This window comes from Labrus mixtus, chromosome 6 (genome assembly GCF_963584025.1).
Source record: "Labrus mixtus chromosome 6, fLabMix1.1, whole genome shotgun sequence".
Classification (NCBI taxonomy): Eukaryota; Metazoa; Chordata; class Actinopteri; order Labriformes; family Labridae; genus Labrus; species Labrus mixtus.
The window spans coordinates 10,723,846-10,859,157 of record NC_083617.1 but is presented as its reverse complement, the minus strand read 5'-3'; the positions used below and the strand labels follow the sequence as shown (position 1 = coordinate 10,859,157).

General features: G+C 42.2%; 4 protein-coding genes across 12 annotated transcripts; 2 read left to right on the top strand and 2 right to left on the bottom strand.

The window, feature by feature from the left end:
- Nucleotides 1–13,592: 13,592 nt before the first annotated feature.
- mgmt (O-6-methylguanine-DNA methyltransferase) lies at nucleotides 13,593–33,977 on the top strand. Of its 4 annotated transcripts, none has more exons than XM_061039947.1 (5): nucleotides 13,593–13,733; nucleotides 16,299–16,447; nucleotides 25,214–25,374; nucleotides 29,756–29,895; nucleotides 33,121–33,977. In XM_061039947.1, the coding sequence occupies exons 2-5, from the start codon at nucleotides 16,311–16,313 to the stop codon at nucleotides 33,247–33,249; spliced, it is 567 nt and encodes a 188-aa protein (XP_060895930.1). In that variant the 5' UTR covers nucleotides 13,593–13,733; nucleotides 16,299–16,310; the 3' UTR covers nucleotides 33,250–33,977. The 4 variants fall into 4 exon arrangements, with proteins under 4 accessions (XP_060895930.1, XP_060895931.1, XP_060895929.1 ...); XM_061039948.1 differs by having other exon boundaries at nucleotides 13,611–13,733; nucleotides 16,302–16,447; XM_061039946.1 differs by having other exon boundaries at nucleotides 13,711–13,785; nucleotides 16,302–16,447.
- A 7,819-nt stretch (nucleotides 33,978–41,796) lies between these two features.
- On the bottom strand, nucleotides 41,797–110,675 carry LOC132975417 (transcription factor COE3). Of its 6 annotated transcripts, none has more exons than XM_061039939.1 (16): nucleotides 109,953–110,675; nucleotides 109,505–109,661; nucleotides 109,169–109,232; nucleotides 108,839–108,894; nucleotides 106,903–106,976; nucleotides 105,098–105,166; nucleotides 70,796–70,877; nucleotides 68,490–68,631; nucleotides 63,563–63,696; nucleotides 63,069–63,195; nucleotides 51,854–51,942; nucleotides 46,812–46,877; nucleotides 46,394–46,565; nucleotides 45,790–45,975; nucleotides 45,176–45,343; nucleotides 41,797–43,875 (listed from the first exon to the last, which is right to left on the bottom strand). In XM_061039939.1, exons 1-16 carry the CDS (start codon nucleotides 110,081–110,083, stop codon nucleotides 43,844–43,846), a joined length of 1,749 nt encoding a protein of 582 aa, XP_060895922.1. In that variant the 5' UTR covers nucleotides 110,084–110,675; the 3' UTR covers nucleotides 41,797–43,843. The 6 variants fall into 6 exon arrangements, with proteins under 6 accessions (XP_060895922.1, XP_060895925.1, XP_060895923.1 ...); XM_061039942.1 differs by having other exon boundaries at nucleotides 45,254–45,343; XM_061039940.1 differs by having other exon boundaries at nucleotides 68,514–68,631.
- Nucleotides 110,676–124,291: 13,616 nt separating this feature from the next.
- Nucleotides 124,292–129,281, top strand: ppp2r2d (protein phosphatase 2, regulatory subunit B, delta). Its single transcript, XM_061039936.1, has 10 exons — nucleotides 124,292–124,450; nucleotides 124,632–124,706; nucleotides 125,141–125,238; nucleotides 125,370–125,535; nucleotides 125,660–125,772; nucleotides 125,862–126,039; nucleotides 126,158–126,322; nucleotides 126,556–126,725; nucleotides 127,333–127,424; nucleotides 127,607–129,281. Exons 1-10 carry the CDS (start codon nucleotides 124,444–124,446, stop codon nucleotides 127,884–127,886), a joined length of 1,344 nt encoding a protein of 447 aa, XP_060895919.1. The 5' UTR covers nucleotides 124,292–124,443; the 3' UTR covers nucleotides 127,887–129,281.
- Nucleotides 129,282–129,340: 59 nt separating this feature from the next.
- bnip4 (BCL2 interacting protein 4) lies at nucleotides 129,341–132,279 on the bottom strand. The gene is made up of 6 exons (XM_061039938.1): nucleotides 132,113–132,279; nucleotides 131,569–131,740; nucleotides 131,398–131,458; nucleotides 131,118–131,224; nucleotides 130,755–130,904; nucleotides 129,341–129,956 (listed from the first exon to the last, which is right to left on the bottom strand). The coding sequence occupies exons 1-6, from the start codon at nucleotides 132,153–132,155 to the stop codon at nucleotides 129,914–129,916; spliced, it is 576 nt and encodes a 191-aa protein (XP_060895921.1). The 5' UTR covers nucleotides 132,156–132,279; the 3' UTR covers nucleotides 129,341–129,913.
- Nucleotides 132,280–135,312: the final 3,033 nt, after the last annotated feature.

The following is a 135,312-nucleotide window of genomic DNA, read 5'->3' as shown; positions in this document are numbered from 1 at the left end:
AGTGATGCTCTGTGATTGGAAATCAAGCCGTGCAAAAATGTCAGTTACATCACTTCTGACTACAACTCTTTCACTAGAAATGTAAATTCTTAATAACTTCTCATTGACATTCAGCACTTTTTTCCTCGATCAAAAAAGGAAGTACAATCCTCTGTTTCATCCAGACGACCTAGCGTACCAAAAGAACCTTTTTTCTTTCTTTTGTTGCTGCCCTGAGTGAGTGAAGGCCACAAGCTCTGTCATGTAGTGTATATGCTAACTCAAAAGGAAGGACAGGTCCTAGCGATTCGGTCGCTTGGGTTGATGTGACCAGGACATGGCCATGGCAGCAGTGAAAGCCCGGTTGAGCCATAGTGACACGTCGTCTCCATCCATCTTCAGTCTGAAACATTTTACGCTAACTGACAGAGCGTGGCGCTTGCTTACCCACCTCCCAGAGGAAATAGTCCAGACTGGTGTCTTCTTGACATGCACTAAAGAGTGAGCAGTCCAGAGGTCCAGAGGGGCATTGTGTATTCAGTCCAAGACGAAAGGTTAGATCCTCTGAAAGGAAAGACTACTTCAGTATATATTGTTGGAAGTGACAATGACTTCTTTTTTTTTTTTTGGTGTGTTATTCAAGCAAATAAACAATTCAGTCAGTCTTTTCACATTTTTTTCCCCCTCTTGTTGTTGTTATTGTGCAGAGGCGTGGCGTGCAGGTATAATGTAGGTGTGTGTGTGTGTTTATGTGAGAGGGTATCTCTTGTTTGGATCATGGCTCTATATGAAAGGCAGATTAAGTTTACTGAGGGAATATCCTGCTTGAATTATCACCCCCCAAAAAAATGAAATAACCAGAAATAAAAAGTCTGAAAAATGGAAATCAACAGAAGTTTAAAATGGATAAACAAGGTTTGGATCATTTATGTTTTTCTTATTCAAACTAATTACTTAAATAGGAAAAACTTGAATATGTTAACACAGATGTAACCCGCTCACTGACATGCTGAATTTTGTCTACACTTGTGTTCATATCCTGTATCTCGGTCAGGTACCTAAAGAAGGGGGGAGGTAGAAAAGGAGAATTGAGCAGTGGCTGTAGTAATAAATCACAGGATCGCTGGTGACATTCATACAATACGGATACAGTGTTAACTCAATGAGTCGGACAGCCCTAGCCTGTTCCTCCATCCTGACCTTGCCTCCCTGTCGTAATCAATCATGTTGGCACGGCACACACGCTCCTTATTTATTATTACTCTGGACCCGCATGTACAGTAAACAATGAGTAGAATACATTGGAAAGACTGAGAGAGTGGGCTGCTATTATAAGAGAGGAGGTAAAAGGTCCGGTGGAATAACCGGGGGGCATATGTGTCCGGCTGGCTGGTTAAAAGACGACTGTGAGCAACCACTGTGGCCAATAGTCCGCTACAGCGTGCAAAAATGACCAATACTAAGTGCTTATTGCACCAGAAAGGTCACCACATTGTCACTACATAAAATTTACAAGATGTTGAGAAACAAAATAGTGTCATACAATTACTGCCCTTTGTATAGACACAGCTACATACATGGATATGTGGAGTCTATTTAAAGGGAGGTGTTGTTAAAGCTGTTTTCATGCCTCTACTTTCTTCAAGAACACATTAAGAAACTGTCAGACAGATGTCATTTCATTTTAATACCTTTTGCCTGCTTTTCCATTTAGACGTATTCTAATTTGACTTCTGTTATTCTCAGGTAGCAGGTGTATATCCTGAGTGACAAACCGTTTTCTTTGTAAAGCTAATAGCTTACAAAGTCAGTGTAAATTAACAATGACCCAACGTGAAGCCTCCGTAACACCACCATAACAATCCATGAAAAGCCGGCCGAGCCAGACGTCATATAGTCCCATATGCAGCCCATGCAGGGGGCCTGTCTTGGCAACAAAACAGGGGCCCCCGTGTACGGCAGAGGGCCCCTGAACTCCTCATGAAGGATGGCTGGCTGCGAGGAGGGCCGAGGGGGAGTCAGTTTAAAACACATACCATATGCAGTTAGGAAGAGCCTCATTTATCAGAGCCTGAAATTCCTGGGTTTTTACACCTCAGACCCCCCAGCACTTTCTCTCCTCCCCCTGGGGTTAGCCACCTCCTAACTGTACACTGCAGATGACAGGGCGCTGAGACCTGGCTTTAACTTCACACCACAGCTCTGATTTGTCTCTGCATTGAAATAGCAAAGAATTGATTATGTAAGAAATGTAGTGACAACAGGAAGAATGCGATATATATTCCTTAAAATGAATTGCACTGATGTTACTTTTATTTTCTGATTTTTTTGGGAGGAATTTATTCTCTAATTTTTATAGTTTTCTTGTAAAGTCAATCAACCTCCCCTGTCTCTTTTGCCCTTCTCCTACCCTTCCTGTCCAAGCTCTTCTTCGCAGTCGGACATCATCTGGCCCGTGAATGGCACATTGTTATGCTCGTTCCTCAGTGGCCGCCTGAGCAGATGCCATGAGCAGCCGCAACACCCGCTCCCTGCACAAGCCTGGTAGCTCGCATTCAACACGAGGCCGTAAATTACATCCCGTGAACACACAAACACTCTGCGCTCAACTGAGTTCCAGCAGTTTGGAGCATCATTGAAAGGAGCAAAGCATATCCTGATTTTGTTTGAGTGAAGACCGGTTTTCATGCAGCGGGGGGGGGGGGGGAAGTGGCCCCGTGGCGCACGACCATGGCCTAGACGGAGAGATCACGCACGGACAGCTGGGCTTTGAACTTCTTACCCCAGCGTTCCTGGGGTCAACAGCTTGGTGGCCGCGAGGGTCAACCAGCAGTAAGAGGCCATCTTCTAGTGAACTGCTGGACTTGTTTTGACGGGGTCCCTGTGGCACCATTACCCCATGGCGACTGGAGGTGATGCTCTTCAGAGGGATCAGGTGAAGCAAAGTTTAGAAATAACATTTGGGTTGTAATGCATGCATATTGTCGAACACATGGGAATGGGAATTGCTACAAAAAAGAAAACGCCTTGATCTGAAAAATGTCTGTTCAATTTAAGACTTGAACAATTAAAAAAGACTTGCCAACAGTGTGAGCCGTTATCCGAACAAAACTTCAAACAAAATCACGGAGTTAAGCTCGCTGGAAGTACAGTAAATAACTCTATAGATCTAAGATGAGACACAATAAAGTTTGATTTGTTATGGTCTTGGGAAATACATGGCTCAAAATCCAATCAAACATATCACCAAAGTGTGTTTGAGGAAGAATCATCCTTGTTGCGACTCGCTACAGACAATATTTACACACTCAAATCCCACGTCTAGTCAACGGATGCATAGTGGATCGCTAAGATATATGGGTTACTTTATTCATAGCACTTCAATTACAAAATCATGTATTGGGGGAAGAATAAATTAATAATAAAAACCCCCTATCTGAACTTCTAATATTTTGCTTGGCGAAGGGAAACGAATTACCCTTTTCAGAACTGATGATGTATTACTAGCGTTTGATCCTTGGAGGTTTCACCATGCTCACATTCATTACTTTCAAGTGCTGAGGTGTATCTGCAATTAGAAGCACCTTGCAGTGGATTTCTGACACTCCCGCAGACTTGAAACACCAGATCATAGAATCATCACAGCATTATTCTGCAGGAGAGGGGACGGTGTCTCCTTCGTATAGAGGAGAAGATGGGGGGTGGGGTGATGGTGGTGGTGGTGGTGGTGGTGGGGGTGCTTAATTTAACCATGTGCCCGTAAGTGAGGAGAGCCGGTAAGCAAATGAGGACCTTTCATTAAATCAAAGGTGATTTTTGTTCTGCTAATGGGTGCCCCAAAAATCTAGTACAGCAGCAGAACATGTGATCATTCTCTGTGGAGCCTGCTATACTGCTACAGACCGGTCAGGGCTATTCTTATTACAGTATGCATAATGTAATGAGCATGCTTGTTTAATTTAATCACACTGAGTGGACTGTGTTAGTATTTCTTTGAAACGACAAAGCCATACAAGCATGTGGTTTGGTAAAAAAAAAAGGACATAAATAATACAATCGCTCACTTGCTTTGTATAGTTAATGCACTTGCTATTTCTCAAATGGCAGTCATTTACATGGTATAGTGAGTTCATAGCATAGAACATTCCTGCAGCCCTCTGCAGTGTTTTTGTCCCACCGTAGAGCTCAATTTTACATGTGAATGCCCAACTCGCAAATGTCTTTAGAATTATCGTCCTCAAGATTCGCTATCATCCTCAAGTCCTTCACTGATTGGTCATGACAGGGCCAAAATGGCCACCGTGGTGAAAGACCTCAGAGAAGCAAAGGAAGTTTAGCCAAAAAACACGCTGAGCCATTATGTTAAAGTAAACGACAGCACTTCCTAATGTCATTTGGCAGTGCTAGCGCTCAGCAATTAGGGCCTCTCTTAATGCGACGCTGGGAGCATTTCTCCTCAAGGTTAGCGCCTCATTTCCCCACGATGGGTCTGCGGGGCCGCACCAGATGCATTGTGGGAGCTGGGGGGCGCGAGTTAGGACAGGTGTCCGCCACCTTGGATATCTCCCTTCGCAGCTGGCACCAGCTGGCACCCCCAGTGCCCCATCCGGACGATCTGCTCTCCCTTCTCCATGGAGGAGAAGGCGGAGGAGGAGTAGGGGGGGCATGTCAAGGGCAGACCTGGTACAAGCTCACTCACAGGGCACCCATGCCATGACATGACCTGGCCCCTAGGGGGCCAGCCAGCAGTGAGGGGTAGGAGTAATGTGGTGCAGCAGTGCCCGTTTGGAGACCTGCTCCAGCATCCCTAATGGACCGGCAATGATGAGGCCCAGCAGTGCCAGAGGGTCAGAGGCAGCTTCTGTGGAGGACGCTGCTCTTCCCACTGGAGAGCAGAGGATGTCATGTCTGAAGGTGGTCTCTCTGGATACAGAGCAGACATTTTTGCCAGAGGCTTAATGGGAGACGTGTCTTAGAATTACTGAATTACTCAGGTATGACTGCCATATTTACAAATGCCCACACAATGACTATCTATATAATAAAAACTAAATCTGCAAGAAACGGTTTGTTCTATTTATGTACATGGCATGTTCACATATTTTGATTTTAGAATCTTTTTTTCTTTTTAGCCAGAACCATTTTATACTTTCTATGGCATCCAGCACATGTAAGCACCCCCCCATACAAACGTAATTACTATGTACACCCATTATAGTGCATCTCAAATGAAATGAAAAAAAATAATCTGACAAGATTAGAAAATGTTCAAAATAATCTTAAATTATTCCAATACAGTATTTTCCATATGGGTAAATTGTCTACCTTTTACTTTACACAATATGAACACATAGATATATATATATATATATAGAATACATAATTCTTGTAAATTTAGAAACCAAGAGGAGAATGTTTCCTGTCAGCAGTGAAGGGTTGACTGTTGCAGGGTTAAAGCAAATTATTATGAATGTGTAAACCGGCTGACTTGTCTCCAGTCAGGAGAAATCACTTCACATTATAAGCACATTATGTTCTGGGCAATACCACACAGTTGTTCCCCACTCATGATGCGAGTTAATTCACTTAATATGTCTTTAATGGGGAGAGGCTTTTCTTTGTATAAAATGGTTTCTGCACTGACCATTATCTGAAATCAAGCCTAATGATGGCTCCGGTTTATGATAATGACCATTATCACACAGACCACCATCATGTCTGCCAAATGATCAAATGATCTTGCATTTCTTACTTGCCGTCTGAATTAGTTACTCATGTAAATTTAAGCCCTTGATGAAGCTCACCCCCCGTTTCGTCTGTATAATATTAGACGTCTGATGCTTGTGCTGCTGTTGTTTAGACCTTAAATTGAACTATGGCTGCTTTTGAAGTACAGCATATAGAATACAATCGTTGCCCTCATCAGTCCTTTATGGGCCAAATAATAAAGACAATAATTACAACATGCAGGGATATCACAGTCTCCTTAGTGAACAGCATCAGTACATAAAGGTAACTGAGGCAATAATAACAATTTGTAATAACACACACTGGCTCTTGGTGTCTGATGCCACATGAATCCTTTGAAGTGCAGACTGTTGATTACTGTAAATGAGAGCTGTTTCAGGGTGGATTGTGGGTAATTATATGCAGTGCACCCCAGGGAGCAGTGCTAGGACCCAGGGGACAGCAGTTCCACAGGAGAGTGAAGCACAGACAGAGCAACACATGCTGGGCCACCGATTCCCAGCATGAAACAAGTCAACAGGCCTGTCTTTTATTTCTAATGTCTGTGATTTACATGAAAGAACCACTGTCACCCAACCGCAACAGTGTGTTGTATACCGCAGTTTGATTGACAGGATTTCATATTTCACATGTCCCCGCACCCCCCTCCCCCCCCCCACTCCCTCCCTCAACAACTTGATGATGATTGCAGCATTATAACACAGAACATATTGTCTGTTTAGCTACTGTGAAATGTGACTGCTCTGGATTTAGGATGTGATATGGATGGCAGTTTTTTTTTTTTTAGCTTACAGTATGTCACATCTTAGAATATAATTAACTGTGAATTAAGTGTGAATTTGAATAAATTAAAAACAATCTTTAAGAAAGAAAAACATCCAAACAAGGAGGAAGAGATTAAGATTCATGGTAACGCTTCATCGCCTTCTATTTAGCATTATAACCATAAACATGTAATAAATGGCTCATAACACTCTGTAATGTAATTGGCTCATTATAAGCTAAGATTCATTTAGACTATATGTTAAAATGATCTTTGACTCATTGAGAACATTTTTTTTTTGCAATATTGTCGTTCAATGTTGGGTTCACTATCTGTTAATGCAGCAGCCTCCACTTATAGCTACCTTCAGGGGGAGTCATAGTAATATATATTCTACGTATATACTGCAGTTAAAGGCTGTTTAAAATCATTTATAATTATATGTAAAATAATTTATTAACAAAGCACTATAATAAAGTTGTTTTCTAGAAGGTATTTCATTATTACTGGGGACACATAAGTGTTGTAGCATAGATGATGAATGAAAACAATGTAACACCGTTGTGTATAAATCATGTATCATATATTAATCTCAGCACATATGGTGACTTTGAACTACGTTGTAAGTAACTATATGTTAATGCACCAGCCTTCACTTATAGATGCCCACGAGAGAATGTCTAGTCTTACAAAGAATTGAAGTGCTGTATTAAAAAGAGTCATAACATGATTTGTAGTTCACTATACTGTAGTTGTTACCAGATATATTTAAAGTTCAGTGTATCAATTCTACACTGATTGTATAAAAAAATACTTCTTAAAAGATACTATAATAACAACGTTGTCTGTCACTATTTGTTCATTCATCAACCTCCGCTGTGGCTGACCACACGAGGACTCATAGACTTTGTTACAGAAAGCATTTAAAGGCTGAATAATTAGACTAGAACAAATACATAGTTTATGGCACAACACGATGTAGCTGTAAGCAGATACAAGTATTTATTCACCTTCTGTTGTCTTGACCCTAAAGGTAATGTTATTGTATGAATAGATAATGAAACACTATTGTGTTTCACACACTATTATATTTATATGTACTGTAAGAGAGCCATAAGGGCATCGTATGTGTTTAGTAGCATACACTTATTCTCATAGATGCACTATTCCACACATGTGTTACCCTATAAGGACTTGTAATTATCCTCATATGTTGTTAATAACATTTAGTAGTGTTTTTGTTCACTATAACGTAGTTATTCACAGATAGAAGGATTAATTCAAAAAGATTTTAGACCCAGGTGTTTGTTGTCGTCTCACAAAAGGTAAAAATGGAATCAAATGTGGTATACGCTTCGTAAAATAAAATACTAGATGTGTTTAAGCAAAATTAAGGACATTAAAAGAGTTTATCAATCTACAATAATAGTTAACAATTAGAACTATCTCTTTTGAAATGTTACAATGTTTGAAGTTAGTATATGTTAATGCACCAGCCTCTGCTTATGGAGATTTATAGAAGATTTCTAGTCATTTAGACACACACATATATATATATATATATCTATAGCCTATAATGCACATAAAGGGTGTATCAGAAGATTGGTTAAATTGTTTATTGCAGTTAAATGCAGATACAAGTATTGATTCTATTATTATTATTTGGGGGACACTGTAATACAATAGTGTATAAAAAAATGAAATACTTGGCAATGTCGTATTAAGGCAGGAGTTTATTAGTTTTAATAGACTAAATGAACCTTTTCTTTAAGACATTTTTAGTATTAATGTCAGTCACTTTATTCTTAACTGTTAATAAATGCTTTATAGAGCACTCTAATGTGGCTGCTTGCAGATATGTATTGTATGTACTGAAGTATAGCGGGAGCGTATAAGGGATTCCAGTTATATAATAAGATAATGAATGACAACAGCGTAACAACCTTGTGTTTATTATATTAAGAAATAATTGGCAATAAACACAGTAATTATTAAATGTCATTATTGCTGCTCTCTACTAAATCACGGTGTGTTATAAGTCATTTATTACACCATTATATACTTCTTGTAAATAAATGGAGGGATGTTAAAGTCACCAATTTTGCTAAGTACATGCTTTCTAATTGTCCTTATCTATCACATATACATTGAAAATTGAATTCAAATTAGGATGCAATGTGAGGCAAAGTTTCCAATCATGCTGGGAGCCCCGCAATCTCTTTCTCTTCACTTGAGCTCATTTCTCCACTAATGACTTTGCCCTCTGATGCAAGCCAAGGGATCATCAAAGGTCCTTGAAACAAAAAGGGAAATATAGCAATTACTGGGACTTTCATCGGCAAGAAAGAGATTAAAAAGCCGGTGGTTGTATAAGCACCCCGAGAAGCAAACCACGATCTGTTTCACTGTTAAATGTATATTCAAGCACTTTACAGCAGACGTTATTCATCATCAACGTGTTCTACCACCTTCATTCATTTTTTCCCCTCTCCATGCATGATAATAGAATCAAATGTATTATGTATTACTAATCACATGATAAAACCCTGTGGTGCTAGTAACGCATGTAGATTCCAAAATGCTGTGCATGTACAAGAAAAGTCATTGCCTTTTTAACAGTGGCCTGAGGGAATGGAATTGTCCCTTAGCCTCCATAACCATTGACACAAAAGGTCCCCAAACAATTTCAAATTACTGCTTTATTTCTCTCTCTTATATAATCCACCCACATTATTAAATCTACCACCTTCTGGGACTTTACTGATACAATAATATTACAGTGCTAAGATGTTTACATTCGAGACCGCCAGCTTTCCTTGTTATAAACATGTATGCCCCCAGGACTTGTACAATAGGCATGCATACTACTTGGCCTAAATGAGGCACAGGTCATTTTTTTTTTTTTTTAAGAGGGGTCAATATTACCTCAAGCAAAAGAGGGCCAAGGCCAATGCCAGAACCTGACTGAGCAGAAAATGGCTGCTGATACTCACAGATGAGATCTATTATACATTAAACATGCTTGTAAATATTCACCAGTCAGGGCATTCAAATGGAAAATATGGTTTAGGTCAAAGGTCTATGAAAATGTTGTCTCCTGAGGAAGTCCCACTAGAATAGAGGCAACGACGATAACAGGGAGAAACACCCATAGGGGACTGGGGAGAACATTAAGAGTTGTTTTACATGTTTGACTGTGGGACAGCGATGATACCAGGGAGATAAATGATGGGCACTTATCAGACGGGACTGACCTAGAGTTATGTACCATGGTTAATGGAATGTAGCACGCCCATCAATTATACACAGCCAGGCTAATTTACAATGAATTAATGTCCAATAAAGTTTTGTTTTTTTTAAATAATCCTGTTCGAGCATTTTATTTGCATATAAGAGAAAACATTCCAGACACAAATATTAAGGGTTGTGCCGGAAACAGGTACGCTTTTTTCAACTCAACAATACTTATTGAAATCTATGAATAGCGGAGCACCAGCGGTACAGAATAATTCCTGGACGTCACTTTTATTAGCGGTTTGTCTCGCTGACAGGATCACATGGCTCGAAAATTATTTCATCATGTTCAAGTCCAACAGTGGGACTACGGTGTTATCTTCTATTTTTGTCTCTCTCGGCCGTATATTTCAGAGGCCAGGAACAATGTAGTCTGACAGACATATTCTTTATGAGGGGCTCGTGGCCTCTCTAATTTGACACAGTTGTCAGAGATAAAGCTCCTTAGAGAGTGTGGCCATGCTCTGGGTAAGAATGGGGATTAAATTAACACCCCCACCTTCACATCCTCTGACCCCAATACTGGAGAATAAAACATACATGGTGACTCACTTCAACACCCCACATCTGCCTTCCAACTTTATCTCTGAATGGATTTGACTTCAGTGCTAAATACAACAATATTAACTGCTCACATTCTCTTTGCCGGAATCTACATTTTCTGTAAATTAAACCAAAGTAAGGACTGCATTTTATTAAATAAAAATACAAAAATAAAATTGTCGATTTCAATTAAATCAGATAATTATATGAAGAAACAAACCGCTTAACAACATATTTTTTTCTTATTACTGTAAATGTGGCGAATGAGAGTGAAATGTCACCCCACACAGCTCACACGGTGTAACAATGCACTCCCTCTCCCTCTCCCTGGTAGTTTCCTCTCAAATGACCCGAGCACGTAAAATCAAATCAACACTGGAATGGATCATATCAAATTCTAATGAAAACATAATGTGCTCTTAAAATGTGTGTTGGCCCAGCAGCCAGTCATCCAGAGAGTCTCCCCCAGATGACGTGATGAATAGGGAACACTGATGGAATATGCATCAAAGTCGAGCTCATGATTTATGTAATAGCAGTCACTTGGACACTGATTAGCTGCTCTGTCAAGCGTGTAATACGAGAGGCACAACCCCTGGTTTATCAGTCATTTATCTGAAGTGCGTCCTGATATTATCACTGGATCCTAATGTCATCATTATGCCGCACAGCATGTGCGGGCCAGTGTGTCATGGTGCCGGCGACACTGCCTGTCAGGAGTTCAAGCCTCTTCATTTGCAAAGTGCTCAGACATTCATAGCACTGTGTCAACAGTAAAATAGAGGAGCCACATCATATCAGAGATGGAGGGACACAGGCACACAGGCACTAAATAAGTAGGCACAAGAGGGTACAGAGGCATTTTGTCACGTCTTTGTGGTTGCTATGTTTTCCTATATGAGGATCAGGCTAATTCTTCTGAGAGGAATGTAAAAACAAAGTGTCAAAGTAAAAAGAACAAAATATCAGGTTGGCTTTTGTATGCCTGTTTCATAGTTTGATTTAGAGGAAGAGACACAACATCTACTGTACACTGGGTATTCACAATGAGAACACTCAGACCTCCTCGATGTGCAACATGAGGCCCACAGAGCCATTTCTCCTGATTAAAATGCACACTCACACACACCGCTGTGTGAGAGGATGCTGGTTGTTCAGTCTGTCAGGACTTTCCTGCTCTCCTAGAGAATATCTGATATCATAAATGACTTCAACTCCTCCCATGCCAACATAAGAGAGAGAGAGAGATTGAGAACACAGGAAAAGAGAGCAAGACGCAGGCAGGCAGTGTAAATGACTGAGCTCTGACAATCAAACATCACCGGATGGACAAAACTGCTAATAAACAATTTCTGTCATTATGAAAAAAAAAGGTTAGGGTTGTTATTCTCACAAACATCTGGTGCTGTACACTAAAAGGAAGTCGTGCAACGTGTAAGTCCATCAACACCTCGCACAAACAAAAATAGTGAGGGAAACTGAACAGGAAAAAGAGCTCTTTGAGTCCCAAACAAAAGATATCAGCCCGGCTGCCAACACAGACAGGGCACCACACCTTGGCACTGATGCCGCTCACAATCAAAGGAACAGTCGTCATCTGTGCAGCCGTGTTTTTAAAGGATATCTTAAAAAGATTGAAAATACGTGTCATTATGGAAAACAATTGAGTCCGTAGCCTTTAAAATGCCAGGTTGTTGTGTCACTCACACGCACATCAGGCTGTTTATCTCAACATACCATAGTTAGAGTATTTCCTGTTTTTAAAATGTATTTATTTGAAGCCATCAAACTAAATATATATGACTCTACAAACTAAATATAAAATGTGCAAAACAGCTTTGATCTGCCAGCAGTGATTAAAATTAATGTGCAATAAATTTAGGATGACAAAAAAGGCAAAAGTTGCCTTTAAAAAAAATAAATTGCACATCTGATATTTTTTTTAAATCTCTTAATGTCATAAAGCAAATGCAAAACCTCCACTGTGCTTGCCACATATGATAATTGTTTGGCCACTGAATGCAGCATTAAAATGATTTCAAACAGTATGGCTCAGAAGATCCAGCAGAGGGGGCTGCTTACTGCAATCATATGCTGATTAATTGAGCTTGATTCTCCCCATGCTGCGAACATAAGTTGTCCCACACTGTAGGCTACATGTTGGTATGTGGGTAAAGGTTACGAGGCTTTATGGAAGTCACCTTTTACCACAGGTAGCCCTTCACATCATTTTTGATGAATATTTAGGAAACATTGATTTTCTGATTATCCTCATCAGCCTATATCAAACTAGGTTATGTTCATTTTTATTAATTGTGCATGTTGCTCTCTAATTAGCTAATGAGAGACAAAAAGCAGGTTTAGAGCAGAAAATGCAAATGACTCTTAGAAAATAGCACAAAAAAAGTAAATGGCAAGGCTGAGAATCATCCTTCATTGAAATGTCAGAGATAAATGGCTCAAATGTCACATCAATTAAAACGGGGGACAGTTAGTAGTTCATTAAAGAGAGAGCCATATTGCACCGTCGGGTACCGTTGCCAACCCTTACTATCTGGGGCAGACTGGCAGCGGGTCCAGATGGCACGGAAATCCTCACAGATTTCAAAATGGTCTCTGCAGGGGTGGCGTTTTCTCCCCCGCTCCCACCCTCACCGCTGAGACGGGGTGTGGGCCACAGGCCCACGCCGGCCTACACTCTCCAAACGGAGGCATGCAGAGAGCTGAAGGCACCAAAGAAATAAAAATAAAGCTACAGAGGAGAACAGACGCTTTTAAAGAATACATGACTGATGACACAGTCTTTGTCATAACGACCGAAATATATGCTTCAGTTAAATATTTGACTGCTCCAGACAACATAAGGCAACTCCCTACCTATAGGCTAAACAGTGTCAAACTCTAATAAAAGGATTGTGCGCTACTTTGTGTGTTGTTTATAGTAACATGCTGACTTTAGTGGTCGGTAATACATCAGGTAGGTGTTTCTACCCTCAAACATTATGCCTGGGACCCTGAAGACCTAATTGAAAAGCTTTCACTGGAGACACAGGAATGGATAAATGTCTCAGTTTTAAGGAGAAAGGTAACAGTATTTGAAATTAGTGCTTAAATACGCATTATCATGTTTTTTTTCCTGATGTAAAAAATATCAGGCAATTCAATATCTGATCTGTATAATATTTCGTCTTCAGTGTGCTTGGGACCCCCCCAAAGGACCACAAATCTCATCTTGAGACCCTCAAGTCAAGCCTACTGTGTCTGTCCCCGACAAGGGGAGGAGCGGAGACTCATATTGGCCAATTACAGAGCGAGAGCGGACTTTTGACTGTTTTGATTGGCCGAGTCGACCACGCTTGTCTGAAGAAACAGGAAGAGTATTTTCTATCATGATTATTCTGCAGAGGTGGGTAAACGGGACTTTGATAAGACACCGTACGTTTATTTCAGGCTTCACTGTAAGCTAAAGTGTTAACGACTGGAGAAAGCCTTACAATAGCTTACATGTTGTTAAAATAATAGACGTAGGCTGCACAAATTCTACGAAGGACTATTCTTTGATAATGTAGGCTAACTCGTGTAGCCCTCAGTTACCAAACCACACTTGTACTTTAAACATTTAAGGTGCTAAGTTACATTTTAAGGTTATTTAAACACGTTTTAAGATACTTACATGCTCAAAGACTGGCGGCAAGCATCGTCTAAGTTTCGGCATGACTTTCCTCAGTGTAAAAAATGTCACAACACGGACACATGTTGCGTTTTCACACCTGCGCAGTCGCGGTGCGCTTTCTACTCAATTAATCACGAAGGTTTGACCAGGAACTACTCTAATGAGAAACGAGTCAAATGATTGACGAGCGTGAGGATGCTGCCAGTTATTTTCTAACAACACAAGCTGCTTATTGTTTGTTGTTTCTCACCGTGGAGAGCTGGGTAAACAAGCAGACCTCGAAGTAGTCACTAAGACTAGTCTGCTGCACCGAATGCGGCACAAAACAAACATGGGAGCATTATTTTTAATCAGTGGTAGACTATTAGCCAGGGCCATTATTGCCAAAGTCCATTATTCTATCTATGAGTCTATTACCAAGCTTGCTAAATGGCAGGCAGTGTGTTCAGCGCTTATCCAAAGTGCACTGTACCATTGTTTGGCTCAGAAATTTCTCGCCTTTATTGTCAGTTCAGGCAAACCCCCGATGAATACAGTGAGAGCTGCAAGAGTAGAAACAAGAAAGTTGAAGCAGACGCATTTGTGATCGCATAGCATGACAGATGTGCTGGTGTTGATGGTGTGTGTGTGTGTGTGTGTGTGTGTGTGTGTGTGTGTGTGTGTGTGTGTGTGTGTGTGTGTGTGTGTGTGTGTGTGTGTGTGTGTGTGTGTGTGTGTGTGTGTGTGTGTGTGTGTGTGTGTGTGTGTGTGTGTGTGAAGAAGAAGAGGGAGGGGGGGGGCGACTGAAAGTTTAAATGAAATACTGTAAATGCATGACTGCTCTTCATCGCATTACCTTTGTTTAATCTAAAAATGTATCGACCCTCCTTTTAGCACTATATAGCAAAATGTACTATTTAAAAAAAATACAGATTGATTATGTCTGTACAACCAATTAATTACATTATCATTATTATTATTATTATTATTATATTGCATGCTATACAAAATGTCACAAAGTGGTTTAAATTGTCCATCACAGCATCCGTAAAAACAAGGTGATGTTTTCAAAACCTGTTTTTTTTTTTCAGTCCAGTTACTGATACATGTAGTTTACTGTCATCATGAGGCATCAAATCCTCACATTTAAGAAGCATATACAAGGACATGTTTATTTTCTGCCCTAGGTAAAATAAATAAAAGTATTAAAGGTTCATCAGAAACATTATTTTAGACTTAACATGCTGAGATTGTGGAAGAAATGCTCTGTAATGTATATAGAGCTGTAATGATTAGTTAGTTAACACACAAAAAAGGAATATAATCATTATAGATTATTCAATAGACTCAGTTTGTTAAGTATAAACATTGGTGATTCCTTAGTTACAGCCTTCTAAAGATTTGCTACTTTACACTGTTCAACAATTTTTTTCACAGTCTGAACAAATATAACACTTGAAATTGTCACCATGGACTGTGAAACTAAGATGTCCATTTTTTGCAGTTTTGTTTTTTTCAGGAATTTAAAAAAATCCTCAGTCATAGCTTAATATAAATAATGATTTAACAAACATAAATCAAAATCATCAATAATGTAAAAAAGTTGCCCCATTAAAAAAGAATAAAGAGATAGATATTGTATTTGTACCCTTTAGACACAGATCAAGGTTCCTGGAAGGAAAGGTTCCCTTCGTTGAAACTCTTACAATCAATGTGACCTTTATTTATTATAACCCCCATCTCTCAAAAACTCACATATAACGTAGTCAATCATCTCTCCTTCCCTCAAAGTAAAAATAAAAAAGGAACTGCTGTCTGGTTATTGCCAGTATCCATCTCAGTCGTCAGAAAAGCTGCACGTTTTTGCTGTTGTTAAGGGCTGGAAACCAGAATCCCATCGGAGTTGCACCCTAAGGAACAAATTTAATGCTAGAAAAACATCCCGACCATCAACCAAAAATGACGGATTGAAAATAATGTCGAGCTATCTTGGGAATCCCCCACCAGACAAGGGAACAGACTGCATTGTTTTTCTCATTTATGTGATATATAGAACAGAAAGAGGGGAAAAAATGGGCGATTTATTGGTTAGATAGGCGTATTCTTTTCCATGCACAAAAGAAATATTGGATAGTAATGTGGGGGATCAAGTCGCATCATGACATTGTTTGGAGGCTAGGTGTTCAAATATGTAAGTCATCATCCGTTGGTGGCCCTGCTAGGTTTTCAATAGATCATTCAATGCAAATATGCGTGAGAAATTGTGAAAGTTGCCACATGAATATGTCAATGAACGGAGTGTAATTTGTGCTTCCTTAGCAGGGCAGCACGATGAAAGAACAGAGGAAGAGCCAGTGCACTCAGAAGACCATCTCATTGCTGAGCCCCCTGGGGACCATCCAAGTCAGTGGATGTGAGAATGGTGTGCACACCATCCAGATCCTAATGGATGTCGCACCTGCTGAAAGGTACTGTACAACAGCCGGGATGGTGACGTGATAAACAAAGGTGTGAAATTTACAGGCGGACAGAATCCACTCCTGTGATGGAGTGCCACCATTCCTCATTGGAAGCAGGGCATTTTTGTAGATCCCACAAGAAATATCCTGGAGAAAGTTGGGCAAATATGAGCCGGCACTAGAAATATGAGGGGCACTAGAATACAGTTGGGCTTGAAATTAGATTTCTGATGGCATGTGGTTGTGATTCTTCCCGCAGTATATTTGAAATTTCAGAAAAATAACTTGTTTATTACCCACTGGGGAGTTGATTAGAGCTGATGTCTGTAGGGTCAGCAGAGGCCATGGGGAGCATGGTCTGTTCGCTCCTGTTTATTTATGTTTCCTCCAAGTTGTATGCAGTAGCTCTGAGTGTCAAGCGAACACTCTGAAATGTAATATGTGATTGCATTTCATGCCCTACCCATCCCTCAAAATTGTTAGAATGTTGACAGTCTTACTGAAGCGGTTGAAACTGATTAAACCCAGCGTTAATAAGCACTTATTCCTTATTTTTACAGGTCCACATCCTACATCTCAGATTAGTTTTGATTAGATTGAAATTAAATATCCATGTTTCGCAGATTCGCATTTGATAAACTTGAATGGTTTGGGAAATTAAACCATTTTCAAATGCAGCCGGATAGTAAGCTATCCTTTTGAAAATGTATGTTTAAATTCTAATTTATGGAAACCCATTAATGACCGTGTATATTATACCTCAACATGTGTTTCCTTCTCGACTGTCTGCTATTTCCAAAAATTCATCAAGCAGTAAAAACATTCCACTTGTTGTTAATGAGTTGAAGTCAGAAAATTAATAATATGGAATTTTGATTATGGAAGATGTCCTGTAACCATGCGCAAGCACCTTTCTCCGTCTCCTTGTGAACAGGGTTTAATTTGTGTGTTCAGGTTCAGTAGAAATATGCAAATGAATTTAATGATTCGCATCACTAGATCATTTCTCAGTTTAATATCATTTGCTATGTCGGTCATAAGTGAGGCTCCGATCACATGGCTGTCTGTATGTTCTCAAAGGTGTGAGCAGGAAATCATTAAACAAAATGTTTAGATTTTATCACATCCAGTTGAATGTGATGGTATTGTCATAGGACAGGAAGACTAGAGCCTCCTCAGATATATGGAGTTACACAATGTAAACAGGCATTAAGGGAGGCGAGATAAAGTGACAAAATATAGGCTTATCTTTGCAAGCGGCTTTACATGTAGATCTCACAAAAGCCTGCCTGTAGCAGTAATAGTTCAAATCAGCCATTTCCATTGATTTATTTATGACATACTAAACATGGCTCTTTCCAGCTTTGGCTGTGGTGTGGCACAGGCTTAGGTAGTCAGTGTGATAAATGATCTCTAAGAGCATGTTTTGGATAAGGGAAATAGATAAGGTCTATGCATAACATGAAGGGAGACCTACAGAAGATATTTGTGGGCAAGTCACAGCTTTGAAGGCTCATTTTACGGAGTTTTCTCCCTCTGTTTTTTTCATCATTTGTGGTTAGCAGCCGGAGCAACAAAAGCATTCATGACATTGATAGATAGTTATTGATAAATGCCATTATAGCTACATAAACGCCCATGAAGTATTGCTTACACACCATGACCGTCAGCTCTTTCTAATAGAAACGTCTCAAGCCCCTTTTGCTTCCTAACTGATCTTAGCAACATTTCCTAAAATCAACCTCCTCTGCCAGTCTAACGACAGCCCTGAAGGCACCATCAGATGAACAAATTCATTACATCTCAACAACCCCTGTTGGGGCCCTGCGCACCAGCCTCCCTGTTAACCAGCTTTTCCAGCCCTTTTAGTTTTTTAGCATGGCCCCGGCGTTCACAGAAAAATGATCCGCATTTTGTTTACAGGAGATTACTATTATCTGAAATATGATGCTTCTCGCCTCCTTCACACAGAGCACAGACACATAATACCGAGGAAATCATAGAGTACTTTTTTATTAGGGTGAAAAATGAAAAAAGGGCTGGACTCCTGCCCCGAGACATTTTGTGAGCATATTATTTTACAATGCTTTGATCAATTTGTCTGTCAAGCTGGCTGAGATGTGGGGGAGCAGGAAAAAAGCAATTTAGCTTGTGAGGTCCTCAATAGAAATGTACTACAGGAGCCTGTGTATGACATGTTGCATTAGAACCTGAGTAGCCTTTATTGCCTGATAATGTCGCAAGGCAATGCTGATATCAATCACCCTTTAACAGCCAGTATGATGTGTTTTTATGAAAAGAAAAAGAAAATAATGCATGAAGCATTTCTTGGAAAATAATTGATTTAATTCTGAGCTGAGGGATTTCTACTTTTAACAAAATAAAAAAAAACATGCACAAAATGTGCTAGAAGCTAAAAATTGTTAAGAACAAGCTTTTTGCATATGCTCCTATAGAAAAAAATTGTAATTAATTTTACACGGATAAACATTCTGTCTCATTTACATATAGATATAAACAATATATTTGTGCATCTGAATTCCCAGCACACTTGGGTCACGTGCTCTGCCTAAAATCCTAAGTGGCTAAAACCCAAAATTATCATTATATTTCCCAGACCATAAATCCGCCTTTTTTTCTCCGACACAAAGCCGTATAAATCTGTGTCTGATTCTTCACATTGCACATTGTTTTTAGTTAATGATTTTCATCTGTTTGTTGTTGGTGTGATAGTGGGGAAATGTACCATATGCTCCTGCAAAAGACAAATGATTAGCAAATGAAATTCTGGACAGCTGTCTGACTGAAAGCGTTTGGTTGATAGCATTCTGCTACCATAATTAGCTTAAGCTTTGGGTTAATTAACTTTCTACCTGGATATGCATAATAATAGCATTCTGCAGAAAGCCAAGGAGCTTCCAGTATATCAGCAGCAAGGGCTGGCTTTTTATTTTGTATTTCGGCTGCATATTTCAATTTCAAGAGGCGATTTAGCTCAGGAGCATCGTCAAATATTGTAGATTTTACTCCCCAAGCCAGATAATTCTGAAACAATAGGGGTGTATTATGTGGCAGAAATGCCATTTCTGAATGTAATTAAAGCGGATGAAAGCAATCACCAATTTTTAAACGCTTTTGTCTAGCACGAGGCCTACTTATAAAAAAATACCCATCAAGAGGAGAAAAGAGGCAAGAGAACCCCCAAGTCCTTATATAAGAGGCCTTTGAGACTGAAGTGAAGTACAACAGTAATTAGTCTTTTGTATGAATTTGCCGGCCATGGTCATGATTAGTTAAGCATATGAGAGGACTGCAGGACTGCATTGGTCTTAAGGAGGAGGGTGTTAAAGTCTATTTATCACCAGTTATCCTCACAGCTTTCCATTATCACTGACAACACTGGATGGGGTCTGAGAACAGCCTAATTGTTCTGAGGTGGAGTGTTTTTGTGTCAAAGCCGTCACCCGGGTCACATTGGCATTCATAAGCAGCCAGACATTTTCCATCTATCTAGCTCTAATACCCAAGCTGTCACAACAGCTTTTACACACTACCAACACTAGTGTGAAATATCTGAGGTGATGCATTTATCGTTTTTCTCACACTCGTGTAGTGTTGTGAATCAATGTCCTGGTTCACACTGAATAGCGGTATGGTAAATGTGTTCCCTGTTTGGGGCCTGTTTACATGATGTGCTCACACACCGGGAACCATATCAACGACTTATTTGTTTCCCCTCTGTTGTTTCTCTCCCTGATTTCCTGTCTGTCTCTTTTTCTTTCTCGGGGTCTCCTGCTGTATTTTTAGGCCAACACATAATTTGAATCCACTTTAATTTCTTATTTTGCCTGAGATATAGACACACACAACTGTGGGCTTAATAAACTGCTTACATTTGTAACTAAAATGCTTTGTCATACAAACAGTGATCTGCTGATCTGTTATTGAATGAAATCATCAATAAAGCAGAGGGGAGACTTTTTGACGTAGTCCCTTTAGAAATGGTATGAATAATTCATCGTGTAATGATATTCAGATGATTTTTGTTCTATTTTTTACTGCAGCCTTAGAATATTGTTTTGCATGTTGTGAAGTGTAGTACTCAGCTGCGTATTCATTAAGGTGCTGCTCCCACTGGCCCTTGGACCCATCTGTGCTCTATGTTTATGCCTCCATCTCCTGGGACCGTCCCAATCAGGCTGCATGTGCCATTTCCTGTGTAAACCAACACCTGTGTAACACACTACCTGTAAACCGCCCCACACAGACGAGACACTGACATTCACTCGGATGAAAATCTGCAAATGTTGTGGTTTTCTAAAGCAGAACCTCCAGGGTGAGGACGGGAGCCGAGCGAGAGTTACCCTTCAGTGTGGAGATGCGGCTAAAAGCAGCTACTGCTGTTTTCTTTTTTCCCTGCTGTCGAGCGGGAAGTTTTTTTTTTCCCCGGCACGGGGGTTGAGCTAGTTTGTTTTAGAACTTGATTGGATTCTATATCTGCAACATGCAGAAGTGTACAGTGTGTGACATGCTAAGGCAATATGCAGAGAGATGATTCCGCTCTGACATCTTGGAGAGGAGTACGAGTCAATTATGCCCAAGTGTTGTTCTTGCTTATCTTCCTGCGGCACCAAACAAGGATTTAGTCAAGGATTTAGGGGTGAGGGGGCGGTGGTGGGGATCATGGTAAGCGGTTCACAACAAAACACTCAAAACTCCTGGGAGCGGGCACTGATTTAAAAATAAATTACAGAAGACGAAGCGCTAACACTCAAGGGCCCTCAGCAGTGCTGGCGTACACAGGTGAAGATTAGCCTCCTCGCTAATCAGAGGAACAAGGCAGTAATTTGCTCTGAACACAGACAGTAATTAGGACTTGGTGACACTGGATTCCCATAATGCCTTTGAGCTTGACGTGGTCAAATTTTGACAGAGGCTATCCATGCAGGGTCACTGTCCCCCCAGTCTCCCGGCCCTCTTCAGTTGAGGCTCTAAAAGGTCCCTGCAGTTACAGGGGATCCCTAATGTACTTTATGCTCCCTCACTGGCTCCTTACCATTCGGGTAATTGGAATCTCTTACTGTGGCACTTGAGAATAGAGGCTAAAAACACTATTTGAAACTGCTCAGTAGTCTGTTGTAGATAAACATTGCTGCGCCTCGGTGTGGATACACTACATAATGGAGTAAGAGTTAAGGCTCTGGTAATACATGCCTTCACTGACTCCTGTGGCTAGCCAGTTGGGAGAAGACCTAATTGTTGTGTGCTTTGTTGCCTACTCTGCAGTATTTTACCACCACCACCTTTATGTATTGGATGGAGTGTTGCGGCCTCTTCGGCGGACATTCGCTAATAAGAGTTGTTGGATATCTGGAGAGCCGTTTATCCGGCCGAGTTGTTTTTATTTTGAAACCGCGGAGCACAAAACGCGCGGCCCTTAACAGAACAGGAAGCATTTCTTACAGCTTACCACTCCAAGAGCTCTCCACTTTAGCGCTGCAGTAGCTAGATAGGCATCTGAATGATCTTCAAACGGTTGAACGAGCTGCATTGAGCAAGTGGCTTACAATTGTATCACAGCCTTTGGCTCAGAGACCATCAGGATCTTGACATTCATAGAGACATGCTGTATTTTTTTCTCCCTTTTTAGACAGTCATTTTAGGCTTTTTTCATGCTCTCTTGAGTCTTTGACGTCTCTGAGTTAAGTATCTGCAGCTATAAGGCTGAGGAAAATATTGGACTGCTCTTGGCCTTTTCTATTTCATCCTCTGACCCGCCATGTTACCCATGATCGGTGAAGGAGAACTCTGGCAGGCTGTGTCAAAAGTGACAGCCGATCGAGTCAGGATGAGCGCCATCACGCTTCACAGGATGGAGGCATGAGTTCTGAGTTTTTCCCCCTTTTTGTGCAATATACCATTACACCCTTCGCCAGATTCCTTTCAATTAGATCCCGTGGTTAACCTGTTTCCTTTTTTTACGTCTGCGCCCGATAGAAAAAGTCTCGCTGAAGTCTTGTGCAGGTAGAGATAAAGAATATGCTGAAGGAAATTGACAAATTTAATGTCAGCTATTTTTTTCCCTCTTTTGTCTTCTTTGATTGTTTCTTTCAGGATGAATGAAATAACCTCCAACATTATATAAATGCTCAATTCATTCCTTATATTAGAGCTGGAGAATAGGTAGAACTCCAAATGACTCCCACTTTACGCAGCAATGATTTATGGTAATTGGAAATTGATTGTGACAGGAGCACAATATTAGAAATTTTCTCAAATCACAATCTTGTGTCAGGGGAAATATTCTTTTTAGTGCAGCAGATCCTGGCCAGTTTGGAATTAGTTTCTTATTTCCTTACCTGTGATGAAAAAAATCATAGCCTGAAGGACGCTAAAGAAAAAGGATTTTAAGTAGACAAAAGATAATTTATAACAATTTAGATTTAGGCATATTAGAATAGTTAATGCCGACATAACACACTTGTTAAGCATTCTTATTGAAATGCTCTCATAATTACTACTAATTGTATTTGTTGGTTGTTTTAATAAAATGCGGTGGCAGTTTCTTTACGACAATATCAAGATGTCTTTTCCTCTGAGAATTTCTCTGTAATCAGCCCGACATTTATTACAACATCTCTAATCTCCCGTTTGAAGGGCAGAGTTTGTAAAGTGCCAGTCTGGACTCTGTAAAGATCATATGATGCTGCTTGATTTGTGATTCACTGAAGCGACTGGAAATGTTGCCAGCACAGGAGCTACATCTCCACTGCCCACATGCTCTTTAAAAACAATCCCCCACTGCACCTAGAGGTGACAGACTTCAGCCCGACTGATGTTGTTCCACTTTTATTTATTTATTTCGGTGTTGTTTACCGGCCATAACATGTACTGCATTGCATTAACTTTTACTACTGTCAATGTTGTATCACTCAGAGCACCTTTAAAGCCAGCGCATCCATACAGAGGGCTGAGGGGAGAGGAAAAAATTAGCCACGGTGACAAGTCTGAAGTGTGAGCTGGAGGTCAAAGGTGCCAAGCCTTAAGCAAAGGTGCTCTAGCCTTTGTCCGGTAGATTGTAAGGGCCTGCGGGTCCAACAGGAACATTTCCACACACAATATCCCCGAGCTGTCAGTGTGCAGCGGCTGGAACATCCTCTCAGAGAGAAAGAGAGGCTGTGGAGGGGTAGAGGTGGTGGTGTTGGAGGGAGGAGGCAGGTTGGAGGGGAAGGGGTAGAGAGGGAACAGTGGCCCGAAGATCCTTGCCGAGAGAAAGAGAGGTGGGGAGGGGGGGGGGGTGGTGGGTGGGTGTTGGGGGGTGTTGGTGGTGGGGAGCCAAAAGAGCTGGAGTGGGAGGACAGAGAAATAGAGAGGGGGGAAATGAGGAGGGAGAGCTGTGCGGGGAGGAAGGGGGAGGGATAGAAAGGAGAGACAATGACAAGTAGGGGCTGGCTGGGCACTCACCCATGCCGACAGAGATTGCCATGAGCCATGGCCATTGTTTGAGCGGGTCTCAGCACAGGACCCGCTGGTGGATTTCCGACTTTTCACCACTCAACTATAAACTGCTGCGCGGTTTATTTAGAAATGAGAGTATTTACACATTTTACTGTATTTACACCCACTGTTAAACGGCACCCAGGAGATTTTCATCACACAACCACAAACTAGCAGGCAGAGCGGTTTTCCCTGAAAAAAGTGACCCGCTCAGTCATAACACTCCAGTAAACCTCAGCTTCACATGTCCAATATAAAACGCTGCTCAAACTGTGACCTGCAGAAGTGTAAAAACACTTTAGGGCCGTGTTGTTGCGGCGGCCAGGAGAGAGACGGTCTGTGTGTTTAACAAAGTAAATGTCTATTATTAATACCATACAGGATAAGCCAATTTTGAAAAGGGGGCACTTAAATGGTGATATTATTTATTTATAAGTCCTGTACACCAGTTAATGGAATTGGCGGGCCAGCTTTAGATCCACAACGCAGCTTGAGGTCCACTTTGCAGTAATGCACATGCTAAGAGAGGACCTTCCCAGTAGGGTCTTTAAGTGTCAAATATGGGTCAGTCTGCTTGCATTGACCTGGGGGGTGGTCAGCAGCGGAGAGAAATTCAGCTGCTAAGTGATGCCAACTCAACCATCGGCAAATTCCTCCAAGCATCTACTCATGCTAAGATGCACGTCCAAGAGCAGCGCTTTGCCGGCCAGCTCTGCTCTGGCCAAAAAATCCATTTATTCTTGTCATGAACTATAAACTAGACCCAAGCAGGGTTGAAGCTGTTGTTCAATCTGAACTTCTTCTTTTTTTTTTCCTTAACAGCTGCTTCACTTTTGAAAACTCTTTTTTTTTTATTCCTTTCCAAAGCTGGTTCTGCTTCCTTAAAGTTGTTTGAAATAAACTGTTAGCGCCATTTTTTTTGAACCGGCAATGTTTTCTGTCATACTCCTTCATGCTACACTTCATATCTATATAAATCTACTGTTACAATATAGTCTTTATATTTTCTTTTGCTTTTTCTGCCTTTCATGGCACTGAGATTTGTCACTGGAAAGAAACAGGAGTTAAGCCAAAATGTTAAACTCTACATTTTAAGCACGTCTTGATGAGCAACTTTAGCTTCAGTCTTCAAATTATGTCATCTTGCATCTGTGTCACTTGTGGCATGTTATAATACTCTTGTGGCATATTTTAGCACAGTTCAACCTAGAATAGGTTATTATGATTGCTCCTCTGATCCCCACCTCAACTCCCCATCCTGCCTTATATCCCTCACAGGAGCAGTGTTTCCCCCCTGAGCTGTGTGGTCAACGATAGCCCGGCAGAAACGAGCCCCGAGTTGCAGCGCTGCGTCGAATGGCTCCAGGCGTACTTCAGCGAGCCGCAGACCACTGGGAGTCTCCCGCTCCCTGCCTTTCACCACCCCGCCCTGCAAGGAGGTCTGTCACGGATAAATATTTGCAGAGCCATGACTGGGATCAGGCTTTCACTCTTAATTGTCAGTTACATCACTTACACTCACTGGCTCACTGTGTTATAATGAAGTATTTTATGGCTGAGAGAGAGAGGGGGAGAGAGAGTGTGAGGAGCAAAGGAGTGGGTGAGCGGGAGGAGAGAGAACAGAACACAGAGCTGTAACTTGGTTCAGTAATCTGTGGCAGCTCTTACCACGCGTGTTAGTCTTGGCAAGCTTTTCCATGATTCTTGGCACATTCTTTGAAACTGATCGAATTCCACTCTTGACATTTTCAGACAGGAAGCTTTTTTTTTTTTTTTTTTCTTCAATGACAACATGTGAATGGTGCTGAAGTTTGAATGAGCTTATTGTTGGCTTGACCAGTCACCTAGGGCGAGTAAAAATGAAAGCACCCCAAAAATGGACAATTAGTGTCCTTTCAACTTGTAGCAGGGAGTCCAGAGTGAAGGATGGAGCGCACTGAGGAGGAAACATGAGGAATTAATTAAGGTGGTGTTTATGTTTCTCGGAAACAGGCAACACTTTTTGCAGCCTCATTTTTTTTGGAAACATTAACTTATCTCCACAGCAATTACATGCTATTTCTTTGCCACACTGAGACGCTCATAGCATTTGAACTTAAAGCACTCATTTACACCCATAAGCACACCTCCACAGGAAAAAAACAACCTCTTAATATATGCATTTAACAATTGTGCCTCTCTTCCCCTGCAATCAGGCCTTAGTTGCTCTCTAATTTCATGCAGATCTGCAGTGCTTGAGTGATGGCATTTTCAATGAGCAGGTACTCCATCGAGACCCTGTATACAGCTATGAGTCCCACGCTCCCGCAAAGGCAATGCAGAAATACATCAGGACCAATTACGATATCAACTTTCAGTGTGATTCCCTTCGCCACCAAGTGCTTGTGTACCAGCCCCAGGCTCTTTCAAATCGCATCTCATCTGAAGTCTTTGGGGTTTTAATTAAATTTCAGGATAGATGGAATTCTTCATTAGTACCTGATCTGAATAGGTGATTGTGCTGTGTTCCACCTCTCTCCCTCGCCTGTTGTTTTGGGGCTCAGTAAATACAGGGTTTAGGCTTGGATTGCTCTCAGTAGTCAAAACCATAGGCCATGCCAGTATAAAAATGTTAAATGTGAGCATCAAGAGTATTTGTCTTTTGAGGGAGGAAAATAGACGGTTTCCTTTTTTTTTCTTTTTCTGCTTGTTGATTCAGAAATATTAAGGATTAGTTTCTGCTTTTACAAATTCCTCCTCCATCTCTTCCTGGAGCTGCTGCCTGCCTGGGAAAAAAAAAATACAAGTTTAATCAGGTCATTACAATCCGTGACAACCAACTTTTGTTTGCTCAGTTATCTTGTGGGAGAACCTGAATGCGACAGCGCTCTCGCTGCACTTGTCATGTAATATTGAGTTGTGACCTTCACTTGAAGTGTTGCCATGTTTATTTACACATTTCTGACAAAACAAGCCACTTTTCATATTAGCTGTCACGACATACCTGAGCAACAGAGGTGACATGAAAGGAGACGCGAGGTGCGGTTTTCCTATACTGTCTGACTGATTGTCACGGCAACATCACACGCAAGTTTGGTCGGCGAGCTAGAGGGATGGTGAGTGCGTGCGCGTGTGTCCTGCTAAGGGAGCGTGTGTGTGTGTGTGCGTGCGTGCACACACTTCCTCAGAAAAAACACAGACACCATCATGAGTTCTTAAAACGATGCATATTCTTATCTCATTAATTATACATCCATATGTAACAGACGAGAGGATCTTAGTCTCGGTAAGCGGCACGGGGAATATGCAGGGAGGGGGCCAGGCAAAGGGGGGGAAGGGCGCTCTTCAAAGCCCAAATGACTGTGTTCCTGCAGGAGCCTGAACCTCCCCCTGTGCACAGCGCAGGGCGAGATGAGACACTCACCAGGACTCGCCCCTGTGATGTGGAGAGGAATTAGGGAAATGAACGTTTTCAGAATATCGAATAATCAGAGAATCATCAGCACCCCGTCAGCCTTCAAAAGTATGGATCCCTCAAGACTCAAGAGACACTTTGACTGGGAGTCAAAGTCTTCCCTCCCATTAGACACAAAGGATAATGAGGGAGCTGCATTTCCACTATTGTCTTTTTATTGTCACAGCCATGTATGAGGTGAGTGTCAGCTGGAAGTCATCGCTCCAAATCTATCATTAGCACGGCTGATGGAGTTCAGTTTATTGTTTTTTATTCCTTTTTTAAAATTGCTCTGAAGCACAAAATTATGAGCAAACCAATCATAAATGTCAATACGTTTATAATCTCTGGATCGGTTCGATTTTCCTCTGGCGCAATCTATCCCCACCGCTGCCTCCACAGTGGCCCTATCACCTGGCCTCATGCTAGGTAATGACCTGTGACATAATTATGGGATGTCTGTAAACATGTAAGTGGTTCCTCTCAACTTTTATTTAAACAATTGACATCACTGCACCCCATCTAAAGAGGGTCCTGACCCCAGACACAGCGTATTAGGCTCTTTATGAAGTATGGGGCTGGGGGACCGCTGTCCAAATCATTGCTGGTCACCTCGAGTGACCTGCATGAAGTCTCTGTCACTAACACTGATGAGGGCAAAGTTCTTTAACCTCTGTACCGGGAGATAGAAGCGCACACACTTGTTTTTCTGTCCTGAACTGTTGGAGATGAGAAACCTTTCCAGAAGAGAAACAGTAACTCAGGATTAGAAAAAAAGAAAAAAAAAGAAAAAAGGTTTAACAGTAGCTTGTTGCTCCGTCTGCTTGTGGGCAAAAGCGCTCAGCAGTGTCTACTGACGTGACTTTGGTTGTTTGTCAATAACGTTTGCATCAACAGGGATTTGTCACAGCCAACGCCTGGGCAAGTTGTCATCTACCCACCAGTGACAAAGGGATACCACGCACATCATTTGGGCCAAATCCGAGCTTTATGAGGGAGAATAATGCATAAAAGATATTTCAGGGGTGTATCTTATCTCCTCATAACATTAAGTCTGTCTGCGTAAGAGCCCGTCATCTCGTTGACAGCGTGATTATTACCTGAAAAATTATTAAACAGTACCTACGGGCCTTGTTCAAGACAGAGAACTCACATGGGTGCGCATCAATCAAATATATCCCCTTTAGGTTTTACACTTATTCCCCCCAGTTTAGGCAAATTGCCTTGTTCACGTGGCTTTGTGTAGCGGAGAGTGACTATAAGGTAGCGAGGGAGCCTGGGGAGCAAAGGATGTTCACTCTGTAGAAGAGAGACAGGGGTGTGACATGTTTTCACACAATGCCAATTTAGAGGGATTTCTCATAGATCACTTGTCATGTGCTCTCTTAGACCATATAAATGAGAGAGAATGGGAGATCACTAATTGAATTTTCATGACTGAGTACATGTATATACTAGAAGAATGTCACCCCCTCTTGATAACGAGACTATTGTTCCCCATCTTGTTCTCTGCGCTTAAAAAAAAAAAGAAAGAAAGAAGAAGTGTTGTTCGCTCCCTACACAAGCTCAGTGCATCGATGTCTCGAGGTTTTTTTTTTTTGTTGAGAAGCTTCAAATACTTCCCCCCCCCCCCCCCTCTTCTTCTTCAGAGCTAGACAAACACACCACTCAGTCACTGCCTGGTAATCCAGAAAAAAAAAAAAAGATAATGCTACCGCTAAAGTGCTAATGAAATCAAAGCCGTTAATGTGGTCGGTTAAGCTGCGGATGATTTGAAGAATTCCGCCATTTAAGTGAAGATGATATAATGAATCTACTCTGAATAGAAAGCAATTAAAAGGACAAATTGGTCTGATTAACCTCAAAGTCATCCCACTGCCACAAATGGTATGCAACATTGAAATTATTATTATTAAAAATCTGGAGCAGATTTGCAGTCTTTTTGGCCTCTCTTAATCCTTTTAAATGAAGGAGCGAACTTTTTTAATTTTAGCTGTGACCTTTCAAAGCATAACCTAGATTTTTCTTGCCAGAGAAATAATTTTCTCCCACCCGCTTCTGTAGCATGTTGATACTAGTTCTTAGGTCAAATTGAGGGACTTCTCTGTATTTAGTTGTTTAATGAGTATTGTAAGAAAAAAAGTGGGAGTCTTATGGGGTCATTTAGCGGAAGAATCGGACTCTATGACTTTATCAAAACTGTTAAGTAGATCCAAAATGTCTGAAATTGAAAACGTAAGCAAATATGAAGGTTGTTCTAAACTGTTTTTATCATCAGCCTCCGTCTGTTCGATTGATTCAATCAAGGCACTCTCTTCTTCCTCTTGTTCTCTCCTTCTGTCTCTCCCCTGCGTCCTCTCCGTCCTCCCCGCTTTGTGGGAAAAAAGACGCGTTCACCAGCCACGTGCTGCACGTACTTCTGAGGGACGTGAAGTTCGGAGAGACGGTGTCGTACAAACGCCTCGCTGAGATGGCGGGAAACCCCAGAGCAGTGCGGGCGGTGGGAGGGGCCATGAGGAGGAACCCGGTGAGTGTGACTGACATTGATTGACAGGCTTCTGTCTTACTTACTTCATTGAGTCAGTTATTGAAAGTCATGGCGTTTTGTTTTTTAATATTAGTTTTCCACGCCTGCAGTGTCTGATCCGACTCATTGTCTGCAAACAAACAGTGAAGTTTGCTTCAGTCATGAAGACGTTGTCAGTTGTTGTCTTTTTTAAATTATAGATTAGTAACATGACATCATTAACATGATTTAATGCAAAGCTATTTATCAATTTACAGAACTGTATAATGCATGTAATTATATGCATGTAACTTTTCAGTAGAAATGTCGTTCATTTTCTGTTGAAGCTTCTGAAATCTGATGACTTTCTGTTTTTCTCTGTTTAATTTACAGAAGATCTTTTTCTTTTGGATGGTTGGTCACACAAACTAGATATTTTTGAGAGGAAAATGAGAGATGAAAAGCTGCTTTAGGGCTATTCTTGTATTTTCTGGGTGGATATTAGGATTGTAAATACACTGGGATTGTTATTTATTGATTTTAGGTGGCAAACAATGTTGTATATTATTGTAAATAAATGTGAGCAATTGTTGGAATAATATACGGTATAAACTAATAGAAGAAAAGTGACAAAGGAGAAGGGATATTTAAGTTTGACTTTGTTCTACTCCTTTTTCGGACAGTTATTTTTGTTCCTTTCGTTTTTATTGTTTTTATTATCTAATTTAAATTTTTGGTTCAAAATAAAGTCTTTCATTCATTCATTTATTCAAACTAAACATTTCAGTTTTCATATTTTTCACAGGTTAATGATGTTTTATAGGCTGATGTATTAATGAAGGAAAGGCAGATAAGTTGTTCATCAGCTGTTGTTGTAATTAATACTAATTTAATGTAATGTAATCTACAATTTGACATCAACATTTAGGCTTTTCAAATGATTAAACAGGATACAATAGGATTAAATACATGTATACACTGTTAAAGGAATTTAAAAGAACATAGAAATAAAATTGTTAGGTATCAACATGTAATCTAAAGTGTGCACATTCTTACATTGAACACCTAAAGAGTACAATAACAGTAATGTTCACGTCTTGAGGAGGCTTAATATACAAAAATCTCCTTCACTCAAGTCTTCCTGTACAATAATGTTCAAAGCGTCTTCCTGACGGAGCCTGTGTAATCCAAACCGTAGGTGTGTTGGTGGAATATGTGCTACATGCGAAACAAACGCCCCCCCCCCCCCGCCTCTGAGAGTGGAGGAGACGTGAAAGTCTACCTACAGCACAGGTTTAAGCCCACACCTTTTGTTCCCGTCCTCTCAAGTCTTTACTGTAGTTGTTCGCTGCAAATCTCCGCTTCTTGTCGGAAACCTGGCCCGCATCGTTTTTTATTTTTTTCGCCTGTGAATCCACTGTGTACAAAATGGAGGGCTAGAGGGCAAGTGGTGTGTCTTCTTTTGATCAAACCCTTTGATCAAAGCCCGTTTAGCTCTGCCCATGTAGTGCTGTGGGCACCACCGGTGTGCTCTGTGAGGCAGAGAGCACTTCTTGTACAGCCAGTGAGATGTTCTCTCTCTTATGTGCTGTGAAACGTCTTGTATACATCCTCATCTTACTTTCTTTTTCCTCTGAAACTGATTTTTGTTGTTAAAGTAGGAGGAAGAGGAATTTATGTTAAGAAAAAGTCATTTCAAACACAGAATTGACCATAAAAATATAATGTTGTTTTGAAAATGATCTCCTTTTTTTACTTATATGTAACATTAGCCAATGGCATTGCTCCTGGATGGCTGTATAATTCCTCTCAGTCTCATGTTTTACAGACATTTCTCCCCTTTCGTCAGGCAGACTGGGAGCCTGAGCCCTCAGCTCCTCATACAGATCCAGAGTCAGATTGTCAGTGTCAATTACTTGTCAGTAGCGCCGCTCCACTCAGGCTTCAGCTGCGAAAAGCTCAGTGTGCTCAATCGATCCTCGCCTTCTCTGTGGCACTTCTTCTTCACCAGGATTTGAGTATTGATAAGCCTGGTGTAGTGCTCTTTTCCCCCCAAGTGAAGAGACAGATCCGAAGGCCTTGGGGGTACCCTGCTCTCCCTCCAAACCCGGGGAACAGTATTGATCCGAATACTCGAGCAGTATTTCTCTCTCTGCAAGGTTAATCTGGGGCTCGGAAAGTTTTATTGCTGTTGATATGGGAGCGGGTTTAATGATGGATTTGAACCGAGCACACACTGCATGTCCAAGTTTTATATGAAAGGCTGGAGATGTCGGGATAAGTTGGTTAAAATGGTGAAAAATAGTCACAGTGCTATAGCTGTGGTATTTTTCTATTCAGTGCAGAAAGAATAGGATAAGAAGAATATTGAGAATATTGTAAAAGAAATAATTGCTGTGATTCACTACAACCATTGCCACTCGCCTTGTTCTGAATTCACAATGATCGAAGTGTTTTAGGCTTGCTTGTTTAATCTTTCTCCAGCCATTTAGTTTACAAAGAACTCGGGACCCCCCTGGCAGTCGTCTGCAACAAGAGTAAACGCTCCACCGACTTCCTCTTTTTAATGATCACAGGGTTATCAGATCTTAATGTTGACACCCTCTCGATTGAATATTCATCCTGCTGGTGTTTTTGCCCATTAATTTTTGATTGCTTCTTTGCTTTACACTATTAAAGAGTAAAAAACATTTATACCCAAAGACTAAGCCATCACCCTGAATGTGGATTTGTGCAGGATCAAAACAGACACTTCTTGTGTGGCACTTTGTTTTTTCCCATGCAGTGCATGAAAATAAAGAGCTAGAAAAAAAAAAGTGCAGATTCAGATTTCCTGCACGTTGGTTACTTTAAAGTCACACTGTTACTGTGGTAAATCAGAGACTCTGTGATGCAGAATACATACCTACTATCAACACCTCCGACTGTTGTGTAGCTGGGACAATCAATGCCAACTTTAGAATAAAAAACGCAGGTACTGCTGTGGTTGTTCCCCTTAAATATTAGTGTTTTTAATAGCACATTATACTTTTGTGGTGACAGCACTAATCCTGCATTGAATTTATAGTTTAAAGTTAAAACCTGTTTTATGAAAAACAGCTGGCACTGTTTTTAAAGGGACTTTGTTTCCATGTAAAAAATGTTCCTGAGTGATATTTTATTTTCTATCATGTTTCTTTCCTCACAGTTGAATATTTTTCGTCTCTCTCTCTCTCTCTCTCTCTGTGTGTGTCTGTGTTTCGCCAGGTTCCTCTCCTCATCCCCTGCCACCGAGTCATTTCGAGCAGTGGGCAGAGTGGGCCTTACATGAGCGGCAAGGGCGACCATCTCAAACAATGGCTGCTCACCCATGAGAGGCAGAGAGAGGAAGGCTAAATCATGACAGAGGCCAACTGTCCTTCATTCAGTACACACACACACACACACACACACAGAGAAAACCCAAGCACACACATGCACAGACACGCACACAGAAAACACAAGCACACACACAGACACACAGAGAAGGACAGAATTTTTAAAAAACAAAAAACAGGGCCATAAAGTTTAGTGAGCTTGGCACACTCTGTGGAACAACTGGAGGTTTTGTAGATATTCAGTTTAAACTCCTTTTTTTTTTTTTTTTAAATCTAAGAATAGAGATGCTGCATAGTTAATGTGATACAGAGTTGTTGCAGAATTAGAATGTACAAAAATAACTTAAACAGAGAACAGTAGGAATTACAAACATATGCTCCCGTGGGTCTCCGTTGCGTTTGCCAGATAGTGCTGGAATGGTTTTTCTAAAGAATTATTATTCCCTTAAAAATATGTCTCTCGCATTGTTGTTGTTGTTGTTTTTTTTTTTTCCTAAGCAGAATTAGTCTTTGTACCTCTCGTTGGTTTTTTAATTTCCTGCCAAGTGAATGCTTTGTTCAACATCCAGTGATAAAGGCTCTGAATTTTACTGCTACAAAGCTTTGTAGTGAGCATTTGTTTTGTCTTCATTTAGATCTCATTGTTTGCTCTCGCCTTACAATCCACCTAGAGCCGACATGTCTTATGCATTATATACTGCACTTTTGTAACGTTAGACATGTTTAAATAAATACATCTCAAACTGACACATCCGGCCTTTTCATCATTTTAATTGTATTTAATTTTAAAATTGATTTCATGTAGCGTTCACTCAGTTCAGCTCATAATTAATTATGCTGTATGTCTGCTCTCCTCGCTGCAGCTCTCTCTGCATGTCAGAGCTGCCTTTCTTTTTTTATATTTCTGAGGAGTGTTTTCCATTAGAGGGCAGTACAGAACGGGAAACTGGAATCAACATTTCAACCTTGAATTCATCCTGCACATTTGATCTGTAACTTAAATGTTTATGTGTTATTTTATTTTCATCACATCCCTCTTTAATCCCTCTGGGATAAATTATTCCGTCTTTAAAAAGACCATATGGAGAGGGCAGCAGTGGTGGCATGTGTTTATAAAAATAAGTTGCTTTAATTGAATATGTCCTGTACTTTTATTTCACACATTTCCTCCCAAAGGTCTGCTGTTACGTTGACAGTTGAGTCTTTTTTTTTCTGCTAAATTCTTCATAGTCCTAACTGTCTAGTGCAGCTCCAGAGTGACCCTTACTCGCCCGTAGTTATTCCTCTTCTGTGCAGCACAGGTAGCCTAATAATCCACCCTCCAAAAATAACCTCGGCTCTAACCTCTTCAGAACCAATTCAAGTGGCCCGCTCGCTGAATACATTTGAACTTTGCTGCATTTTTGAATTTCTTATCCGATCCAGCTCCATGTGGCTGTCTCACCGTGCTGCTGCTGGACTCACTTCCACTGCCGTTTGGAGGAGCACCGTGCCAGTGGAGATGTTGAGGCAGCAGACAGGCAGATGAAGAATGAGACTCAGTCTGTGGTTTCACAGAGGGCTAATGATGCCTGTGGTGACTACAGGCTACAGTCAGCCCCCTAACGAAGGGAGCTGTGACACAGCCACAAGGGGTCCCATTTAAGCCAGGCGCACTCTGAAGTGCACTGTAAGCACCCTCCTTTTTTTTTTGCTTGTGGCTAAGTAAATTCTAAGGAATGCTATGAATTTAGCAACCAGAGATACTGATGTCTGCAGAGTTCTGTGGTTGATGTTAAAAAACAAGTTCAGCATCAAAGCGGCCGACATGCTGCCAGTAATTGGCCATGTAATTGCTTAGGTAGCAGAGAAACCCCTTTAAAATAATTCACACCTTTAAATTTATCCACCTTTTCTTACATTTTTCACAACATTGAAGTAGTTATCTGCATTAGCAGCAGTGTTATTATCATGTCTGCATTATTTGGAGGTTCATGTGTACCACTTCCGTATCATGCTGGCTCAGAGATAAAAAGGAATTCGATTAAAAAGAGGCTGAGACGATCTCATCATCCGCACTGTTAATCTCTGTGAAACCTTTAATTTTGGCCTAATATCTGCCTCCATTTCCGAGAGAGAGAGAGAGAGAGAGAGAGAGACTGCAGGAGTGCATGTGCTGCATGCGCGTGCACGTGTTTGTGTGTGTGCGCATGTGAGAGCATGTGGCCATGCGTGTTGGTGTGTGCACATGTGTATGTCCATATGTGTGTGGGTGAAGTGGATGATATTGAGTCTGACTTCATAAATCACCCAGACACTGATAAACTCCCCATGCACCCACACACCGCTAATGGGCAACCCTTAAGGAGTGTGAGTGTCTCGTGCGGCGTTTGATTCAACATTTATTAACCCCCTCACACACACACACACACACACACACACTCCCCTCACATACGACACACACTCATTTGAGCCCCCAGAAAGAGCGAGGATATACTTGGTGGCATTAGAGCAAGGGTTTTTGACCTGGCCGGGCTGTATTAATCTTAGAGGATAGTCATAAGATACATTTTAGCTTATACAACAACAACAACAACAACTTCTGCATTTCCCAACATTAGTTTCCCTCTCATAACTTATATCCTGTCTCCAACTCCCAACTCCCCACTTCCCAACTCATATCCTGGCAACCCTCCTCATTATAGAACAATTTTCTTTCCCCGCATCAAAAACAAACACACCCTGCGCTTCCATCTCTTGCTCTTCATACATGTCGACTCATAATTCAAATGTTATCACAACCTGCAACCCCTTGGTACAAGTCCTGGGCTTAGAGGGGACCCTGCCGAAGTTAATCCTGCAGCCACATCAGTGATTCATAAATAGCTGCTTTTATTCTCCCTACAAAAGTTTCTCTGCTTCAAAAAAAGAAATCAGAAAGTTTTTGGAAGATATTAAGTGCAAGCTGAGCAATGCTGCTGGGAAGCCAGAGGAGTATCCGACATGCAGATAGGCAGCATCCAACAGTCAGTCAGTCAGACTGATAGGCACAGGGAAAGATAGCTGGATAGACAGACATTAGACTGGGGCTTGGCTGCACTATCAGGTTTCCTCCCCCTCTGTCTGTCTGCCGGGACAGCCGGGGCCTCGGAGGCCCTGACACCGAGGCACCGCGCAGCCAGCCACGACAGCTGCCACAGCAGCATCTAATACCAACACACTCCACGCTACGCCGCAACTACAAAGACAAGTATCATCTCAAACATGGCACACTTTGATGCTCTTGTAATGATCTTTGTGTTTTGAGAGAGAACGAGGGAGGATGGAAGGATTCATATGGTGCCTTTTTCTTTTTGTTTTGTTTTTTAAGAACAAAGAGACCCCCCCCCCCCCCCCCCACATGAGCAAGGTTTAGGACAGTGATGATGAGACAGAGCAGGATTAAATGAGAAAGTAAAAGAAACCCTGAGAGGTATCAGCATGCGAGCGTGTGCACGTTAGTAACCTTGTATCAGTGTGTCATTGTAACCTTCTGAACTCGAGTGCTGTTCTGGGGGTCTCTAATTAGGACCGGCTGATGAACGGCCATGCATAACGTGAGAGCGGGCTCCTGCGAGCGTGTATCCCTGCATGTATCAATCTGTGACTGTGCAGCGCGGGCTTGTCAGCATGGTAAGGAGAGTGTCTCAGCCTAGAGAAAGTGCAGGTCTAGCCTTGGTCATGTTGACGGAGGGGCGGCACTTCAGAGGCTCCAGGACCCCATGGCACCAGTCTCCCCAGTCCCCCCAGACAGACTGGGAGCATCTGGGCTCTGTCAGCGCCTCTGGCCCCCGCAGACTCCGATCTATATGACGGGGGAGAGGAGTGGATTGGATCAGGGCGAGGGAAAATATGAGCCAGATTCCTCTGCCTTGTGCAAAATGCAGCTTTGCCAGTTAGCATGTTACATGTGTGTGTGTGTGTGTGTGTGTGTGTCTGTGTGTGTGTGTGTGTATGTGTGGTTGCATTAAAGCCTGATAACAGGTCCCACTGATTAATTTTGTATGATGTGAGATGGGGGTTATTGATTAGCAGCTAATGTTGGAAAAGTCCTCTCTAAAGATTGTCCAATTAAGAATTAATTAAAAGTCTGCAGCTAAAAACATGCAAAGCCCGTTTATGAGGGAAAAAAACTCCAGATTAGACTGACAGATTTCTTTCCAGAGCTTTCTTTATGAACGCCAGCGATGATTTGATCAAGTGGATATAGTTCTGGAAACTGATACACACACACACAAGACTAATTAATCCATACACTAAATTAGGAATATAAATTGTGGTCCCAATTTAACAAGGTCAGCTTTAACTTCTCCCTTTACACTTTATTTAACAGAAGCAGGAGAGGAAGAAGAAAAAAAAAAAAGAGAGAGGGAGCCCTATCAATGTGCTTCGCTTATTATGATTGACGATTGATGATTAAGTCCTCCAGCTGACACACACCAGCAAAGCCGGTGAGTTGGAATTGGATGTGACACATACACAGTTCTGCGTGTTAGGTAATTCGTTGACGAGGGGCCAAATTCATTTATGGAACAGCGGTATTGGCAGGCATGGACACTCTCTGCAAAAACAACGATAATCACAGAGGTTTGGCGCGGCGTGACAAGGACTCTTTAGGGAAAGGCCCTTACACGCTGCTTTGTTGGCCGTTCCTCCCTAAGATGGAGGGAAACATCCGCCACTGTTCTTAAGATGAGAGTGGCTCGGAGCGGGAGAAGGTGCGGATGGTGTTTAAAGGACTTGATTAGCACTTGTTGGCTCTGTTTTGATTCAGTAGCTTGCAGTCTATTATTAAGTCGGGAAATATCTGAATTTAATAGAGATGAATCTTTACTTTTAGGGCAAAGCAGTAGGTGTTGTTGTCTTTTTGTGTGTGTGTGGAATTGATGAAATAAAGGCGCTGATAAATCCCCTGTAATGAAACATGAGGGGGACCCAGTCTCAAGCCATTTAATCTCTTTTCGCATTCTCCATTTTTTCTGCTAATGAGCCTTATTGACAATCAAACAGAAGCTGTCATCCCCCAGGATGCAACACTCCCAGCCCCTGCGTGTTTGTCATAGTGTCCTGGCAATCAGAGCCGCCTGCAAGACCAGGCTGGCAGTTAGTGGTTCTCACAGCAGCACTGCCTGAAAATGGCACACTTCCTGTAGAGTTGCAGCTGCCACCTCTGCTACTTCCATTACTTTCTATAGCATGCAGATGTTGTATCAACATTCCCTGCCAAGGGGACTGCAATAACTGTGAGATTCATGCCATGTTTCAGAGGCACGTCAATTTCTCAAGTGGCACAATTAAAGAGGAAAATACAGTACCAGGTTTTTCACAGGCGCTGAAATCGGAAAAGGGCTTTTTCACTTCTTTTTTTTTTTTTTTTCTTCCAGAGGGGGGCTGTTTCATAAGGGGCGCAGAAATCCACCCGATTTTTTACTGCCCTTTTCCTGAGTCGAGCTGTTCTGTGAGCCTTTGTGAGGCAGACCTGTCGTGACCCACAGCGGATATGGAAATGGGGCTAAGGTTTTATGGGCCAAACGGATTGGACACAGTCAAGCTCGGGGGGCATGAATATTGGATGTTATTTCTGGTCCCTTTTTATGTAATCCATTGCCAATACATTATTAATAGATGATATCATATCCAGAACTACTGGACAAAGCACTACAGAGGGGCGCTATGAAAGGAGCTCTATGTGCTGGAGACTGTAGCAGAAAAATACAGTTCAAGTGATATTATTTTATCACCGCCGCCTCACACTCCCTGACCAGGCAGTCTTTACAGGCTAATTTTTTGGACAAAGTGGAGTTCATAGAAGAAAAATATAGTGAACACTGTATTTCTTCCTGCATTTGTGGGTTTGAAATGCACTGAAACATTGATGAAGTATCAAATGACACCCAAATACAAGTTTAATGGATTTTGAAGCACAGGGATACTTTGCTCATCCTCCTTGACTGCAGTGAGTGAAGTGGAAATCTTGTGCAAGGATCTAGAGTTTTCCTTGCAAAGCTGCCTCCCTGTGTATAGTAGCAGGGGAGCTGTGTCTTATCTGATGTGCCAATTCACTGACAGGAGGCTGTGCTAATGTGGGACTGAAAAAAAAAAAAAAAAAAGGGTCAGATTCCCCTGTTTTGATTCAAACGTGGAATTGTTCAAAAAAAAGGTCAGACGCTCTATTTTGATTCATTGTCATCTTGAAGTTATGATGTGGAGCTGTGCAGTTTTTATGAGTCACAGCAGCAGAAGCCGTCTTTCCGACTCGTGTGTAAACTTCATGAGTTGCAGCCGCTTTTTTCTTTTCTTTTTTCGCCATCACAAAACACAACTCAGCGTTACACAAATCCGGTCCGTCCAAGAGCAAATCCTCAAAATGGACCTCTCAGCACTGCCCATCGAGCAGATAAACTATGTCCAGCTTTTAGTTTTACGGTCTCTCTTTATACTGTACACATATTTGCACGCAGGCATTATCACATCAAGCTCCATTAAAAGTGCATGCATAAGCCCCTCAATAAGAGTTTTATAGGCAGTGTATGCGTAAGGTAATATTCTCTTTTTAAGGTCAGTTTCAATTGTTTTTTCTCATGGGAAACGGCCGATTGATAAAGAGCAAACAAAAAAAAAAAAAACCTCTTTTCTGAATGCTTGTCCTCCATGGCCTCAATGAAGGTTTCATTCCTTTATATCATCCAGCCCCAATTCCCAGCATGCACGGCCATTGTGGCTCTTTCAACTGGGAGCTCTCCATTGACTGGCTCATTGTCCGGCCGCTCTTTTGTGTGGCGCTATCACCGGAGCACAATCTTTCACCTGAACAGCACAGGAGCGCAGCCTGGAGATCGTCATGTATAAGCTACTGAGTCACCCACGCAGATGCCAGACTGCACAATTAACCTGCCGCTAATTAAGAAATACTCATATATCAGCTTTTTAAAAAAAAAAAAAAAAAATCTCCAGCGATGCTTGTTAATAAGTCAGTTATTTGTCAGCATGCGTCACACAGAATCTTATATTATCGCTCAAGCTTACATTATTGAGAGGAGTTTTTTTCTTCTTCTTCTTTTTTTTTTAAATCTAACAATGCACGAGCAGATGTTTGAAGTGTGGCCCTCGGCAACACAAGGCTAGTTAAGATCGATATTGCTTTCAATATTTCTTTCCTTTGACAGATAACCAGTACTGAGGAAAGTCTTGATAAGAGTGGCAACATATGGATGTGGCGAGGCTCGCTCTCTTTTGATTGCGTGACCCGGTGACCTCTCCCTGTGTTTGAGAGGGGAGGCAGCCACATGGTACGGTGGGGGTCTGTCAGGCTCTGGTTATGGGGCATTATTGACCCAGGATTTATAAATATTTAATGCACACATTAAGATCATGGTGGAGGGTGGCCATTAGAGTTCTCCAATAAAAGAGGCTCTCACGATGATTGAGTGGTGTGGCAGAGCTGGGAGCTGCTCGTTGGGTACAGGGAAACCTGCTGAGACAATCTAGTGTTCCTCCAGCCTGCCTGCTAGGCTTCGGAGCTCTTAAAACTGGCAACAACAGAGCAAACTTCATCAGTCATTTTTGATTGTACTTTTACCCTCAGAATTGTTCTTTCTGTGTATTTTTTTTTTCCACTCACACACACACACAGGCTGGTTATTCTTTTTGTTATGAGAGACTCTCTCCTTGGTTTTATTTTGAAAAGCTAAGACTAAAGATAGTCTGCTTCTGCCCAAATTCTGTTTTTAATTAGTCAAATCGTTAAAAGGACCAGAGCAAGCAAGGTGATAGATCCAAACCTGTGTATCAGAAGCAGATAGTGCAATGTCAGGAAAAGAAAGAAGCCCATGTGTGGCCATTGTTATCAGACACATTGGATTATCGAGGGAACGATTTGAAGCACAAGGCGATCGCTGCTGAAAATGAAATCGCTCTTTTTGAGTGTATCTGTCCTTTGCGCTATCAGCAGCTCCTGGACTATCTCTCCTGCACCGTCAGATCCTCCACCGCGTGCATGCCGGCTGACATAATAAGCAGTGATATGCTGATTGCCACTCAGGTTCGCCGACGTTTAATTGTGCATTAGAGGGAGAGGTGGCCTCGGACAATGTTGCCTTGATGAGAAATTGACATTTTGTGACCTGCTCTGGGCGACCACTCTGGATGCCTGATAAGATGCTCAGTTGTTTTTAAGGAGAGCCACTATTCTTCCCTCAAACACTTCTCTCCTCCTGTTTGACCCACTTGATGAGTATAGATTTCACAGCGGCCCCCCTTTTCAGCGCTCAAACTATGAGAGGTTCAAAACGATACCAGCCCTTATAGACAAAGGATAACCTTGCTCTTTCAATGTATTGATTCTTTATTAACTAGGTGGCTTAATGCAATGAAATGAGGGATTTGAATGAGCCCCATTTGGGCTGCTTTGAATAAAAAGCTTGCACTGTTTATGAATGACTACAATGAACCTTTGAAGCACCACAGATGCAGGGTATGCTGATACAGAGACCAGTAGGAATATGTCACAATGTCAGAGTGCTGTGCTGAAAGAATATGACTATAAAGAGCAGTTTTCATCTTTTATGGATGTTACACTTTTCCACAGGTTTCAAACAGTTATCTCTATGGCAAAGTCTAAACACTACAACTTACAGACGTATCACAGGTTTGTCCTCAGCAGTGTTTACTGTCTTTTTCTTTGTCCTGATTGTCAGTTTGTCTGCCAGCCAAACTGCACTTTGAACTGAAGGAAGTCCACAGTTGAGGAGCTATTGTGTTTTTACTGAAAATTTTAATAAAACATCACTTATTCATTTCTGTTTCCATTCCAAATGTTGACATTTTTAAATTTTTCTTCCCTGTAAACACATGTAAGCTATGTGGCAGAGTCATAAGTGGTGAGTAAAAATGACTTCTATACATTCTACAAAACAGAAAAAAATACAACCACAAATGGAGTGTTTTTTTTAGCTCCAAGGTTGTCCCTCATGCACATTAGTCTCTATTGGATCTTAACAACTATCATATGGGTCACAAACAATTTATTTGACAATACAACCAACAAAGTTTTCTCCAAAAATGGTCTGTATAGATAATTTAAAATCAATATAAAAATAAACAATGAAGTTTGACTTCCCCTTTAAAAAAATGGACAGAGAGTCTTGACGGAGTAACACAAATTTTTTGAGGATACACATGAAATATATGCACATTGCATTTCATCAAATACAAAAAGAAAAAGAAATGAAGGCAACAGTTCTTGGCTGAATTATCTGTGCTGCATCACTATATTAAGGGCATGACGATTAATACATACATAATGAAAAGCAATATACAAAATTTCAGAGATAAATACATTATTTATAGTTGATATGTTACAAAATTTCCCTCAGTGAGCGCAAGTGTGTGTTTGAACAGAAGATGACAATGAACAACTATACTCCTACATTCTCAATGGGTTTTCATTTTTTTTTTTAAATGTTTTTTTTTGTTGATCTAAAAGAACATGAAAAAGACAGATGTATAAATATTTAGCACAAGTTTGGCAATATCACAATAGTCTACAATTTTTTTAACCACATAGAAAACACATAAGGGAGTTGGAGCTAGAAGGGAGAGACTGCTCCTCATCAACAAGAAACAGACTTCACAGTAGCCTAGGAATGCATTAATATACAGTGCTAGCAAAAAAGTTGAAAAACATGGCAAAACACACTTGCTTTAAAAGGAAGCTCTAGACATGGAAGTTCATCATATTCTTCAACAGAGCAGTGTTTTGTACACGTCAGTGTCCTTGTTGAATCAAAGAGGATTTTTTTTTTTTTACTTTTGAAGATGATTTCTAGCTACAATAAATTACAAAATTTAAGTTAAAATGCAGGAATGAAACATGGTACAACCTTCCCCGCCCAGCCCCGCCCTGTTTTTACTCCTATTTGTTGTACTTTAATGATCAATTTTTCTACATTTATATATCTCATATATTTTCCAGTTGAAATTGTCTTGGCCCCTGTGTATTTTTCTCACACATAAAAATACAAAAAAGTCACATTATAAAGACACACAACTGTTGTGAATCTATTAAAAGAGAGTTGAAACAGAAAAAACAATTTCTGAAGTTCGTTGGCAAATGTACTGTACATCAGTGTTTTAACTTTACAACCAGATGGTGAGTCCACAGAGTCCCTTCCAGTATCAGAGTATGTGGTTGATTGGACGAGTCCAAGGCCGAAGCACTACCCGACAGGTATACAAAATAAACCCTTCATCATCCCGTGTCCTCTTCAAGGGTGGTAAATGTGTGTGTGAGTGTGTGTGTGTGTGGGGGGGGGGGGGGAGGGGGAGAGGGTGCATAAACAAACAAAAAAAAAAAAAATCTCCCACAGAAAAAAAAATGTTCCACATGAAATCCTTTTTTTCTGCAGGGTTTTAAAAGTCATTTAAAAGAAAAATCTTTCTTTTCTTTTTTTCTTCATGTTTACAAAACAGAACAAGTGGTAGGTACTATACATTACACCAGCTTTTTGGCTGTGTGCTGAGGGAGGGAGGTGGGGGGGGGGGGGGGGTCGTCCTGTGAAGTGTGTAGACTGGTGCTTGAGATGATGAAAGTGCATTTACATTGGAGGGACAACCAGGCCGGACATCGCTGCAGAAAAACAGAAAGAGGAGAGAAGAGATTAGTTTTTGGGCTAACACAGGTATAGATATTAAAATGAAAATTTACAATTATAATTGAATGTGTGCATGCATATGTCTGGGTGCTGTGTGTGTGTGTGTGTGTGTGTGTGTGTATGTGAGCCTAGCCATCTGACACTGCACAAGTGCGTGAATGTAAGCCTTAATGTGCCTGTTTGCGTATGTGCCTGTGAGTGTTTGCCGTGTCCGCCGGCCTGCTGCTGCACGCCCTCCTAACGGGGGGGGGGGGGGGGGGAGTTTGAAAACCTCCCTCCTGCTCTGACATTTCAGCCCCCAGCATGCCAGTCTCGCTATGTGTGATATTTCTCCTGGCGTTGGGGTAATGGCAAACAGCGGCCCAGACTCCCCAGAGATGCGGCCGTGGTGAAGGCAGAGCAACAACACGGTCACTTCCCACAATGCTACAGTATAAGACACTCCTCAGACCCCCCCCCCCCCCCCCCCCCACACACACACACCCTCACCCCACCCCACTCTGATCCTTTCTAACGCCTCCTCTCCTCCCCTTGTCTCTTTCTCCTCCACTGTACAGCTGCATTAGTCCTACATTTCCCCGAGTCGTGCCTCGTGTCATTATCTAAGAGAGATTAGGCAAGATCAAAGGTAGCTTCCCTTATTTTACCAAGACCATCTGCTTAGGATATCATTAGCAACTGTACCTCACCCAGAGAGTTTATATATTCAGTATTTTCACACGTTTTAACAATTAGGCGACTAGTGAAGTGCTGGGATGATATATTATTATATTGCTCTGAGTATATTTGTAGAGTCATGCTTGAAATGCTTTTAAGTTTGCCAGCGCAGATGATGGCAAGGCATTGCTCATTAATTTCTGCACAACATGTATTAATAAGTATGAACGTGTAGCAAGATGAACTTTAATTTCCCACTTCATTAAGCCCAATGTTATTAATCTTGGGGCACACACTACGGCTAAGCTTGTTTTCAAAGCAATCATGTTGGTCATGACACATGCACAAAACCTAATAAACATAATTACTAAAACAATTCTGGGAAGGGTCTTTTCCTGCGACATCGGAGGGGATCATTTGTATGAGAGGGCAACAAGGATGCGCATAAGAGCGCGCGTGTGTGTTTGCATGTTCCTATACTGTACTTGCATATGAGTGTGAGGTGTTCTGTTTGTGTGTGTGTGTGTGCTTGTGTGAGTGTGTGTGTGTGTGTGTGTGAACTGAAAGGTGTAAATTGGCCTGTCAAAATGCATATATTTGTAATGATTAATCCCTCACCAAACCGGACAGAGGCCTGAGCAGCGGTATCTGACCAGTAGTCCGTAGGGAAGGGATGAGGGGGTGAGGGGGGCTCACCTTGCAGTCCGTTGCCGTTGGCGCTGGTGCAGGAGGGGGGTGGGGAGGCCTGGGGTCGGACCACAGGGGCGAAGGCGCTCTTTTGTTTAACTGTGGAGACGATAGGGAGGCAGAAGGGAAGGGAAGGAAAGGAGGGAGGGAGAGAGTGAAAACGTGCTGTGAGTAGTGCTCAAGAGGGAGAGGGCAGTTAAGGTAAGGCGAGGATAGTATTACTGCCAGGGGGGATACACGATCAGCACTCACAGGCCCCTACCATCAACATCTTGTCCAGTTGAACAAATACAGGTGGCATATGGTGAAGAATACACGTAAAAAAAAAGAATATTTCTCCTACTCTGAGCTTCACGTGTGTGCTCTCCAAAGTACTAAAACCCAAACAAGCTCCCTGTGAATGAATAGTAATATATTATCACCATCAATAAAGTTATAACCCTGTCAGAGGTGATTCATAGAAGTGAAAACGAATGTGGGAGCTGGAATTAAATCAGCGGCAGCTTAGTGCTACTACGGTGTAGCGATAGTGGCAAGCTACTCACTTCCATATGGGGAGTTGGCAGAGGATCCGTTGAGGAACCCAGGGGAGCTTGGCACTCCCAGGTTCATACCGGCGTTGCCGTAGCCATTCATGCTGTTGCTGACGGTGTTGTAGCTCGACTGCTGCGGGGTGCTGCTGGAGATGTAGCCCCGGGGGGACACGCTGCTGGTGTTCCGGCTGTAACCCACTAAAAAACACGGGAGGGAGAAGGAAAGGGAAACTCATTCATTTCTTTCTCTGTAGTACAGTGCTTACTGATGTTTTCTGATGATAGTAAATGAGAATGACATTTTTTTTTTTTGTTACAGCAATCAAATCGTTTCATACGAGCACAAACTGCACATGCCAGTTTAATAAGAAATAAATTGCTTAGACTTCTTTCTGCCTGTAATGTCCGTGCAATTTAAGCAGTTTAACAGTCTTCAACAACAACATTTCTATCTGTGCCTTGATTCTAATGATTAAAAAAAAATGGAATTTAACTACTTTTATGTTTCTGAAACCCTCCCCCAAGGACCCCCCCCCCCACACACACACACACACACACAAGTCCCTGGATCCCACTTTTTTTTTTTTTTGTGTGCACCATACCCTAAATCACATACCTTGGTCATTCCCTTGTGACTCAGACACATTGACTGCTAGCTGGCTGCTGAAGGAGTTGACTCCCATCATGCCGTGGGAGGCTGTGTTAGCGAGCGAGGGGATCTGGTTGTGGTTGCGGGGAACGCTGTACAGGGCCTCGGCGATGTCAGCTGCCCTCTTCAGAATGATCTCCTGAGAAGCGCAGAGAAGGCAGAGGTTTTGTTATCTATGTGTTTTTTTATAGCTGTATGTTTTCCCTTTTTTTTTTTTTTGTTGCTTTGATGCATAGTTCATGGCTATATGGTGAGCGCATGTTGCCTACATAGCTCCAGATATAGTGGCTGAAAATACCCTTTGGTGATCCTAACAGTAAATTTTCAATGGTTTTCTTATTTAGCCGAGGTTTTAGCGTGCTGAAGCAGCTGTGTCCATACAGACCTGATTGTTGTGGGGCATTCCATACAGGGCTTCAACGAGATCAGCCGCCCTCTTCAGCAACACCTCCTGATGAAGAAAACAGAAAGTGTAAATGTTAAGAGCCAAACAGATTATGTTTGAGACCCCAGTGGTCCACACTGTAACAAACAATATCCAAAGCAACATCACCCAGCAGGCTCGTGCAGAGCCTCGGAAATGTTTACATATTCAAGCGCTAAATAAAAGCCGGCCTGATTTAAGAGGCACAGGCGCTGCTTTTATACAGCACCACCACTTTGCTCCTTCCAACCATGCAGAGCAGTGAATAATGTTCCCTATCTTAATTAAACTGGCATAGTCCTTTAAAAACAACACCTCACCCCTGATTCTGGGCTCCACGTTTGCTCTGGAGTTCAGCACTGCGTCCCCTCTCTTCAGAACAATAAAGTGAATTAGCTCTGGGTTAATCTAGTTCTGTTGTAATGACATTAAGGAATTTTTCAATTAACCTCTTTGACTGGCTGTTGCAAAGGACTTCACAAATGACTTCCCATCCAGCAAGAGCTGGGTGCTTGTGCCTTGGGGACACGGATGCTCAGGATGTGGTCTTATCCATGTCTGCATGCTTGCCCCCGCTTGACAATGCGGATTAGCTGTGTTGCTTTGGCTCTTAACACTGAAAATGAGTTGGCCCCAGATCCTGTTTCCCCCCACTCTGTTTTGGGCTTTGAGCAAGGTGGGGTTTGGCCCGTTTGTGTGTCTTTATCTGCTCTTTGAATTCAGCACTTACAATTAAATCCCTCTCAAGCAACCAGGCTGCTCTCTTTGTTTTCCATAATACAGAAGGCAATATGCTCAATGAAAACCCTCTTCTCCTTTTAGAGTGCATCTAATCTGACAAAGGCAAGTTGCAGACGTGGCTGCTGCGTGTGTTTTTAAAATGCTCGCTTGTTGTCACCTGCTGTAGAGCAGAGATTTGTCGACTGTGCTGTTAGAACTCTGGTTAAAAGCAATGCAAATCTGTCACCAGAAACATCTCAGATGGTGCTTGTTTTCTTCCCACATTCGCTGTGTTTTCTTTTGCGGGCCTTGGTAATTTGTCTGAAGTGTTCCATCACTTGGCAATAGCAGTGTGGGATTAAGACGGCAGCTGCCGTAAATGAATGTAAACACAGCCTTCGCGCCTTCAAACAGCGGCCTCCAAGACTTGGCCTGCATTTCCAAGGCACAGCGTATGTAGTGTGTACGGAGTGTGTGTATGGGCCCTTTCATCCAGAGGAGCATATCTAGCACACTCCTTGATTTATCAAGATGAATCACTGTAGAAGCCACTTCCAGCGTGTGCCATGCTCTCTTATAGAAACATATCGCTTAATCCACCCCAAGTTACCGGATGGGTGGCTCTTAGAATGGGCATTTACCTCTGAAATTGGTGTGTATGCTCAACGTTGCATGCATCTAGTTTGCATACAAATAAAGAATTATGGTTGTCGTGAGGCAGGTAGACTAAATGAGAGGACCAGCTGTCTTGATGTGTTCTCATCAGGCAGAACAGATTTCTCTCTCTCTCGCTGAGTGAGATAAAGTGGCTTTCTTTCTTTTTGTCTGCAGTTAATAATTACCAATAATCTATTCTATCATATTTCAAGATCTCCTACATGGCTCTCAATTTTAAACAACAATTAAAGCAATTAAGACTGTCGCGTTCACAAGCCATGTTTCATTCTCTGTAAAACGTCCTCTCCCTCCTTGTCCATATGGTACTTTGCAGCAGTGACATAAGGACAGCTTGGAAAAAGGAGGAGAGGAAACGATATTGCCTCTCATCCTTAATCTGTCGTTTACCGCGTGGTGTCTTAACTAACCGAGCTGACTCGCAAGGCTATGCTTAAGTGGCAACCTAGTCATATCGGCGAATGATGAGAAGTGCTGCACCCAATCAAGGAAGAAGTTTGTTTTCTTCTGACGAGACGCTTTCATGCGTATCAGCTCACGCTGTGAATACGATTAACACGGAATAGTGTTCTGAGGGCATTTCCATGTAAATCTCAATACTACTCCAGCATAAGTGTAATTGGCTTTCTTGTCATGGAGACATATCAGAACACACCATGTTAAATTGAAACAATTAAAGGCCTCAAATGATTTCTGTTGTTCTGTGACAAACGCGTGACAGATTTCTGCTTTTGTTCGCCTTGCTTTGCATAAAGGTCTCGTGTTCAACAACTGCTTAAACGGGGCCGCTGCGATGACAGATCACCCAAGATTTAGAGGCTGTTTTGCGTTATCGCCGAGAAAAATGAGAGGAAGCCATAACAAATGATGTGTTATAAGAAATATCTAACAATGAGCAGACGTGCTCTGAAACAGCCCCGATGTGATTCTTCAAGCACTAGATTAACATGGATGTTGTATTTATATTATCACAGTTAATAAAAGAGGGCCTAGGTTATGTAGCTTGGAGTGCTAATGCCATTATAAAACTGTAAGGCAATTACTCTGTTAGCTCTAGCCTGAGGTAATGAATGCATTTAGAAGCATAGGGCCATTAGATGAAGGTACTTCAAAGAGCACAGGAAGAGAGATTCATTTAAATACATGGGTAATTGCTTGACATGAACACATTTGTAATATTTTCTCCTTGTGGATTACACAAAGAATTGGAAAAGAATGGGCTTATGCTCATTTTGGGAGGAAAGAAAAGAATCAAAAGCAATCAGCTTAATAATAAAACAATATTGAGTTTCCACTTTTAATTTCATAATGAATCTAATTTGTTACAGAAGAGAGAAATTGAGTGTGATATAATGTGATATCCAGTCTATTTGTCCATTACTGCCAGAGGGCACAAAATGGTATTATAAATTGTCTTTTTTATATTATGAATAGAAAATTGTTTTATAACAAGATCTTAAAAAGGAGGGTGAATTCCAAAGTCTCTGTTCACTTAACGCGATGCCCGCAAACCAATCTCCTTTCTCATCACTTGACTGCTCACACTTATTACTTTCATATTCACCCTGGACTTTGCATTGAATTTTTATATCTCTACTCCTCCCACAGGGTCAGACTGTCATCTACGATGTTGTCTTAGAATTACGAGGTAAACTTCAATCAGAGGCAGCTTCCCCCCTTTTTTCTCTGTGTAGCAACAATATTAGCGTGCATCCCTTGCTATCCATGAGCACTCCCATATTGGCTTTCTGTCTCCTTACAATTACCACGTGTCTTACTGGTCCCAGGGAGAAGGCTGGTGGAAATCAATATAGCGCAGTAATATTATCAACTGGAGGGTGAAGTCATGGGGGGGGGGGGGGGGGGGTATAGAGGCGGTGAGTGGGCCTGGTGTCGATTTGCCTTTCTGCTAATGCACACCGTGCGTCCTCCAGCTTTATCTTCTTTTTATAGAGTCTCCCTACCCTCACCTGCACCCTGTAATGGCTGTTCTCTATATGCCGTTTTCTGTTCTCATTCCAAATGTACATGCCAGCCGCAGCCCGCCGCCGGCTGTTTTATTGGGAATGTGCTTTTGACCCCGAGAGCTGACCCTCAGATGGCAGGCTTAACAATGACGAATCACTCGGTGGGATCATTTACATGCCCCCTGAACCCCATATTTGGGTCCATTAGAGAGCAAATCAAATATTTATGTTGTTTATTGGAAGTGCAGGGTTTCATCTCACTCTGTGATTGTTTCATGCAAAGGGCTGGGAGACCGTGCTATATTAAGTATACGCACAGCCAGGAAACTAATCTTGGGTTCAGTGTCAAAATCTGTCTCCCAACCAAACAGCGACTTTGTATTCAAGGAAAGGAGTGAGGTTTCTGTGTAATAAAGCCGTGTTGAACATTGCTGCGCTCTTCTTTGAAAAGACACTGTGGCTTTATAAAATTGAAACGGTGTAGCTAGTTTGGTCAGTGAAGCCTGCGGAGATAGAGAAAGCCATGTGGATATTAAAGGTAAGTGTACTTTACCTTTTGGTCCGCGTTTACAGTTGAAATTAGAGCAACATTTCATGTCTAGGTGTTGTTTCCTGTCTCCACAGGGACCAGGTCTAATTGAAACACTTCATATACTGAAGCAGGGACTAGCTGTGATGTTCCATTTCTCCACATTGCCTTGGTCAAACGTCTGTAGCTACCACACAGTCTGGTCTTTATTAAATTGTCCGTTGGACGTTAATGATATTGCTGTGTTGCATGCTGGGATTTAATAGATAAGGTCTTTAAAGGTTTTACGGTATTATTAAAACTCCAAGGTGGCCACCGCTTTACTGCATGCCGAGGGCTTTTGAATGGACTAATCAGTCATATTATTACACTTGACACATCTGGAACGTCAGTCACCAAAATTGTTACTGGCAGGGTAGCAATTAGTGAAAACACACAGATAGATTTTATCAATAGGAAATGGGAAGAATAAAAGAATCAAAGGGAATGAAAAGAGTTAAAGAATCAAAGAGTTTCTGCAGAGGGAGGGAAAAAAAAAAAAAAAAAGCTTAGTTTTCAATATGGCAGCCTATTCATGTGTCACACCAGTGTGACTAAAACTGATGTGGCTTTCAACTCCTTCACCCAGGTTCAAAAGAAAACAATAAGAAAGCCAAAGCATAATAACATGCAGTCTTTGTCTATTAGCTGCAGTAAGACTAGGGGGTTTACGGCACAGGGTTCTGTAAACAAAAGATTAAACCAAATCGAGCTGCAGAAAATGAAAGGAAAACATGAGTGGGGTAATGAGGGTGCAGACGTCGTTTCTGACCAGATTACCATCTCCACAGACTACTGGAGAGGAAAACGCCTGATTGAGCTATTTTACCACACAGAGAGTTTACGCCTCTCTCCACACACAAAAACCAATACCATTACCACGCTGGTTAGAGGGTAAGCCACATATGTGAGGCAAAGCTGTCACGGTTTGGGGTCACAGTGCGCTGCCTTGATGCTAATGTTTTGTTTATTCGTCACATTCAGAGCATTAAGGCATTAAAAGACAGACAGCTCTGTCTCACTGCTGTTTGGTGGGGTTTTTTTTTACTTTACTGCAGAGGCTCTTTACTGACCTTTGGTAACCTCTCAGGGTCGCCGGGATGTCTGGGGATGACCTTCTGCAGCCTCTGGAAACCATAGTCGATGGTTGGCTCATTCAGGGCTGAAACAAAAACAGAGGGAAGATGGAAATTAGAGCTATTCCAGAGCTAATTTTACCAAAGACAGGAAGAAACTAATTGAGAAATCTGTTGGAATTTACAGAACAAAAGTCATTTCGGGAATGCCTAATTTCAAAGAAACCTCAGGGGTGAGGCGATGTTTTATGAAACATCATCAACTCCGAGGTGGCAAGGGACGGAAAATGACACAGGCTCCTCTGACACTTGTGTCACCGAGTGTTATTCCATTAACAGCGGTGATGACCTACATCAGCCTGAGAATCCTTCACAGGGACCCTCCCCCTTTTTATCTGCCCAAGAATATTGACTACAGCAAACTACATAGCGGGGGCCTTTTAATCTAACAGAGCCTTAATAATCTGTGAAAGGCTGTCCACACATTGATCTAGTGTAAGTTGCTGTCATTTTACCCCTTCTGCACCAACTGTACTGCAACAGTGGGCCTGTGAAATACGGCGGCAGATCCCATGGAGCCATTAATCTCTCCCACCCCTCAAATAGTAATCTGGGGCATGAGGCATATTGGGCGATGAATCAGAGGCACAAAGTAAATGAATCATAACCCAGACTTTGGTGAGAGCAGGGTCGTTTTATGTCTGACAGTCCTAATGGGTAATTGAAGGCTTCCTTACAGCTCCGCCTGATTCTAAACAATCATGTGTACACTCACAGGCAGGACAAGGGAAAAAAAAAAAGGGAGGGAGGGCAGGGGAGAGGGGAAGGGGTGGAAGGGAGGAGAGCGGCGTAAAGGGGGAAGGAACGACTTAATAGAGAACATCACTTCTCAATGTAGATATCATTTTCAGGAGAGTAACTCCGGCGAGCAAGGCGCTTCATAAATCAATGGCTTTCTATGGAGACTAATAAGAGCTGCCTGCCTCTATTCATTGTTCAGCCTGTAATTTGGCCCATCACTCATTACTCAGCATGTAATTTCAGCATTAACACCGCACAGCTCGCTGAACCTGCCGAACACCACAGAATGTGAATGCAAGTGAACGTCACCCCCCTTAAACACACACACAGTGCACAGTGCACACACACACAGGCAGGCAGCGGGCCTACTGAAGCACAAACCTCGGAGTCACTGCAAGGAAAACGAGCATTTATGTTTCTCACTCTTTTCTTTTGTTCCCTCTCATCTTCCATACACATGCAAGCATGCTCTCACACACACCCACACACACACACACACACACACACACGCATACTGTACCTACTCACGCATACATACAGCAAGCCTTGTACTGACACATGCACCACTTCTTCCAAAACCTGTATACAGTAATTGCCAGCTCAAGCGTGATCCAATGGAGCAATTATGTGTTCAAGCATGGACAATGCAGGGTGCTAATCGATAGCAAGGATCTAGCTTGCAAATCCTGTGGCAAATGGGGTACACCTGAATAAACCCCACGCCACACAAACATACACTGCTGGAAATCTGATTTGACATGTCATCATGCGTCCCCCAAATGACAAAGGTCTACTTGGCTATGTGGGGGAACGCCATCTTCTCCTTAATAAAGGATTGATCTGCCGTATTGATCGTACATGACAAGGCTGTAGCGAGGAATTTGCCCCCTTTCTTTTGTTATTTCCACCCCCTTTCTTATCTATGCACTCTGGCAGTCCCATACATGTGTATATGTGTACACACAGGAGCATGCATATGTGTCAGTGGATGTGTGTGGGTGTGCACGTGCCCGGTTGAGAGGGTGTGTGTGTGCACTGCACGGAAGCCCTGCCAGACCCCGCTGCTCAGTGTGATGTAAATTGTGTATGTGTAAAAAGCACTCCATAATCAGGCCATCCATCATCAGAGGCTGTCAGTGGGCTCTCTCAGGGTGATACATCACGCTCTCCTGTCCTCTGCCTCAGCTGGGGCCTGCGCAACCCGCCAGGCATGCTGGGAACACAGCCGGAGAGACGTACAGTACAGGACGAGACCTAAGGTTGGGAGAGGTGTTCTGTCTGATGTGGCTTTCCAATGATAATGATGCCCTACTGCAAATGCAGACCTAAGAAATATAAGGAATACGGTCTGGAGGGTAGGATATCCTGTACCCTTAAAAAAGAGGTATTAAAAGCCTACGTAGGGAGAATTTTAAATGTCTCAAACAGCACCACCCTTCCACTTAAACTCGTCTTGGTATGGGTTTAACACATGGCTCAGTGTTGTGCAGCGGCAGTCCGAGCGCCAAGCATGATCTCCGCATGTCGACATGTCGCCATCTCATCTATCATGGAGATGATCTTTGTAACAACCCCAGCGTAATGAAATTGGTGACACAGTCCGCCATCTGCTATTGATTTCATGCAAATGCTTTTGACAGCTGATGGAGACTTGCATTAGCGCTAAACGGTGCTGTCAGTTGATGAGTTGACAGTTTTGTAGTCGTAGCATGTACACTGGGTGCAGACAGACACAGACAATGTCAATAATCCTGTAAGAGCTGCTGATGATATATACTGAGCACTTATATTCAATCTGGACAATAAATGCGTTATGTGTGAGTCCATCTTGTTGCTCCGCACATTTTTTTTCTCCGCGGCAAAGATTTCCTTTCATCTGCTGAGCTTTCACAAGAATCATTGGGGCTGCTCTTTGTACATTTTCTTTCACCACACATGTTGACAGAAGCCTTATCCCCTCTCTACATCCCCCTTCTTTTTCTCCCTCACATCTTCATTCCGTGTCTTTTTTAATCCCGGCACAACATTTTGCTCCAACTTTACACTCTGTTGTTAACTTCACTCTGGCCTACAGCAGGCAAATCTGCTGTGCCCTTGCATGACTCCACGCATGCCAAAATTAGTTTGGCCCTCTTCGTGCTTCCAACATAATATAGTGAAAGAGAGATGGGGAAGGTGGGGGGGGGGGGGGGGGGGGGGGGGGGGGGGGATTAGGTAGGGGAAGAACCCATCTTTTACCCCCCTCTTCTGTACAGATTCAGCAAGGAAACATGAAACCCTCCACACACATCCCATAAATCCTGTTCTGGGTGGGGAGTCTAGCCGAGGGGAGGAGGGACCCAAGGAAGGTGGCGGTGGAGGGACTCAGGAGGGAGGTATGATAGGGGCCGGTGTGTTTGTGTTTGTGTGTGTGTGTGTGTTGGGGGGGTGCGGGGGGTCGCTGGCACGTTCCAGTCACGCCCGCTTCCCGGCTCGCGGCCAATCAATACCACTTTCCTGTTTTAGAGTCGGGTAATTATGAGGTGGAGAGATTGTGTGACCCCTCACCCCTGCTGCATTACTCGCCTGATATTAAGATAAATTGCCTGATTTTGGGTAAACATATGCTGCAATTCAAACTGTCAGCACTGGTTTGCTCAGGGATAATTTGTATTGATCTCCTGGCTTCTTCCCCATTTTGCTTACTGACCTCACGGATAATTAGAGAAAAAGAGACACGGGGAGGTAAGGCAGGGCTTGCATTTGAATACTTTGCAGAAGCGATGAAGAGCACATGGGATAGGGAGGGGAAGGGAGGGGGGGGACATTATGGACTAATAGAATTTTCATTTGCTTTCATTTTCTTTCCAGATTTAGACAACTTGCACGTTTTGTTCAATTACAACTCTAATATCTTTTCCCTTGCTTGTGCTGCACATAGAAAGATGTAATTGTTCATAAATATGTCGCCTTGGTTTCATTTCAGAGATAATGAGAGTTTAACCAAAGCAAACATCAAATTCAACAGCTGATAAGCAAAAGAATTGTTGCCATATTTGACTCAAAAGAACAGCTTTCTCTCCTCCCTTTTCGTGGAGGGTTTTTTTTTCAAATATTCAGTAATTTTTTTCACACTCTAGAGACCGAATGATCATGTTTCAGAATATGAACAAATGGAATGCATGACTCGGTGTGCAGCTGTGACCATATCATTTCCAATTTTGAATATCACACATGCGCATGAGCATCCATGGCAGGGCTTCAGTGGAATTTCTTCTGCCTGGAATGTGCACTTCCCCAATCTCATTCTGATCTGACGCCTTAATCTGCCTTGTCCTTTCATGCTACAGACACATTATTATTTTTTTCGGAGGGCTTCTTTAGCTGCCTTGGCTAGCCACTCCACTTAAAATGTAGAGTGGATAGCGTGTTACATGGCATTTGAGTGTGGTCTGTTGCTCCTTCTCCATGTTCTCTGGAAATAGGACACGAGTAAACGCTCCACAGGAACAGTGTAACATGGCCGACGTTGGCAGCCAGAAGTGCTTACATGGCAATACAGAGCATAGGGCCCTCGGTCTATATAGAAGTGGATTGAACACAAGTATTGACTTACAGTATGGGAGTATAAACATGGGGAAATGTTTGAGCAAAGCAGTAAATTTAAGGGAAATTGTTCCTTGTTAAGTCTGTGAGCCTGAATGGAAGCTCGCACAGAGTACTAGCATTCCTGCCAGCCATTACAGCTTATTACGATAACTCTATCTTTCCAGGAGATAAAAACCTAGCCTTGTTGCCATTTGCCAGCTATTACTTTCGCTAATTATACTTAACTGCTTCGAGCTTATCTCCACTCCTCCTACACCATTGAGCAGTTATTTTTTTCTTTCCCCTTAACACAAATTAGAGGTGGAGTGGGAGTTGGAAAAGGGGGGAGACAGATAAACAGTGCAGGCAGAAGTTCATTCAAGTGTTATTGCGTTTGTGACTTGTCAAAGTGAAGCCTTCTCGGCACCTGGAGTCCGTTAGATGGAGGCAGTCCAGAGCGGCGTCAGAAACACGCAATGACCTCGTCTCGCTGACTCTAGCAGAGAAGGAGTGGAAATCTTGTCTGAGTTACTAAAGAGTTAAACCTGGGTACTGAGAATATGTAGAGAGTCCGATTTTGAGAAGTCATGCTCCTGCTCCAAAATTAAAGATATGTCCCAGTTTAAAGAAGGTAGAAAACACACATGCAGGTGTAGAGTCCATCTTGTAAAAAACAAACCAAGCCAAATTGGAATTTTCACAGCAAACCCACGCAAAGCAAACCTCATCTGTTTTACCACTGACCATATCATCTCCATCCACTGCAGCCAGTTACCACTGAGTGATTCCATCTCCAGCAGTCTCAAGATGAACAGGAAATTAAAATTTCAAAGATCTGCAGTTAGGATAAATCAATGGAGACAGATCAATGTTCATTGAAATTTCATGAACTTTGAGCCAATACAGATGAAAAAAAAGCCTTGACAGTTACAGTCTCCAGCAGATATTGCTCCTGCAACAGATAAAATGTAATTAACACGGTTAAAAGGGAGCAATGTTACAGATTGCACATCCATAATTTCTGACTCCCTTCATATCGGCTGTATTATTAGAAAGGGCCACAGACACCTGTTCAATCCTCTTAGATGACAACTCAAGTATGTGTGCCACTTCTCTAAGGACACCGGCGGACTTTCACACATTACTGGCCAACAGAAATCAAATGGGTTCCCTTCACAGCTGATTGCAAGCGCAAATTAATATTGTAAAATGAAGATCAATACATGGACGGGGCACAGATCGATGACGGCTAAATTACGGCCGCGTTTTCCCCCTCATTCAAGATGAGTTGTGTTTTCCTCTCAAAGTCAATACCGAGCTGCCTCCCTCATTCATTTCTCAATAAACTTGCCGATGAATTTCAATCAAAATGCAGCAGTGGAGGAGAAGGGGGGGTGGAGTTCTTTTAAAGCCCGTTGGGTGTGGATCATACTGAAAATGGGGCAAGAAGAGGAGGTAGAGAAAGGAGGAGGAGGAGGAGGAGGAGGGGCAAGATCCTCGTCTATCAAGAGCCCCCCCCCCCCCTCCCTGCCTCCCTCCGTCTATCTTTCCCGTGGCAGAGGACTGATGCTGTGACTTAGTGAGGACAATCCATTTTAAGAGCCATTACAAAACAGACCTCTAACGATACCGTGGGACAAAAAGTGGGTCCAATTAAAATTAAATCAATGAATACCATCCTTACTGGGAAGAAAAAAACACACAGCCCATACTTTCATTTTTCTCATGAAAGATACCCACAATGCATTTCACGGAGCGATGTAATGGGGAGAAAATACATGCTCTAACTGCAAGTGCTCATTTCAATCAATTTCCCGGAGCTGGATTTCACAGGTCACTTGCTGATAACACGCTGTGGAATAATGCCACAGTGTGCCTCTCAAAGCCTACCTGACAAGCTGCCTGACAGTGGGGGAGTGCGAGCACGTGTCACGTCAGCCCTCTAATTGGACACAAGGACCTTCCTCCGTGGAACCTTGTCGCGCTCCACATAAAGCTCACAAGGCCTTCAAACTGGGCCCGTCTAACTTGGCAACCAGTGTCGGCTACGTTTCCTGCGGAGCTAGTGCTAAATACCAGGGTTGTAATGAGACAGGCAGGTATGGGGATATGGCGAGTGGATAACACGCCTTGACACATGCTAAAACTGTTGTGCCAACTGGTTACAGCCCACTTGACTGTGGCGATGACATTTATAAATGCCTGATTCATCCTAACTCGCAGCAGTTCGTACTTCAGAGGGATCTTTTTCTTTGAAATCAGCAGAAAAAAATTAAGAATAGTCCTGACTTTGAAAAATGTTTTTCCCTTGAAGTGGATTCAGACGTTGTGAATTAAAAGTATTTTTTGTCGAGCATTCGTTTCCAAGCGAGGATATTTTCATCAACAGAAACTAGCAAAGTCAGAAAAAAGTTTCAGAAACTAAAAGGCTGATAACAAACTGAAACTGCAATGTGTGTTTAGAAAACTTAAAACAATACAATTAAAGAGAAAGTGTCTTTAGTTGTGGTTTCTCAATGACTGTGTTTCTGTTGTTGCGTCCAGCAGATTTTGTTCTGTTCAATGACACAGGCACACAGATTTTGAATGATTTTTTTAGTAAGAAGTTTTAGGTTTTTTATTACGCCCTTTCAGGTCCTGACAGGTTTTTCACATTACAAAAAAAAAAAACCTACAATAAAACAAATAAAAACTAAACTGAAACTTAGCTGTTTTCAAAAACATAAAAAAATAAACGAGCAAAACAGCTTTAAAAACTAGTTAAACTAAATCAAAAAAGAAAACGATTGAAAATGAAAAACTATTGCAACCTTGTTTCCGAGTCATCCTCCAAATACAATCTGTTTACATACCTCCCTGAATGCCTTTGATTATAGCATATCTTTGCTGTAGGCCACACCCCATCGCTGACCAACCAAATGCCAAACCCAACCCTGAAGGACAGGAAATGAAAAGGAAGCGCTCCATCTGATCAACTTCTGAGTCTGCGACTTCAAAGTTTCGGCATGGGTGGAGGAAAAGAGACGTAAGGATAGACCCGAGTCACTAGCTGAACAGCACAGGGCCCGGTCTGATGTGGACAGATAAAGACGTCTGTGTTTGTTTATTTTTTTTAAATATTTAAGCGGGGAGGGTTGAGACTGCATGACATTATGTTCCTCTTTCGAGGAGTGGAGCCGGAAGAGGGGAGGGGATATCACTATTTATATCTCTGCTGGTATTGGCTTCTATTCTACATGCATATTAAGACGTATAAATGATGTATGTTTATAAAGCTTTAACTAAAAAGACACCCTTCTTCAGCATCATGAACATCTTCCTTTCCAGCCCTCACAGGCCTGACATTTCTTGATCTCCACCAGTATTGAGTGAAGCCCACATGACCCCTTTGTCCTTATGTTGATGAATGACTGCCTCATACCCATTTTGTCAGATTTTGGTGCAGTGGAGTCGATAGCGTCACCTTGACGAGGAAAGTTTGTGATCCATCAGCCCTCAAGGCTGTCTGGCCCTCAACTAAAGCCTGGCAAGAGCAGCTTCACTGTATGGGGCATCCACTCGGTCCAAAATCCTTCACCCAGTGTGCTGCGATCTTGTGAGGTCGAACGGATGGCTCTTATTACTGCCGCTTTACAGTAAGGGGGGAGGGGGGGGGAAGGGAAAAAAAACACTTGACTTGTACTAATAGCTGTGAAGCCATGCCGGTCACCAAAGGTCTGAAGACGAAGCACCCTGTCAGTGCCCAGCTTGGGAAATTAGCAAATAATGTTCCCTTCCCCCTGACAAATGTGTGACAGCTCGCCTTCGCCAATCATTCTCTCCTAACGTTATGATGCATGTCCTGGATCCCCACTGGAGGATACAGGCGAAGTTTACTGACCCTCAATTTACCCATGACAAATGGGGTCCCGGTAAATGTGCGTTTTCTGGGGCGCGGAAGGGGTTCATTTTAAGCAATCCTGGTTATGTGGATGTCACTGATTAGGATAAATAGTGGCTGAGTGTGTTAGGACTGCTTGCAGAACCGTATTACCAAGGGCCTGCATGGCTGCCCCTGGAGGGGAGCTCTCATGGAAACTTGGCCAAGATAGAAAAGCAAAAGCTCTGATGCAATTAGGAGCTTAAATTGGATAAACTGTATGCTCAAAGTTTTTATTTATGATTTACTCTTTTATACAGTGCTGCAACCATGCAGTAAAAAGGTTACGGTGCTGCAAATGAGGCTGAAAATTGAGATTCTTTTTTTTTTCTGCGTAAGAAATATCTGATTAAACTAGAATGTTCTGTTTGCAGTGCTTAATAAAGTAGAAAGTATAATAAAGTATTGACCTCAGGTACAGCCCAGGACTTTCTCCTTTTGATTTTCTACAACCTTGCTGACAGTCGGACCAATGGATAACCGATACATGGATTATGCGGAGGACAAGCCGGCCAGCTCCAAGGGACAACATTTTGTCAGAAGGTAAAAGGCATAGACTGTAAAAAGCGGAAATAAGCAACATGTCAGTCCTTTAAAAATGTGCCAATTAAAACACAGATATACGCTCCTTGAGGCAGTAAGGAAATACAGCCCACTAAAGTTTTATATAGTATGTCTGTTTGTCTCATTAGTGTTTTAAACATTCAATAGTCAATGCCAACAGGATTATTTGACATCTACTACAGGGTGCTCTCTCTCTCTCTGAGAATGGATTGTGAGTTTTGGAGCGGTTCCAGGGTGCTAACCCGAGTGAGGACGTGTCCCCTCTGCTGTTCGACTTGGCTGCAGTCTCCTCTGTGTTGACTCTTGGTAATTTGTGATAATTTCTTAAATGGAGCGAGTTAAATCTCCACAATTAGGGTGGTGGTGCAAGAAGAGTCAACATGAAAAAGTCTAAAAAGGCACTCCTCTCAAGCCGCGCTATCAAGTCACGCTTGAAGCCACTCGCTTTGATAACTAGACCTTTGATATTCACATGTTGCTCTCCAATATGACACCGGAATATGCTGCGCCACTTGGACAGCACTGTGTCACTACGTGCTCCCCTTCTTTTCAGCGAGTGTAATAGCTATTGTAACTCCAGGTCATTTCAAACCTATTTGCTCGTGTAGTGCAATTTTTTTTTCAAGTGGAAGGGAAAGCTACGATTTGGAATGAACTCTTCCACTATTAAATACATGATCCACTCTCCTGCACTCAATGAATCAGCCCCATTCGCTTTTTAATGTCTTAGAGAAGTAGCTAACATCCTTTCACCTGGCAATTACTGTACATATGGAGCCAGTGATACTTCATTCTGCCGTTATGCATTCTCCTCTCCTTAACGGTTTCATTCTCTCGAGCGTCAACCCCTCGTACAATCAGGGTGAGCCACACGGGGAATAGCCAAGCGAGAGGAGCCGGACCTGTCTATTGGTGACTTTCTCTTTTAATTCAGCGCACTAATCAATTGTACCACCGTTGCCTCTAGGGGTAATTGTATCTTTATACTAACTGGAAGTGAGTAGGAACCAAGGGAAGACAGAGAGGAAGAATAGGGGGGAGGAAATCAACAAAGATAGAGAGAGGGGGACACGTTTCCCCAGTAAAACCTGATGGTAATCATCCCAATCCGCTTAGCCTCTGTGACTAATGGGGTCTGTTCTTAAGGGACCTGGCACTTTCACCAGGGTGCTATAGAAGCCATTAATGTCTTAACTTATACACTTTCTCGGGGCTGTGCAGTAACACATGTACACACACACACACACACACACACACACACACACAGTCTCTCTCTCACAAACAGACACATCCACATTTACGCAGCCACACACTACACTCCTGTTTCATTATCCTGGTGCCTTGTTGGCCTCTGCTCCGCTCCTGCTAGGGAGGTTAAATGCAGGAGAGCTGGGCCAGACTGCACGGTTGGAGGAGAAGGGGACGGATGGCTGGGGGGGGTGGTAGTGGGGTTGGTGGTTTGGGGGAGAAAAAGAGAGGGGTGAGGGGTGGGGGGGGTTTGATGAGAAACAGCTGCCCCAGGATCGAGGGGTCTGGATGAAGGGGGGGGGGGGGGGGGCCCACTTTGCAATTCTGCTGCGCTCAAGGCCAGAGCTGTGCTGCTGGAGGCCTCTGGGTGCTGTGTGTATGTGGAGGGGGGGGGGGGTGCTTTGACGCCCCCCTCTTCGTTTCATTCTGCCCATCAGAGTTAGAACAGACAGAGGCTTCCAGGTCAGACAGGCTCTGACCCCCGCAACCTCTGTCTCCTCACCAATGATGACAGATAAGACCACCACTTCCTTCTGTTAGCCAAGATAATCAGATCCCTTACTTATAGTGTCACACACTTTCTCTCTCCCGCTCCCCCCTCATTCACACCCCTCTCATGTCTTTGCACACTTTCTCTCCTTTGAATTCATACACAGATCACAAAAGAAATCACTTCAGACACGCTCGTGCACTTAACCTGGATATTGCCTTTCAAATCTGATTCATAAAAAATGAAACCACATTTTGCCTGACAAAATCAGCGAATTAGCAGAGAGCATTATCCGTCTCACAACAGGGTGGACATAAAGAGAACTGGCAGAATGAGTTATCCCGACAGCTTGACTTTAACACAGCTTGGCAGCGCCCTTGTACGATGGCAGGTCAGAGGGGGATCGAGTTGCACTCGTAGGTGCCCCCGCCACGAAAACACCTTTTTCACTAGCTAGTGCAGGTCTCACACATTTTTAACATTCAGCCAGCAAGGCCCAGGTTAGTTTGTTATTAGCGCCTGGACTCGGGGGTTGAGGGCTCCATCCAGAGAGAGGGAGAAGAGAGGGGAGGTGGGGAGTCAGAGGAGAAGCCTGTAGGAGGAGAGGAAGAGTTTTGACTCACCAGTGTAGACAAATCTCCCCGGGGCACCTTTGCAGAACTGCTTGGACTTGTAGGACAGCGTGACTTCCACAACACCCGGGATGTGTCGAGGTGGAGTCTGGACGCGGATGGCGTGGGGCGTTATCAGCTGCATAGCACAGGAAAAGAAAATAAATAATGAGCCCATAAGAATGCAAAGCTGCCAAACAGTTTTTTCAAAGATTTAATAGTAAGAAGAAAAAAAAGATGTCCTCATTGTAATACCATTTATATAAATCTAAAAAGGTCTGACACTGATACCGATACAGATTCTACTTCTCGGTATACAGATAGTGGTAACTGTACTGGGACTGGTACCAGTATAAGTATTGGCCTTAAATGCAAAATCAGAACGCAAATCAATCCAATCATCAGATACAAAAACTGTGATGTAATTGAACAAATTTAATTGGCTAGATTTCTAACACTTAAACAGATTTATTTTTTTGTCAAATCTGCAAGAATATCCATCCCACCTCACTCCATACGAGCATGGTGCCGAACACGACTTGTAGGCCATCAAAGAAGTTGTCCCCTATGATGATGACAGTGGCTCCTCCAGTGGTCCATCCCTCACTTGGGCTGATAGCCTTGATGCACGGGGTGGCTGCTTATCCAAGACAAAGAGAAAGAGCAAATTCAGCACCCAAGCTTCAACTAGCCAAGCCCGTGTCTCTTTTCACAGCAAAGACACATCACTGTATCACCTCTATGTTCAGCCCTGCATGTCTCTCTCTCTCTCTCTCTCACTCTCTCTCACAAAGACATATCATGGAAATTGCCCCCTGGAAAAAAAAAATGATGGATTTGTCCTTTAAGGCATGAGAATCAAAATCATTTATCAGCGCGCCGGAGTGGTGTAGTTAAGCAGACCCTTCAAATGGTCCACTTCACAAAGGCTAAACGCCGAGCTCGCCAGGAAAATGATTTGATGGAGCAAATTATGTGTCAGGGCAAATGTAGCTATCAGAATTGATTAAGCATGCAGCCGGCATGTACAGTAAAATTTCAAAGTTGAACACATCTTAAATGAGTCAAGAATACAGGATGTTAAAGTGGAAATGACAAGCGAAAGCTTTGCTGGTTCATGTTCTTTCATGATGTTTGTTCTGCATATGCCGTACAGTGCAGACACACTGAGTGTGGTATCAGGTTTCATAACGCGAAATGCACTCATGAATTATTCAGATTGTGTTTTTTTTTTTTCTTCCTGTTTGTGATCGATTCAATCCATTTCATATTGTTTATTACAATGCTTTTCATCTGGCATGACTTCTGCGACGTCGCTCTGCCATTCATCAACAGTCGGGGTTGTTATTATAATCTAATTTGAGTGATCTGGTGCCTCACATTCACTGTCATTTGATGCATTACCTTAATATGGTTTTCGGCGCAACACCGTGTTTACAACAGAAATAGCATGACAGCTAGCCATAAAGTAGCGATTTCAAATTTAATCTATTTCCATCAATATCTTTTAATACACTATGAATCGTGCATGTTTTTCCTACTCCTCAAAATGTGAGCAACTATTTCCGCAACTTCCATTTTTTTCTCTACAAGCTCAGTTCTGCACCTCTATTATCCTTTCCCTGCAGTAAGTAAATCACAGGCGGCCATTGTTGTATGGATCACCTCAGACAAGACATCTCCCTTTGTTTGCTTTGCTGTTGGGTCTGTTCAGGTCATGTTTGCTCTCTCTCGCTGCCCATAAAGTGCACACACACACACAGCAGTACTACAGGGAATCTGACTTTAACAGGCGCTGTTGACTTCATGCTAATCACCTCGTACAGATTTTCATTTGTGAGGCCTGGAGGAGTGACATTTGCTTTCCTTAATTGCGAAGCGGAGCGTCTGAAAGAGGACCAACCCTCCATGGGCATGCTGGGCCCCCTCTAAGGGCCTGACCTTCATCAGTGCGGACGATTACAGCAAATAATTCACCCTTCAAAATTACTGTAAACAAATTGACTTTGGGGATGAGAGAGAGAGAGAGAGAGGAGGGGGGCCAGGAAGGAGGAGGAGGAGGAGGAGGAGGAGGACGAGGCAAAAAGAGGGCCCTGATGGTGACGGGGACTGTTGGGGGGCAGCTGCAGCCTGAAACCTACGACAGGCATACACAAAACACACACTCACACAAAACACACACTCACACAAACACACACGCACCACCTCGGAAATCCCAGCGCCCCCTCCCACGCGCAGAAGGACCCATGGAGAGGTAGCGACTGAGGCCCTAAGCCGTCCACCCTTCTGCCTAAAAAATTTGCATATGTCTCAATGCACAGACAGAGAGGGGAGCATGTGCTGAATGGGGACCGTGGCGAAGTGGATTACACAGTCAGCGCAGGCGATCTGATGACAGACATGCACAATGCCCCCCTCAGCAGATGATCGGCATCATGAGGAGTGGACGGATGAGGATGCAAAGAGTCGGCCTGCGGCTTAGAGTGTTGCATCACTAAGTCTTTGCAAACTTTGGCCTACAGCGGAGGGAAATTTAACTTTGAATTCGTTTGTCATGGCTCGTCTTTTCCCTATTTTGTTTTAGCTGAATTGTTGCCATATCTGTTTAGTTTGTGTGTTTGAGTTTATTTCAACATCCACTTTGCTGTCAAATGACCTCCTGGCAGCCGATCTGTGATCCATCCTAATCTTTTCCCTCTCCGCTTAGGGTTAGCCGTGGACGACGTCAAAACTGATCCGAGATCTGAGCAGAGGAGGTCCCAGCTCTAGTATTGTGACACTCAAACAGGTCTGATGTGGCCCCGAGAAGCCGTCCTTTGTTCTGCCTGCTGAAATGTGTTGTAATTGTGCTGTGGGATGTCCAGATGGTCGGTTGATAGTGCAGCTGATGGGATTATACCTTTTACCTCTCCCTGGGCCATCTGTTCCCTTTGACTCTCCCTCTCTCGCTTTCTCTCTCTCCTTCTGCCTCTCACTCACTCTTAACCTCTCTCTCTCGTACTCTTTCTCTTTTCCTCCTCTCCTTTTTTCTCCCCCTTTCCTTCTCTTTCTCCGTTTTTCTTCCTCTTAGGCCCAGCAGTCTGGATTCACTTGTCTTTATTGCATAAACCCTAACAGCATTACAGCCACTTGGCATGCAAATGAGGCAGGCGCTGCAGGCTCTATGCTGAGTCTCCTATATTGTCTGGGGCTCTATAATGGTGGAACTGAGCTGAGGAACGTGTGTGTGTGTGTGTGTTATTTCTGCGCTGTTCATGTGTGTCTGTATGTGTGTGTGTGTGGGTGGGGGGGGGGGGAGGTGATGCTGCTGGGTGTGTGTGAAAGACTGGGCTATTTGTGAGCATGTTTATGCACCTTTGAGCCTGAATCCATACATGTTTGAGTGACAGGCAGCCACAAAGCACAATTGTGTCTGAATGCATAATATGCTTGTTGTGTGACAGTACACACAAGTGAACAAAAATGTCACATGGTGAGATTCAGTCTGTCATCCATGGGCTATCCCACGCCTGCGCCAACAGGGGGCAGCACCTCTTGATCAATGCAAGGCAGTCGGTGCAAGTGCAGAGGGATGCCTCTCTGTTTCACTCACATGTCTGAGGCTTCTCGCCCAGTGAACTCAAAAAGAAGAAGAATGTGTTGCTAATTTAAAGCACGCTGTCTGTCTGCCTGCTAGTTGTCAGCGCACGATGGAGGACGTAGCTTGAATTACATTTTATGACCCGCTTTCCCTTTATCTTACGTGTCACATCTCTGTTTGTTAAAGGTGACAAACAAAGCGAGCGATCGCTGTTGATGCATGTTAAATTAGTTTGTTATGGAGCCGAGCCTGCGAGAGAGGGAGGGAGGGGAGGGGAGGGGAGGGGGAAAAAAAATAGATCTCAACTTGTGTGAGCACACGCGGTTAAGCGGAGACAAGGTGTATTAAAGTTATTAGACAAAGACATGTTCAACTGGGCGGTTGACAATAGCTTCTTTTTCTTGCTTTACGGGGCGTCACTCTGCTGCTTTGAGGAGTGTGGTGAAGAGAGGGAAAAAAAAGGATGGGTTGGGGCAACCTGTAAAGAACACAAGCACACACACACACACACACACACACACACACACACACACACACACACACACACACGTACATACATACATACACACACATATACAACATAGAGGGTCCCATGGGGGCTGGGGAACATGGAGGCGAGGGCTCAACCTCTTTAATTGCTCCCCTCATTAAGAAACTGGTTGCTAGGCGATCCACACCTATCGTGTCATAAACGTGAAACACACAAACAGAACGTCAGCGAACATAATGACTTTGGTGCTCCGGGCAGGACTTTAATTATTTGATTTTGTTCTCCAGTAGAGGAGTCATTAATAAAGACAAAAACAAATAGATTAGCTTTTCCCCCCACTAGGACTGGAGAGCACAGAGATATATTAATTGTCTAGTCTTTTTTTTATTAGACGTTGTTGTATTAAACATTACATTTGCTTTTGGTGGTAGAACCATTAATGCCCATTAATGTGTAGAGAAGCTTGTTTTAGTCAGTGGTGTATATAAACTGTTTGCCCATCCATAATTGGCTCTTGAAATCTGAAGATAAGCAATTTTCACAATTGGCCCAAGTCGGTTGTGTTCTTTTTTTTTTCTTTCCTTACAATCTTTCAGCTGTGTGTGCACCCATCTGCGAGCGGCGGCCACGAGGGTCAGAAGGTTATGTTTAGTGCGTTTTACTTTTTGAAATTTCCCATGGTTTGGTGGTCCTTCTTTTCTCTCTTTTTGGCTGAGCAGGCAATCAGTCTATCATATGGAATCAGTTGGAAGAAAAACAGTAAGTTCTGTTTTTCTCATAGGCCACCACCCCCCCCCCCCCCCCCCCCCCCCCCACCACCCTCCTTCCACACGCACACACACACACCATCAACCCACCCTTCCCTCACCCCCTCCTTTCTCTCTCTTTCTCCTTCCTCCCCCTGTTTCAGCTCTCTCACAGCTAAATCTGCAGAACCCAATGACAGGAAATTGACCTCACAGCCAAATTCTTAAGCAATTTGATCATGTTTCACATCAGCTTTTAGAACAAATGTAGGTGCATTAGGAGACTGGAAGTAGTATACCATTTAAAAAAAAAATTCATAGCTCAGTCTGAGTTTAAATCATCCTTCTTTGTGATACTGAAATCCTACATCCACTAAGTGATGTATACTATTTCCAGTCAAAGGAACAACAGGTATGAGTGAGGCAAAAAGCAACTAAAAAAGTGAAAAATGGAAATGGTGGAGGATGTGAAGATGCTTAGAAAACTACAAGCAACTAGGTGTGTGATTTCTAAAAAAAAAAAAAAGTGAAGCTGATCCAGAAGAAACTATGAGGATGGGTGGGGGGGGGGGGGGGGGATGAGCGTAGAAAATTATAAGATGTAAAAATGTGCCTACCATTCTCCATATAAGGAGGCGTACCTTCTGAAGGGTCGAGTCTGCGAGCCCTTCGCCCATGTTTGGAATTGTTGTGTACGAACATGTTGTCGGAGACAGCCAGGACATGGCCGTCCACATTGACGGTCGTCGATACGACAACCTGCAACAGGATTGAAGGGGAAACATGTAATTTAGTACAAAGTAATAAAAACATAAACAGGGAGATGTAGTTAAAGACACATTGTCTCGTTTCTTTTTTATTACAGGGGATACATGAATGCTTCAGAAATTCTGTTGTGTTCAGGTACATGCCTGTTTGCTATTGATTTCTACTGTCAAACCTCCTGAAGCCATTGTTCTCTTTAGATATATCACATTACAGTTACCCTGCTTCTCTGCCATTTTGTTTTTGCTTTTTAGCATCTTGCACTTGTGTACAACTAATTGACTTTTCGATCACTAAAATACCATTTCCGTGCTCACTCCACCGACTGTCATCATAGCCCTGGCTCAGAATTATTGATCAGCTTGTCCATCTCTTTGAGGGTGGAAGGCCTCCCTTTTAAAATATTACTGGAGTCATTAGCAACTGAACCGTGCTCCATCCCATCACTCAGCAAACATTTTACCAGGATCAGATTCCAGGCCACACTCCATATTTCATAATGCTTATTTTTGTTGTTGTTTTTTCGGCTACCACATCTCCAAACAGTGAGCCGCGTGTGAATGGGCCAAAGTGTTTCTGAGCCGGAAACAGAGAGCCCCTCTCAGGTTTGCTTCGCCGGTGAGTGACCTCGGTGTAGCAGTGGAATTTAGGGGGGCGCTTTTTTTTTCTTTTTTTTTGGGTTGGTTTGGGAAGGGGGTGGAGGGGAAGTGAAAGAGCTCCATTCTTGTGAGCAGGTTCAGAGCTGGGCCAAGCTGAGGATGATGGATTGGGCCCTCTCTGGCCTCCAGCTGGTTTTTGGGGGTAATAAGTGGAGTGGAAGGCATGCCGAATACACAACTTTAGCCAGAGAAACACCTATGCTGAGAGCATCTGGGAAATCTATTTAAGGGGAAAATGGCATGCAAAACTGTTGGACTGCAGACAAGGGACGATCAGCAGCGATAAAAATCCTAAATCTTGTTGTTTTCAACTTCATGTACATTTCCACTTTTGCTACAACTTATTTCTTGCATTTCTTTTGACACACAGGAGTGAGTGGTGAAAAGCCCTCGGTGGCTGTCATGCATCAGTCCACATTCACCCTAAGGGAAGATTTGAGGAGGCAGGGGAGGTCTGATGGTGGTGACATCAGGAGGGGACACCCTGTCTTGTCTGTTTCATGTCTGAGCTCCCTCCTGCAGTATGCTGGCGTGTGTGTGAGTGCCTGTGTGTTTGTGTGTTTCTTATCACAGTGCAGGTCTGTCAGTGACGGCTGCCCTCCTGCAGTTTGTCGCTATCTTGATGGGACAAATCACGCTAAACTCTCACTCTCTCACCTTGACCTAGTGGGCTGCTTGTGGTGAAACTGTCGGGGTAGAATGGATGGATGGTTGGATAAATGGATCAGCTAGAGAGGGGAGGGTGGGGGGTGGGGGGTGTCAATAATTTCAAGGCTCAACTAGCTGACACATTAGAAGCGAGGGGGTTAAAGAAGCAGTAGAAAAAAGTGCTCAACAGTCATGTCCTTTTAGTGTAAATCGTAGCGTTTTGTCAGCCCGCAATAATGATGGTTTTCAGATGGCTTAAGATGGTTTTCATTGGCTAAACAGAGAGCTTCATATGTGTGAGTTTAAGTGTATGCATATGTGGGTAAGAACAGGAGAGGGATGTAGAGAAAGCAAATATATGCGCTCCTAGCATTTACAGGCATGCATCCAAATGTTGAGTGTGTGTGTGTGCGTGCCTGCGCATATGTGTGTATAAGAAAGTATGCGTTTCCGCTGCCAGACAGATCCTGAGTTAACACTGTTGTTACATGTGGTTGGATCGTCCTCCCCTCTGCGCTGAGGCTCAGAAAGCTGTCAGGAACACAATTGATGGCACTCTTAAATCCTCTATCCTTATTTGTGTCAGATGGTATTTCCTAATAAATATTCTGTCCAGAGCGCACAGGACACAAAATCCCTCACTCTCTCTTTTTTTGTTCTTCTTCCCTGCACTCGTTTTTGCCTCCTTCAGTGCCAATAATAGAATCGTGTTCGTATATGAGGGTCTGTCGATGTGACTTAGTGTGGTGTAGCTGTGCTTTCGTAACACCTGTGTGTGTCTGCAAAAAGAGAGGGAGACAGTGAGAGGCAGAAATAGACAAGGCGAATGTGTAAAATAGATTTTCAGTCACCTGGAATCTGCGCATGTCTCTCGGATTCCCTGCATTCTTCAGACAGTTCTGATTGCACTTGAGAAAGAACTTTAGGAAGAATCTGAAAAAGAGGACAAAACAGAAGAAAAGGGATACATTACACCTTTGAAGATAAACGACAAAGTGGTGGAATATTTAGGCGAGATTATCAAACACTCTCACATCTGATCCATTCATCCAGTCAGTCAGAAACAAGTGTGATGTGTTCTTTGTTTGGGAAGTCATCGTATTTATCATCGGCTCAAAATCAAGAGCATCACTCTCTTTGTCATCTCCTCCGCTCACCTGAGTTCACAGGTCTTTCCCAACACCCATCTGCCACTAACATACAGGAAGTCACTTGATATTCCACCCACCTCTTTAATCCCAGGACACCCCCTGTGCAATTAAAGTTCTCCTGTTCAATAGGGAAGCAAATGAGGCCCACCTGTGACCAGGTCTTGTTTGAAGAGCATCAGGGATAAAGGACCTAACAAGGTGAGAGCGCGCCACAAAACTTATAGTCCTGTCAGGCAATTAGGCGGACACTCCTGGGACCACCGTATGCCACACACACACACACAGACACACACGCACAAGCATAACGCATACACACACCCATGCACTTGTGGGTGGGTGAGGCAATTATGCCACAAATTACAACCTGGCTAATCGTCTCTGAACAAATGTCACGTCTGAGTGAGATCTGGGCTTGGTTAGTTTGTGAGCTGCCTTCCTTTCTTGTTTTCTCTGGGATGAATCTCTCAGAATGTATTGATAAAGCACCGTACTGAGAACATCCAATACGTAAAACAGCTACAAGAGAGGAAGACTAACAACGAGGCCAGTGAGGAAAAAGTGGCTCAAATGTGTATTGTGTAAAATCTCGGACCACACAGAACAAACAATGAAATTGACTTGTTGTTTTTGCAAATTCTCCCCACAGAATCATGACTGATTGCGCCTTTGCTTTCTCTGATTCATTATAAATACCGCACCATGATATTTATTTTTCATCACATTGCACTGGCATTACTATATGCAATACTGCGGTTTCTATTGTAATACTACCTCTGCTCACAGATTCACAGCGGCTCATCGGATTACCATAGATTGCACCATAGATTGCACGGCCATTTCATTCAGCTAAATACAGTGGCTTGTGTGGCCTGCGAGGACGCTTTCACAACACTTAAGACTTCTCGCTCGCCCAATGGGATCCCGGCCAGGCCATAAATCAGAGTCTGAAATGACCCTTCTAACCCTGGCCACATTAACACATGCACTGGTCATTTAGAAGCGTTCTTCGATAGACTCCTGTACCTTGTGCTCTACTGAGGGCCCAGGAGGGAGAGGAGAGGAGAGGTGAGAAAATATTTTCACTCCACATCCAAGGAGCTTTGGCTTGGACATCAATAAAAGACGTTTTAACCCATGCCAGAATGCTGATTGCCTGTCGGTGTGTGGCGAGGCCATAAAAAACCTGACTTGTCATTAGTGCATTTCGCTTGATTGTGTTCGCTGTGTTTTCGGGTTGCATCTGTTGGCTGATCATCAAAATGACCATTATGTACTCTAATTCCCTGACCCTGTTTTTATTTCCCCAAAGAGTCATAATGTAGAGCAGCAGACATCTGCGGAAAGCAGACCTGAAATACGACTTTTATTTGTCTGTCGCCTCTCATACAGATTGGGTAAAGCCAGTGTGTGAGTTCGCAGTGCGCGCTCACACTTCTGCACACCTATATGTGTGTGTGTGTGTGTGTGTGCATGTGCATGCATCCCCCTGTTGGTAGACAATTTATGTCGGCCCGAGAGATAGAATACATTTCCTAGGCAATGCGTTGACTTCATAAAAGAAACGCATTACTTTCAGAGTTAGTCTCGTCTCTTTTCTTGGGTACTTTAATGCTCTCACATACGGTTTCTTCTCCGGCGAAAGCAAAAGTTAAGAAACAATAAACACAAGAAATGGAGTGCCCACGCTATCATAAAGTAGCTCCTTTATGTTTACTGTTATGAAGGCAATTAAGCACAATTTCTCTGCTAAAAAGATAAGCTTAATTTTCATAGTCCACAGCAGAAGCAGTGCTATAGCATCCATTACATTTGAGTTGGTTAAGATTCTCCATGAGCGCAGCGCAAATTGGTCCTTGGTGAAAAGGAGAGCAATTAAGACAAGGCCCCTCTCTCTCTCTTTTACTTCTTAAATATCTACAGAAGTTTGTGCTGGTGTTTTGGCACGCACGGAGACAAAAGGAGCTTGTTTAATTGTTTTTTAATGGGATATCAAGTCGTCGCTGCCATTAGATGTTGGCAATGGAGGGCAAAGGGGGATAGAGAGAAAGAATGAACTGCAATTAGGTTTGATTAAAGCTATCCTTCTCAATAATCAGCTGTTCTGACAGGACAGGGGGACCCTGGTGGCCGCTGAGATGGAGGAAGGTGTTGAGTGATATTAAGGCCAATGAAGGGGATATTAACATGGCTAATTAAAGCTCTTCCAAAGCCGGGAGAGGAGGCTCTCAGTGGACCGCACTGGATGAAATAATCGGCCGAGGCAGCTATCAGTTGGAGGAGAGAGAGGGAGAGAAAGGGAGTGCATGTGAGAAGGGGTGGGGTGGAGTCCATCTGAGGGGAGAGGGGGGGGGGGGGGGAGCAGAGGGAGGAATAGTGGGAGGCGTAAAGGAAAACTATGAAGTGTGAAGAAAGACAAAGAGGAAGACATCGACAGGCATATAGAGAAAGACTTCCAGGGCGGCGATGGAAGCTCATTTTGACATCAACCCTCTCTCTCTCTGCCCGAAGTCTGCCAGTATAACTAAGACCTGACATCGGCTTTTATCTCCGACAGCCAGTCATACTGGTCCACAAATCAACGTTAAAACAATTCCCGCTCATGCCTCGGTCTGAGGCAATTAATACGACTCTCCTGTAGTACCTCCATGCTCGCCCACTGCCGAAGCTACTAATCATGCCATAATGATTTCTCTCCCTCTGGTCAAAGGGGAAATAGATTGTCTCTTTAGTAATGCAGCAGGCTCGGCGCCTTCCACTCCCTGGCTTCACAGACCCGGTAATTGAGGAGAAAAAGGCCGACTTTGGCACTTTGACTGATTTGAGGGCTGCTAGACCCTCTTATCTTTACTCTGATCATTTTAGGCTGACACTCAAAGGAAGACCCAGCGCCCTAATTCTAGCTCACCCTCTCCCATCATCAAACAGTGAGGGGAATAGGGAAAAAAAGAGAGGAGAGAGAGAGGAAAAAAAAACAAACAGGCGAGGTGAGGAAGGCCTTCTCTCATTCAAATGGCCAACTTAATTGCAGGGTTGATGTCACTCATGCATAAATGTCCATCCCTTTGATTTGAGTGAAGAGGGCAAATAAGGATAATGCTGTATTATTAAGACGGCTGCATCCACAGTGGAAGACAGCTCCCATTCATTCTTTTTAATCCATTCATTTTCACATTTGTATTATTTTTAATGACTTGGAAAAAAGTTCATCCTGAGCTATTTGAAATCCTTTTTCTCCCGCTGCCTTCGTGAATTCTGAAAATGAAAGTATGTTACTTTCCTTCAATAGTACACCTTGTTCTCATTGTGTTCTCAAGAGCCTCCCTGTATGTGTTACACAATACACTGACAGATGGCCACAGTATCTGTTAGAGTCAGGTATTGACAACTCTAAGCTCCTGATTGGTGCCCCGGCACTAATGACTAGCATGCAGTGTCCACAGCCGGCAGCCATGACAGTGAGGTCATCCGTTGCGGGGCTGTGAGTATCGATCACCACCCAGCTCCAGCCCATCAGGCCCCAGCTGCCTCCCAGACTCAATGGGCCCCTGTTACAGGAGCCCTGTAAGAAACGGCTCCCAACACCAGACTACAATCTGCTGACACCAGATCTCTACGCTGAGATAGTAGTACACGGGTCAATAGCGTATCGGATTTCCAAAACGCCAGGGTCTTAATGTCAAGCCTCCTGCCTTCCCTACCTACTGCTCCAGTTATTAGGCACTCCACTGAACTGCATTCAGATCCCTGTTGTGACAAGGCAGAGCAGGTAGAACGAGAAATAGAGACACTTATAGATCTTAATCTCACCCCAACACTTATTTATGCAACTGAGTGGAATATATATTCATGCCGGATAAGTCCCCGGGAGGCCGAGCTGAGCTGAGCCGAGCTGTGCTGCGTTTTTGTCGTATCCTGGTTCGCTGCTGTCTTCTCTCGTCAAGCAGAGCTGTTTTTCTCGCCTTAGCCGAAGTAAACCACAGCACATTAACAATATTTGCTCTACCCCTGTACAAGCGCCCAGGGACCGGACCCACAGATCCTATCACTTCTTTATCAGGGAACAAGTGCCTCACTATACAACCTTATTGGGTTTGGGAGATTAACCCCTTCCACTCTCGGCTCCGGCCCATCTCCTCCGAGAGCAGCGAGGCAGATGTCACTGTGATTATTGTTGTTCACGTCTCGGGGAATTTATGGGGTATTTCCAAGGCCTTTATATCTTTTTTTTGTTTTCATTTGTTTTATTTTTTTTTTTTCCCCAGCTGCTATTGTCAGTTTGTTTTGTTGTTTCATATTTCATATTTTGTTAGTGCACTGTGTTTGATTGTGTGTTGCGTGGGTGTCACAAATAATTTATGTGCTTCCCCTGCACCCTCACATGTAGTCGTGTTCCCTCCATTCATCCCTCTTTACCCTCTCTCCTCCATCCCCCCCTTTCTCTCTAATGGGCAGAGTGGCATTGACATTATTTCACTTGAGGATCCCTCACTCTGTCAATCCCTCTTCATTTGCTCCATGGCTACAGGACTCATTATGGTATCTCTTCCTCCTTTTCTCACTCCCTCATACGCTCACTCATTCTCCTCACCTCCTGTCTTACTTGCTCTCTCCTTCCAGCTCTCTCTCTCTCTCTCTCTGGACACTGTTAGTTTCTTACTTAAGAGAATCGCTCGTCTTCACAAATGGTTCCACGTCAAACCCACTCCTTGCAGGGCCCCCACTGATTCCCTTCAGGCTTTGGCACAGGTTTACTGTAACAGATTAGACGAAGACTCGGAGCTCCTGCTAACTATCCATCACTTGCTAACAGTGGACTAAGGCTGTGTGCTTTATGCAGCTTTTAGCTCCAGCCAGCCACATACTGCATGTTTAGCCCCGAGCTTTCTCTCTGCCTCTCCCTTCCCCGCACATCAAGATACTGCTGAGGCTGTGTACTGTTGCACGCTGTTCTTTGTTTTACTCTGAATTCGCCCTTTTCTCCACCACGACTTTGAACACAATATAATAAGACGCGAAACATAAATAATTCTGCGTTGTTTTGTCTTGCGTGGCTCTGTTGTAAAAGTGAATCAAACACTGGTTGCTGCCATAGAGCCAAGATCATCTAAATCCCCACTGGGACTCAGAAATATTGAATCACCATAAAAACGGTATGATGCTGATTACTCATAATGACTTCGACAGCCATGAGGTTGCTGACTTATCAAAAACGAACCATTAACAATGCAGGAATATTTACTCAGCACACCAGCTGAACACCACAGAGGTATCTCCAGGTTATATTTGCGCAGGAGGAGAAATGGGGAGTTTTGATTACTGGTCAGTGTCGAAGCTCGAGGCCTTGAGGAAATACCAGTCAGCACCTCCTCGCTCCAGTGAGATGGAAGATAAGCATATGTTGGAGGAGCTGGCCTGGGTGAATAGTAGTATTTAGGGTGTTGGATGGGGGCTTCTGGAATGCTCCAGAGCTGGTCTACAATGAGAGCCATACAGCGCCGTCTCTCTGCTGTGGCACCTCGGAGTGATCAGACCCAGGCGGCACACAGAGGAACGCAGCTGTACAGACGAGGCCAGCAGGGGGGCTTTGACCGTTTACCCACAGCCATGCTGGATCCTGCAGGACCAGTGGGGGCCTATTTGCATGCGTGTGTGTGTGTGTGTGTGTGTGTGTGTGTGTGTGTGTCCAGTGTTACATAAAGGTTGGTGAGTTGGTGGATTTGCCATCTATCCATGCATGCTCAAAAGTGTGCTTATTTCTACATCATATTATTACTAATGTATAATACATACATCTAAAGTGGCTGTCAGGACTGGTCAGTCATCATAAAACATGAGGCAGCCACTTTGACATCGCAGCCACATTAACGCGTCCTCAGAAGAAAAAAAAACACCCACTGTGGACTGTCATGTAGGCAGGGGGGATAGAGACAGAAAGACAGTGAGAGGGTCGGTGCTTAAAGCTAACAGGTAACCTTTCTGTGCACCTAGGACAAAGGCAGGGGGAAAAAGAAAATGTCAAATTAAGAGAGGCCAGGCAGAGAGACGTGGCTGCCATATTTGTGTGAAAGCCCAGTGCTGTTGGCAGCAGAGATGGCTGCTTTCTGATTCATCTGGGGCCGTATGGCAAAGCTTTGTCAGTCTGTGCGAGGTATAAATAATTCAGGGTGAGAGATGGCAATTACAGGGCCCTGCACAACCAAAATGAATATTTTATAAGGACTAAAACTGCCCTGGAATGAATCACACACATGGAGTCACACACACATACACACACATGCACACACAAGCATGAGTGAATGTGTGCACACGCACACACGTAAGCACACATATACCCCAACACATACACAAAGGTAGCAAATATGAACCCTTAGCATGGCAGTTGTATTGTTGACAATATAGCTGTTATATTATATAAAGCATTGCATTGCGGGTTAATCATTTTTAATATGCCTGCATGTTTGATTTTTAGCGATATTGGTTTAGGAGTGAACGAGCATGTTCAAGCTTTTTTGTGTTATTTTGTGGGGGGGGGGGGAAAGGTTTTCCAACCAAACACATGTTTCTATTTCAATAAAACTATTCAACAGTCCATTTTAAATATATTAGCAGGGATTCAATATAAAAGTTCAAAGTGTTGTCAATACTTAGTGCAGATCTTTGCAAAAAGCAGTCTCATGAGACTCACAGCCTTTACTTTTGACCCTGTAAATATGGTCTTTGTGTGTGAGCAAGAGGGAGGGGATGGGGGGGGGGACAAAATGCTAATGGGAAAAGATTAAACCCAAAAGCCGCCTGGAGCATTTACCTCTAAAGGGTTTTGTCTGTCAGGTTTCCTGCAAAACTCTGTCTTTATAATTCTGAGACAAAAAATAACATTGTTCCCAAGTCCTGAGGAGCGCAGTGGCTTGGTTGAATGGCCATTGTGTAGACCAAGCTAATGATACCTTAGCTTTTGTGAGAGGGAGGCCAGGTAGGTCTGTGACATCAGCGCCACACAAGTGCTCCTCTGTCCGGATGTTTAGGGAAGGATTTCGTCCATGGTGGGAAAAGGGTATAGAGAATAAACAGGTCCTGTTTTTGTACCAGCATTTATAGTCCCTCTGCCAAAGACAGGGGTGCTGTAGAAAAAAAAAAGCATTTAAAAAAACTTTTTTTGATTGAAATCATTATTTTTATCTTATCATGTGGGTATAATATGCGTAAATCCATTTCTGGAAGATTTGCTTCAGCAGAGAATGATGTAATTCCAGGAGTGTCTTTTTTCCCCCTCTTTTTTATTTTCAGCGGGAGTGTGGGCGTTTTATTTGTCAGTCCAAAGGGAAGATGGCAACCCTCTGAGGGAGGAGAGACCCCAAGCATGAAGACACACATCGCATGTGTTGGAAAAAGTGACAGCACGGCAAATGCTAAGAGAAAGCTGCTTCCTTACTGAACCGCACGCTGTTAGCGATACAGCTAGCTGTTGTGAAGGCAGCTGACAAACCCATAGCGTGGCATGTCTCGCCCCGTTTGTGAGTTTTCAAAGAATGTGATTTGCAAATAACATGAGTCTCTGGGCATAGACTGGGCATGTAAGTACGGTGAACAAAGCCCCCCTGCTCTGCGGAGGGAAACCCTGACTTGTCAGCTCAGTTCTTTGTCAGGAACCTGACAGATAAATAGACAGTGTTTTGCCTCTCACTCCTCCTGCCTTATGTACACAGAGGCGTGTGTCTGCTTCCACATACAGGTTGACTTGCTTTAGGGGAGGAATTTGTTAAAAGATACCCCACCGCTTCTCAGGGCAAGGACTGAAAATATTGTGGGCCACTTCAGAGCGCCTCAAACAACAAACAATGGGGGTTGATGTGTAACCAGATAAAACACAGATCGAATAGCTGGGTCTAAGCACCACTACAGGGCTTATTTTTCATGCAAATTACTACTAATGAGCTTCCTGAAATCTGACTAATTATATCAAAGTGATTTCTTTAATTAGTTTGTAATAATTCCTCGCACAAACATCATAGTAAACAGATTACGCTATATAAAAATATCAATTTGTCATACTTTATATGAGATGCTGTGCTGTTGACGCTAATCTTGCTTCGCCAAAATGCCAGCGCAAACATTTATTAAAGAATTAAATATGTGCTCAGAGAATGTTTGGATACATTAAGGAAGCACATCTTTTGCATATTTGTCATGGTTTCTACACAATGGTCTTCCATATATAGTATTATGAAAATGCATAGAAGAGAGAAGCCTCTAAAAGAATTTGAAACAACGTAATTAAGTGCGTATAATCGCTCGCAAATTTGTCAAAGCTTTATTATTTAAAATGTGCCATATAAAGATACACTTAAGTATGTGAGTACCTAACTGAAACAGTTGTTCTTAATCCAGCGTCAGAGATTACACCACTCAGTGACTGGAAATACAGCACGTCAAATCCAAATACCTATTTGAAAAATAATAGACGACTCGAGAAAAGATAAGAAATTGCATTTATCTACCACTTTGCACCTCTTGTTAATCCAACAACATTCCCCAAACCCCTGAAGAGTAAAAACATCTCATATACTAGCAGTCACAAGAGAACTCATACGACTACCGATCTTTCTGATACCCTCAATCTGCACTGAGATGGATTAAACATTCAATTTGTTACTCACCAGACCACCACCCAGGTTCACCACTTACCATACAAATGGAAAACACGCTAGTAATCTATTAGCCTGCCTGGCCTGACACTGTATTATGTTGTATTTGTATTATATTTACTTCAGGGAAATTACGATTCAAGTCATATTTATCTTCATGTGGAAATGTGTGTCTAAATGGAAATCACCTATAGTGCGAGTGTGGATGCAGAGCAATACTAATGTGATCCATGAACCGTGCGATTTAGTCACCCTCTATGGATGCACTATGGGCTGATTCTACATATCAAACATGCTCTCCCCCTGTTAAAGCCCGTACCCAGAGCCCCTGATGCTGTTTGATAATTATTACGCTTACATTACAACACAAGACCTTGCCTGTGGAGCTGGAAGAGCAGCCCCCTTCCCCATAAACACACACATACGCACACTTGTACACGCACGCACACGCATGCACGCCCAGCCTTTGTCATATACAGTAGTAAACAGCTTCCCAGTAAGCTGTTTGCACTTCACTGCCCGCTCTAGGAAATAAAAACAAAGAGCAAATTGGGGGTTTTGCGTCTCAGTGAATAAATAAGGTTGTTTTACTCACAGAATCCATTACCTTTTAAAACATGTGCCTAATGCGTTCAGCCTTTTCATTTTACAAACAAAGCCTAAATTAGGAATTAAATACATTCGGTATTTAGATAACGGCATTAGCTGTATGACATCAATGTGAAAAATTTGGACGCCATCCATATCATTCCCATGCCTCCATTGTTACGTTAAATTGCAATATTAATCCTGGCTCAAACCAAGGTACTGTAGCTTTTATGCGGTACACTTGAATTATGCTATTGAAGTAATTGATAGTGATTCAGCCATTGAAGGTACTAATCCCATGATTCACTTCATCTCTCTCAGTGCCATTTACCTCCAGATGTTTAGAGTTTGGGGTAATCAATAAAGAGGGAATAAAGATTGGCATTCACAATACTCCCCTTGACAAGCTCCAGCCGAATGTTTGTCAAGCAAATTAAACACACTTAGACTTTTCACCTGCTCCTACAACGACACCACATATGGCCGTGAAGTTAAAAATAAGAAACTCTGCATACATTACCATGCATAATGCACAACTCCCTCCATTTAATATGCAAATTTTGTAAAATATTACTGAATACCTTCTGTTCGGAATGAATAAATTTGAATTGCAATTAGAATAATCTTGTATAATTAATGAAAACTGTCAATTTTGGTTCCGAAGTAATTTGATTAGCATGTTGATAGGACACTTATCAAGTTCAGTAAACTGTTAGATTAAGAAGATGAAAAAAAAGATTCTAAGGATATTTTTCTCAACGGCTCTGACATTTTCCCTTGGCATTGTAAACAAAGACAGGAGCTGGCAAACTTCCTGAATCGAGGGGCGAGAGAGGGAGGGTGGAGAAACAGAAAAAGAGAAATAGAGACGAGGACAGAGATAGAGAGCCTCTTGAGATAATCTGTGAATCTCAGTCCGCAGATGAAAAGGAGTCTATCGTCAAGGCTCCTGAGTGAGCTACTCATCTCTGCCCTCTGCTCTCCAGCTAAGCCCAAGTTTATGGGATTTATCTCGTGAACCATTTGTAGTTTTCACATCACATGATGAGTTAAAAACAGCACACAGCTTTGCTAAATGTTTCCAGGCTATAAATGTAGAGTTCTCAGCTAAAACCCACAGACAACTGATCCCAGTCTGCAAGTCTTCTGAGAGTAGCTATCTATTAACGATCAACAAATTGATGTACGCCATTGTTGTATTGTATAAAACAGAACCATCTGCACTGTCTACAGATGAACAGAGCGAGTGACCTCCTTTTCCCCTCTCTTTCTCTGCTCATTAGCTATCCTGAACCTCTTTCTCTCCTGCTTTCAGTTTTCAAACCCCCAAATGAGACCTAAATCGCTTGCAATACAGGTTAGCTTGGGGAAGGGAGGAGGAAGGGGGGGGTGGGGGGGGCAAACATCTGTCGTGCTAGGTACCCACACGCAGCTCGGGGTATCTCCTGCGAGGAACTTTGGGGATGTTTAATTCATAAACGCTGTCATCCATGTAAACCTCCTGATTTCATAATGACTAACTCTTGGTGGTTTAATTAATTTAATAATGCCTTTCAGAAGCCATAAATGAAAGGGTCTCTGAAGTGGTGCATTAATTAGCCGGCGCCGATGCTAGCCCTGTCAGACTGGTGGCTGTCAAAAGCGGGGCAGAGCGGAGGATGGGCACAGCTGACGTCCCGGGGTCAGAGATCATGCCAATCACGCACCTCAACACACTTAATGAGTCATAATTTGTGTCGAGTGTACACATGTACCAGGGTCAACCTATGGTCATGTCCATAATTCTCTCTCTCCCCCTTGCAAGACTACATGAAAATAAGTGGCGGGGCGACAAGGATGGTTACATTCTCGGTGATAAGCTGCTGCATGGCCCACATTATGTTGCTACATGTATTTACATGGCGACCACCTTTGAAAGTGCAATCCATTGGAACTTTACCTTTTGATAAGGTTACTGTCTACATCTTTTGCTTTTAATTACAATTTACGCCCCGCATGCTTATAGGGTTATAACATAGAATACATCAAAGTTCATTAAAAGTCTCGGCAACTCAACGCATCAGCACACAAAATCATCACAGAGTCAGCCAGATTATATTCCAAACTAACGCCATGCATCTCATAAGGAGGTTGTTTTTCCTTTTTCATATTTCATAAACATGAAGCAGGGAGGTTTGTGTCTGTGCCTGTCCATTTATTACCATAAAAATCAGCTGACTGAAGTATCTCACTATCTGTGGAGGCAATTAACTGTTTTGAGAGAATGCGTAATACGGGACTTTGTAATGGTATCATTTGGAGTCAAGGCACAGATGCGCCGTGCGGAGCCATACTGTAATTAGAGAGAAACGCTGTACAGGTTTTCCACTAATTAGCAAATTATGCTGAAAATAGCATCAAGCTAATTAACAGTTATTATGGCATTTTTGAAAGTATGACTTTAATTAGCAAAGTCCTGACGCAGGCAATTTCAAACTCGTCTCCGAGAAGATGAGGAAGAAAAGAGGGGGAAAAAAAAACATGGGGCATGATCAAGAAGATACCCAGATTATTATGATGCCGTCAAAATCTAAAGGAAGGGGAGAAAGAAAAACAGGAGGGGGAAAAAAAAGAGAGACTGAGTGAGTGAGGGAGGGAGGAGGAGGGCCGGGGGGGTAAAGCTTTTGTGTGTTGTGTCTGAATCTCCATCCAAATGAGGGGACATGTGTGCTGTGCCACGTTGCCAAGAGGAGCCCTGAGCCGTGTGCCCAGTGTCAGGTGGCAGCGGCTCACCCCTCAGCTACCAGGCGAAGACGAGAGTGAGCTCAGCTGGTGCCCACAGCCACTCACTTATTCTACTCCGCTGCACATTAAAGGAGCCCTCGAGTGGAGCCAAGCAACGCCAGCCAGCCAACCTGACAACAACACTCCACCTCCTCCTCGTTTCCAACAGTTCCTCTTAGCACTTCCAGGGACCCACCTTGGACCTAATGACGCTCGGTGACAGCAGATAAACCGGAAGTGTTGCTTAGCTAAAGAGGGAAAATATCTACGCTGTCATTTTGGAATCGTTTCTGTTTGGAGAAAATCCCATCATTTCAATCACAATTGTTGATACCACGGACGGAAGACAGGATTTGGGAGAATTTTTTTTTGTTTTGTTTTTAAAGGCACCTGTGCTGAACCTTTTGAAAGGGATGAAGTGTCACCGGTGGAAGTGGTGAACTGAGTCGAAGAGGAGTGGAAGAGATGGAGGAAGAGAGGAAAGAAGGAGAGGGCTGGACTGAAGGGTCTTTGAAGGCCCAGTGTGTGAGAGAGAACAGAAGTGTGCCTAGCCCCAGGCAGCCTACGGCTCAGGCCCATTAGCTAGACTGACCTTGCCCGCGCCTTTGTCTTTGTGCTCTCCTCCCGCTGCTTCCCCTTCTCAAGCATTCCCTTTTTGTTGTCTCCGAGCGAGATTGGGAAGGGGGCCATATCTTTCAGCTTTCTAAACCTCCGAACCCCCCCCCCCCCCCCCCCATCTACCACTCCACACACACACCCCCGCACACACCCCCTCAGCGCCTTGCCTGGAGCTGGTGCCCCAGAGGGCTCGGTACAGTGACACCCCTCGCCGGTGGCCACCTCTGCCCGGACAAGAACTTGGCTGGAGCGGTCAGTGGCCCCCCCCCCCCGAAAGACCCCCAGAGAAAATGCTGCATATCAGGGCGGGGGCAAAAATGGTGGCGCTGCAGGCCTCGCATACGTGCACCCACTCTGGGCAGCCTGCCTCTTTATTGCCTGCCTCTCATTTGAGAGGATGGAGCTTGGCTGCCAAGTTTTGACACCGCCACATATGGCCTCCTCCATCAATCGGACTAATCAAGCATCAAGGGGAGGCAGGACCAGCTTAATTGCCAGCCAGATATAGCTGCTCTCACTTGACGTGCAACCTGAAATAGAAGCAGGTCTGAGGAGACATGACAGAAGATAAATGAACACAGCCATTGTTCTAATAATTATATCAAAATACACTTCTTTGCACTCATCCGAAATCTACTCAAACAGCAGCTAATGCAATAGAGCTTCCTATTTCAACACGACAACAACACTATTGCAAATATTGCCTTAATATAGCGTCATCCACTCATTAAAATGTGGATTATGTTCACATTTGTAATGTTTGGTACCTCGGGTTAGAGAAGTGTACAGTAAGTTTTTTTTTCCCATGCAGGCTGCGGCGCTCTGCTCCTCCAGAGTCCTTGAGGCATTCTGCTTGCCTCTCTCAACTTCCTGTTTCCCTTCGCCCCCCCCCCCCCCCCCCCTACTGGGGTAGCAGCCACAGAATAACTTAGCACATGGAATGAGGAGGAGAGATCAACAGCGGTGATCCATTCATCTTAAGTTTCTCCTGTCACTCTCTCTTTCCGTTTGTAAACACTGAGGGTCTGTGGTCAGAATGGCCTTTTGTCCGCTGTGTTTTTCCGCGTCCCGCTCTTATTCACTTCAAAGGTAACAAGTGACAGATGTCTGTCTTCTCTGCGCTCTTAAACACTGAGGCTCCACAGATAGCATCTGGGCTGAATGTCAAACTGTGAATCTTGCCTAAGAAATGTACTGTGGTTATGCCAAGCTCATTGTTATTAATGTCAGGGACACTGCCTACAGAAGTATTTAAGATGCTCCCTGTTGCTCACAGCTGGGTGCATGTGGTAGGGGGGGAGGCGGGGGAGGCAAGGGATTGGGGGGCTTGTATGTAAAATGATGGACAACAATTATTAGGAAAGTACTAAAATGGATAACAAAGGACAAAGTGAATGGATGAATAGCTCAATTAGATCTATATCAAGAGATCCCGGTGGGCGTGCAACTTCTCAAAGAAAGTCCCTCTGCATGACTCCATTTAACCGCAGGAGACGATAAAAAACAAAGAGGATGGAAAAATGCGTAATACGCCAAAGCAGAGGTTTACCTGGATTAAAGAGTTCAATGCAGTTGTAGAAACTTTAAAAAAAAAAAAGTGGTAAAGGTGGTGGTGTTTTGAGCTTGTAATCACAGCACGGTTGCTGTGTTTATTTAACTTTCTCATCTCCATCGCTGCCTGCTTTTGGTATTTACATGTTTAATTGAGAAGTGTGCTGCCGGTTTCTTCTGCCCATCTGCCGAGTCCCTTCCTCTTATCAGGCTCATTCCTCAAACTGACAGCTCTGCCTCTCTGCATATCTCTCTTTCACTCCCTGTGCCACCACACTACTGACTCCTCTCTCTGCCTCCGCGTGTCACTCTTACAATCTGTGCTGGCTGGATATGAGTATGACAATGCATTTCCCCCGGCAAATTACACCAATAAGTACAAACACGCACTGGTGGCGTAACAAGAACCCTTTTTTTTTTCTTTTTTTTTATCACTTCACTATGTTGTGTGTTTTTTTTTTTCCCCTGCACGTCTAAATCACTGCCTGTCAGACGCATCATGTGTGTCATTGTATCCCCATCAGCGTGTTTCATTGTACACACAATCACCTCTGAAGAGCTGCCTCTTATCAGTCGAGTGTCAGAGAGCCCCCAGCACCAGCACCACCACCTCCTCCTCCCTGCTGCCTTTCTAAATGCTTTTCTATTAAGAGCAGTGTTGTGTCCCTCTGATAGCAGCAGCTTCTCCACTTCATCATTCATAATCCCAATGGGCATCAATGGACTCTATTGCCGCGCTTTCCACACCAAAGGCTTTGTCAGTCAATGCGAATGAAAACAAACCTAAATGAGAGTAAGAATCCGAGCAAATGGCTCCAAAAGGTCCAAGCACTCCAGTCATGAATAGTCCACTCCACAACAAGGCTTTGCAGATACCTCACATGTTTGGAGAGGGCATTCAGTCTGCCTTTTATTCTTCCTGGATGGCATAGATCATACGGAGGGCATTGCACAAGTGTAAAATGACGCCACTTATGTCTTTTGATTGTTGTTCTATTTTAGCTAACTGCATGTTATGACAGAGGAAAAACAACAAATTCCCAGAGGTAGACAAGTGCTCTTCAAGTCAAGGAAACAAGGAGGGAAAATATATGCAACATTATAGCGCCTGTGTAGGCTAACTTTCAGCAGCTCAGAAAGTCTAAAATGATGTTCCCGCCCTTCCCAGCATGCAGAAGTCCCGCTGGGGGCCTCGATGTGATCAGCAGCATCCCCACCACGTCTCCTCATTATTGAGTAAATAGGTTTGGGCATGTCCTCAGTAAACAAAGCCAAGACTGACAGTTAAGGGAGTGAGGGGAGTGGGAGGCAGCCTCGTTCCCAATTAGAGTCGCCTCAGGCAAAACTTTAAAGAGGAGATCAATCCTACAGATCGCTAAACTGATCCTGTCACAGGCTGGGGATATTTAAACCGTGGTGCAGAGCAGAGCGGCGCGGGGCAGTTCTCACTACTGTTTGACTGTGTGTGCTAATGACTTGGGGGTAGGCTCTCTCACCAGGACACACACCCCACAGCGAGGCGGCGGTGATTGACGGGTGAAATCGGACCTCAGCTGCAGTTCTCGGCACAGTAGGGGCCAGATGGGGAAATAGTGATTTGCGTTTTTTAGTATGCAGCTCCTGCACTTACGGATATTCCCTAATTGTCTCCCTTACTTACCTGTGAGGCTGTTTCCCATCACAGATGCAGAGTACATTTCAAATTAACCCAGGATGTTTTGATTTTTTTTTTTTTCTAACCCGACACCTTTGAAGCAGACTTATTAAAAATGTAACAGCGGGGCTAAAGCTTGTCTATCTACTGCAGGTGAGAGTTCCTGAGAGAAAATAAAGGGACTAACATGAGGCGAATGAAGCTGAAGAGGCAGAGGAGACACCTGAGATAAATCGCATAGTCAACTCATGACATCCTGCTAAAGCAGCACATACTGTATCTTTGACTACAAGTGAGTATGGCTTGCGCACTCCAACTCCCATGCAGGCACACATGGGCACAATGTGTAATGAGCTACCAAGCTCTCTGCAACTGCAGAGGAACTGAACATTTAAATGAGCCAATGATGCATTATGTATATCACCGAGGTTCCTGTGCAGGAATTAATCATGATCATAAAAGCCAAAGACAAAACAACATACTCAGGCCGTCGCTAAATTGTTGTGATCTAATGCAAAACAAATTCATTTTTCATGCCATTAAAGATAAAGAAAATCTTAAAAGGTTCGGTTTCGCTTGTCTGCGTCTCTTATTGAGAGTCATTCACTTTCAACTTTATTTGCGGATTATTGCAAATCCCCGGTACAAATCATATCATGAAATCATGTAGCTGGGACATTGGATGTGTTCTGCTAATGCTCAAGGAAGATCCCCTGAGGGAGCCATTGAGTGGGGGAGAAGGGAGAGAAAGAGGGGAGGCAGATAGAAGGAGAGAAAGCAAAAAGAGAGGTGGAGAGAGAGAGAGAGAGAGAGAGAGAGAGAGAGAGTTACAGGACGGGGAAGGGAGGGAAGGGCGGGAAAGAAAGACAGAGAGGAGGGGAGGGCGGCAGCAGTCAAGCTGCACTTTATCCTGACAGATCTCCTTTACACACTAATTTCCTTGTTAAAGAAGAGAAAATGGCACTCAATCCGGAGAAATCCTTTTCTCCTGGAGCAGGCCTGTCAGCTGAGGGATGAGTGGATACAAGCAGAGCTTTCCTCCTCAGGCTAGCTCCCTCTGGCACACAGCAGCCAGGCTAGCGCTCACAGCAGAGCTCTCTATCTATAGCCATAATTAATACACCATCGGAATATAATGAACCATACCATGATACATGAATTTCAGTGGGCTCTGGAAGTCGACAGCAGTCAAGAGCTCACTGGAAATCAAACGTGAAGGGAATTAATTTTTTGATCATGTCATCTTCATCACGAATGGCAAACAAATTGTGTACAAACATTTCATGCTCAGTCGCTGTTATATATATATATATATATATATATATATATAAATTAACATTCCCCATGATAACATATCAATCGTCCACAGTAACCAGCAAAGTCATTAAAAACCAGCAATAGTACATCTTTTACGGTAACATATTTATCACTGAATTTGCAATTCTGCAAAGTGTATTAAGTTGGATTTGAAAAAGGCAGAAAAGAAAAGCCTCCTTTATTTTAAGTCAGGGGTGTTAGCTGTTCAGTCTGGATGTTCTCATCTCCCAAGATTACTATTCTGCAGGGTGTGTGTCAAGACTACTTTTCAGAAATCTCGGTAACAATTCAGATGCGATCGATAAGGAGTGACAGTTTATTCTAAGGCTTAGCAACAGGCCAAGAAAAGAACGACTGAAGCATCAAGTTTAGAGGAATGAATTTGTTTTGTATTTGATTTTTCCATTAAATTTATCACCACTTTAACTCTGCCTTTCTCCCTCCTCTCACTTTCTCCCTCGCTCTGTCACTCACATCGACAACAAGGCTGTAAACGGCTGTCAATTTCTCATCTGTGATTTCCATGTCTTCACTTTCATCCATTTTTGATTGCTTCACACCCTATACCTATGATGCTTTTAGTGCTCATCGGTGACCTTGTGAGATGATGGGGGGGAAAATTACAAAATAAATGTTCAGTGCCAGAGTGCTGCTGCCCTTTATAACACTTCATCATATCGACTGTGGACGGGAAATAGTTGAGAAACATTTTCTTACAAAACGACCCTAATGCTGGTTTGGCACAAAATCATATGGTAAATCTATTACCACTTTGTCAAGAGAAACCACTGGAGGTTTCCCACAGTGAAGCAGCGGGGGAAGTGGGAAAAGTGTGACCCTGAAACTACTGTCCGATTTCTCTTATTACACTGTTTTCAAAATTGTCTCCCCTTTTCGGATTTAAGGGTCATTGAGGATGCCAATCAGGAGGACAGGCCAGTCAGAAAGCCAGCGGCGTGAACAGGACAGGAACCAGCTGATGAAATTCATCCATACTTCTCACTTATGATGACATGATTGATTTTCCCTCAGAGTGCTCAAATGTAGGATTGTCTTCCTACCCCCATCTCCTCCTCCTCCATCCCGCCTCAATCTGCCCACCCACCCGCCAAGCCAGCAGCTAATGGATAAAGCCTCTGTCTGTCTCAGGCATGGCGGAGAGTTGACGAGTGGAAGAACAACTGCAACGAATGAAGGGTGAAATCTGAGAGTGCAATTTTCCGTCTGTCAATCTCCCTTCAAGAGAACAAGTTGACCACCAATCAGCGGAGTCGATTCAGGGCCGGCGGTTGATGGGAGCACCCTGAGTGACAGCATCATGTCACTACATTAACACAGCAATGAAAGACATAAAAAGGCATTTTTTTGAAGGGCCTGGCCAGTTATTCCATTTCTGGGTGTGATTTGAGAGGCTTGGGACCATACTTTTCTGCCTTAACAAATGAACAAACTGACAGGTTAATGCATAACATAGCACTCTATAATTCATGGATCTGAATTTGGGAGACTCCTATCATACACTAGGTGCTTCAAAATACAACCAATTAAACTTTACTTAATTATTAAAGGTAGAAAGTGAGGGAGAAACATGCCTTAAAAACTCTTGCTTGCAGTCAATTACGATAAAACTTTAATGAGCCTGGATAGAGAGCCATAAAAACTGATAGCCCCTCCGTCATGAATTATATATCCATATCGATTTTGTTTCTTTGCTATAAGAATTGCAGGTAATCGTATGTTACCACATGTAAAGTGCACTTCCCTAGCGGGGATAAATATTAACTATCAAATATATATGAGGTGTGTGTGCATTTATGACCAGGCTCATGTAGAAAATGAAGAGCAGGGATGTCGAGGCGAGGACCATTGGGAATGGATGAAGGGTGCCATATCTGACAGTAAGAGAGACCCTTAGCGGTGCCGGTTTGATATGTTACCTAGTTAGCGTCACAGAGAGAGGAATAAATAGTTCTTTATTATTTGTGGTTGCCATCATGTCTCTCCTAATAGACAGGCTATACTGAGTTTAAACCACATTATCCTCTGAGAGACCATCGCAATTACTCTTGAGAGCCGGGTCTGATGTGTGGATAAGGCAGGTCGCCCATGTCTTAATGAACACAAACAATGTGAAATGGAGGAAGGAGCAGTGGGGGGAAAGATAATGGCAAGGGAGGGCTTGTTTTAATAGAGACAGCACTAAGTTGTTTGCTATGATCTATGCCAAGTCTGAGAATGCTGAAAACCCCCAATGTTAGTTTGTGGAGATCTTTTTTCATGATCCTATTACCCAATCAATCCGCACCCTTTCGCCGCGTTTCGCCGACAAGCAGCAGGCACAAATCCTGTTTAGTGGATCTCCAGTGGTGGGTTTGTGTGTCTTGCTGTCATTGTCACACGGTCCTGCCTTGTTGGACACCCGCAGAGGTTAAAGGGCACCAAACTGGATCACCGTGACACCCAGCTCGAGCCTCATCCCCAGCACGAATGGCTCAGTGCTGGGTTAATTGATAAACTGCCGCTCCACTTCATTAGTCAGACAGACCGGGCTTAACGAACGAACACAGAGAGAGTGTCACTCTGAATATGTTAATCATGACTGGCCATTATGGGGCTCTTCCCTCTACCTCCTTGTCTCAGTCTGTGGTAAACTACAAAGCCCAGGGATGTGGACCCACTTCAAACTGTGTGTTCGCTTGTGTTGAGCACGGCTATTTATCAGCGACAAAAGAAAAAAACACAGGAGACAGACAGACACAAGAGTGGTCCTTGGTGTTATTGAATATAAATATATAATAACCATGTAAAAAATGCATCATTTGGCCTTTTCACAAAGGCGGTTGTAATATAGCACTAGGTGAGCACTGTACTTGACGTACACACTGGAGGTGAGGGTGTCAGGGGAGAGCTCGCTGGAGCGAGAGGAGGTTTTATTGTTGCCCAGCCCTTCCGCTTAAGTGCACATGGCTGGGAGGAAGCTGGGACCTCCAGCTCTGACCTCTGCGCATGTATATTTAATAGGCCATCAGTTGGCCGGGGCAGCGCTCTGATCAGGATTCAGAGAGGGGCTTTGAACACCCCTGTGTATTCCTGAGCGTGCAGCCTCAAGCTGCTCTCCCCAGCTGTGTCAATCCGACAGCACTGTTACAGGCACCCAGACAAGGCGCTGGGCACTCCACTGCTACCGCCTAATGACTACAGGAAAAAAAAACAGCAAAACAAACACAAAAACAATAGCATTTGGCGTATGGAGCTCTGCTACCATCTAATGAGTGGTTTTTAAAAGTGAAATATTACACCAGCTGATAGAGTGTAGGCTGTGTGGGATCTGTTTAGATTACATCAGCTATTCTATACAAAGCTGTGTTCCCCTTAATAATAACAAAATGGCAATCTTACGCTGACTGCACCACACACGCCGGTAACGATTGTAGAAACAAGACGGCAAACAGTGAAGTGCCATTCGTAAGTCTTTTCTTCTAACAAGGTATCACTACTCTTTGAATCAAATCGGCTCTGTGAGCGGGGTGTGAGTGCGTAGAAATGTCACAGTTCACGCACGTGTGTGTGTTTGTGTGTGTGTGTGTGTGTGTGTGTGTGTGAGGGCAGCTTAACGAGGGTGGTTCATTTGACAGGCAATTAGTTTGCGGAGCTGCTATTGACAGCCCCTGTGCTTGTGTTTGTTCAACAGCTCTGGGTGAGTTCCACGCTCCCTGGGCTACGTGACAAAGCACCTCCGACAGGGAGCTCCTGATCTCCACCGAGGCTCGGAGGCTCGCACTGTGAGGGGGGGGGGGGGGTTGGGGGGGGTAGGGTGGGAGGTTGTGGATATGTGACAGCCTAGCAGAGAGAAGAGAGAGGAGAGAGAGAGAGAGAGAGAGAGGGAGAGAGAGAGAGGCAGAGATACAAAACCCACAAGGGTCTATTAGGGGGTTGTTGCAAGTTAATGTAGCTACAACACACTTTTTTGTGTCGTATTTTGAAAGGCCTGAGCAATGATGTTGTCATTTGTTGTTTGATTGCAGGGATAGCGGAGGGTAATCTTAGGAGACACGCCGGCTCTCACACTACATGCACACACATAAAAATGCAGAAAGAAAGGAGACATGGAGGTGGGGAGGGGGGGGGGAAAGCTGGAGGGAGATGGAGGAGAGGAAAAATATAACAAGATCCAAACACTCTTTTATCCTCGAAAATCCCATATTCTAATGCACGGGCCCATCCCTCTTTTAGTTGCAACCATTTCGTTTGTAGAGCCGAGCTCCAATCAATATCATTATTTTCACAGAGGATCGAAGCGCCTTCACCGAGTTAATGGGGGATTGAGGTGGTAAACGTTTACCCTCTCACTGTCAGCAGAGCACTGGTCCATAGTGGGCCCAGATGACAGCGCTGGCCCTGCTGTGGACACACTATGTGGAGATGTCCTGTGGGTAGACAGGCTGCATGGACTGTCAACCGCCTGCCATGCCCTAGATGGCCTAACATATCAGCCACTTGAGTTAGAGCAGAAGCATGGGCTTTGACTTCTGCTGGAGCAAACAGAAACAAACCGGCCAGTGCTGGCAGCAGCATTACTGCTCTGCTTGACACTGGTATTGTTCATACAAGAAAGACTGGAAAGACTTGTTATTCTGTATTATTTTACCAAAATAACTCAGCTCATCGGGAAGTAATTAAACTGAATATTAAATAACACACCACATTAGCATAAAACAATATTTTGCTCATTGCTAGCCCTCTATGGCTATGGATCAGCTGTTCTGTCGGTTTTTTGAGAAATGAAGACTAATCTGCAGCTGGCAACAGCCGAGCACATTCTCTCGTATAGCAGCATATGCTAAATAGCTCTTCAAGCGCGCAGATGCATTGCTGTAAAATACTTCTCCTGTCTGCGTATCTGCATCTCCCAGATGGGTCCCAAGCTGTGCCAAACTGCATCTCATCAACTGCTATGAACTATGGCATCACATGACCGCCGGAGATATGTGGAGTCCTATTCTGTCTCGCTTTGGCACAACATGGTCAAGCGATGCATCATCAGGAAGCCCGCACTTTGTCAAACTGGAGGTAACTAACAGAGGGAGGAAGCAGGGGAGTGAGTGGAGAAAGTTCTGCTCAATAAACAGGAGAAAAGAAAAAAAAGACTGAAGTGCCATTTCTCCTTTTTTTTTCTCACTTTGGAAAGACGACTAATCAGCGTAGTTTGAGTTGATTCGGGTTTGCATGTGGGTGTGACAGAGCAGTGAGAGATTTCATGGGACGTTGCCCCATGATTCATTGAGTTATTGGTTTCCGCCCTGTTTTAATCGCTGCAGGGCCAGAGCCCAAAAATCTCGGAGGATTCCGGAGAGCTTGTTTCTCCAACATTCAGCAGAATGGAATTTGGTCTGCAAGTGCCTCACGTCATTCGAGGCGTCCTTCACAGTTTCGGGGGCCCTAATTCAAACCACATGGAGGCCAGCGTCCGGTTACGGACCTCGGCAAAAAAAAAAAAAAAAAAAAAAAAAAGGACACATTCCCATTGGCTGCTCCAGGATGGGAAATAGGGTGTCTTGATGGAAAAAGATAACAAACACATCTAAGTAGGAGTCACAACATAGCCAAAGAACACACACACATTCACATGCATAAATATACAGAGACATGTACATACATGGGGACATATACAAATATACACGCACATACACAAATACACACACAGACTGAAACGAACACTTATGGGCCTGCAAAAGCTGTTTGCTTGACATGATGGAAGAATGAGCAGCAGGCTCTGTAATATTGCTCCTATTCTTCATTGACAAGCATATATATTTTTTGCTGTTCCCTACTGACTTTGCAGCGCTGAACTCCATTTATGAATTATCTGACATATTTCCTGCTATTTTTTTGACAGGAGTACTCAGAGGAAATTTCAAGGCACCTTTCTCCTGACAAGTAGAAATATCAATATTTGAATAAATTGCAGATTTGGATCTCCTCACATGGATGCTCTCCAGCAAGAGTGTGTGTGTGTGTAGGTGTGTGTGTACAGCTGTATGAATGTGTGTTTGTCTGTTGGTTTTTTTTTTTTTCTTGAATGTGCGCGTGTTTGTGTATGTGTGTGTGTGAGTGAAGGGAATGGGAAGGGGTTTGTTTCATTCTGTTACCACGGTCTTATCCCCCCGAGCCCGCAGGCAGAAATCTGTATGCAGCATTTCATTAGGAGAGAGCTCGACTGAGTGACATGTGAAGCACACCTCGCCGTCGACCTGATGAAGTTTACTTCTCTCAAACGGCAAAAAGCCACTTTGTAGACTAGCCCTTTTTTCCACAGAGGAGGAGAGGGGGTTGATGGTTGAGCACCAATAAAAGAATCATGAATGTTGTTTCACAGAATGACAGGCCTATCTGTACACAAATATTTCTCTTCCAGAAAAATGTAAGCTTCAGAGCTTTTCTTCCTTTCCTCTTTTTTTTTTTTTCAGGCTGATTCGACTTGATAGGACTGACAGTGTTCAAAATATGATCACCTGAATTCTAAGCATTGTAGGAAACATCTAACAAGAAGCAACAAAAGAAAGAAGAGAACAAGATTGTTGTTATCTTACAAAAGTGGCAAGTGTTACAAGAGGAAAGTAGCATCTCACCCAGTGAACTAAATAATTTAAAAGCAAATACACTATTGTCCTACAACCTTGATAAATACGCCATCTCTGTATGAGAGGTCAATGTCAAGCATCCATAACACTCAGGGCTGTCTTCTTAAAGCTCCTGGTGTTACGTATGAGAGACTTCTGCCTATCTGTCTCACTCTGTTTAGCTGCAGTAGCTGCCATTCTGTCTGCATGTCTGCTGCTGCCGCTGATAGATCACTCTCCTGCCCACCCCCAACCACCCATCACCCCCCCACCATCATTTCAGGGAGCCTGAGAAATGGCTTAGCAATGTGAGGTTACTCAGGTACCAAAAAGGCTGCAACCTGCTGACCCCCTGACCTGACCTCCCTGACCTGAACGTCATACTTTCTCCCTCTCCATCAGAAAACAAAAACAAATCTTATCGTGCGCCTCTGCGGCTCAAAGAAAGAAAAAAAGAGGAGAGTCCTTATATCAATGTGGTGCTTTGACAATCATCTATCCACATGACCTGTGATTTCTCCGACAGGGCCGACTTGACACTTACAACGGAGAGGTGACGGCGCGCAGGTTGTCCATCTCTCGCCTCGCCTGCCCTTATCTCCTCTCCTCTCCATCTCTCCCCTCACTCCTCCTTGTGTGCACAACTTAATAAGCAAGCAAGGGGTTGATTCCCATTATGGAAACCCTGGAAAATGGCCCGGACATTTTCCCCCCCATATCTGGGATCTCCATCTGGAGAAGGCACTCTCGCTCTCACTGCCCCCCTCATCCAATCTCTGTGTGTGTTCTGGTGAGCCTACGCTGCAGAGATGGCTTTCACTCTCCACTGGCTACAATGAGATTGGCCCACCAGGTTGACTCTATTCGAATCGACAACCCATTTCAATAACGTAACAAAACAGAACAGAGTGCTGATGTTGAATAAAACATTTGTGAGGAGTGCCCGGGGGCCACGATGGGGGTCTTAAATCATCTAAATCTGTAAAATTTTGGAACGCTTAAGCAGAAACACATTTATCTACATATAACATAACATAGTGATTTAATAATAGCATGTAATTTAGTTAGTTTCCCCATTTGTACTGTCCTGAAATGCATGCCTGTGTCACTGCTCTCATATCATAGCTGCTCCATAACTAGACTATATAGTTAACAGACTAATAAAGATTACACTGAGGTCAGCAAGTCACTAATCCCCGACGTTATTAGTAAAAACAAAGCCTACAGCTTTACGCCATGCACCTCAGCACATCTGAGTGCCTATGCACGTGCATAAGGTCCGAACATAATACGGTGTGACTTAAACCATACAATGAGAAGAGAAAATAAATATCCTAAGAGCAGCAGGGGTGGACCGGGCCAGGCCTCTGCGGACCTATGTCATCACTCCCTCTGGTCCCGGCTGCGCTCCCCACCCGAGCAAAAGGCTCGATGATTACGGAGGCTCAGCTTCCCTCTAAGAAAGCAAACCGGAGCTGCAGTCCAAACAAGGCCGAGCCAGCAGCGAGGGAGCCTTGCTACACCAGGCGGCTCAGGTTTACCGTCGCCTCCGACCTGGCTGGCCCCCGGGCTTGCATTAGTCCCCCAGCCCAGCCTCTCTAGGACAAACAAACAACCAGCACTTACACAGTCAGGGACGAGCAGTGAGGCAGGGAGAGCCGGTGCCACCAGCGCTGTGCAGAGGGGAACCTGACCCAATTGGATTTGCTTTATCACCCCCTATAATGACTCCCAGACTGGCCTGTTCCAGTGGTAGAAAATAAAAATTACGAAAAAAAAAAAAAAAAAAATCAGCCTGCCTGCCATTCTGAGTTTGGCCCAAAATGGGCAGCTCCCCCAAAACCAGATGGGGAGGCATCTCAAAAATGTTCTCTGCCTCTGGGGACATGTGGTTTTCCCCATCATTATATAACTGTAAACTCCTGGATGTCAGAGATTGGGGATAATAACTTTCAGATGTTGGCAGCCCGGCCCACTGCTAGGACCTGCTGGATGGGAACGCTTATTCGGCAGAGGGGAGGAAGTCCGAGAGATTAGGACTAAGATGTGACAGGAGGGGAAAAGGGGATCTGGACCAGAGCTGAATGGGTCGCCTTAGTCTGTTAGGGGTGTGTTTGACGTTGAACTGGGCTCTGATGATGTGCTGCCATGTGGGAGGCAGAGACCCGTCATGTGGGTGGGTGAGACACAAATTAATATAAAAACCACAGGAAATCATGTCATCGTGTTAACACGCTGAAATCAAGCTAAAGTGCTCGGGCTTGATCCACCACTTTTAGCATTCCATTTCAATTTCCAGACACATTTGATATGACAGGTTTAGCACTCCCCATTGCAGTGCAGATGTGCCACTAATTCAGAAACAGACACACCTCCTTCAATAAATGAGTCCTTATAGAAGTGTCATCCCATTAAACCATTTTTTATTGGTTTGTCTCACATGGCGGCAGAGGATCATTGTTCAATGCGGACGTGGTTGCCGCTTGCCGCCGTGGTCAAGGTTTGGTCACTTTAACTCAGACTGCTGTAATGAAAAGAAACATCTCCTCACATTTTTATGTATTCCAGCTGGTCACTGCACGGTGAAAAGCACAATCCCATTTTTCTTCTTTTTAAATATTTTTCCCCCTTTTGCTTTAAAGTTATCGATCGCGGTGCTGAACAAGCAGAGGAGTGTTTTTTATTGTAAATCAATACTGATCGATCTGGCTGCCTGGGTGTTGAATATGGATCAATATCACACCAGGCTGTGGAGGAGATCTGATTTCAATTGGCAAGAGAAGCCCACAGCAGGTTTCCATCAAGCGGTAATTCAAGACATGGGAACATAAGTCAGATGGATTGATATAGACTAGCCAGGACCTTTCTTGCCACTGAACCAGCTCAAGGAAATTTCTGTCATATATCATTAACGCAGTAGGGGCAGGCGGTAAAAAAAAGCGAGGGGGAGCAGAGTGCCTTAGTGACCCTCCATGTAGAGCAGTGGTCAAACATTGAATAAACAAGCCATTATTAGCATGAATATTGTGTTTTTTAATAAAGAAACTCCAGAGTCTGAGACACTCACACACAAAAATAGAAACTGAAGCTGCACTCTGTAAAGACACACACACTCTCTCTCTCTCTCTCTCTCTCTCTCTCTCACACACACAGACACACAAACACACCACAGCTCAGTGCGGTCATGTTCTGTGGAACTTCTGGTTCTGATTATGCTGAGGTCAGCCCGAGATTCATACTGTAAGCTGTTATTAATTTACTGAACAAATGTCCTGGAGAAAAATGGGTGAATGGTGAAATATTTTCATTATCCTTATCACACGGTCAATCTTTATTAAAGCTGCACATTTGCTGTATTTAAATGCAGGCAGCTAAACACATGATAATGCAATTTAACAGCATTGCATGTGTTTATGTTAAAAGAAGCATGTGGCATCGTTCATTCATCACTTGTTTGTGATTCCTGAAGAGAGAGGGGCACTGTTCCAAATGACAGCATTGTAAAACAATAAAAACAGAGCTATAGTTAGAAATAACTTGTCACTTTTAATAAATGACACTGGTTCAGGGCTCTTTCTCAGGGGCTTCTCCTCCGATACATCCCAGGCACCCCTGGGGCCAACAGAGCAGCCAGCGGACCAGCTCGTTTCCCCGAGGTAACTGATGACCCTCTCCCCGAAGTTCCCCCCCATCTTTGTCCTGTGACCTCACACCAGCGGGAGCAGGACCATGTCCGATGAAATCTTCAGACTGCTTCCCATCCTAATCTAGCTGGTGTCACACTACAAATTGCTACATTCAGAAAATGGAAATGGATTGAGGTGTAGGATGGAGGGAGGGACTGGCAGAGGAAGGGGAAAGAAGGGGAAGGAGGGGCGGGGGGGGGGAAGCGGAGGAGGAGTGTGCATCGACAACCAGTCCCCTAAGAAAAATACTCGAGAAAAAGAACGACTCGGGAGATCCCGACAAGGAATCACATCTCAGCGAACATATTGATCTGATTTACAAAACCTCCACTCTAATGCGAAACAAATGGCGTGGGCGTGAACTGGTACTTAACCATAAAACCCCAGCATTACTCCGTCTCCGATGAAATACCACATATATCCCTCACCGGGGCCTAATGTGCTGTTTTACGGCCAGATACGACTGAGGTTGACCCAACAGTTTGTTTGACAATTAGGGGAAACCTAATAAGGATTGAATGGGAGCAAGAACATGCCAAGAGAAAGAAAGGAGACCCTTTTTCAAATGGGGAAAAAAAAAAAAAAAGGCACACAAAAAAACAACACAGGTCTGAGTGACCTAAATGTGATTCACAGAATCGGGAGCTGTTCGACAAAGCTCTTGTGTCATTAATGCTTTAAGAAACCAAACAACGTCTTCAAAACAGCTACAAAGTTGAATTATAAAGGAGCGCTGTTAAATATTTGAGAAAGAGTGCCATGTTTTATTCACTCCGGTTTTAATTTCAATAATGTACGAATTTCACCGAGGTGGCTCGGTGCAGCCGTGTGTCGGGGAAAAGGGGAATAAATCTTAATAGATTGTTTTCTTTCATAATATCAAAATAAATCTCTTACGTTGCTCCACAGCCGGATTTAAATCACATTAACACAGCACTTAACCAAGCCAGTAAATGCAGCTGAAGACAGTAAAGTTTAACAACATATTCACTAAATAAACATTTGATAACCTTTTCTTATTTCTGTGCGAGTGTGTGTGTGTGTGTGTGTGTGTGTGACTGTGTGTGTATACAAGGTCCAGTGTTGCTCTTGGCCCAGCATTCATCCCATCACCCCAGCTCTGGCCTTGTTTCTGTCAGCACTGAACCAGGGGAGTTAAAAGAGTAAGGGGGGGAGAAAAGGAGAGGAGGAAGAGAAGGAAAGAGAGAGAGAGCAAGAGAGAGAGAGAGAGAGAGAAGGGGGTTGTGAAGGGGGGGAGGGGTTGTCTCCATGGACAGATGGACTGCTCTTTCTCAACACATGTGGAACCATGTTTCGTCTTTCACTGCCGTCAAGCTGGAGCCGAATCCGTCGCTCTGTTGGCCCGCGCCACTCTTTTTCGTACCGCACACCTCTCTCTTTAGCACAGCAAACACACACACACACACACACACGTGCACACACACACACACACACACACACACACACAAACATCTCCGTCTCTCTCTGCACACATGTTAAAGTCATCACCCCTGCTCAGCGCTAGTAAAACACAACACCCCCGGCTTCTCTGCTGTTGTCAAGTCTTGCCATTAGCTGATGCCACTGGGGAATCCTACCCTAGTGAGGTGGGTCTCCCTCGGGAACGTCAGGCACCACGTTACGTTCAGCCGCCACTCATGTGAACCCAAACATGTGAGCATAATTTGGAAAATATCATTTATACTGTGCGTCTTTGTACGTGCCTTGACATTTACAAACTGCGATAAAAACCGACATGAGGGAGGAGGGAATAGAATACAGGGCGAGAATAATTTGAGGTAATGTTTTGCTTAGTGAACAGTATTACCCAATCCTGGATGTTGGAGCGCTTGGGAAGGAGGTTCTGGCTCTGAGTGCCGCAGAGAGAGGGTCTGGGTTTCATTTTTCGGCAAGTGCAAGCCAAAGGAGTGCTGCCAAGTACAGCTTTCGCTCTCAACACTTCCTGCTCTTCCTACCCTGGCTCGGGAGGAGACAGGCTTCACTCAAACATCACGTCGACTCAGGCAGCGGTTGCCAGATTATTCTCCCGTTTCTCAATGGGCGTCAAAAACTCACATCTGTCACAGGAATTACAGCGACCGCAGCCTTATATAATTAAACGCGGAGATGGACGTGTTGTTAAGCCACAAATTAAAAAAAGGTGCGAGCAGGTGTCTGCACGCGTGTGTAAATATAGAAAGTGAGTGTTTCCTATACAAATTAACAGCTTTAAATGACTCACTGTTGAGCTTTAAAAAAACAGGTCCCACAGCTCAGCACTTTAATGTAAAAAATCCAGAAGGAACACCTGCAGCAATCAACTCTCAATCACAACAACAGTGACCCAATCCCCTGCATCATTTTCATTATGGATGGTGGGAGCTCAGTGCTAGATTAACACTACCTACCGAGTGCCATCTTAATTGCACCGCTGCAGATGCAGTGAAAACATGTCATTTAGGTGCTTCATAAACAGGCTTCTCTTTTGCAAGTTATCACAACAGCCGCTCAGTGAAAACACACCCCTCTTTACCAATGCTGATGTGCAATTAAAATGGTTTTAGAAATCCTCTTTGACAGTCCGGGGCTTAGCCAAAAATGTAAATGACATTAAAGGAGACAATGAATTTAATTTTGTTTAATGTCCCCTTTCGCTGATTCTCATTTACATCACATTTCCACATAAAGGGCTGACCTTATAAATACTGGCATTTGTTCAGCTTTTGGAGGTAATCACGGTTTTGCAAAAACCAGATGGGAGCACACAAATTTTCCGATTTGTTTCTTAGCAGGCCGAGGGAACCACATGTGAGGCGCTTTAAGACCGCGCTCTTTTGTTCCTGGTAAACAACTTGACAACAAGTCAAGTGCACTCTGGGAAATGACCTCGTAGGTGTTCCACAAATGAACGATAACGCAAAGTCATTTAGAAAATACAGGCGCACTAATGAGGGACATAACAGAAAGCTAAGCAAAATTTACATTAGGCCAAAATTTAATTGCATTAACACACGAACAGGTGCGCTGAGGCCTTTATAAATGAGCTAAATGAATAAAAGCCTCCCACAGCACAACCATGTGTGCTGACCAAAAAAAAAAGAGAGAGACAAGGGGAAAAAATAAGAGAAAAAAACAAGTCAATGTCATGAATTATTCAGTGGCTGGGCTGCACTCCAAAGGTCGCCGCTCTTTGACCTTTGTGACAGGAAGTGAAAGGGAGCGCCGCGGCCGCTGGAATAAACAGAGCTGACACGTTTAGGTCTGCTCCAGAATCCGTTTGTGAATGGCAGCCTAAATTGACACAGGATGTTAAACTGTATGAACATGTATTAAATTCAAAATTCATATATGGGCAGAATACACATTGATAACACTCTCTCTCTCTCTCTCTCTCTCTCTCTCTGTCCGTCTCAGTTCTTGTTGCATACATTGCTGCAGCTTTCCTCAGACCTTTGAACCCTGACATGCAGAATGAGTCATTTTCTCTTCTCTTTCAACAACATGCAATGTCTTATTACAAAATCCATGTGTAAGCCCGAACAATGTATCTAATCTTTCACACAAGAGAAGACAAAGTCAATATGCAAGAGAGTGAAGACAGATACCATAGCAGGAGAGTCATCGCAAATTGAGTTATGTTTGGCTACATGCACTGTAAATGGGAAAACCATCTAATCAGATATTGGGTACCTCATCACTATAATTCTAAAGACTCAAATTACCGAGTGAATAAACCTACACCCCCACTTACTTTAAGGCACCATTAACTTATAAATGTGACATCTGTAGCACTGCTGGATTTATAAAGGGGAGAGATGATTACACCCAACTGCAAAGTGATGCGGTCATATCAGCAGCAGCAGCGCTACAATTAGTGCCTAGATAAATGTACCGTTTCTTTTATTTCATGTAAGCACCGAAAAGTCTTTTTCATTTTCTCAGTTGATGTTGGAAGAAAGAAAAAAAAAGTGCGCTCATTCTATTGAAAGACAATGGGCTTTTCTTTTCTTTTTTTTTTTACTAGAGCAACTATGTAGTGATTTTCCCCAAAGATATTGAAATTTCCAGTCATAACACACATAAAGTCACCCAAATTCAACAAAAATAGGCCCTTTTTATCATCCAAAAAAGGAGCATGAATAATGCAAGGGCATCAAATGTAAGCGCTGAAATATTTAAAAGACCAAGCAGTGCTGAAACTTTGTGACAGCTGTTGGGCCTATATCTAACCAACTTTTCTTTTTTTTTTTTTTTAAAGAGAATCCTTCCTCTTCAGAAAATCTGAGTGAAAATCTGTATCAAAACGCAGCGAGAAAATAGGGTAAACAGATGTCTGGCTTGACCGCAGGAAAATAGGACACATTTGGAATGATAAGTTTCCCAAACTCCGTTGGATATGCCAGATCCATGGGAACGCCAGTTAATGTCTTGCTAGATGCCAGCTAGCTGTGTGCGCTTTCCCCTCTTACCATCTGGGAAAATGTTACAGCGACTGAACGCCATCAATGATTCACTCCAAATCTGTTTCTTAAGGTTTCGACCATGCTACTGTTTCTCGAGGAAATGTGGCAGTGCTAGCTGGTTTTTCATACTGTAATTGTAGACAGATGAGACATGCCTGATTCAACAATCAAACCTCTCCTCTAGGTTTATGTCACTCAACTATGTTCTACTCAATTGGAAATAATCAGTTTCTGCCAGGAGCGACCGCAGCACAGGTGCCTGTAATGATGTGCATGAGAAAATGACAGATGTAACAGGAATGGCTGTAAAACATGGAAGCTTTAGCTAAAAGCTTGCCCATATGCACAGCCGGAATGGTCGAGTAATTGCTGTAAATAATCTCACGTATGCGCTTACAGTCAAGTGTGCGCTCTGGTCATGTCCGTAACTCTTTCTCAAACCCTGCAACCTTTCACAAGCACCCCTCTCTGCGAGCCTCCCTCAGTCACTGGGAACCTGTGTGGGTCTGTTAGGGTGAGCTGACGGGCTCATAGTTACGACATGGAGACAATGGGAGGGTCTAATGAGGAACATATGCTTTTGTGTTTCAACAGAGCCGCTCATTGTGCAAGGAAAGGGATACTCTACTCCTATTCAGACTCGTCACAATGAAAATCCGAGCCCTCCCTGAGCCAGTTGAGCTTACAATATCCATCCGCTTCTTTTTACCCTGTTTCTTTTTTTTTCCCACCCCTCTTCTTGACTTTAATTCTCCATGCATTCATTTTGCTTATTGTACTTATGTTACATGTTTTGTCCCGCAGATTGAAGAACAATGGTGTGCGAAACTCTAAGCAGTAAAAGGGCAGCAGAGCGACACAAAGCAGACATAAAAGCAGCGGAAATTAGGCAAAGTAGACGTCTCAAGTTATATGTAAATGTTCACACTACAGTTCTTTTTACTAACAAATGCAACTTGACTTATACATTAAGCAAAAAAAAAAAAAAAAAAACACTTAGAACTTTCCTCAAAGGTGATGCAATGACAGTGAAGCATAAAGGCATAAACATACAAGCAGCATGAATGTGTGTGTGTGTGTGTGTGTGTGGGTGTCTTTCTGTCTGCATGTTTTTTGTGCCCTTGTCTGTGTGTGTCTCTCCGTGCGTGTCTGCGTGAGTTTGGGTTCAGACAGCAGTAGCTCTGGTAATCCATCCAGGCTCCCAGGGCAGCCAGCTCCTACTTCCTGATGCATGAGAAGCCGCTGGAGTGGAGTGGCAGCAACAACTGCTCAGCCCTATTTGATTACTAATAAGAGAGTTGTCCCCTCTGTCAGATACCAGGCATTCTCCGCTAAGCAAACAGTGATTCCGGCTAGTCAAACATTAGCATTGCTGTCTCTCCCTACTACGTGGTGAGAGTTACATTGAGATCGACGCTCAGACTACACCCCCTGCCTCACCCCTATATCCACCTTACACACACACACACACACACACTTAACACACACAACTACATAAACACATTCAGGCTGAACGGGGACGTATAGCTTCACAGGGTGAGAAAAAAATGCCAACGCTGGAAAGAGCAGGCCATTTATTCTGCCTCTTTAGAAAGTGATGAAGGGAATATAAACGCGGCAGATGTAACTTCCCTGAAGGTGCAGAACAAAACAGCACACATAAAATGTTTATCCCTTCTAAACTTTAACGGCATCTAGCTCTCAGCTAAGAAGGAAACAGTCAATGAAAAACAACTATTGACAATGTAAGCATCACTGTCGTAAACAAAGAGGGGAAGCCAGCCAAATAAATGTGAAGTTGCCTAAGCTAATGAGGTGTATTCCCAGCATGATCCTCTAGTGATTGAACCACCTGTGATTGAACAAACCCTATCCAGGTGGTGACCGCCCCTCGGTGCACAGGTACCTGGGAAAGACGCCCCTCAGCCACTCACACAGGAGTCATCCATGGTTCCCACACTGAGAGCATGCGAGTCAGAGCGATCAGGCCGTCTGGCACGCCAGGAGCAGGAGGGGACTCATTTGTTCACTAGATCGTCCATGTGCACACTCACACTCTCACTCATTCACAAACAGAGAGGAAGCTGCACACGGCCTTACCTGTCAATGATCACAGGGTCTGATGGAGTCTCGTTCCTGTTTCCACAGCTTTTCTTGTCACAGCATCGGCTACGGGGACACGAGACAGTATGGTGTCAGAGCAGACAACACTTTTCTAAATAAATAAAAATAAATAAATAATGCACAAAAAACAACATACATTTATTAAGTGCCTTGGAGTGAGGTTTGATATGAGGGAGAAAAAAAAAATAGCCATGAGATTTCCTCCACTCAATCCATCCGTTGCATTGATGCTGATGGCTGATAAAACTGGTGAAAACAACATGTTGTGTTGTTTGGCTTAGTGTTGGAGGGGAGGGGAGTGGGGATTGGGCCAGGAGGCAGGGGAGTCACTTTTCACAGCTTCAGCTTTTGTTTACCTCTAATTGCCAAGCTGCTATTTCTGAGGGAGATGCAAGGTGCCACCCTCAACCAATATTTCTGCGGGGCATTTATCAATTATGGCCTCAAAAGCACTAATCTATCTTCCAGCACATGTTTCAGCCATCTCCTCCCTGAGCCTATAGTTGCTGCCTCGCACTTCTTTTGATTGGGACTTGAATCAAAAGTGCAAAAATAAACAAATACATCATCCCGGACTTGATTCGAAATGAAAACATATAAACATATGTGAATGGGATTGATTTATGCCATATGGTGCTGCGGGAAAAACAAAGATTTTGAAGCAACTGTCAGTCAAACACACGTTATTCAAATATCTGTGTGATTTACATGACTTTGAGTTGCAATAATAAGGATGTGTTTTATGGGCTAAGGTGCTGCTTAGTATCGAGGGGAAAGCATAATTCAAAATCTGGTGTATTAGAAAAAATAAGATATCAAGAGATAATTCTTATCATGACTGATCTTATTATGCATATCTTCTTATCTGATAATAGGCAGCAGTTAAAGTAGTCCTTTATTCTGCAGCACTCCTCCCTGACTAAAAAAATATATTACCTCCAGAGCACGAGCATATTCAACGTGTCACAAATAAGTGATGGATGCTTGTATAAATTGAGCGTGAGTGATGAGTTTATGCATGGAAAAAGACAAATCATTCTCAGCTCTCATGCTGCACTTGCTCTCCAGCAGTAACTTGAACAATGCAGCGGTGCAACAAAGGAGAGGTTAACCGACAGTATCCGAATTCAATGTTCACAAAGCTCATGCTGAGCTCGACAATAACAACAAAAGGCGTTTTTTCCTTTTAGTATCAATGACACCGCTGAATAGCAGCGCAATATGAGAGCTTGAGATTTATGTGGTTAAATGACGCTAAAAGGCTCGCTGATCATTGTTGACAGGTGGGATCAACCGAGAACTGACTGTGTGCGAGGGAAAAGAAAAAAAAAAAATATATATATATAGCAGGCGACGTCTGTGCATAACTAAAAGAGAGGCACATTGTCTCTGGCAGGCTTACATACAATTCTGAAAATGTGAAGAATAAATAAACTACATATTAAAAAACATAACTTGTTCTCTGTGTCACTGGCTGTTTATTATACATTCCATTTCCCTTCACTGGAAAAGACAGTCAGTTGATTTTCTCTGTCATATTCATATTCCTATCAAAGTTGAATCACATCATATCAAAGTTAGAAATGACAGCAACTCTCTCTCCCTCTGTGGTTATTGAAGGACCAGAGGACAGTCTGCATCACATCATGAGTGTCAAAACTTATCCAAGAGGAGGTGGGGGGAGGTGGGGTGATTTTGTTTTTTTTGCATGGATCTGCAAAATGGACAGAGGCAAAGTAAAAAAAAAAAAAAAGAAAGAAAGAAAAAAAAAATCTGCTTACCTGCACATAATTTCATGAGTAAGAAGAACTCTGCACATTTCTGGATTCTTGTCTTGGCCCTCATAAATGATGGCCTTTGAAAGGAAATGAGATGGAGAGCGAGTGAAAACACAGTTAAACTGATAAACACATATTAATTCACATAAATTCACAAATAATTAGCTGCTGTGTTTGCACTTAATAAAATAAAGCAGGGCATGAATACACATGATTTCAAGACAGGAGAATATTTGACATAAGTGCAAGGGCTCAGTGATAAATATGGATAAGATAATCACGCTAGTTTAAATTATATTAATTAATTAAAACATCAGTCACATGTACCTAAATAGAAAAATAAAAGACATAAATGTAGGTGATAATAAAAGTACACTTTTTTTTCTAGTGGCAGTAATTCCAGGAGAACAAATATAGTATTAAAGTGTATGAATACACTGATAATAATTACAAATTGTATTTTTTTTTTATTAATCTGGATAATATCCTGTGGCTCAGAGAGACAGACAGAGAAGGGAAGAGAGACAGAGAGGTTTTCATAAGGAGAGATCCAATAGAAGTGTCATCAATATGCTTATAATCTGGGGATATTTGGGGGAAAGTGTTAATGGGCAATCTGTTGTTTATTTTGAGCCGCTAACAATGATCTTTCTGTGGATAAAAAGCGGTGTCTGGCGGTACGGTTGAGTAATTTTTGAGCATTGGCTGAAACAGATGGCGTGGAGCTATCAGTTCTGCCGCTCTTCTCTCCCTCCCTCGATCCCTCAATCCCTCCCTCCTTCCTTCTTCTAAGGATAGACACTTCACTCCCTCGTAGAGTTAACCGGCATCAATGTACACGCAGGAAAATAAACACCAACATTTTTCAAATATATATTCATAAAAATATAAAAAAAAACTACAAATAAATAAACAATGCTTTATTTCTCAATTTTTATTTTACGATATAAATAATTTTGAATTTTTATTTCAGGTGCGTTTGAGGCCAATACAAAAAATGTGACTTTGAAAAAGTGACATATCTGAACCAGGTCGCATCACTCTCTCGCCTTTTTTTAAAAAATCTGTCCTACTTGAACTGATATATCCTTTGCTGTTTCAGTTTCCTTATTTTTCACGGAAGCAGACGATTATCTCTATTGGTTTGATTTATGTCGCTGTTTGCTGCTGTAGAAACAGAAATCCATAAATTGCTTGTTCTGCGTCATTGACTCGGATCATTCGCAGGAATGTTGTCTGTGACCAGTGGCCCAGGCTTCACGGCTCTATTCACGACAAGATCAGACTAAAACCCGACATTTCATGACAAAAAAGCAGCTGCAGAGTTCAAATAAAGACGTCTGATTTTATTCCCGGAATTATAAATACTCTTACAAATCTTTGCTTTGGCTTTAGATGCTCGTTTAGATATATTCTGAGCGTTTGGTGAAAAGTCACACACATATTTCTGGGTAACAAGAGTGAATTGCAGCTCAGGAAAAATATATTTGTATAAATAAATACGGTAGGCTATCTAATGCAAATTTTTAAATACATTTAGAGCTTCACCTTTGAGTCTTAGAAGGGAAAAGTCAAATCAGATCATGTGGAGCAGACGCCGTGTTTAAATTTTAATGTTGAGCCTGCAAAGAAAGCCCAACTCTGGCACGGTGAAATTGACTTTAGAGTCTTGCAATATGATATGACCAAACGTAAACAGCCAAAATGGAAGCTGTCTGTTCGTGTTACACCGGTAATTTGATTTTATTTTGTGCCACAACTGCATTTTGCGAGCAGATTTTTTTTTTGAGAAGACCATGAGCTGTATATTTATCTCTGGTGTGACGATTTGCACGGCGTGTTCATTTTTTTTTCCTTCTTTTTTTTTGCGCAGGTGGATCATGGATGTGAGCACATTTATTCTGCACTGTGCGTAAATACAAGAAGAACAGCAGCTTACCTGCTTCGTCATGGAATCGATTAACCGTATGTAAAGATCCTGTTCTGTTCTGACACCTGGGGAGACAAGAAGAAGAGGGAGAGCAGTTGTAGTAATTGTTTGAGTAATTTTAGGCATTGAATAAAAAGAAGAAAGCCTTTCAAACTGAAATTGCGCACTCAATAAATTTTACAGAGTGTGCAGACAGTGATTGAATTAATAGAATGGTTTGATTGCTTCTGTTATGGTTGCAATAAATATTATTATGACATGTGGTGTTGTGCAAACAGATGAACCACCTCTTGGTATATTTGCACGTGTTTGCAATATTTTAGTAACACTTGAACTCACCATTGCTGTACAATAACTGTAGTTTGTAATGTATCCCATTGTTAGTTTTTTCACTGGTTGGTTCCTGCAGAAAACAGTTTGTGAAAATCAGCATCAACACAATAACTGCAGATCATGTCTGGGAGTTGTAAAAAAAATATTATTTGTGCAAAAGAAGAGAAACAGCTCTAAAACGACTCTCTGTCATCAACCCATTGAGTTTTTAAGAAAATCAATATTACACGTGACATCCACCTTTAGTAACCCATTGCCATTTCAGAGAACATAATTTCGATATGTGCTGATTATGTGCAGGGGAGCTAGTGAGTGTGTTTCTAGAGAAAATACACCGCTTACTTTTTCTTTCTCCACAAAGTCCACAAAAGCTGTCCTTTCGATCTCCACCGGCTGACCCTGTCTGTCATACAGCGCCAGGACGAAATGGAAAAAATTGGATTTTCTGAGGTTGGAAGGGGGCTGCTTTTCATAATGTGCCCGTGCCAAGCCGACACCGCTGCGGGGAGAAAACAAGAGACCATGTCGGTTAAGCACCGGACACCGGGGATGCTAGATGATGGAGAAGCTGATGGAAACATTGGAGATGCAGACGCACGCTTGAGTCTACGGGGGAGATTTCTTGATTTGTCACAATAATGGCTAATCTGATGTAATGAAAGAAGGGGAAAGCCGAAGGGGGGGCATTTATTGGGAGACCGTAATTGATACAGAGTATTCAGGGGATTGAGGGGTCGATATGATGAGGAGGGAATGCGTGAGAAAAATCAGATGCTTTTGGCATGCGTACCTTTGGGCGGCTGTGTTTGCATCCACCACCCCAGCTGTGTGCATCCAGGAGCGGACCGAGTTCAGTCCACCCAGCGGTTCCTCCTTCATCGTCGTCCCACCCCGCGGTATAGTTTCCTGAATCCCAAACATTTAGGACAATTTGCGTGGAAAAAAAGAGCCTCCTGCGAAATTAGGGAAATAAAACGTCCAAAGCGTGTTATCCTTCAGGGTTGTTTTTTTTCTCTGGATAAGTAGCGCGAGCCGATTCAGACTTGCGAGGGAAAACCCGGTCCACAGGTCTTGCCTCCCTCTTCAGTCCGTCCGATGTGAACAATTCTCAAAGTGCTGTACTTAGTTAGAGCGGTATCCACAGACTGGAAAAGTGAATTGTTCAATAGACAAGATTTTTTGAGTTGCTATTGTTCCTCTTTGTTTTTTTCTTTTTTTTTTTTGTGCTATTCACAGAAAAATCGATGGCAGTTGTTTGTGTTTGTGGGTGATGCTGCTCTCAAAGTGCCCACATCCCTGAAGCACCGCATCCAAAACCTTCAGGACTTCTTGTTGAATAAAAAACCCACTCCTGAAAAGGTGCTGCTGCTTCTCCACAAGACAAACACAGGCAAAGGCTGATCACCAGTGGAGGTGTTCCTTGTACACAGGAGATGTGGATAAGGGGCCCTTTCGCGTCGTGCACGATGGATGGGAACATGCAAAACTAAGCCCTCTTTCCCCGAGGACTGAAATCTTTCCCGGGAGCCAAAACTCTAAACCCACGGGAGAGGCGCTGTCAGAATATGACGCTGAAGGGGCGGAGCTTTGACCATATATGGAGCTCTGACGGTTCCTGTCAGGCAGCGGCGCTCCAACTATACGGGTTCAGCCCTGTAGTGCAGCAGCCTGAGAAACACTCACTCGCTCCACTTTTCCTCTTGCTTAGGCCCTATATGTGGTGAGTTTGATTTTTTTCATCATATGGAAAATGCAAGCGGGTGTTACCATCACACATAACGAGGAAAAAAATAAAATAATAACATATCATAAGAACTCGGCATTCAGAAATCAGTGTTTTTTTATTTTTTCGCTGATGAAATAATAACTATTTCTGTGATTACTTTTATGAAACTGAATTTAAATGAATAGTTATTGACATTTTTATTTGATTAAATGTGTTATTATTATTACAAAGTGACTCGGTGAGATAGTTAGTTGAAGAATGTATCGAAAGCATCAGACTAGCTGCGTAGATACAGGCCATAAATCATATTTCAATAATGGCACATCATGTGTCTTTATGTATTTTTATTATGCTTTTTTAACTCTATGCTGTGGGTTGTTTTAATGTAAGTTACATGTAATTAATATTAAGTCCATTTCAGAATCAGATATCCTTATACATTTTAATTTTCATTAATTTTTCATTGAGAATTTTTAAGTACAGATGATTGACTTCCAGTTGTTTTCCTGTGTATCGTAGAGCACGAGATTTTTTTTTTTGAGTGTGTTGCGTTTGGAAATCAGTTTCTCAGCAACCACAGAGGCTATATCAATGTGAAAACAAATCAATCCCATCACTGTGCCATTTACAGAACATAATGTCAAATCTTCTGACCTCTTCATACGGGTCTAAAATAATCAGAGAGTCTCATGACATTAAACAAAACTTGAGGAAATCCACGCTTCTGTGTCTTCTTTATTTCACGCACGTCCTGTAAAAACCAGTGATAATCAGACACATCTTAATCTTTTTTTTTTTAAAGAGCCCCACTGCCTCCATGTCCGACTCTGTCCGAGAGGGGCAAGCAGGCAATTCGGTTCATTAGTGGTGAAAAGGAGGAGAGGATGGAGGGAGCGAGGAGGGAGGGAGTGAGGAAGAAGAGAGATGTGTGCTGTATCCTGAGCAATCTATCTAGCTGGTGCTGAGGGTTAATAGCTGCTGCCAAAGATAAGTGAATTATAAGCTGTTGCTTTCACCTCCACACAATCTATTGCCAAATTGCCCAGTCACAAAATGAGGGTGTATATTTTATTTGACTTATTATAATTTAAGAGAAAATAAAGTTTTAATTTGTGAAAAAAAATCAGAAAAAAAGCTAAAAGGGGCCCTTGAAAAAAAAAAAGTCTTGTTTCTTTTAGATGAAACAAAGCGAGACGCGTGCTGTAAATATTTTGTCTGCTCAACCGAGATTGCAAATATCTTTTTTGCACAGAACTGCCTTCTTTTTCTTTCACATTTTCAAGTCGCTTATTAGAACTTAACCCCTGATTACACGCACCAAGGCGATTTAAATCTGATTATCAAATTAGGAGACTTTGAGACAAATCCTCTTAGATCTGATACTGTTGACTGGAGAGGGAAAATGGATCTCCACACCCGTCACGTAGGTAACGATGCTGTCCTGAAAGGGACTTTTAAACCGTATTTGACAACAAATGCAGCTGCCCCCGCTATTTCAGAAGATATTAGAGGAAAATGAATGCAAATCTGTGTGCAGGAGCCATCTGGACGTGGAGAGAGGGAGTCAGCTGCTGCGCACACTGAGGCGCGGAGCCTGAATCCGTCTCAGCTCATTCTGTGGGATCATCTGCGTGGTGGGCTTACACCGTGGAAAATGCGCTCTCCATCATTAGGTGAAAATGTTATAGCATCAAAATAAAGGAAAAATGTTGATCCTCGTTGGTTTTTTAAAGCCTGCGTGTATGAAAACTTTGGCTTGTAATAAGAGGATCACATTTTCTCATTTCTCACTTTGCTAAATAAAACCCCTTTCTTAAAGTGCACGCTGGAGGTAAGTAATGGAGGGGAACGATGGGAAACAAGTGCAAACTATCTGTGCATCACTTAAATGAGCGCTTGATGACATGGCTGACTGTTATCTCATTCTTCTATTCAATGGCCACAATGAATGAACCCCCACAGATTCGGGCCGGACCATTGATATAAAAAGCAAACTCCTCGGAGCGCGTAGCTCCCCAATAAAAATGTCCAAGATGACTCCGAAGACCTCCCGTCTCGCCGGGACGAGCCTCCTCCGTATTGAGGGTGACGTCTTCTTTTTTTGTGTGAATTTACGGGGCGAGGCCCTCATGATCTCCTTAAATTTGCATGTAAATGGCGACATCAGCCTGCGCGCGTGCCAGGGGCCAGCGGGCCTCCCAGATGTCAAGGCAAAGTCAATCAGCCGGCCGCTGCCCAGCTGTCCATCGATGCACTTTATTGGGACAACACTTTCATTCTGCTCACCTGCATTGTTTCCTAATGAATTGATTGGCGATTAAAAAAAAACGGGTGAAAAAAAAAAAGAGAAAGAAATGTTATTAGCAACCACCAAGCAAGTTCGCTCACGGCTTTATCACAGAGGCTGTTTTAAACGGATCCTTTTCCATTAAATATTTATCTAATACGCCTACAGTTATACGCATCATTCACATTTCCATATGGGAACAAAATAGGCAGTCAGCCCACTTGTTTACACCTAAGATTGTTTATTCCTTTGTTTGGACATATTTTTAACATGCACTTGAACTTATTTTTCACTATTTATATGCATGCACACACATTCTAAAAGTCATTTTTTCTTTTTTTATTTCACTTGTAAACGTGTTTTAGAATACACTTCTAACTGTGTTTTGTTTTTTTCATCATGAGTGGTCACAAAAAGGCTACTTTTATAATGAATTTATTACTTTGATATAGAACCAAAACAACTGCTTTCTCTTTGCAATGACAGCCTCCTTTTTTAACTTTGTTTCGCACATCTATTAACCTAACTGTATTCAGGCCTGATAAATAGACGTCAGAAATTCGATATGACATATTCAAATGTAATATTAATAATATTAAAGTACACGTTATTTTTAATTAAAGAGGGAAAAAACACAAATGGCCCAAAGTGATGAGATCAATCATGGAGGCTATCCGTGTCAAGTATTTCGAGCTGATAGACGGACAGCGCCCCTCGTTGGTTACACTTGAGATCATTGTGTCGATATGAGGCAGCTGTGTTCTTCTCTGACAACATAGCTAAATCTCAACATAGGTTTATTTAACACCCCCCTCCCAAGACCCCCGAGCGGACATAAGAACAATGGTTGTTTATGTTCGGTATAAATTATCTCAGAAATTAAAACAATGTTTTAGGTAGACTAATTGTTCAAAATATACTCATAAAAGTGACAAAAAAGGATTCAAATAAAAATTATAAATAAAAATGAATGTTTTTTTCCCCCCTAAGAGCTACAATATCAAGGAGAGCAGAGAGCGTTGTTGTTTTTTTTGAGGCTCTTAAGTTAAATTAAATTGTCAATAAAGAAAAAAAAAATAATTATGTTTAAAAAATAAATTTGCAGTCCATGATAGTGTCTTTTTTTATTTTGTAAAATAAACACATTCACATGGTGTGCCACGCAGCCGCTGTGACCTCACATTTCGTCACTAACTTCTGTCAGAGTGCGCGTGCTAATTGTGTGCAGTGGTGAGTTCTGTCAAGGGCATTGCCCGCGCGCACGATTTGCATTTCCATTCTGCTGTGGAAATGATGAGAGAGATTTTGGTGCGCGGTTTAGAGCCTCGCGGCGCAGTCTGTGGGCGAATTACATTTAAAGAAGGCGAGAGAAATTAAATAAGAAACCGAAACCACTTCAGGGCTATTAACATCTAAAATATCCCCTGGAAATTTAGACCGAAATACACATGACCAAATATCCAGCATACCTTCGCTTTTATGCCACAGCTCTGTCTTGATTGTGTCCATCACTGGGTTTTAAGGGCCTTTAAAAAAAAAACGTTTAAAAAAAAGTTATCACATAATGTGACGTTGATGGGCGTTAGGCAAATGTGATTATTCAGCCTTATATCAGAATTCATAAAACAGGCACTCTAATGCAAAGTGTCAAAACTGCTGCAAAAATCTGAATTTGAAGGTCATTTAAAAATCTCATCAATAAGTAGAATATTAGCACATGTTGCATTGGGCATTATGGCCTCCAAAGGGGAAGGAATCAGCTTTAACCTTGTTGGTTTTTTTTTAAAGGCATATGAGCATGACCACACAGGCAGCAGCCTTTGCCTCAGTCCTCATGAGAACTTTAATTTGCCTGTTGACCCCTGTGATGGAGCTTTTGCCAACTTATAGTGATACTGGCAAAAAAAAACAAAAAAAAAAACCTGCAGGAGTCCACTAATCCTCCAGACGCTCACATCAAAATGTATATTTTCTACGTGTTGCATCAGCGCCTCTAATATCCTTCTTCAGGGGATTAGCATCATTAAGGAGATTCAGATTTGATGCTGATTGGCAAGGTGTCTCTTGTATGAGCAATGCAGTACAATTCATTACCGCTCCAGCGCTGAATTTTGATTTCTGTCAGAGATCCTTATTAATATTGAACTTTGTTACTATTAACAGAAATGTTAATTATGATGTCAAGACAGAGGGAGTCAAGGTGAAAGCTGCACAGCAATAGCTAAAAATAATCCACGCCAGCCAGAGTACAGTACGATCCTGCAGAGGAGTGTTACTGGCAAGGGACCTTTTTGCAGCAACAAAGAGGTGGAAAAGAGGAAGTAAATGAATTAGAGTACAAGCCAGATTTTGTCTTTGTTTCATCCGCACTTGTCCTGTCCCTATTTTTTTCCAACCTCTCCCTTTCCCCTTTGCTATTGGAAGTGCTGCAAATTGTATAATGCTGCTCTTTGTTCTACAGAGTCAAGCCACATGAATAGCTGTCCTGAGCACACACAAAAACACACTGACAAACTGATCATCTTAAAAAAGCAACGCCCTGGTGCTCACTTGGCCTACTTTCCACGGCAGCACTGCTGGGACGTGGGAAGAGGAATAGAATTCAGGGGAGGATGTTCTTGCACTCTGGGAGACATTCAGTATAGCAAGTGTGATGCACATAAACATAGCCTTTGCATTGTCAACCTTAGACCGCATTTGCCCCAGATAACTAGTCCCCATGTGCTAGACTATTCTCTTTGACTTTGCAATTGAAATCCTGAGAAGATTATGCCAAAGCTAAAAGAGGCAAACTCCAGGGTGGGATTTCAATTGTCAATTCCTGTTGGATTTTAGAGCATTATGACATATAGTACACCATCTGTTACGCTTCCTGCGACTAGATCTTTGCCTGCACAAGCCGAGCCTATTGATGTGAACATCATTACAGCTAAGACCTTTGGTTTTCAAAGGACAGTAATATTCAATCACCAATATTTCCCTTTGACATGCTCTTAAACACAGATGTGTAACTAAGCACAGGGGGGGTCTCCAGGTTCTATTAAACACGAGGGCAAATTCGGAAGGTGCGGCAAAGTAACCACTCCTAACTTTAGCTAAACAGACTTCCTGAAGCGCTAGATAATCTGGGGCTTCTATGTACACCGCCTAACCAAATGTCGACATCTGCGAGGGTGTGCATAAAGAAAAGCTCCTCAGAGAAACGGGGGGATAATAATCTTAGTTCCCCTCACCTTCAGCCTGCCCATAGGGGTTTAAAAGGGAGATGAAGAAATCCTATGTAAACATGCCAAGTCAAATTTTCACTTGAAATGTGACATGAAGGCAAAGGCCAACCTTGGTGCATCGCTAATGTGCTTCCACACATGAGTTTTCTAGTGCCCCTGGATGTAAACAATTGATGTATTCAGTCCATGGTTTGAGCACTGACTCACTCTGCACACTTAGTATGTTTGAACATCTTTCTTATCCGCCACTGTATGTTTCGTGCATATAGGTGAGGAGCCCAAAGAAGTCAACAACAAAAAACACAGAGCTGGTACACAATCACAGTCTCTGTGCTCAATAGCTTCCATGAAAGTGAGTTTTGCTCTCCTGAGAAACCTACAAAGTTTGAGCATCTGTTCCATCATGTAGTCTTTGTTGAGAAATTAAATATTGAACTGATCTAGTGTACCATGAATGTTTCACTCACATAGTGATTAGACAGACTGGAGAGGCAAGACATTGCAGCACTTTACACTCTTTTTTAATATACTCTATTTGTTGCTTGTGCCTTTAAGTGGTTTACATTGTTGTTGTAGAAAATGGTTTTAATTCTCGCTTCAATTAGGCTGAACATGTGTGTGCAATTCTAGTCAACATGCTAATTTATTTGCAAGTTATGCATATGTGCACAAATATCCCCTGTATGTAATAAGCATTATGAGTGGAGTCCACCTGATAGTGCATATCACTTTAATTGAAAGAAAAAAATTATACTGCGCAAGTTTTATGACAATTTCGCTGCATCTGTTCTTATAATTTTATGTTATTTAGCAGCAGATAGAAAAAGCACTGATTTAAATTGGTTTTCGTCTTACGAGGACACAATCTTAGGATGAGGACGGCCCTTTTTCCTGTATTATCATCTGCTTCAAATCAACTATTTCCTCCAGGGAGAGTCCCTAATGATGCTTTTTTTTGACATTAACATTTAGGATTAGATGAGCAGACCGAGGTAACATGCAAGCAGGAGAAGGAAACGGTATCATCACAGAGATCATAAAATGGTGTCGTGAGTAGTCTTTTGTCCGGGACCATAGGAGAGTTCTGTTGCTAAAGGGAAGGACAAAGGCAGAAGGCGCCACGGGTATAAGGTTCCCCTGAGCAACAATGCTGAAAGTTTCAACTTGCAGCACATGGGTGTAACTTTAACTGGAATAGTGTGGATCAAAGCCTCACAAACAAAGTGGGTGGAAATGCTGGAGGAGTGTCTGTGCTCGAGTGAAGGACAGGTTCACTAGAGAGAAAGCGGGAGAGACCATTTACCAAACGCAGACCAGGCAATCAGGGCTAATTACTGAGGCTGTGTTTTGTGAACTCAAAGGGCAGCGGGATTCAATTAACCAAATTGATGTGTGTTATAATTTGAGCTCATTTTGAAAAACACACACAGCTCACAAAATGTGCGCTAAAACAAACAGATATGAAACAAAATCTCAATTTAATGAAAATGTTAAAGGGATTTACATTTTGGCGACTGCTCGCTGCACATTTATACATGAGGAACATTCTGTGTTGCGTCTCAAACATTCATCCTGCACTCTTGTCATATTTAAGACACTGAGAGAAATTATTCACTTCTGCTTCTTTAAATAAAAAAATAAAAAATTGCAGCCTTGAAATTTGTGAGGCTTAAGGCAACTCATCAGGTTAGATCAGAGCAATGTGGATGTGTAACCTTTCCACTGCAGTTGAACCTGCACATACAAGTGTTATGAAAGGTCCCTGTGGCACTCTGCTCTTCTGACATGGATTTGAAGACTTGCCACTTTATTAGCTGCTAAGCCCCCAATACTTGTTCTATATAGTGGAGGCCTACGTTATGAGCTGGGATCTCATTGTCTTGCGTTATTAGAGGAAGAGAGTGCAGCCCTCTCTCGTGCCCCCCCGAGAGGATAGCCCTGACTGTTTGAAGGGAAGCTACAAGTGCAATTTAACCCATCTTATTTACAGTCTGATCTGTTACAAGGACATCATCGCTGCTAGGATTTCACATTTAATATATCCCCACAATGTGATTCCCTTTTTGTTCTCATTGATTCGGGAGAGAACATTTTGTTTGATGTTCACCTGAGCCTTTAAAAAAAAAAAAAGAAGAAGAAGAAAACTCTCCAATTTGTCAAGTTAGAGTACACTTCTAAACTTTTGTGATCTCAACAGCTCCAATTCAGTATTTTCATTCTATATTTTTCTTGAACTTATTGCAGGAAAAACATTTTTTTTTAAATTCTTTGTGCTTTAAGGTCAAAGCAGCTAATTAACAAAATGTGAGAGGATGTGTCCGGATCATTTCAACATCAGCTCGGGAAAACAAGCACTTTGTGATCATCACTTGTGTCAGCAGCACGCACTGATCCTCCTAAAATGGAAATCATCTATTGGTGTTGAATAATAAGTGCCATAGTGCCATCTAGTGCACAGATTTGCACACTGAAAAAGGAAAGTCCCTGTATGTAAAATATACACTACACATATAGAGATGTGTAGGAACAAATTCTTCCCAAAGAGATATGACTGGTAAAGAAATCCTTCAGAACAAAGGAGAGAGTGCTGTTTGCACTGGTGGTTTTGTGTGCTCCAGCGTGAGGTTTCACTGCACCGAATGACCGCACTGAAAATTTCCACTCATGGGGGAAATAAACACGCAGACAAAGGTTTGTCTTCCAAGCCAGGTCTTTGACAAGCCTCAGTTTTTGAAAAAAAAAAAGCCGCGAGGATAATCTCCTTCAAACAATGAGACAATGTTGAAGGCTGTGCATGCAAATTATTACTCTGCCATCTAAATTACAAAGCCATACACAGACCTCAAGTCATCAGGCCTCATAGCTCACTCATCAGGGCCTCCTGGCTGTGAGTTTGCCAGAGGATGCTATAGAAACAACAGAACAGAAATAATAAGAGAAAAAAAAAGAAAAAAAAAAAACACGAGCCAAAACAAGAGTGTTGAATAATTGATTGTGTTTGTCTTTGCTGTTTGTGTGTGTGTATGTGTGTGTGTGTGTGTGTGTGTGTGTGTGTGTGTGTGTGTGTGTGTGTGTGTGTGTGTGTGTGTGTGTGTTAAGACTGAGGGTCTGGACAGAGCTTATGCCCCTGAGCAGAGCAGACACATCCACTGGCCAATGGTTTGTGTTCAAAACTGTCTGACGAGGGGGAAGGGTATGTTTGTGTGTGCGGGGTGAAAGTACACATGTATGGGTATTTAAGAGTGTGCCCCTGAGTGTGTAAATTCAAGCTGAAGTAGACATGTTTGATTCTCTATGATTAGCTCATGTTAAAATCAGCACCGTTTTCGTATGCGGTGACATGGGAATAAAATGAAGTAAAGATTTCCAGGATAACAAATGTGTGTTGTTAAACTGCTCAGGAATAGGTAACGGTGTAAGATGTTAAAAAGTCAATATACCTTCATTTTGTCTGCGCTGGTAATGAGCCATATTTTCTGGGGAAAATGGCTGCTTCTCCGGAGGCACCATGTCTACTGAATGTGGCCCTGATCCTGGATAAAACAGAAGGCTCACCAATCAATCTCTCCAGGTTGCCCACAGCCAGAGAAAGCAGCTGCACCACATGTTTGCCTTGCGCGATAGCGACAAGTTAACATACGGGCAGCACAGTAACCATCCACAAGCAGCCTCTAGCTGTCTTATAATGAATTCCCACAGGGATGGGGAACTATCAGAGTCAGTGGTGTTACTGGAGGCTCGGAATAAAGTCAACACCTCTCCTTATACCTGATGAAGCTGCGGCACGGCAACACACACACTCAAACACACACAGTCACAGCCATAACACTAAACTAATACAAATGTGGAAAATGTAGTGCACACAACAATTAAGGTGTACCGTTTATTAAATCCCAAATTGGGCTAGAGTCAAGTATTTTTTTCCCTGAACACTATGAGGCTGAATACAAACAGTCGTTGTGTTTTTATAGCAGACTATTAATCAAGGATGGAGTCGAAGTGTAACAGAATCTGAAACAGAAAAATATAGAATAGGAGGGAAACCCGAAAACACAGGTTTAAAAAAAATGTCTAAAAATGAAAGAATAATGTGTTAACTTGTGTTTTACCAAAACCACTTAAGGCTTTATAAACAAGGAGAATATGGGTGTTAAGTATCAAACAAATATTATACGCTCCATCAGATGACTAAACCTGTTTTTCTGTTTTCTTTGTCTAACTACACAGGGATCTTAAAGTGAAGTCGATGGTGTTTTATGAGTTGAACTGGTTCTTAAAATAATGATGCTTTTATAAAACACTAGTGAACTACTTATTTATAATTTAAAGCAAAGATCCTCATATCTACTACCTACAAAAGGGAAACATATAGGTGCTATATCAGTGATTACTGTATGTTTAAAGACACTATTCAGCAGTGTGTATATTTTACAGTACAACATCTGCAAAGAGTATTGTGAAGAAGTATTTCACATTTTTATGTAAAATGTATTTGCATGCTTCCAGGGTCTATGAATAGTCTTTCTGTGTTTGACTTATACATGGTAGTCCACTGTTATATGTTTACACAGGCTTTGTGTGTTTTTGTGTGTGTGTACTGTATGCTCCTAACCTCCAGGCCCCTGCTCTGCTGCTCCCTCTGGGATGCTGTGTGAGTGATGAGAGGGATGTTGAGCTCAGGAGATATCCAGGAGAGGGTTTTTGTGAGATTCGGTCCAGGTCTTTGTGGGTACATCCCTTCCTTCACTGGCCACCTCCAGGACTATCTGCACGTGCAGTAAACAAAAAGTTTCAAGTGATTATAGACAAAACATTTAGGTACTAGAAGTTAGTCTATTTGAACAGCTAGCTCAATAAACAAATGTGAAGCTTTAAACGAAGTTAAAGAATTCCTTTTCAGACCACTTTCTGTCTGCAGTTATATTTAAAGATAGAGTTTAACAATAGTTTCAACAACTGTACTCCACCATTAGGCAGATCTGTATGTTTGAATATATTTGAATAATGTGTTTCTATCATCTGGAGTATTAAGAGAACATACACTTTTGTTATGCAGTTATCCACTGAAATGTGACCCAGATATCAAATATTCTTATACTTTATCAGCACTTGCCTTATTTGTATTATTTTGGATTGTGACTTATTTTTATTGCACAATCAGCCCCTTTGGGCTACCCTTCTCCTCCCAACTCTCAACCCCCCCCCCCCCCCCCCCCCCCCCCCCCAGAGTCTACAGAGAGATATGTTAGCAGAAAAGTAAGCATTATACTAAAGAATCTACCACACCTCTTACATCTATTTTTGTATGTTTATCTTGGAATATGTATTTATTCCTAATAATACAGACGTTTGTGGCAAACTTTTAATGAAGCCTGGGCAGAAACAGGATGAGCTGACTTTGAAAAGTTTTGTCTTTAAATATTTAACCCAATCATTTCAGACAACAAGAAGAAATGACAAACGGCATAAAATAAGCATGAGTTATAAACCTAGTGAAAGAAAGTATAATAAATATTTTATGTATTTACATTTTTTACAGACAGACAGACAGACAGACAGATAGACAGACAGACAGACAGACAGACAGACAGACAGACAGACAGACAGACAGACAGATAGACAGATAGATAGATAGATAGATAGATAGATAGATAGATAGATAGATAGATAGATAGATAGATGGATGGATGGATGGATAGATAGATCATGACCCTTGAGATCAGAAAAGGATAGTTTCAGAATTTTCCTGTTTTTTTTAAATTGTGATAACTCATCACATGGACAGGGACCCAAATGACAGGATTTCAGCCAATCAGGCTATAGGAATTATTAGTTGTTAATTTCAAGCCAATAAGAGGGCTGTCTTTCAAGCACACTATTCCCTTCTCTTAGACGCATGACATTCAAACTCTGAAAGTTCAAGGTTTAACACTTCTCTCTTATTAAAAGGGACTTTTAATGGGTCCGGTTTTATAGGCCATGGCAGCGAATAATTCTGAATTACAAAGGTCTCTGTAACTATCAGATAAGTATGCAGTTTTTAATTATGGGCGCAAACCACTGCTTAAAAAATGTACCTGAATGTTCATCATTTGCCCACTAGATGTCACCCTTTGACCATGCAATACAAACCGAGCCCCTCACTGTCTTGGTGTCATTCAAGTTTGAGTTAAGACACACTTCAAATCTAAAATATTCATCAAACTAGTAGATAACACTTTTATATGCCATGGTGCAATCTGACCACACATATAAAAACTATTTTTCGACATTGACTTGAAGCACTGCTTGAACTTTCATGAGAATACGGGGATCACATTCATACAATTACCAGGCGCTTGAACACAAGATAGGTAAAATGTTTATGCTGTGTATGCAGGCTTTTTTATGGAAGCCCATTTCCGCCAGTTAAAAAAATAAAACTGAAAATAATAAAGTCATAATTATGAGATAAAAAGTCAAAATTATGAGATAAAAAGTCGAAATTGAGATATAAAGTCATAATAATGAGATATAAAGTCATAATAATGAGATAAAAGTCGAAATTATGAGATATAAAGTCATAATAACGAGATGAAAGTCGAAATTATGAGATATAAAGTCATAATGAGATAAAAGTCGAAAGTATGAGATAAATTTCATCGAAATTATGAGATAAAAAGTCGAAATTATGAGATATAAAGTCATAATAATGAGATAAAAGTCGAAATTATGAGATAAAAAGTCGAAATTATGAGATATAAAGTCACAATAATGAGATAAAAGTCGAAATTATGAGATATAAAGTCGATATAAAGTCGAGATATAAAGTCAAAATTATGAGATATAAAGTCATAATAACGAGATAAAAGTCGAAGTTATGAGATATAAAGTCATGAGATAAAAGTCGAAATTATGAGATAAAAAGTCGAAATTATGAGATATAAAGTCATAATGAGATAAAAGTCGAAAGTATGAGACTTTATTATTTTCATTTTTATTTTTTTTACTGGCAGAAATGGGCTTCCATACTTTTTTCAATCTTCAATCAAATCTTTGAGTACACTGCATTAAAACACCTACAGCATATTTAGATTTTCCATCCATCATGTAAATTAGCTCAAATAATCTGATAAAAAAAATAAAGTCATAATTATGAGATAAAAAGTCAAAATTATGAGATAAAAAGTCGAAATTGAGATATAAAGTCATAATAATGAGATATAAAGTCATAATAATGAGATAAAAGTCGAAATTATGAGATATAAAGTCATAATGAGATAAAAGTCGAAAGTATGAGATAAATTTCATCGAAATTATGAGATAAAAAGTCGAAATTATGAGATATAAAGTCATAATAATGAGATAAAAGTCGAAATTATGAGATAAAAAGTCGAAATTATGAGATATAAAGTCATAATAATGAGATAAAAGTCGAAATTATGAGATATAAAGTCGATATAAAGTCGAGATATAAAGTCAAAATTATGAGATATAAAGTCATAATAACGAGATAAAAGTCGAAGTTATGAGATATAAAGTCATGAGATAAAAGTCGAAATTATGAGATAAAAAGTCGAAATTATGAGATATAAAGTCATAATGAGATAAAAGTCGAAAGTATGAGACTTTATTATTTTCATTTTTATTTTTTTTACTGGCAGAAATGGGCTTCCATACTTTTTTCAATCTTCAATCAAATCTTTGAGTACACTGCATTAAAACACCTACAGCATATTTATATTTTCCATCCATCATGTAAATTAGCTCAAATAATCTGATAAAACACGTAATGTATTCAGAGAAATACATCATTTATACTACATGATGCTCAAAGGATGGATGGAGCCAGGATGTGGCATGTGTGCATGACGTCATTTCTCCATGTACTGTGCGCCATTTTGGAAGAAAAAAAAAAAAATCACGGATAATTTCCGTGGTCTTGACAGATCTGGACCCGAGTCTTCACACTGATTGTGGATGTTATCTATTTCCCCGAGCAAGCCGCATTGGTTGATAAGCTATTGGAAGCTGTGTACAGCAAGAGCTGCTACATGAAGCAATGGCGGGTAAGCTACTTTTGAAGGGGGGAGAAGGACCCACCTCACTCGGTGTGTGTGATGGCCTGAATCTGCAACTTAGCGCTTGGCAAGCTAAGTGGCTAGTTGTCAAACTGTGTCCCTGCTAGGTCATTTTCTCACCGAAGGAAACGCAAATCGGATACAAACTAACGCATTTGTTTTCTTCCAGGAGTTGCAGGAGGAAACGATTTTCAGTGGTGTTTCTCTCAAGTGAAAGGAGCGATAGATGAAGATGTTGCGGAAGGTATGTGGCTAAAACGTTAGCTTGACGGGCTAGGCTTATAGGGGTAATGATGCTCCGGATGCTTCACGTCACATGCACGACAGTTAGATGACCTGACAGTGTTTAATACGTGACAGCTGTTGCGTGCGGTGTAGATCTGGTTCTGGAGTAATTGCACAAACACAATTTGTTTTGCTTTAAATGACTTTGTTTGTCGCTGGCTAGCTGTGTGCTAAGTGGCGGCTAGGCTATTAAAGGGGAGCGACCGTGTCCATGACGTCAATGTGCTGCGTCCATAAATTGTCAAGTGACATCACGCTTGTTTTCATTCATTGATTCAGGGTGTAGTAGATGTGTTGTGAGTATTTAAGACAAAATGTGTTAGCCAGCAACAAACAACCACTTGACCTCTGACCTGTTTGGTTTAATTTTCTCTGATTTGTGTCACTTTTCAGCTGACATAATCTCAACAGTTGAGTTCAACTATTCTGGAGAGTTGCTTGCAACTGGAGATAAAGGAGGCAGAGTAGTGATTTTTCAACATGAACAGGAGGTAAGAATGACATGCACTGATGGATGAGCATCTTGATGATTTATTAATGTGAGATGGTGCCACTCTGTTGTGGTGTGTGTGTATATATATAAACACAGTTTGAGTAATTTCTTAAACCTTTTGTTTTCCAGTCTAAGAATCGTCCACACCTGCGCGGGGAGTACAACGTGTATAGCACTTTTCAGAGTCACGAGCCAGAATTTGACTATTTGAAAAGTTTAGAAATTGAGGAAAAAATTAATAAAATACGATGGCTACCCCAACAAAATGCTGCTCACTTTCTACTTTCAACAAATGGTAAGAGGTCATTTTTAAATATGCTTTAAAGATCTGGTGATATAAGGAAATTAAACTTCTTGAAGATAACTGTTCTAGAAGTCTTAGTTTAATAACTTATTCATTCATTTTCTTTTCTTTTTAGATAAAACTATCAAATTGTGGAAAATAAGTGAACGAGATAAACGAGCAGAAGGTTACAATCTGAAAGATGAAGATGGACGACTCAGAGACCCCTTTAGAATCACCTCTTTACGGGTACGTTTGATCACGTGTTTCATATCTCGAGCGAAGAGTTTCGACTTTTATTTTTTTTATCTTAAGCGTGCATGTTTTTTATGTTTCAGGTACCAGTGCTGATGCCAATGGATCTCATGGTAGAAGCAAGCCCAAGGAGGATCTTTGCAAATGCACACACCTATCACATTAATTCCATTTCTGTAAATAGTGATCATGAAACGTACCTCTCCGCAGACGACCTAAGAATAAATCTATGGCACTTGGAAATCACAGACAGAAGTTTTAGTATCCTTTTTTCTTTCTGAGATCAAAAAGATTAGATATGTGACTTATAGGCTAATCATCTCTGCATTGTGTAACTATGAAACATAAGCCTGTTAGTTCTTTAACACTTTGTTCCCAGATATTGTAGACATCAAGCCCGCCAACATGGAGGAACTGACAGAAGTAATCACAGCTGCTGAGTGCCATCCACACCAATGCAATGTATTTGTGTACAGCAGTAGCAAAGGCACTATCCGCCTGTGTGACATGCGAGCAGCAGCACTCTGCGATAGGCACTCAAAGTGTAAGTACCCGCACTGTAGTGCTGCAAGATCAGTCAAATCGCTTGATGTTAAATGTATATGATAATATCTCATTGTTGATACTGTAAAGTTTCTCTTTAGTTTAAGTGTAGAAGATGTATGAGAACTTTTGTTTGGACATGGGCATGTTCTCGTTCTCAAAAAGGTGTATGGTCAGGTAGATTTTTTGGAAATAAGGATATAGAGAATAATTCTTCTTTTTTTTCCCCCCCAGTCTTTGAAGAGCCTGAGGACCCAAGCAGCCGATCCTTTTTCTCTGAGATCATCTCCTCCATCTCAGACGTGAAGTTCAGTCACAGCGGACGCTATATGATGACACGTGACTACCTCTCCGTCAAAGTTTGGGACCTCAACATGGAGAACAGGCCAGTGGAGACGTATCAGGTGCATAAACACTTCTTCTTATCATGGGACTTCCAAGTCAAACTTACATTGACCTCAAGCAAGACATAAAAAGAAAAAGCAAAGCAATGTTTTTAAATGATCTATATGATTCATGTGACAGCTTAAAGCAGGGATTACAGTAAGTATCTAACATGGGCTGAACAGTTAATCAGGTTTTTCCCTGTAGATAGTCCTCTTGTGCTTATGTGTAACTGTGACATGCAACAGTACATGTTTATTCCAAACTTTCAATTTGGTTAAAATCTGTGATGACATAATTTTGGCCAAATGTGTTTTCTTGAAGCTAGTTGTGAAATAGTTGGATAAAAATACAACAGTATGAAACGTTTTGATTCTTCAGTGAAGGGTATGCAAGGTCCTGCAACACACACAAGTAGCAGCCAATCACAGGTGTTTCTGGTTAACCACTCAATGTGAGGGCAATTCTGAACTTACCATAGACATTGGAGATAAGTACTCAGGCAAAATATTGTTTTTGCTGAATGAGCTTAACACCTAAATTCTATCTACAGAGATAGAGTTAGGTACAGAGATGTTAGGTGTTATTGAATTGGATATGTCGTCTAAGTGATACATTTTGTTTCAGGTCCACGAATACCTTCGCAGTAAACTCTGCTCTTTGTATGAAAACGACTGCATCTTTGACAAGTTTGAGTGCTGCTGGAATGGCAGTGACAGGTGAGTGTCCTTTTTGCATCTGGCATGTGGTCCGCTTCTTACATGTAATAGTGTCTTGAAAGCTTTGAGTTCCTGAATATAACTTTGTGTGTGTGTGTGTGTGTGTTGATCACTTGTCGCATTGTATTGGTTTTTTTTCCAAGATAGTTTAAAGACACCGTTTATTTTTCTTTCTCCTCCAGTGCCATCATGACCGGCTCCTACAACAACTTCTTCCGAATGTTTGACCGCAACACCAGGCGGGACATCACACTGGAGGCGTCCCGGGAGAGCAGCAAACCACGGGCCACGCTCAAACCACGCAAGGTGTCCACCGGCGGCAAGAGGAAGAAGGATGAGATCAGCGTGGACAGCCTGGACTTCAACAAGAAGATCCTCCACACTGCCTGGCACCCCAAAGATAACGTGATAGCTGTGGCAGCCACCAACAACTTGTACATTTTCCAGGACAAAATCAACTAGAAGATTTCGGGCTCCAGAGGATAGGGCTTTTACCGTACCTGTGTAGTTAAGCCTACTACTTGTCTATCTGTATAAGAAGAAACAGCCTCGTTGTCCTCCTGGTGAAGAATTCGAAAGCACGTGTCTACTTTTTTGCCACAGGAGGTTGATCCATAGGCCTGTTTTATTTTGAGTCTGAGCTTAGGTTGTTTTTGCCTTTGGCACCAGGGCAATCAACATGCCCCCCTGACCCAGAAAGCCCAATTCGGGTCTAATTGATGGAATGGCACTCCCTAGAGGTCAAACTCTTGAACGTTGGTGTTTGTGTTGACATTTTAAGCCTTCATTTCATGATTTAACGACAGAACTCTTGGAAGCCCTTAAAATGACGTCTTGTCAAAGTTGTAACATCATCTTAAAGATTTTGGGCCCTCTGAAGCAAGGATTAATGGCCAATAAGCCTAACTGTAACATTCCCCTAATGGCCATGTATTCAGGCCAAACTACTGGTGGAAGAGGCCATGAATTTGGAAAGTGGACCTGTTTTCTTTTCTCCCCCTCCCTCCTCTTACTTTCTCCCAGTCAATACGGTGACATAATTTCACTGACTGTATCTACTCAAGTACACCTTGTCATCCACTTAATAAAAGAAACTAAAACTACAGATGTGTTTTTAAATTTAGAAGTATGTATTAAAACATGTTTATTGCTTTGCATGTTTTTATGTTGTAGAGAGGTGGAAAAATGTCCAGTCACACCACTGTCTTTGAGCAGATCTCAAGCTAACTTGTAATGGAAATAATACTTGGGGCTACCAGTGTCAGAATCACTGTTGAGACAACCGATAATGTGTTTGTGTCAAGAGATTAATTTCTGAGTTTTTGACCATGTTTTAGGATGAAGGCTGGAAACTACATGGCACAAGATGGGGCCCAGGATAAAGGGAATCTGCAGCCTTAATACCTACTTCTATCAGTGACAGCTACGAGTTATGTCCCCAAACGTTTTACAAACCTCATGTGCATTATTTGTAAATCCTATTTTATAGAGTTATGTCCTCATATACTGCTGCTACATGTGGCTGTCTATGAAAATCACAAAGGAGGAAAATTGCACACCATACAGTTTGAGAGAGTGCCTCCGAGTAATGTATTAAGTAGGAAATTCAGACAGGCCTCATACATGTGCCCTTATTCATTTGTTAGGGATCTCACCCCCAATTTGAACGCGTACTGCAAATGTGGATCTTATCTCCGTAGTTGTGAATGCAGAAGTGAAGGTTGACTACACAAAACATATACTGATGACATTAAAACACATAATAATGCATTGTCTTTGTCCATTCAATCCTAACATGGTGGCAATGTATTCACTTGTTTATTATTTTGACCAAAGTTCAATAAAATTTTAATTGTGTTCATCTGCATGTGGTGTGTTCTTTTAAAAAAAAAAAAAAAATCTAATTCCACTTCCACTGAACTTTTGTAAATCTTTTATTGTATTGTGTGTCATGAACAAAATGGACAACATCAGTGATTAACAAGCTAATGTTTTTTTTGTTATTATTGTGACAATATTATTGCACAAATTGCCATCATTAACCAAAGATCCCTTTGACAAAAAAAAAAAAAAAAAAGTGTTTCCTTTATCCATAGCTGATCTTTAAAAAATAAAAGTAACAACTAACGGTACATAATTCAAAATCAAAAGTGGTCACTCACTGCAAACGTAACGATTATGGACATGTTAATAAGTTCCCTAACGTGCAGATTTAAGGAGCAGGAAGCAGCAAAACAGTCATCTCCAAGCCAGGCTAAACAAGGAGCAGAGGATGTGTCACTGTGAAGTTCTTTAGGAGTTTTCACAATACAACAGCAACAACATATATCCTGAACTGTCCAAGCTAGTGTGGGTGATGTGGAGCACTCATTCAACATAAACAATGTCACATTGCCACATCCCCCTGTGATATGCAGAAGGTCCCGTTTTAAGGCATGCCAAAATGGTCACGTCAAGGTGACAGCGTGTGGAAACACACCCTCTTCTACTCAGTAGGTGTTGTGGGAAGTAAGACGCTTCCCAATATATATCCTGAAAGGAGAGCGACAACAATGTCAAACGAGGTAGTGCTGTATGCAAGACATCAAAAGGAAAAAGAAATAGTTAAGACAATCAGATATGGTGATGGAAATTACATTTTGTTTCAATCAAAATTCCCTAATCAAGCAATGGATATACTTCATGAATAAAACAAATGATTTGATACATGTGACAAAAAAACGGAGAGATATGAAAACTCGGAAGGTTAAAAAAAGCTACACATGAAAAGTCATCACATTGAAGCATTTTAGGTTCCCACATGTTTAAACCTGTCGCCCAACAATCAGCATCGTTATGTTGTCTTCCATCATGTAGTTTTGTTCTTAAAACTTAATGCCAAACTAATTCCTTTTCTGTGCATATATAAGATGTTCATGGAGAGGATGCTACTGGGTTTAGAAATGGCTACAACACTAATGTAAATTAAACTGTTGTCCCCACACTGAGAGTCAAAACACAAGACTGGAATCAATCCTGCTGAAACGGATTGACAGCTGGCTAATAAGACTACCACTCAATTATTCATGGTCTGTTGGTGCAATTAAAGGTCTGTTTGCAGCAGTGGTGTTACGAAACAGAAGGAAATCAGTTCTCTATCTTTCCGTCTTGTGATTTTGAAATAAAGTGATTTTTGGCCTTCATGCCAGATCTCAGCATGATTAATAAACATCAATGTTTTGTGGTAAAAAAAAAAACGTAGGGTTTTTCACAGGTCTTTTGAAGTGGTATTGTATTTGTAATATGCAATTGTAGTGTTACCAGAATTAGAAATGTAATTATGTAGCTTACCCTAGTCCAACAGCCAGTATGTGCGAAATGATAAGCGAGGGAAGGAAAAGCTTCAGAAAGTCAGCAGAGAGGACGCCTCCCTTCTTCATGACGCTGGTGTTCCTGATGCTGAGTGAGGTGGTGCGCTTAGGGTACTTCAGCAGGAACTCCCTACAGAGGAACACATTAATTTTTCACCGTGTTGAATACATTAAAATTAATGAGTGCAGGTCTAATGTCATACTTACACCTCTGCTCATACAGACATCCTCATTTTTTCATTCACTATATAAATTACAGTCATAAATTGTGACACAAGACAAACACGGTGAGGCTACCAATTTCCCCTGCTTCTTTGATTCCTAATTAGAAGGAGCTACATACTTTGGGGGACTGTTTTCAGGTCGACTGGACCAGTCCCAGATCCAGTCAGCATTTTTCTTCATCATGTTCTCAACTTCCCGTCTTCTTTCTTGGAAGTCTTCCTCTGACTAGAAACACCAATTTTGGATTTTCAATTACCTATGGTCAGAACATGCACAGCAACAACTTGGCCATTTATGAATTCTACAAACACTTTTCTAAGGAAATGAGCATCTAAACAAATCTACACAGATCCAATTATATTTTTTTTTATACAAGTCAGTGATTCAAACAAATATACCTGTGAGCTGTTTCCCTCCGAGCCTCTCCACAGAAGAAGGGGGGTTTGTGCTCTAAGTGGGCTGTGTGAAGAAGACATAACTTTGGTCACTTATCACTTTAAGTCCATATTCCTGACAAGCTGTATTACACAATGCACACATGCTCAGCTTCCTCTTTTTTTTCCACAAACCTGTTGCACTGAGAGCTTCCTCTGGAGCTGCTTCTTCCTGATTCGTGCTGTGCCTCCAGTAACATTTTCTCCACGTCACACTCCAGGCTGGTCGTGGGGATCTGCTCCTGGCTTCCGTGGTGACTGGTGCTTTGAGAGGCAGTGCCACTGAAATGCAGCTCAACCCAGGAACCTAAGATCAAATAAACATTCTTAAAATGAATAAAAATGTGGGTATCCATATTTGATAATACAGAAGCCAGGACTGATATCAGTGAGGGAGACTTGAATAAGCAGACACGGATTGTTTTTGGCTGGAAGGCATTTGATTTCGCAACATAGCAAATAACGTTCATTAACTAGGTCGACGGGCTGTCCTCTAAGCTATTTATTCACGTTTAAAATATAGAACAATGATTTTGAACGTGACTATCAAGACATTTTAATCTTGGATTTTACATGGGTTAGGCATATGAACGTTAGTTACCTTGTGTTTTTAATACTATCGACTAGCGCTAGCATTTCTATTGGTGAGCTACATGCGGTTTTGTTGGTTATACTTCACCTTGCAAACTCTCGTCCGATGAAATGTCCTTTTGGATAGACATTGTACTGGTAAATGATTGCGGTACCACTCGTTAAAGCTGTCTTAGATGCCTAAATGTAAGCGAAATGGTGGCGAAATCTCTGTATGCAGCGGGAGCGCCAACTACAACAATAACAATGACGCAATACAGTGTTTATCTTTAACGTGATTGGCTCTGAAACAACCAGGCACCTCGCGCAGACTAAAGAATGCGCATGCTCGTACACACAAGCTTCCCGAAATACCAAAAATAAACACGAGTGCCAAGATTCATTCAAGATTAGTTAAGACTTTACTTCTAAAAACAAAAAATAGGCTCTGGTCATGTCTGATTATGTGACATTTTGGTTTAGCCTTATTTATGAATTACTACAGCAGTTTCAAACACCTGCAGATGGCAGTCATAGCTTATATATTATCCTCTATGAATTGCCTTACTGTAACATAGTTGCTAGATAGATAGATAGATAGATAGATAAATACTTTATTCATCCCCTGGGGGAAATTCAGGAGTGTCCCATAGCTCACAAGTTAGAAAAAATAGAACATACACCTATATATATGGCATGCCGTTCAGGAAATTAATATGTTGAATGAAACCTTGAATACATTGAATGAAGTCTGAATATATTGAATTAAACTTTGAATATATGGAATGGAACTTTGAATATATGGAATGGAACTTTGAATATATTGAAGGAAGTCTGAATATATTGAATGAAACTTTGAATATATTGAATGGAATGGAACTTTGAATATATGGAATGGAACTTTGAATATATGGAATAAAACTTTGAATATATGGAATGGAACTTTGAATATATTGAATGACACTTTGAATATATTGAATGGAACTTTGAATATATTGAATGGAACTTTGAATATATGGAATAGAACTTTGAATATATTGAATGACACTTTGAATATATTGAATGGAACTTTGAATATATTGAATGGAACTTTGAGTATATGGAATGGAACTTTGAATATATGGAATGACACTTTGAATGAAACTTTGAATATATGGAATGACACTTTGAATGGAACTTCGAATATATGGAATGGAACTTTGAATATATGGAATGTAAGTCTGTAGTTATTTCAGCTGACATCTCAGTAAGAGAAGATGGATGCACAAAGTGCGCTCAGCAATGTTTTGTTGAGTAGTACTACTCTGAAGCAGTAAAATCTGTGATCTTCAAGGTGATGCATTCTACATTCCAAATTATTCATGTGATTTTGAGTACGACCAGCTGTTTCAAAAAAGTTTTGACGTTCAACAAAGTATTGGTATATTTCAGCTGATGTCATTTTGCAAAACCAGCAAATTCAGCAGGGTGTCTTTTTGATGACAACAATGAAACTGGTGGATTTGGATGATTGAAATCAGCTTCAATTCCATATATTCAGACTTCCTTCAATATATTCAAAGTTTCATTCCATATATTCAGAGTTTCATTCCATATATTCAAAGTTTCATTCCATATATTTAAAGTTTCATTCCATATATTCAGAGTTTCATTCAATATATTCAAAGTTTCATTCCATATATTTAAAGTTTCATTCCATATATTCAGAGTTTCATTCAATATATTCAGGCTTCGTTCAATATATTCAAAGTTTCATTCCATATATTCAAAGTTTCATTCAATATATTAAAGTTTCATTCCATATATTCAGACTTCATTCAATATATTCAAAGTTTCATTCCATATATTCAAAGTTTCATTCAATATATTAAAGTTTCATTCCATATATTCAGACTTCATTCAATATATTCAAAGTTTCATTCAATATATTAATTTCCTAAACGGCTTGCCATATGTATACACACCAGTAATTTTTTTATACACCTATACACCAGTAATTGCAAATACAAGTCTAAAAATGTGATAAACAAATATGCCCTTCAATAGATATATCCTACATCAATGTACCTGTGTTGTAGTAGATTATGGGTTTTCTGTCCTGTATAAACGAGAGACCCAAGATTAAATTACACCGCGAACAATTTCACCAACACAACATTTCACACACAGAACAGGAGATTTAAAAAAAGAAATTCCTATAATTTATACATTTTTCAGTGAATTACAGTTATTTCTTGTTGTTTAAAGCAGCATTAAAGGCATCACATTACATATTCTGTGTAAGACTCTTCTATATATATATTTTTTTTGTAGATATGTCATAACTGATTTAGGTCATATAAAGACACATGATCTCTAATAACTAAAAACAATACTGACCACCTTATTTATATTGGCTTGAGGAACAAAGTGGTGTCTGAACTGCAGAAGGCCAAGACAAATCACTTCTCCAAACTCATTGAAGAGGCCAGTGGCAGTAGTTCTAAATTGTGGCAACACATAAACAAACTAACTAACTCCAGTAAGCAAAAGCACCCCAAAATAAACTGTCTTAAAGTCTGTGATAATTTAATTCATAGTAAGGAGTCTATTGCAAATGTTTTTAATAGTTTTTTATTGAGCGTGTACAAGAGTTAGCGAGTCATTTCAAAACTACAGAGTCATCTCCTGAAGAACCTGACCATGATTGCACAGACTCCTTTTGTATTAAAGTGGTATCACATGACAAAGTTAAAAAGATGATTTCGAATATGACTAACTCCATGTCAAAGGATATTCATAACCTTCATGCTGCATTAATCAAAAAACACTAGAGCTATTTGTTGGAGCCAATTACTTACTTAGTTAACTTGTCAATACGAACAAAAAAATTCCCAGATAGCTGGAAAACTGCAATAATTATCCCAGTTTTTAAATCAGGAGACAAGGACATAGCAAGTAATTACAGGCCTATTGCTATTCTCCCTGTTATATTTATTTATTCTCCCATTATTGTTTTCTCTGTTTATCGCTTTTCTCCCTATCTTAATTGTTTTCTTTTCAAAAGCCTCCTGTGGACAGGGTGTTGAGAACTAGCATGCTTGCTAAAACACTTAAACAATGCATCTGGTTCGTCCAATGTATCTGTGATGTCCATGCCAAATAAAGTCTATTATTATTATGATGATGTAGTGACATTTTTAAATCTCAAGTTGTCTTTTAGTTTTGATATTATGTAAGGCCCTACAAACAGAGACTTACAACTCTGCACGGGGAGACCCTACATATGTTGTGTGATCTGTGTATACATAACCCGTGGGTGACAAAAAA

What these genes read in the sequence shown, in the direction of transcription:
- bnip4 (XM_061039938.1), bottom strand. Translation starts at nt 132,155, where the DNA reads ATGTCTATCCAAAAGGACATTTCATCGGACGAGAGTTTGCAAG. An exon ending in ATCGGACGAGAGTTTGCAAG is followed by an intron (nt 131,741 to 132,112) that starts GTGAAGTATAAC and finishes ATTTGATCTTAG; the next exon opens with GTTCCTGGGTTGAGCTGCAT. An exon ending in CGGAGGGAAACAGCTCACAG is followed by an intron (nt 131,225 to 131,397) that starts GTATATTTGTTT and finishes TGGTGTTTCTAG; the next exon opens with TCAGAGGAAGACTTCCAAGA.
- ppp2r2d (XM_061039936.1), top strand. An exon ending in AGATGAAGATGTTGCGGAAG is followed by an intron (nt 124,707 to 125,140) that starts GTATGTGGCTAA and finishes GTCACTTTTCAG; the next exon opens with CTGACATAATCTCAACAGTT. An exon ending in TTTTTCAACATGAACAGGAG is followed by an intron (nt 125,239 to 125,369) that starts GTAAGAATGACA and finishes TTTGTTTTCCAG; the next exon opens with TCTAAGAATCGTCCACACCT.
- LOC132975417 (XM_061039939.1), bottom strand. Translation starts at nt 110,083, where the DNA reads ATGTTTGGGATTCAGGAAACTATACCGCGGGGTGGGACGACGATGAAG. An exon ending in GCAAACACAGCCGCCCAAAG is followed by an intron (nt 109,662 to 109,952) that starts GTACGCATGCCA and finishes TTCTCCCCGCAG; the next exon opens with CGGTGTCGGCTTGGCACGGG. An exon ending in CCATGCTCGTATGGAGTGAG is followed by an intron (nt 63,196 to 63,562) that starts GTGGGATGGATA and finishes TGTGCTATGCAG; the next exon opens with CTGATAACGCCCCACGCCAT.
- mgmt (XM_061039945.1), top strand. Translation starts at nt 13,717, where the DNA reads ATGATTATTCTGCAGAGGTGGGTAAACGGGACTTTGATAAGACACCGT. An exon ending in GATGTCGCACCTGCTGAAAG is followed by an intron (nt 16,448 to 25,213) that starts GTACTGTACAAC and finishes TATCCCTCACAG; the next exon opens with GAGCAGTGTTTCCCCCCTGA. An exon ending in GGGCCATGAGGAGGAACCCG is followed by an intron (nt 29,896 to 33,120) that starts GTGAGTGTGACT and finishes GTGTTTCGCCAG; the next exon opens with GTTCCTCTCCTCATCCCCTG.